The following is a 122,578-nucleotide window of genomic DNA, read 5'->3' on the forward strand; positions in this document are numbered from 1 at the left end:
GGGAGCTCACTCCTCATTGGTAAATTGACACATATGTTTAAATAATTAGAAATAAGTATATTTTTCTTATCGGTTCAACGGTCTAATTTTCCTTAGTGTTCTAAAGAAAATAAGCTATAAATTTCTTACAATTACCATCTAAAGATATTCATAAGTAACTTACAACCAATGTTTATATTAATGTCACATCTAGTCCCTTTGATGAAAACAAAACATTTTAAACCTACACATAGTCAATACTTAATTTTACCATTCTAAAAGCAAAAAAAGAATCACAGTTTAGATATTAAAATAAAAATTCATGAATTTAGTTATTCACTAATGAAAATATTAAACATGAATTTCTTGAAAAAATAGATACGTGTATTTGTATATTTATTAACTTCCAGAAACATTCAAAGGAATGGGTCATTTAAGGATTTAGCTTAATCTCATTTTATTAAATGAAAAACTAGTTCAGAATTGATCTGTCACTCTCCAGAGCCACACATATATATATATGACTTGAAGCAAAATCCACTCTTTTCGGTTCGGTGTGCTTTTATTGCACTTTGTTGCTGCCCAGAACAAAAGTGTTGATTACAGCTCATCCTAGGCCTTGGGAAAGAGTGACTAATACGTCAATATATAAAATATGTCAATGCATGTTGTTAATTGAATTATAAAATAAATGGGTTCAGAAAATTCATTTGTATTATCAAAATCTATATCAATTTTCCTTGGTTATTTTGTTTTTCAAATGGAGTAAAAAAGTATTTTCCCTTCGTTAGTTTGAGAAATAGAGTAAATTTTCATTTCATCATTGTCACAAAGTACTAACCTTTTTACTTCTTATCTTCCCCACACACCTGCCATGGCTAGTTTTCCATAGAAATCTTATTGTTTTGAGTAACTGCTGTTCTTCACAGTGAAACAAAAATATTCAGCATCAATACGGCAGGCATATTTTTTGCAATAAACTCAGTATGTTCTTAGTCTCTATCCTTATGTCTCTTGTGATTTCACAGAGGTAAGAATGTGGTTAAGACCACAAAATTGTAAATGTGATCATAAATTAGTAAAATTTTTCAGAGAAAAAGCATTAAAATGTAAATAATCATTTTCAATTACACTGTGATTTTAATAGTGTCTGTATTATGTACCCATGGAAAAAATAAAAATATTTCATAAATAAGCTAGAAAAAAATTATTACTTTTGGCTATATAGTATATATATTCTTCTGACTTATGAGAACTATGAGTGAAATAAAACTAGTTAAGTAGCTTTCATGAAAACAACCTTTTAAAAAATTGTTTTAAGCGAAATAATAGAAATTAAGAAAAAATAGCCAATAAGAATTTATGTATATTCATTCATCTTAAATGTCTAAGATTATAGCTATTCCCATAGTACACTGTAGCATAGAGTTATTTTGCATATTTTATTTAAAAATTCCTTTCCTTATAGGTAGTTTGGGCTGATACATATAAAGTTGGTTGTGCAATTAAAATTTGTCCTGACCTTGGCGGACCTGAAACTTCAATATTTGTATGTGACTATGGACCTCCGTAAGTTATTTTGCTGTTTTATGTATTACAATATAAAATATATACATATAAAATACATATTAAATATATTTTAATATAAAAATAAATATTTTATATTGAAATAAATATTAAGAATTATTTACAACAATAGTTTTATATTAAAAAGACAGGTATACATTTAATAAATAAAGTCTCCCTCTATAAGCTAATTAAAAGAAACAGATAAAAATAGAAAGTGGGACTTCTGTGCAAAACGGGGTCATAGGTAAACATGGTACTTGATTCCTCCCACAACCACATTAAAATTACAACTAAAATTAGAAACAACCATCATTCAGAGCTGTCTGAAATCTAGCTGAATGGAAATGCTACAACTAGAAAATTTATAAAGAAGCCATATAGAGACTGATAGGAGAGGCAGAGACACAGAACTGATTGGTTCCACACTCAGGTGTGGCAGATAAAAATTGGGAGGGATTTCTTGGCTGCAAAGGTCCCACCTGAGGAGCCAGAAATTTCAACCCCACACCAGGCCCCCCATCCCAGGGTTCCAATGCCAGGAAGAGAAGTCCCCATAACTTCCGGCTGTACAAAATCAACAGAGATTGAGGGTGAGAGTGACAAGAAGGCTGCTGGAGTCCCAGGCAGTTCCTCTCAAAGGACCGATGCAGGAACTTACTCACACTCACTCCCTCTGAGCCCCAGCACTAGGGCAGCAGCTTGAAAGGCAACAAAGAGCTGGCAGGTAGATACCATATCAGAGACGCCATGAACTTGGCTCACACTGCTTGCCCTGCTCTGGTGAGACCCTGCCCCACCCAACTTTCAGGCCTACCAAGCTGTTTCCAGTGGCTTTTTAATATAAATAGCCTATCTTGGCTATTGCTTCATATCTCCCCCAAATCTCTCAAACAAGTAGCATCTGGCCTCAGTGTGCCCCGTACCTCTTACTAAGTGGTCCCATCCCCAGCACTAGCAGCTGCTGGCCTTAGGATACAGTTTGGCCTCACTTGGGCACCTCTAAGCTCAGCACAAGTAGCAGCCATCTGAAGATCACTCTGTAACTCATGCCAAGTGGTCCCAGGCAGCACACAGGTAGTGGCTGATCTTCACCTGTACCTCCTAGGAGGCCCCAGAGCCAGAGCACACAATGAACAACTTCAGACCATGTTAAAGCATCACCACCCACCCAACTACCACCAGAAGCAACAGACTCAATGGGCATAGATATTGAAATTGGATTTAAAAAATCAAGAACCAATTATATGCTGCCTACAAAAATCATACTTTAAAGACACAACTACATTAGAAGTAAAAGGATGAAAACACTATACTAACATTAGTCAAAATAAAGCTGCAGTGTCTATATTAATATCAGATCATATGAATTTCAGAGCAAAGAACGTTGCCAGAGATAAAGAAGACCATTAAAAATAGTAATGGGGCCTGACCAGGAGGTGGCACAGTGGATAGAGTGTCAGACTGGGATGCAGAGGACCCAGGTTCGAGACCCTGAGGTCGCCAGCTTGAGCGCAGGCTCATCTGGTTTGAGCAAAGCTCATCAGCTTGAGCCCAAGGTCACTGGCTCGAGCAAGGGGTTACTCAGTCTGCTGAAAACCTGCAGTCAAGGCACATATGAGAAAGCAATCAATGAACAACCAAGGTGTCGCAACAAAAAACTGATGATTGATGCTTCTTATCTCTCTACATTCCTGTCTGTCTGTCCCTATTTATCCCTCTCTTTGACTCTCTATCTCTGTGGAGAAAGAAAAATAAAAATAAATAAAAATAGTAATAGGGTTAATCAAGAAGCAACTTGGATGAAGTGAACAAATTCCTCAAAAGACACAAATTACAAAGGAGAAATAAAATGGAAAGATAACTATAGAGCACTATAGTATCTCTTACAAACACAGGTACAAATATTCTAAACAAAAGTTAGCAATTGAATCCAGTAATATAGTATAAGTGTAATATGCTTTGTCCAAATGGAATTTATTCCAGGAACATAGGCCTGGTTTAACATTCTAAAATCAAACCCTATAATTAGCTATATCAGTCAACCTAGAAATAAAGATCAAATAATCATCTCCCTACACTGAGAAAAGGACATTTATTCCTGATAAAAAGTTCTCTGTCAACTACAAATAGAAGGAAATTTCTTAAACCTAATAAAACCTGCATGTAATGTTATGCCTAACAGTAAAAATTTTTCTGTAAAGTACCAGACAGTACCTTTTCTGTAAAGTACAGGTGGTAAAAATGTTAGGCTTTGCAAAACACATGCATCTATTACATATTCATCTTTGTGTTTTGGTATTGTTGTAAATAACCCCTTAAAAATATATTTTTTTAAAAAATTATTCTCGCCTGATCTGGTGGTGGGGTAGTGGATAGAGTGTCAGACTGGAACATGGAGGACCCAGGTTTGAAACCCCAAGGTTGCCAGCTTACGTGCAGGCTCATCTGGTTTGAACAAGGCTCACTAGCTTGAGCCCAAGGTTTCTGGCTTGAGCTAGGGGTCACTCGATCTTCTATAGCCCCCCGGTCAAGGCACATACGAGAAAACAATCAATGAACAACTAAGAAAGGATGCTTCTCATCTCTCTCCCTTCCTGTCTGTCTGTCCTTATCTGTCCCTCCTCTGTCTCTCTCTGTCACAAAAAAAAAAAAAAAAAAAATCTTCACTCACAAATTACACAAAGACAAACCATAGGCAAGATCTGGCCTATGGGCCATACTTTGCTGCCTGTTGGTTTGTAGCTCTATACAGAAAATCTAATGGACTCTATGAAAAGTCTTCTTCAGCCAAGACTTCATTGGAGCAAAGTTGGCCTGGGCACTGAGAATAGCTCTGTGGCTTCCACATCAGGCTCTAGAATGGCTCTGGTTGCAACAGAGCAATGCCCCAGATAGGCAGAATATCACCCCCTAGTGGGCATGCCCTAGGTGGATCCCAGTCAGGCACATACAAGGGCCCGTCTCTCTGCCTCCTGGCTTCCCACTTCAGAAAAATACAATAAATAAATAAATAAATAAATAAATAAATAAATAAATAAATAAAAATGAAAATAATTAAAAAGATAAGCTACAGACTGAAAGAAAGTTTTTGCAAAACATATCAAATATAGGACTTAAACCAAGAATATAGGAAGAACCATCACAATTCAATATCAAGAATACTTAAAACAATAAAAATGGATAAAAGGTTAATAAAGGGAATATGCAAGTGAAAAATAAGTAATAATAAAAACCTCAATGTCATTAATCATTAGGGAAATACAAATTAAAACCACAATGAATACTCCTACATAACAATTTGAATAGCCAAGGACTAGCCATTTCAAACCCAGAGGAAGATGTGAAGGAACTAGAATTTTCAACCACAGCTGGTGAGAATATAAAATGTCCAAACTCTTTTTGTAAAAACAGTATAACAGTTCCTTAAAAAGTTAAATATGCACTGACCATATGAACTATTTATTCCCCTCCTAGATTCAAGGAAATGTATTCCATAAAAAGATACTTGTGTACAGTAACTTTTATGTAATAATCTAAAATGGAAACAACCCAAATATGAATACATAAATGAATTCTGGCATATTCTTTAACGAAATACTGCTGCTGTTATTAATGTTTTTGTTGTGTATGCTAAGTAACACTTTAAAGTGTTAAAGACTTCCACAGACACAGAGATGGGGGAAAAACAGGTTTGTTAGGATGTGTCAGCTTATATTATAGAAAAGCAAGTATAATATCTGCTTAATGGTTGACCAAATGGTACCTTTTTTTGGCACATCATCAGGCATAACTAGATAAGAACCATGGTTATCTATCATATTTTTAAATTAAACCATAAAGATTATATTTCTATTTGCAATTTAAAATTTGATTATTCTATTTATACAATAAAGAGATAATCTTAGTGTTTTACAACAAAAAAATTTTGTGACTGTCACATACGTAATTATACTGGGTTCACATCTAATTTATGTTTTATAGAATATTCAAGAATATAACTGTGATAAATTATGAGCACTCTGTAGATAACAGTTTTAAAGTTTCTTTTCACAAAAGAAATGAGCATAGAATTGAAACGAAAGCCTTATCTGTGGTGGTGCAGTGGAAAAAGCGTCAACCTGGAATGCTGAGGTTGCTGGCTTGAAACCCTGAGCTTGCCTGGTCAAAGACATATACGAGAAGCAACAACTATGAGTTGATGCTTCCCACTCCTCCCTCATTTCTCTCTCTTTCTCTCTCTCTCTTCCTTTCTCTCCTCTCTCTAAAATCAATAAAATAAAATCTTTAAAAATTGAAACAAAGTTATTTTCCTTTCAACATTCATGACTAAATGAGCAAGCAAAAAATTTTACACAAATGAATGCACAAAATTAAAGAAACAAATAGCCATTTGGCTACTCAATATTTCTCTTTTTTACAGAGGAAATTATCTGGGGTCGCCCCCTTACACTGCAGGAACACCCTGCTCTATGTGTGAAGACGAAGACACTTGTGAAAACAAGCTCTGCCGTAAGCATGAAAAAAAGAAAATTGTAGCACAACATTCTACAGAACAAAGTGCATAAATTCATTATATTTTCAAATTTAGTTCTCTAAAAGTTTTTAGATAATTTATGAACAAGATTTGATCACTACTATATGATGATATAAGTCATGTCATATACTACTCACAAAAATTAGGGCGTATTTCATTGCTTCATATTCATTTTGAAATATCCCTTAATGTTTCTGAGCAGTGTATTTAAACTCAGGTGATCCCTCCTTTCTTCACTGATTATTTTCCCTCTCAGGCTAAGGGACAGAAAGTAGTGAGGTATAACTGTGATCCGTGTGCTGCTACACAGTATATATTTGCTGCACTACAAAGAACTAATAGTAAAAATGTTTATTTCCATTTGCCTCCATCCTCCTCTTTTTATTAGTTATTATTAAAATAGTAACTCACTCAGAAGTAATACACAATGTCCAAATTAATTGTGATTTAAAACTAATGTTTTTCTTCCATCATCAGCCTTTTGGTTCTTAAAACAAAGAAAGATACTTTTACAGGCTAAGTGTATAAATTATCTGATTGAGGATAGAGTGAAATGGGTGAGAGTGGTAGATGATTTAGAAATTAAAAAAAAAAAAAAAAAGCCTGACCAGGCAGCGGCACAGGGGATAGAGCATCGGACTGGGATGCGGAGGACCCAGGTTTGAGACGCACAAGAAAAAATGCGGAGGACCCAGGTTTGAGACGCACAAGAAAAAATGCGGAGGACCCAGGTTTAAGACCTGGAGGTTGCCAGCTTGAGCACGGCTCATCTGGTTTGAGCAAAGCTCGAGCTTGGACCCAAGGTCACTGGCTCGAGCAAGGGGTTACTCAGTCTGTTGAAGGTCCGTGGTCAAGGCACATATGAGAAAGCAATCAATAAACAACTACGGTGTCGCAACGCGCAACAAAAAACTAACGACAGATGCTTCTCATCTCTCTGTTCCTGTCTGTCTGTCCCTGTCTATCCCTCTCTCTGATTTGCTCTCTCTGTAAAAATAAATAAATAAATAAAAAATTTTTAAAAAGGGTCATGCTACAAAATAAGACACAGACACAACAAAAAAAGAATGTATTAACAGATTCCATTTACATGAAGTCCAAAATTAGGCAAAACTAATCTACATTTAGAGTCAGATTAGCGGTTACCTTTACAGGGGAAAGAGGAGTTAGTAATTACAAGAGGATTCCAAAAGGTTATCTAGAAATATTCTCTTTATGACAATTCATCAAATTTTCCATGAGATAGGTATAATTGTTAATTGAAGTATAACATGAAGTATATCCATGTTATATACTTCAATTAAAGAATGAATTATAACATAGTCCCTCTTCTTTCATATTTCATTAATGCAATTTAAAAAATACATGTATAGCATTATGTCCCACTTGGCAACTAATGTTTCCTAATCAAAGGCATATAAAGATAACAATACATTCTTTTTTTCCACCTCTCCTTCCTCCCTAGTATCCAAGCCACTGTCATTTCTCTCCTGAAGTACTACAGTCTCCCACTTATGTTTGTAGTCTACTCCAAAATGTTTTACACAAAGAAAATCAAATTAAATTCCTTTTCTTCAAATTCGTCAGTTGCTTCTTACTGAAGAAAAATCTGACTCTATACCACAAAGCTGCCAGGCCCAAGCATGATCTGACTCCTGCCTCTCTCTCCTACCATATTCTTTGTTATTTTCAGTTCGACACACCAAGCTCCATTTCCACCACCTTTAATACTCCAGCCTCTTTCTAAAAACTCCAGCATCCCAATCACCTGTGGGACAAACTTTCAAGATTGTTTTGTTTTCTCTTAGTTTTGGTAATAAGTCTTTCTTGGTGTGGTACATTACTTTTAGAGATGGCCACCAACAATTCTTCCCCTCCGCTACATGCATCCGTCTACTCCCATCAAAGAGTGGAGCTTGTTTCTCTTTGAATAAGGGACCTGGTATTGTGCCAGTTTTGGAGCCAGCCTTTAAAAGACTTGGCAGCTCTGGCTTTTACTCTCTTGGAAGCTCCCCAGCATATTGAGAAATCCATGCTCTCCTGATGGAGAAGTCACTTAGAGAAAGGCTCTAGAAGAGGAGATATCATCTCTCTGTTTTAATCCCAACTGAACTTCAGTGAAATGCAGCCCTATCCTTGAATCCTGATAACAAACATATAGCAGAGAAATTGCATAGTAGAGCCAGACAGCCAATCCAAATAACTGTGAGAAATAAGAAATTGTTATTATTTTAATCCATTATGTTTTGGAGGTCTGTTTAACAACAGTACATTGCAGAAACACTGAGCAGGACTAATAAGTTTTTTAAACACCTAATATATAAAACAAAACATTAGAAAGGTAGTCCTCTGCTGAACAGATGAATTTGAGGTTGTTCAGCTTAATCCAAACAAATAACTTAGTCAAAGTTGGGTTAGAATTTATATAAATCTGTTCTACCTCTACTTACATTGTTCCAAAGGTGTAGACTTCTCGGGCTTTTCCCTGAGAAACTAGTGTGTTCACTGTTGCCTTTTCTTGGTGTGTTCTGAACTCCTGTCTCTTATTGCTTTAGCGTGCTACAATTATTTAAAATACTGCTTTCATTTCCGAAGATTTTCAGCCTAAGTTTTTAGCCTCCTGCCCCTCACGGCACCCAAATTCAAATAGCCTGAGTACAAAATGGATATCCACTGGGCCCATGTCCTCCTCCTCTACTGCTCGCCTGCAGCTTGACCTTCTCAATTCCCTAATTTTCTCTCCCTAGCCTTGCAAAGCCAACAAAAGTTCTGCTGGTTTCTCTTTTTCCCCAAAATGGGTCTCTACCAGAGCAAAGCCCATATTTTCAGCCCTAGACTTGGGCCCAGAATTAAAAAAAAAAAATTTTTTTTTAATTAAAGAAAAAGCAACATTTATAACATCAGTTCATCTCTCCATGGATATTCTGCTCTGAAATCTTCTCCAGTCTTTTTTGCTTTAAATCTCGATGCTCTTAAACGTTTTATTGTCTTTTATTTGTATTTTATAGCTGTGCTTGATGACAGCTTTGTCTGTCACAGAACTGTAGACTCCATTCCTGAGACATAAGCAGGTATTGACAAGGGTCTCCAAGACAGCGTCACCCAAGCTGCAAAGGTTACAATGAACTTTGAGTCCTAGCAGGAGGTGTTCTCCCCACTTCTTTCTTTTCCACATTATTCAGAAATTATTTGGCTAGTCTTGGCCCTTTACTCTTGCAATTTAATGTTATGATAAGCTTACCAATTCCAGAGAAGATGTTGTAACTTTGATTGGCATTACACTGAATTTATATGTTCAATTAATTAACATCTTTACGACATTGACTATATTAAAAAAGATTGTTTATTTGGGCTTTTACACAGTTTTCAGTTAAGTATTGAAATTTTCTCAGTAAAGGTCTTGTGCATAAAATTAAATTCCTTAGTAACATGGATTTGTTGTTATTAAAATGGCATTTTTAAATTTTATTTTACTTTTGCTGATTTATAGAAATATCAATCATTTTCATATTAGTCTACTATCTAAGAACCTTATATAACTCTCTTATTAATAGTTTGTAAATACTTTTGGATTTTCTTAATGTTACATATAAAAAAATGCAAGTTTGTTCTGTCACCTAATCTTTATATCAGTTATTTATTTTACTAATATCAGTAGTCAGTTAATCTTCCAGTGTAATGTTGGACATAAGCTATAATAGTGAACACCCTTGTTCCTGACTTTAAGGACAACGTTTCACCATTAGCATATTTGTTTTAGATTGTTTTTAATTGCCTGACCAGGTGGTGGCACATTGGATAGAGTGTTGGCCTGGGACGCTGAAGACCCAGCTTCAAAGACCAAGGTCGTTGCCTTGAACATGGGCTCACCAGCTTGAGTGCAGGGTTGCTGGCTTGAGTGTAGGATCATAGACATGACCCCATTATCACTGACTTGAAGCCCAAGGTCACTGGGTTAAGTAAGCCCAAGGTTGCTGGCTTGAAGCCCAAGGTCGCTGGTTTGAGCACGGGGTCACTCACTCCGCTCACTATACAACAGGTACTCAAAAAAATGAATAAATGAAAAAAATAATAAATGAATTCCTAACAAATTGCAGATTACTGATAGAATGGTAAATAGGGGAGAAAATTTTGACGGAGGAAAGACATAGAGCAAAATCTGGAGCAAGTGCCACTACAGAAATGAGTGAGGTATTTGCTGGAAGGCTCTGGATACCCAAAATTCAACATGAAGAACTATCATTTTCAAGGATTTTAAGAAGGCTAGCAGAGTGCCAAATAAAAAAGTTATATAGGCCCTGGCCGGTTGGTTCAGTGGTAGAGCGTCGGCCTGGCGTGCAGAAGTCCGGGGTTTGATTTCCGGCCAGGGCACACAGGAGAGGCGCCCATCTGCTTCTCCACCCCTCCCCCTCTCCTTCCTCTCTGTCTCTTTCTTCCCTTCCCGCAGCGAGGCTCCATTGGAGCAAAGATGTCCCGGGCGCTGGGGATGACTCCTTGGCCTCTGCCCCAGGTGCTAGAGTGGCTCTGGTCGCAACAGAGCGATGCCCCGGAGGGGCAGAGCATGGCCCCCTGGTGGGCAGAGCGTCGCCCCCTGGTGGGCAGAGCGTCGCCCCCCTGGTGGGCGTGCCGGGTGGATCCCGGTAGGGTGCATGCGGGAGTCTGTCTGTCTCTCCCCATTTCCAGCTTCAGAAAAATTAAAAAAAAAAAAAAGTTATATAGTTTTGTCTACATTTGGCTTTTGTGCTTTCAATGCAAAAGGAATTTAGAAATATTTGTGGCCATGACACTGTTGGCAGGGAACATCATACAGATTTTTTTAAGTACAATGAAATTTGTAGAGGAAGTTTTCATTTTATAAAGTTAAAAAGCCAAATTTTGTTTCCTAAATTGATTACCGTATTCTAAAAGCCAGAAAGGCAAGTGAATGCTTTTAATCTTTTTTTTTTCTATTTCAGGAAATAAAAAACGTGATAAACATCAAAGTATGTATCAAAATATTTGAGTTTTGATTTAATTACTTCATTCCCTTGAAATTAAATTTAGCTCATAACTATTGCATTTTATTGACAGAATATCCAAATCGGAAACCAAAGGGGAAAGCTCCTCACCAGATGACACTTAACCTATTGTGCCTGGCTTATGTTCTTCTGAGAATGTTTTGACTTTTGTTTATGTACAAGAGAAATTTTCAGACATGACAATAAAGAAATAGTTTATGGCCTCATCAGTTTAATTATTAAATCTTCTATACTTTCATCTGTTATCTAAATTTAATGTCTGGTTTTCATTCAAAAGATGTATTGTGGTATAGAAAAAAGGTAGCAGTAAAAAAATATAATCTTGCAAGGTTTTATATTACAATTTTTATTACATGGATCAAGAGTTCCAGTCTCTAATATTCCAAATTGTCATTTTAGTTATAGTAGAACTAAAGAACTAAACTTTGCAAATAGTAGATATTTTTCTTATATGACAGTACCTTCCTTTAATAATACCATTAACATTATTCAGAAAGAAAATATTATTGAGGTAAGTGTCAGCATGTTGTGTTATATTTTGTCATATTTGTGAAACACTCACTATACAACAGGCACTCAAAAATGAATAAATAAAAATAATAAATGAATTCCTAACAAACTGCAGATTACTGATAGAATAAATTGGGGAGATAGATAAATAGGGGAGAAAATATGATGGGAATAGATAAACAAAAAGGGAAATCATAACATTTTAAAAGTTTCATAAGTAAAGTAAAAGTATGTTCTGAGAATTAAAATCACTCTTTTAAGGAATTTTTATTTTTAATTTATTGGGATGACATGGTTCGCCAAACCATACAGGTTTCAAGTACAACTTAAAATAACACCGTCTACACACAGCATCATGTACCCTCTGCTCCAAGTCAAGTCTCTCTTCATCCTCGTTTACCGCCCCCTTTGCCCTCCTCCCCTACGTCCATCCTCCCTTTCCCTCTGCCTGTTGTCACACTGTTGTCTGTGTCTCTGTGTTATGTATATAAATTTTTGGTTAATCCCTTTATTTTCTTTCAATAAGTCCTTTCACCTCTCTTCCTCTGACAGCTGACCACCTGTTTCATGCGTCCATGCCTCTGTTTCTATTTTGTTCATCTATCTATTGTGTTCATTAGATCCCACATATAAGTGAAATCATATGGTTTTTGTCTTTCTCTGCCTGGCTTATTTCACTTACAATAATAATCTCCAAGTCTATTCATGCTGTCACAAAAGGTAAGATTTCCTTCTTTTTTATGGTCACGTGGTATTCCACTGTTGAAATATACCACAGCTTTAGGTCAGAGGGAAAGGGTTGAGAGGAAGGGATCAAAGAAAAGAAAGACATTAGTGAAAGTATATACACATAACATAGAGAGATGGAGGACAGAATAGTAAATCATGGAGGGAAGGGGAGAAGGTGGGAGGAGGGGGCAAAAGGGGCATCAAGGAGAACACAGGGTGGAGAGTGAGAGAGATATATTCGGGGGCACACTTGTAACTATGTAAACACAACAGATTAAAATCAATAAAAAAGATGTACCACACCTTTGTTATTCATTCATCCACTGATGGACACTTGAGTGGTTTCCGGATCTCAGCGATTGTAAATGATGCTGCAAAGAACATAGGGGTGCATGTATTCTTTCGAATTAGTGCTTTAGGATTCTTAGGTTATATTTCCAGAAGTATAATCAGAGTACTGGGTCAAAAGGCAAACCCATTTTTAATTTTTTGAGAAATTTCTATATTGTTTTCCACAGTGGCTGCACCAGTCTGCATTCCCACCAGCAGTGACCAGGGTTCCCTTTTTTCCACATCTTCACCAGCACTTGTTGTTTGTTGATTTATTGACAATAGCTATTCTGGCAGGTGTGAGGTGATAGCTCATTGTGGTTTTAATTTGCATTGCTCTGATTATTAGTGACATTGAACATTTTTTTATATGCCTATGGGCCATCTGTATGTCCTCTTTGGAGAAGTGTCTAGTTAGATCCTTTGCCCATTTTTAAATTGGATTGTTTGCAGTGTTGGGATTCAACTGGTTCACACTGGTTCAGCAGAACCAATACCTAATTTTTTGTTGAGTTCGGTGAACCAGTTGTTAAAATGGCACTTGTAATAAGGGTTCTTTCCAAAGTGGATGTCTGGGCAGCTGTCCAATGTGGAAATCACAAATTTACATTTCTTACTCTTTTTTAATGTTCATCTGTGCAACAGCATATTCTAAGTGCCTATAGTAATGTTCATTTCGTCCATATGTGGAAAAAATTTGACAGAACTATGCTTATAATATTTATTCATTTCTTAAAATGATTGTAAAGGATAAATCACACAGCCAATGATGCTCAGATAAAAGCAGAGAAAATTGCAAGTGAGGACATCAATCAAAAAGAAATATGGAAATATCTTAAATACAGTTTGATTGTTTTTTGTCAAGTATTTTAAATATTTTAAAACTATTTCTTATAATCTAGTTTTGTGTACCCCTTTTATTGTTCTTATTTAAGTATTAAATGCATAAAATATTAAGCTGCCTTTTGGTATATTCTTTTTTAATACTAAAAAGAGTCATTAGGGCAGAGAACCAGTTGTTAAATTATTTGAATCCCACCACTGATTGTCTTCCTGGTGTTGAGTTTTATAAACTCTTTATAAATTTTGGATATTAACCTCTTATCAGATGTATCAGCGAATATGTTCTCCCATTCAGTGGGCTGTCTTTTAATTTTGTTGATGATTTCTTTTTCTGTGCAAAAGTTTTTTAGTTTGATGTAGTCCCATCTATTTTTTCCTTTGTTTCTCTTGCTTGAGAAATTAATCAGCAAAAATATTGCTTTGAGAGGTAACTGAGAGTCTACTATGTATTTTTTAGTACTTTTATTGTTTTGCAACTTACATTTAAGTCTTTTGTCCATTTTGAATTTATTCTTGTGTATGGTGTAAATTGGTGGTCTAATTTTATTTTTTTTTTGCATGTACCTAATTTTCCCAACACCATTTATTATAAAGACTGTCTTTACTCCATTATTTGCTCTTGCCTTCTTTGTCAAACATTAATTGATCATAAAGGTCTGGATTTATTTCTGGATTCTTTGTTCTGTTCCATTGATCTATATGCCTTTTCTTATACCAATACCAGGCTGTTTTGACTATAGTGGCTTTGTAGTATAGCTTGACATCAGGTAGTGTGATAACTCCCACTTTATTCTTCATTCTCAAGATTGCTGAGGCTATGAAGGTTCTTTTTTGGTTTCATATAAGTTTTGGAAATAATTTTCCTAGATATGTGAGTTATGCCATTGGTATACCATTGCTTTGAGTATTATGGAAATTTTTTTTAAGATTTCATTTATTGATTTTAGAGAGGAAACAGAGAGAAAGAAAAGGGGGGGCAGCATCAACTCACAGTAGCTGCTTCTCAAATGTGCTTTGACCAGGCAAGCCCAGGATTTCAAACTGGCAACCTCAGCATTCCAGGTCAATGCTCTATCCACTGCACCACCAAGGCCAGCCAGTATGGGCATTTTAACCATGTTAATTCTTCCAATCCATTAACATGGTATATGCTTCCACTTGTTTGTATCTTTCTCAGTTTCTTTTTTCAATGTCCTATAACTTAACAAGTCCAAGTCTTTTAGCTCCTTGGTTAAATTTATTCCTAGATTCAGTACTTTATTTATTTAGTTGTTTGTTTATTAATATAGTTTTAAAATCTATATAATAGTCCTGAGTTGTTTGTTGACTCCTCAGGACTAAATTGTCTAGATTATTTCCTTCTCAACTAAAACAACCACCAACTTTCCTCATCTATAAATATGAAGAACTATTTTTAAGTACATTTCAACTGATTTTTATATACATTGCCAAATTTCCACATAGCTGGGGTATTGATGCTATTCTTAAAATGAAGCCACGTGATTTTGCATTTAAAATCTGCTTGTATTAGTCAAAGTTCTCCAGAAAACCAACAGGAGTGAACCTATGAGAGAATAGGCGTGTTGGGGGGGAGGGTAGAGATTTTAAGAAGTTGGCTTACATGAAGTGGCAGCTACCAAGTCTGGAATCTGTAAGGCAAACTGCAGGATGGAGACTCAAGTAAGAGTTGCTGTTGTAATCTTGAGTCTGAAGGCTAGAAAACAAGACAGAATTTCTATTTTGCAATCTGAAGGCACTAATCCTTCCTCGAGAAATCTGTCTTTGCTTTTTTTATTTATTAGAGTGACATTGGTTAATAAAATTGTATAGGTTTCAAGTGTACAATTCCTTAATACATTATCTGTATATTGCACTGTGCTCACCACCCCAAGTCAAGTCTTCTTCTGTCACCATTTATCCCCCCATTTATCCTCTTCTACTTCTCTCATCCCCCCTTTCCTTCTTGTAATCACCATGCTGTTGTCTGTGTCTATGAGGTTTTATCCTTTACTTAATCCCTTTCCCTTTTTCATTCAGCTTTCAAACCCCTTCCCCTCTGACAGCTGTCAGTTGTTCTCTATACCTATGAGTCTGTTTCCATTATGTTTTTTAGTTTATTTTGTTCATTAGATCCTATACATAAGTGATATCACATAGTACTTGTCTCTCCCTGACTGGTTTGGGAGACTCAACATATTAATCTCCAGGTCCATCCATGCCATCCTAAGGGTAAGAATTTTTTCTTTTTATGGCTGAGTAGTATTCCATTGCATAAATATACCACAGCTTTTTAATCTACTCACCTAATTATGGGCACTTGACTTGGACTACTTCTAAACCAGGAGTATCAAACTCGCGGCCCGCGGGCGCATGCGGCCCGCCCACCAATTTTGTGCGGCCGCAGACTGGCCCGCAGACTAATCTACGAAGTTTGATTAGTCTGCGGGCTGCACAAAATTGGTGGGCAGGCCACGAGTTTGAGACCCCTGAAACCTTACCTATTGTAAATAATGCTGCAATGAACATAGAATTACATATATTCTTTCAAATTAGTATTTCAAGTTTCCTTAAATATATTCTCAGAAAAAGAATTGCTAGGTCATAAAGTAGTTCTATTTTTAAATTTTTGAGGTAACTCCTTACTGCTTTCCATAATGGCTGCACCAATCCAGAATGCAAGGTTGGTACAACATCTGCATATCAATAAACATGATATACCACATAAACAATATGAAAGATAAAAACCACATGATCATAACAATAGATGCAGGAAAGTATTTGATAAAATCTAGCACCCATTTATGCTAAAAACTCTCAACAAAGTAGGAATATATGGAACATACCTTGACAGTAAAGGTCATATATGACAAACCCACAGCCAACATCATACTCAATGGGCAATAACTACAAGCGGTTCCATTAAGATCAGGAAGAAGACAGGGATGCCCGCTATCACCACATAGTCCTGGAAGTCCTAGCCATAGCAATCAGACAAGAAGAAGAAATAATAGGCATCTGTCTTTGCTCTTAACTGATTGGCCATGGTCTGGTCACATTGCAGCAATATCTAGACTAGTGTTTAACCAAACACTAGCCACCATAGTGTAGCCATATGGACACATAAAATTAACCATCACACTGCTATTTGGTATCATATATACGGAGTCATTATCTTTTTATTAAACTATTGATATTTGTTTAACTATTGCATGTTAAATTTTTAATTCATAATTATTTACTCTTTACCTTGCTGTTTCAAATAGGCTATAGGTAAATTGACATAGAGTATACTTTTCTGTTGTATTGTCTTCATGGATTTTTAATTACACTTTTTTTTGAATAATTAAAATATTCCTCGCCCTGGTCCCTCCCTCACTACCTGGGCGCTCTCTGGGGAGGAACCCAGCAGCTAGAACAGGTACTGGATAGGCACAGTTCACTCAGGGGACAGGGCTCCCTCTAGCCACTGGGCATATTCTTTGCTCTCTTCTCCTATAGTTTTCCAGCTCTCCAAGGTTTAATTTGTCCAAACCACAGCTTTCATTGCGGTGAGGCCTGGAGGGTAGGGGGGCAGTCTTGGTTCCCTTGACCCCACTTTTTGTGGGAGCCCCGTCCATCTGCCCAGCTGGAGTACTTCAGACCTCAAGAGCTCCTTGGTAAGGGCTGAGCTTTCGTTTGAAAGGAGTGCCCTGCCCACTGCCCATCAGTCTACGCATCCCACTTCCCAGCTATGGGCTCACCTTCCAGGGGCCCACAGGGCAGCAGCACAAGGTGGGTAGTCTAAGCCAGCAGCCTAGGGGTTGGAATACACCCGCCCTAAGATCCCAGGGCAGCCCTTCCCATCCCATGGGCCCTGAACCTGGTAATTGGGTAGATTCATCTGTGGTTGGTTATTTTTAAACCCAAAAGTGGCAAAAAAAAAAAGAAAAAGTAAAAGTTAAAAAATCCCCACATTTTAACAGAGGGCAAACTCTCCTACTTTGGTTTAAAAATTGTATATTTCCTCTGAGCTCTAGTGAAATCTTTGGTGAAATCACACTCTTCCTCATTTGGGGCAAGTTCAAAAACCTGTATATTCTGTTTCCTTATTATCAAAGGTTTAGCCTCTCATTTGTAAAATAGTTCACAAAATAATTAAAAGACTGATTTAAAAATTGCAATAAAAATAATTAATTAAAATATCCTGATTTGTTATAATAATTGCAAGCACTCATAAACTCCTTTAATCAGATTAGCTGAAATTCTACATGGAAAATGAATATTTACAGAATTATATTCTCTAATTTTGAAGAAATAGTTGTCAAAGTGCATTAAATTGATAGTGCTACAGGAACATGCAAGTAGTGACAGTTCTCAGTGTGGGAAAACAGCTGTGTTCAGCTTGCTTGCTGGATTACCGGCTGCAAGCACTTTGCCTGATTAGTGCGTGAGCACGTGGCAGCACCACATGCTTATAGTTCATGTAAGGCTTCAGGTGCTTTCCCTCTGGGGTGATTCTACCAAATCGCTCTCCCACCACTGCTCTGTGGTTTTCCTGATCCTTTACCCTTCCCTGAAAAAGGCAGGTTTTCCTTTATTTAGTCACTTGCCTGTCCTTGCAGGCCTCCAGTAAAAGGGTAATGGCCCGATGCTTTCTGGTTCCGCAGTTCCTCTGGGGTCCGCCCGAATTCAATGCGAACCTGCCTGGCCTCAACCAGCAGCAATACAATCAGAAAATAGGGTGTCTGTTTGCTGAGTGTTTTTTATATCTACGCTTATCTGAGAGCAGAGGCTGGGCAGGTAGAGGGACTACACCTAACTAGCAAAGTTTCCCTTCATTGACAAGAAGAGAAAATTCTGGACCAAGAATATGTTTTTTCTATTCCTTGTGATCATAACCACAGGCTCTTGACAGGTTATCTTGGGAGGCCTGGAATCACTTGCAATTCTTTTACTCTGAATAGATATTATTCTTAATAGGTACTATAAATAACTCTACTACTTCACTCACTTTGGATTTACTAGACAAACTGCTCCAGGCTTGATCTTTTCAAATTAATGAGGACAGTTAACTCAGGGTTTGAGCAGTGCAATTTTCTAGGGATCATTTTGTCCCAAACTATGTTTGAAATTCCCACAAATTGACTACTTGCTTGCAGGTTAAGTAATCAGACTTGTTAAGCTTAGCTGAGCCAGGTTTACCCCATTCTTAACACTTGGGAAAGATAAGAAAGAGATGATTTAATATAGTCCCTGTAATATTTTTTTATTATGCATCCCTGTCAGTAAAAAATATTGCAGAGTGACCAAAAGTCTTGATTTGTATGAGACTGAGGAGTTTCCCAGAACAAAGGAAAACACAATATGCCCAAGGCATTCACTGACAAACCAGGAGTTGGTAACCCTAAGCTTGAACCAAAAGTATATATATAGTATTAATTTAATGTTATTATATATTTATAATAGAATTATATGTATTTCAAAATACACAAAAATTAAAACTAAAAAAGGTAACATAAAATGAATTTAAAAATAAGTGTGGGAGAGATGACGTCAGAGTAATGGCGGGGTAGGAAGCGATACCAATAAATCTCCCCCAAAACTCAACAAGATCTTCAACCAGAAACAGAAAAACCTATACTTGGAGCCTCCAGATGCTTCTCAATACACCCGAAGGTATGGTCGAGTGAAAAATTGGTTAAATATATAACCAAACCCCGAAGGAAATAGGGAGTAAGAAATGCTCCGCCTTCCTCACTAACCTAAACAGGGCGGCTTTCTCTGGTAACTGTGAATATAGAAACTGAGGCGGGCAAAGGGGGTGAATAGATCCAGGCCACGGCACAAACGGCTGAACCAGGCTGTGGCACAGAGATCCAAGCCGAGGAAAAACTGATCCTGTGGCAACCCGGGCAATACAAGCTAACACTCGCGCCAAACCCAGACAAAGAAAGACAAGCGGGGCAGCCATTTTACCTGATCTCCTAGTCCGCGCGCGCAGTTAGTGGGAGAGAGATTTCTTCCTAAGCCCCGGGAGTGGGTGCCCGTGTTACCCCACAGAGAGGCAGAGTCAGAGGCCTTTCTGTGTGCTGAAAGCAGAATCTCTGGGCAGCACCAGCGCCCTGGGAAAGCCGCGCACGGGAGGGAGCGAGAACTAATTCCAACGGTGGAAATTTCCCGTGCTGGTGGGGGTTTCACTCAGAGGGAAACGCGGCCAGCCTTATATCCTGGTCTGCGCGCGCAGATAGTGAGAGATTCCTCCGAGTGCCTCGACAGTGCGTGCCCATGTTATCGCACAGAGGGGCAGAGTCAGGGGCCTTTGTGTGGGCCAAAGCAGAATCTCGGGCCGCCCCAGCGCCTTGCAAAAGCCACGCACGGGGACGGAGCGAGAGCCAATTCCAACGCTGCAACTTTTCCATGCGGTTGGGGGTTTCACTCAGAGCGTGAGACTGCTGGCCGCATATCCTGGTCTGCGCGCGCAGATAGTGAGCGAGAGTTTCCTCCAAGCGCCCCGGAAGTGGGCGCCCGCCTGTGTTACCGGACAGAGTGGCAGAGCCAGAGGTCTTTGAGTGGGCGGAAAGCCCGCCTGATTATGCTAGCAGCTCTGACTGACTGAGCCTTACCCAGAGCCCTGTGCTGAGTGGAAATAGAGTGGGGAGTTGCCAGCTCTTTGAGCCTCTTACTATCCAGGCAGAGGCAGCAGCAACCCTATAGCTGGATTATCAGGCTACTAATTGAGGAAGGAAAGACTAGGAGAAAAGCTCCAGGAACACGGACTCTCTCACTGTCGGAGCCTATAAATGCTAATGAGCCTCGACTGCCAATGAGACTAAAGCACAATACATGACATTGCCATAGAGACTTATCAACTGCAAACCTCTACCTGAGCGTGCCAAAGGGGCAGAACCCGGGGTACAGAGTCACCAACCAGGAAGAGGGAGAGAAAAGAAAAAGCAAGAAGATAACCTCTTAAAATCAAGAATAATCTGCAGACTTTATAACCTATCCCATTTTATTATATTTGTTCATTTGTTTCTCTTATCTTCATTCTTGATATTTTTTTTCCTCCTCCAATTTGGCCGATTAACTCTCTGCCGGTCTTACTCTCTCCTCTCCTTGAACTACACTACCCATAAGTGTCACATCTCCCATTATCTTTTCTCTCCTCTTCCTTTCTCTTTATGAGGGTTGCACTCCAAAACCCTTAACTCTCTCTCTCTCTTTCTCCTCTTTTGTCTTTTTTCTTCTTTTAGTGTTCCCTCTTTTTTTCTCTCTCTCTCTTTTGTTTCTCCCTCTATATTAGTTTCTTCCTTTCTCCTTTACATCTCCTTTCATTCAAACCTCAATAACAAACAAATTATCTTATCTGGGACTCAAACTTATGTTTGTGGCATTTTGGGGGGTTTTTACTTCACCTATTTAACTCACTAGCGGTGCTCCCATCCCTGGCTCTCCATTTTATCTAGTTCTTGTTCCACTAAATACAATAGTAATTTTTTAATTTATCCCCCCATTTTTCTGTTTTCCTCTTATTCCTCTCATCATAACTCTTAGACAACCAACACCTAAAAGCAAATCATTTTATTCTTGACCCAAATTTTTTCCTTATTTGCTTTTTGTGGGTCCATACCCCCTTCCTTTTTCTTTTTTTTTTCTTTTCTTTTTTTTTTGCCCCTTTATTACTTTTCCCCAATTCAGGCCCTCCATTACAGGCATTGTTTGTTATAATTCACAGTTCACCACAAGATTTTCTCAAGAAAGAGGGGAGAGGAGAGGAGAGGAAAAAAGGAGGGGGGGAATAATTTCCTTTTTTTTTAATTTTTATTTTATTTTATTTTTCTTTATTTCATTATTAATTTTTTTAAAAAAAAACTACTCTTTTCGATTTTTAATTTTTTTAACTTTTTATTCTTTATTAAATCTCATTAATACTATCAACAAAACCACCCTCAGATGCCATTAAGGAAGAGAAAATCGAATATCATGGATACAAAAGAAAGAGAGGTAACACAGCTAGATGAGAAAAAATCTATGGAGAAAAAATTTAATATATTGGAAACCTTGGAGCTAAATGACAGAGAATTCAAGATAGAAATCCTAAAAATCCTCCGATATATACAAGAAAACACAGAAAGGCAATTTAGGGAGCTCAGAAAACAACTCAATGAACACAAAGAATATATGTCCAAGGAAATTGAAACTATAAAAACAAATCAAACAGAGATGAAAAACTCAATTCACGAGCTGAAAAACGAAGTAACAAGCTTAGCTAATAGAACAGGTCAGATAGAAGAGAGGATTAGGGAAATAGAAGACAAGCAACTTGAGGCACAACAGAGAGAAGAAGAAAGAGACTCAAAAATTAAAAAAAATGAGATAGCCCTACAAGAATTATCTGACTCCATCAAAAAGAATAACATAAGAATAATAGGTATATCAGAGGGAGAAGAGAGAGAAAATGGAATGGAGAACATACTCAAACAAATAATAGATGAGAACTTCCCAAGCCTGTGGAAAGAACTAAAGCCTCAAGTTCAAGAAGCAAACAGAACTCCGAGTTTTCTTAACCCCAACAAACCTACTCCAAGGCATATCATAATGAAATTGACACAAACCAACAGCAAAGAAAAAATTCTCAAGGCAGCCAGGGAAAAGAAGAATACAACATATAAAGGAAGGCCCATTAGATTATCATCAGATTTCTCAGCAGAAACTCTACAAGCTAGAAGAGAGTGGACCCAATATTTAAAGTCCTGAAAGAGAGGAACTTTCAGCCATGAATACTATACCCATCAAAGCTATCCTTCAAATATGAAGGAGAAATAAAAACATTCACAGATACAGAAAAGATGAGGGAATTTATCATCAGAAAACCCCCACTCCAGGAATTACTAAAGGGGGTTCTCCAATCAGATACAAAGAACAAAAAAAAAACAGAGCCACAAGTAAAAGCTCCAAGAAGAACACAATAAAACCAAATTTAAACTGTGACAACAACAAAAAGAAAGAGGGGGAGAAGATGGAGATTAACAGTAGCAAAGGACGATGGAGTGCAAAAGTACTCACAAAATAGTTCGCTACAATGAACAGGGTAGGGACCCTTTTCATTACTCAAAGGTAACCACCATTGAAAAAACCACCACAGAAGCACATGAGATAAAAAAGATAGCAACAGAGGAAAGATGTATGGAATACAACCAAATAAAAACAAAAGATAGAAAAATGAAAGAGAAGGATCAAACAAGACACAAAACTAACAGAAGGCAAGATATAAAATGGCAATAGGGAACTCACAAGTGTCAATAATTACATTAAATGTAAATGGATTAAACTCACCAATAAAAAGGCACAGAGTAGCAGAATGGATTAAAAAAGAAAATCCAACTGTATGCTGCCTACAGGAAACTCATCTAAGTAACAAGGATAAAAACAAATTCAAAGTGAAAGGCTGGAAAACTATACTCCAAGCAAATAACATCCAAAAAAAAGCAGGTGTAGCAATACTCATATCGGATAATGCTGACTACAAGACAGGAAAAGTACTCAGAGACAAAAATGGCCATTTCATAATGGCTAAGGGGACACTGAATCAAGAAGACATAACAATTCTTAATATATATGCACCAAACCAAGGAGCACCAAAATATATAAGACAGCTACTTATTGATCTTAAAACAAAAACTGACAAAAATACAATCATACTTGGAGACCTCAATACACCGCTGACGGCTCTAGATCGGTCATCCAAACAGAGAATCAACAAAGACATAGTGGCCTTAAACAAAACACTAGAGCACCTGGATATGATAGACATCTACAGGACATTTCATCCCAAAGTGACTGAGTATACATTTTTCTCCAGTGTACATGGATCATTCTCAAGAATTGACCATATGTTGGGCCACAAAAACAACATCAGCAAATTCAGAAAAATTGAAGTTGTACCAAGCATATTTTCTGATCACAAAGCCTTGAAACTAGAATTCAACTGCAAAAAAGAGGAAAAAAATCCCACAAAAATGTGGAAACTAAACAACATACTTTTAAAAAATGAATGGGTCAAAGAAGAAATAAGTGCAGAGATCAAAAGATATGTACAGACTAATGAAAATGACAATACGACATATCAGAATCTATGGGATGCAGCAAAAGCAGTGATAAGAGGGAAGTTCATATCACTTCAGGCATATATGAACAAACAAGAGAGAGCCCAAGTGAACCACTTAACTTCACACCTTAAGGAACTAGAAAAAGAAGAACAAAGACAACCCAAAACCAGCCAAAGAAAGGAGATAATAAAAATCAGAGCAGAAATAAATGAATTAGAGAACAGAAAAACTATAGAAGAAATTAATAGAACAAGGAGCTGGTTCTTTGAAAAGATCAACAAAATTGACAAACCCTTGGCAAGACTTACCAAGGAAAAAAGAGAAAGAACTCATATAAACAAAATCCAAAATGAAAGAGGAGAAATCTCCACGGACACCGTAGATATACAAAGAATTATTGTAGAATACTATGAAAAACTTTATGCCACTAAATTCAACAACCTTGAAGAAATGGATAAATTCCTAGAACAATACAACCTTCCTAGACTGAGTCAAGAAGAAGCAGAAAGCCTAAACAGACCTATTAGTAGAGAAGAAATAGAAAACACCATTAAAAACCTCCCCCAAAATAAAAGTCCAGGCCCTGATGGCTATACCAGTGAATTTTATCAAACATTCAAAGAAGACTTGGTTCCTATTCTACTCAAAGCCTTCCAAAAACTTGAAGAAGCAGCAATACTTCCAAACACATTTTATGAGGCCAACATAACCCTCATACCAAAACCAGGAAAGGATGGCACAAAAAAAGAAAACTACAGACCAATATCTCTAATGAATACAGATGCTAAAATACTAAACAAAATACTAGCAAATCGAATACAACAACATATTAAAAAAATAATACATCATGATCAAGTGGGATTCATTCCAGAATCTCAAGGATGGTTCAACATATGTAAAACGGTTAACATAATACACCATATCAACAAAACAAAGAACAAAAACCACATGATCTTATCAATAGATGCAGAAAAGGCTTTTGATAAAATACAACACAATTTTATGTTTAAGACTCTCAACAAAATGCATATAGAAGGAAAATATCTCAACATAATAAAGGCCATATATGATAAACCATCAGCTAACATCATATTAAATGGCACTAAACTGAAGGCTTTCCCCCTTAAATCAGGAACAACACAGGGTTGTCCACTCTCTCCACTCTTATTTAATGTGGTACTAGAGGTTCTAGCCAGAGCAATCAGACAAGACAAAGAAATAAAAGGCATCCATATCGGAAAAGAAAAAGTAAAGGTATCACTTTTTGCAGATGATATGATCCTATACATCAAAAACCCCAAAGAATCCACAAAAAGACTACTAGAAACAATAAGCCAATACAGTAAGGTCGCAGGATACAAAATTAACATACAGAAGTCAATAGCCTTTCTATATGCCAACAATGAAACAATTGAGAACGAACTCAAAAGAATAACCCCCTTCACGTTTGCAACAAAAAAATAAAATACTTAGGAATAAACATAACAAAGAATGTAAAGGACTTATATAATGAAAACTATAAACCATTGTTAAGGGAAATTGAAAAAGATATAATGAGATGGAAGAATATACCTTGTTCTTGGCTAGGAAGAATAAATATAATCAAGATGGCTATATTACCCAAAGCAATATACAAATTTAATGCAATTCCCATCAAACTTCCAATGACTTTTTTAAAGAAATGGAGCAAAAAATCATCAGATTTATATGGAACTATAAAAAACCCCAATAGCCAAAGCAATCCTAAAGAAAAAGAATGAAGCTGGGGGCATTACAATACCTGACTTCAAAGTATATTATAGGGCCACAACAATCAAAACAGCATGGTATTGGCAGAAAAATAGACACTCAGACCAATGGAACAGAATAGAAAGTCCAGAAATAAAACCACATATATATAGTCAAATAATTTTTGATAAAGGGGCCAACAACACACAATGGAGAAAAGAAAGCCTCTTCAATAAATGGTGCTGGGAAAACTGGAAAGCCACATGCAAAAGAATGAAACTGGACTACAGTTTGTCCCCCTGTACAAAAATTAACTCAAAATGGATCAAAGATCTAAACATAAGACCTGAAACAATTAAGTACATAGAAGATGACATAGGTACTCAACTCATGGACCTGGGTTTTAAAGAGCATTTTATGAATTTGACTCCACAGGCAAGAGAAGTGAAGGCAAAAATTAATGAATGGGACTACATCAGACTAAGAAGTTTTTGCACAGCAAGAGAAACTGATAGCAAAATAAACAGAAAGCCAACTAAATGGGAAATGATATTTTCAAACAACAGCTCAGATAAGGGCCTAATATCCAAAATATACAAAGAACTCATAAAACTCAACAACAAACAAACAAACAATCCAATAAAAAAATGAGAAGAGGACATGAACAGACACTTCTCCCAGGAAGAAATATAAATGGCCAACAGATATATGAAAAGATGCTCATCTTCTTTAGCTATTAGAGAAATGCAAATCAAAACGGCAATGAGATACCACCTCACACCTGTTCGATTAGCTGTTATTAGCAAGTCAGGTAACAGCAAATGTTGGAGAGGCTGTGGAGAAAAAGGAACCCTCATACACTGTTGGTGGGAATGTAAAGTAGTACAACCATTATGGAAGAAAGTATGGTGGTTCCTCAAAAAACTGAAAATAGAACTACCTTATGACCCAGCAATCCCTCTACTGGGTATATACCCCCAAAACTCAGAACCATTGATACGTAAAGACACATGCAGCCCCATGTTTATTGCAGCATTGTTCACAGTGGCCAGGACATGGAAACAACCAAAAAGCCCGTCAATAGATGACTGGATAAAGAAGATGTGGCACATATACACTATGGAATACTACTCAGCCATAAGAAATGATGACATCGGAACATTTATAGCAAAATGGTGGGATCTTGATAACATGATACGAAGCGAAATAAGTAAATCAGAAAAAACCAGGAACTGCATTATTCCATACGTAGGTGGGACATAAAAGTGAAACTAAGAGACATTGATAAGAGTGTGGTGGTTACAGGGGGGAGGGGGGAATGGGAGAGGGAAAGGGGGAGGGGGAGGGGCACAAAGAAAACAAGATAGAAGGTGACAGAGGACAATCTGACTTTGGGTGATGGGTATGCAACATAATTGAACGACAAGATAACCTGGACTTGTTATCTTTGAATATATGTATCCTGATTTATTGATGTCACCCCATTAAAAAAATAAAATTATTAAAAAAAAAAGTGTGAAAGAGATGTTTATGTCAGGAAAACAATAATCAAATGATTGATAGTCTCTGGCAGGTGGCACCATCCTGAAGGGCTGAGGTCACTAGCTGAGCTTAGGGTGCCTGTCTGGACTCTTCTGTGGGGAAGCTGTGTTAGGCTTACTCTCTGGTTTACTGGCTGCAAGGTCTTTGCCTGATTAGTGCTTAAGCATCTAGCAGAGCCACGTGTGTATGGCCTACATAAGGCTATGGGTGCTTGCGCTCAGAGAATTGCAGATAGCAGATTGCTTGGCTGCCACTGTGAGGGGCCACTTGGCTTTTTGTTTGCCTGAGAGGCAGTTTCCCCTGCCTGTGTGCTTGTCCTCCATTGTGAGACTTTATTACACAGAATGGCTCAACTCCGCAGTTTTTCTACCATCTGTCTGAATCGTGTGTGAACCTGCCGTGCCTCAGCCACCAGCGTTATACCTTCCCACCTCCCTCCAGCATGCCGGCTGAAAGCCAAGGGTGCCAGTTCCACAGCTCTGATCAGAGCAACTACGAGAAGAAGCAATTGATGGCACAACTAAGTGGAATAACAGGTTGATGCTTCTCTCTCTCTCTCTTCCTCTCTTGAAAAAAAATATTGATATTGTTTACTTGTACTTGTATCTTTACAGCTATAATCTGCCATATTTTTTCAGCTAATTTTCAAGACATATGATCATTTTTTGATGCTTGGCTTAGTTAAAACTAGGTAATATAATCTGCAATTAAAACTACCTAGACTCACACACTCTGCAAATGAAACAAACAAATCCCATAATCATCATTCCCAGTGGAACTCCCATTCTCCCTCAGGAAAGCTACGTGCCTCCTAGTCAAAACCACCAGGAAGAACTCAGCTGGGGTTGCACACATTGGAAATACGCCTTGTAGCCAGTGGGACACAAGGACTATCATAAAAATAATTCATTAACTTTGTACTAAGAATGCAAATATGTCTGGCAAAGTGCTCAGTGTTAAAAATTGATTTCAGTTTTAGTCAATATAAATGAAAATGAGGTGTTATTTATTAATAGTATAATTTAATAATACCTTACACTAAGTAATGTTTTCAATGTGCCAACCACTAAGTGCTTCACATATAATGATACGATCCTTTCAATAATTCTGAAGTAAATGCTATAAATTCTTAATTACTGAATTACCATATTTAAACATATTTTCCTAAACTGCACTCAGATTTACATATTTTTTGAAAGTTATTAAGATAGTCTGGGAGAATGCTATCCTTTTAGAAACCATTTCTAGGACTTGTTGCATACATATTACCATACTAAATAAATATTGATCTCAAGAATATATAAGAGTAATGTAAATTTAGAAATCAAAATTTCATATAAATATTCCCAGATTCATTCTCAATTTAATGGTTTTGACTTTGGGATAGAGGCAAACTGTTGGTTAGTTTGAGACCACCTTCATTTTTTGGGTTGTTTTGTCCCTCTTCACCTCCATTCATTTCTCTAATGGTGCTGGGCATTTTCTTAGAAATTTGAAACCATTTTTTTTCTAAAACTTTATTCATTTTGAGAGAGGAGAAAAAGAGAGAGAGAGAGAGAGAGAAAAGAGGGAGGAGCAGGAAGCATCAACTCCCGTATGTGCCTTGACCAGGCAAGTCCAGGGTTTCAAACCGGCAACCTCAGCGTTGCATGTTGATGCTTTATCCATTGCGCCACCACAGGTCAGGATATCTCATGCCTTTTATTTATAGTAATACAATAATATAAAATATTCATCTAAGAACTATTTATTGAGCACTGATTGTATGCAAAATATTGTGTTGTGAAGACTAAAATATGAAGTCAGGCATAAATTTTGTCATCTAGTTGCTTACTGTTAGAATAACAACCTGGAAACACAATTTTAACACATAGTGATGGTAGTTGGTAAATGTAAAGAGGCCCATATAAAGTTTTATGATATTCCCAGAAATGTGAGAAAATAACACAAGATACTGCTCCCTGGACAGCTATGTGGAAATATCCACAAATAACTAATTTTGTCATTATTTAAAGCCTCATTAAGTCCATTGTTTAGTTAAGAACAAGAACAAAAACAACATACACAGGAAAATCAACAAAATAGTTGTGAAACCAAAATGCTAAGTACATATGTTGTAGTATATCCGAAAAAGTTTCTGAAACTAATATTAAGATTTCCTTAGGGTTTTCTCAGTTAACTTCATAAATTATACATATATACAATATAGAAAAAATATTCTTTTTTTTTGAGAGGCAGGGAGGGAGAGACAGAGAGAAGCACTGACTCCTTGTTCCACTTAGTTGTGCACCCACTGATTGCTTCTAATACATGCCCTGACTGGGGCTGGAATCAGTGACCTTGGTACTCTGGGACGATACTCTATCTATCTACTGTGCCACTCACTGGCCAGGTCTACTGTATGTTTATTAATTATCAGAAGGAAGACTGATCTACAATCTTGAAAAAAAAACACCCAGAATTAATCATAAAGGGAGGGGGGTTATAGCTAAGATTCTCAAATATCCCCAAATTTTATGATTAAATTCAAAAGATAAGAATTGGCTTGGAAATAACTACCTTCAGCAACAGTACTAAATGCTAGTATATTTCTGTAAGACAATACATAAACAGAAGAGGAAACACCTACAATAATAAAAGTAAAGAAAATGAACAAGAAAGAACTAAAAGATGGCCAATCAAAACAGCATTTAAAAATTAACATTAAAATGAAGTACTATTTTATAATTTACCAGTTTATCCAGTGATTAAAAACATCCCACCAGGGCTAATGTGGTGAAAAGGGAACATTTATACACTGCTGGTATTTGCTTAATTTGGCACAACCCCTTAGAAGAGCAATTGGTATGGATCATAGAAATTTAAAATATCACATCCTTTATTTATGCCATTTTTGTAATTTGTCCTAAGGAACCAATCCAGAAGGAAGAAGAGACTCAGGTCCAGGGAGATAGTCCTGGCAATATAATTCATGATGTAAACTGGAAGCTCCTAATTGCCTGATAAGAGAATAGTTATTACAATACATTTTTGCAGTCATTTTTAATGACAATCAATCAGGAAGACTCTGTGGCAACAAGGGACTAGTTGATAAGAAGTTAAATAGAAAGGGGAAGGAGGGTGGGAAAGAAGCAAAAAGAAACATTTAAGGGAATGCAAAATCAGGGTTGGGCTGTGAGGTGAGCAAAATTTAAGGTGGATACCAAAAAAGTCAATAATCAAGGTAAGTAATACTTTTAAAAGGCAAAATTAATGTAAAAACATCTGTGGTAAAAAAAGTCAAATTTTAAAATAAAAACAAGATCTCAACACGCAACGAAAAACTAATGATTGATGCTTCTCATCTCTCCGTTTCTGTCTGTCTGTCCCTGTCTATCCCACTCTCTGACTCTTTCTGTCTCTGTAAAATAAAAAAATAAAAATAAATAAAAACAAGATCTGACTTTTCACTTGCACCATTCTGAGAGTGCCTCACTTGCCTCTCCCTAATTTAAGCCCAAGAATCCTGTTGTTTAAATTGTTATTGTCTTCATCAATAATATTTTGCATTGATTTTTAAATGAAAATCATATATATTGTGCATTCAACTATTTTTCAAAGCACATTTCTTTTTAGATATTTTGGCCAACCAGTCACAATGCTTTCTTTGTGGCAAATTTCTGTCCCAGTGTCAATAATTTTTGTTTGTTTGTTTTCCTTTTATTTATTTATTGATTTTAGAGAGAGAGGAAGAGGGAGAAAGAGAAACATCAATTTGTTGTTCCACCTATTACGCATTCATTGGTTGACTCACCTATGTTCCAGGACTGGGGATGGAACCCACAGCATTGGCGTATGGGGACAATGCTCTAACTGTGTTACAGGCCAGGGCCCAGTGTTAATGATTTTGAATATCTCCTTAACACTATCGAGCACAACATGTTATGTGCAAACGGGTCCCAAACAAATATGTGCTTTTATTTTGTTCCTAGAACTTAGATTCTTCAAAACAAGTTTTCTAGAGCAAAATGTTTGGAGATAAAAAGCACAGGCCAAAATCTGCTAGGACACTAGTCATTTTTGTCTGAAAGAAAAAATGAAAACAAAAAATAAGTTCTTATGTACTGTGAACTGGACAATTCGTCATGGAAGATTATTCTTGATATTCCAGGCTGTCTATAAAGTTCCAGTGATGGAAAATATGGAAATATTTCAGGCTTATGAGAACTTGATGAACTTGAGTTTAATCCCTAAATGTTGAGCTTTCCAATCTTCCATTTATTTTGTGATCACCCAGAAAAGCTCATTAAAACACTGAGAGAAAAATCTCAAGGAAGTCCACTTTAAAAGGGTATTTTTCTGTTCCTGATGAAAATAAAGGGTGCTTCCTGCCTTAAATTCCCAACTCGACAGGTAAGGGTGGAAAACAAAAATTAATTTTCGTCAATATCACAGAGGAATGATCATTTACCTTCGCATGATTAGAAGGTTCCTCGCACATGTTCATTATTAGGCAATTGATAACGATGCTAATCAATAAACGATGGCACATCATTTAGAATCAGAAGTCAACTCTGGATAACTCCCAGCTACCTTAATTAGCTTAGTGAAAAGCCTGGAGCTCTGCGGCCCGACAGCTAGGACGAAGCTTCCGTGCACAGAGCCCAGATTGTCATTCACGCTTTTTCCTCCGCTTCTGGCGGGGCGGGGCCCGGCGTGAAGACCCCGCCCCGTAGATTGGCTGGTCACCGGGGCGGGCTGGCGCGTGCGCACTGGCCTGTCTGCGGCCGGTGGACCATGGAGGCTCTAAGGCTCCTCGCCCTGGGCTGGTTCGTCCAATCGCTCTCTCTGACGCGAGGGGGCGTTTTGAAGCTGTGGTGCTGTGAGCTCTGGCTGCTGCTGCTGACTTCTGGCTTGAGCGCGGAATTGTTCCCTCACGAAGAGGACCCAACCTTTGTCAACGAGTACGTGAAACTCCACAATGAGCTCCGAGGCAACGTCTTGCCCGAGGCGGCTAACATGCGCGTCCTGGTGAGGCCCTGGGGAGGTTGCCTGAACCTCCGACATCCCTTGTCACCACGCACCCCGTCGGTCTCCCGGAGCCCGGGCCGCTGCTCTGAGGCTTTGGGGTCGCGGGGAACTGCGCTGTTAGTTGGAATTTTAAAATAAGTACTCGTAAATGTATCCACGGAAGAACTAAAAACCACTGCCTCTCCACACATTTATTACCGAAATTTTGCGCAGGACTGGGACGAGGCGAGGGCGAGCAGAGGCACTCACCTGAGGCGCAAATTTTAAGGAGGCTTCAATTGGAGAAAAAGATAGTTGAATGCACAATATATATGATTTTCATTTAAAAATCAATGCAAAATATCATTGATGAAGACAATATCAATTTAAACAACAGGATTCTTGGGCTTAAATTAGGGAGAGGCAAGTGAGGCACTCTCAGAATGGTGCAAGTGAAAAGTCAGATCTTGTTTTTATTTATTTTTATTTTTTTATTTTACAGAGACAGAAAGAGTCAGAGAGTGGGATAGACAGGGACAGACAGACAGAAACGGAGAGATGAGAAGCATCAATCATTAGTTTTTCGTTGCGCGTTGAGATCTTGTTTTTATTTTAAAATTTGACTTTTTTTACCACGGATGTTTTTACATTAATTTTGCCTTTTAAAAGTATTACTTACCTTGATTATTGACTTTTTTGGTATCCACCTTAAATTTTGCTCACCTCACAGCCCAACCCTGATTTTGCATTCCCTTAAATGTTTCTTCTTGCTTCTTTCCCACCCTCCCTCCCCTTTCTATTTAACTTCTTATCAACTAGTCCCTTGTTGCCACAGAGTCTTCCTGATTGATTGTCATTAAAAATGACTGCAAAAATGTATTGTAATAACTATTCTCTTATCAGGCAATTAGGAGCTTCCAGTTTACATCATGAATTATATTGCCAGGACTATCTCCCTGGACCTGAGTCTCTTCTTCCTTCTGGATTGGTTCCTTAGGACAAATTACAAAAATGGCATAAATAAAGGATGTGATATTTTAAATTTCTATGATCCATACCAATTGCTCTTCTAAGGGGTTGTGCCAAATTAAGCAAATACCAGCAGTGTATAAATGTTCCCTTTTCACCACATTAGCCCTGGTGGGATGTTTTTAATCACTGGATAAACTGGTAAATTATAAAATAGTACTTCATTTTAATGTTAATTTTTTTCTTTTTTCTTTTTTTTTTATAGAGACAGAAAGTCAGAGAGAGGGATAGACCGGGACAGACAGACAGGAACGGAGAGATGATAAGCATTAATCAGTTTTTCGGTGCACGGTGCGACTCTTTAGTTGTTCATTGATGGCTTTCTCATATGTGCCTTGACCGTGGGGCTACAGCAGACCGAGTACCCCTTGCTGGAGCCAGCGACCCTGGATCCAAGCTGGTGAGCTTTTGCTCAAACCAGATGAGCCCGCCTCAAGCTGGAGACCTTGGAGTCTCGAACCTGGGTCCTTCCACATCCCAGTCTAACACTCTATCCACTGCGCCACCGCCTGGTCAGGCTGTTAATTTTTTTTCCCCCCCGAAGCTGGAAACGGGGAGGCAGTCAGACAGACTCCCGCATGTGCCCGACCGGGATCCACCCGGCATGCCCACCAGTGGGCAATGCTCTGCCCTTCTGAGGTATCGCTCTGTTGCAACCAGAGCCATTCTAGCGTCTGAGGCAGAGGCCACAGAACCATCCCCAGCGCCCAGGCCATCCTTGCTCCAATGGAGCCTCGGCTGCGGGAGGGGAAGAGAGAAACAGAGAGGAAGGAGAGGGGGAGGAATGGAGAAGCAGATGGGTGCCTCTCCTGTGTGCCCTGGCCAGGAATCGAACCCAGTACTCCTGCACACCAGGCCGATGCTCTACCGCTGAGCCAACCGGCCAGGGCCCTAATGTTAATTTTTAAATGCTGTTTTGATTGGCCATTTTTTAGTTCTTTCTTGTTCATTTTCTTTACTTTTATTATTGTAGGTGTTTTCTCTTCTGTTATATATTATCTTATAGAAATATACTAGCATTTAGTATTGTTGCTGAAGGTAGTTATTCCACGCCAATTCTTTTCTTATGAATTTAATCATAGAATTTGGGGATATTTGAGAATCTTATCAATAAACCCCCCTCTCTTTATGATTAATTCTGGGTTTTTTTTTTCAAGATTGAAGATCAGTCTTCCTTCTGATAATTAATAAACATACAGTAGACCTGGCCAGTGAGTGGCACAGTAGATAGAGCATCGTCCCAGGGTATCAAGGTCACTGATTCCAGCCCCAGTCAGGGCATGTATTAGAAGCAATCAATGGGTGCACAACTAAGTGGAACAAGGAGTCGGTGCTTCTCTCTGTCTCTCCCTCCCTGCCTCTCAAAAAAGAAGAATTTTTTTTCTATATTGTATATATGTATAATCTATGAAATTAACTGAGAAAACCCTAAGGAAATCTTAATATTAGTTTCAGAAACTTTTTCAGATATACTAAAACATATGTACTTAGCATTTTGGTTTTACAACTGTTTTGTTGATTTTCCTGTGTGTGTTGTTTTTGTTCTTGTTCTTAACTAAACAATGGACTTAATGAGGCTCTAAATAATGACAAAATTAGTTATTTGTGTATATTTCCACATAGCTGTCCAGGAAACAGCATCTTGTGATATTTTCTCACATTTCTGGGAATATTATAAAACTTTATATGGGCCTCTTTACATTTACCAACTACCATCACTATGTGTTAAAATTGTATATATATATATATATATATATATACACACATATATATACTTAAATAATAATATAATATATATAATATTCCGGGTTATTATCCTAACAGTAAGCAACTAGATGACAAAATATATGCCTAACTTCATATTTTAGTCTTTACAACACAATATTTTGCATACAATCACTGCTCAATAAATAGTTCTTAGATGAATATTTTATATTATTGTATTACTATAAGTAAAAGGCATGAGGGAGCCTGACCTGTGGTGGTGCAGAGGATAAAGTGTCAACCTGAAATGCTGAGGTTGCCGGTTCGAAACCCTGGGCTTGCCTGGTCAAGGCACATATGGGAGTTGATGCTTCCTGCTCCTCTCTCTCTTCTCTCTCTCTCTCTCTCTCTCTCTCTCTCTCTCCTCTAAAAATGAATAAAGTTTTAGAAAAACAAAGAACAAAAAGAAAAGCATGAGGGATTCTAAGATGGCTGCAGGGTATGTGGAAGCTACACTCACCTGCCCCCAGTCTCAAACAGGATTTATGGCTAAATTATAGAGCGAACAACCTGAATAACCCACTGAAGTCTAGCGAACTGAAATATTATAAGGATTGACAGAAAAAGCCATATAGAGACTGGTAAAGAGGATGGGGATTTCTAAAGGGCTGACCTCTGCAGCCATGTACAGGAGCTGAGAAGCCAGAGGGATATATCAACTGTAAAACTCCCCCCCCACACACACCTCAGGAACATGGGGTCTCAACCTCATGCAGGGATCCCAAACCAGAGCAACAGAAATAGGAAGAGGAGCCCACATAGCACCTGGGACTGAAAAATCAGTGGGATTTAGTCATCCTGGGAGAGAAAGGAGTCTGCTAGAGACCCAAACACCACCTTCCCAGGGTCAGGCATGAGCACCAGCCTGGGGAGTGCACTGTCCTGTCCTCCAGCTGCTGGCATCACCACTCTGCTGTGCTCAGGTCCTGCAAAGGGTTGTACTGGTTCAACCCTGCAGGGAACTATGGGAGCTCTTTTTCTGGAGAAGCTCTTGGCAGGTACTCAGACAGTGATTGAAGTGTGTGTCTTTGGAAAGGACCATTATTCCCACACAACAGGCAACCTCTCCGCCTGTTGAATCAGTTGGTCTACTCTGCCATTCTATGGCTCTACTCTGCTGAGTTCAGTCGCACAAGAAGGGTCAAAGTACCATGCAGAGCTGGGACTTTAGGAGATCGATTCTCAGGGAGCCTTTTGTTCTGGAATCAGATGGGCAGGTGCTGGGTTGTGTGGCTACTTTACTGGAAGGTCATTCATATCTTCCCTGTGAATCAGCCCATGCTATCCTGGGAAGGAGCAGAAGTGCTTGCCCCTGCCTCTACAGGCTTGCTGGCATCAGCCTCAAAGGGAAGTTGTTTGGATCTTCCCTTTCTGGTCCTGGATATCCCACACTGCTGAGCTCATTTTTGTTGGGGGTAGGGGGAGTGCTATTCACAACTGGGACAATCAGAGGACATTCCCCTCAGAGGCTATTGTCTGGGACCAAGAAAAAGTGCTTGATCCCCTACTGTGAATTCAGCTGGCACCACTCCCAATTATCTGTCTTCCCCAGCCCTAGTGGCTCTGACCTGAGCTTGCACCTACAGAGGATACAGATGGCTGCACCCAACCTGAACCTGCAACATGCTCTTCCTGTGGGAGCTAGAGTTGGAGGCTCTGGTAGAGACTGAGTGGTTTAGCTCTGGGTTAGGGGCCACTTTCCCTTTATTGAGTGACTGATTGCACAGCTCCCAAATAGGAGACCCACCAGCCCTGTCCTCCCGACCCTGGTCCCCCTGCCCTACTGAGCTCATAACATGTGGAGGGGTCTGTGGTATGGCCAACCTGGGCCCACTCTATAGTCTTTCTTCAAAAGGCTCTGGAGGAAAACCAGGTAACCTCAGGGTTAAGGAGAGTAGCTAAGAGTACATAGAGGCAGACCTCAGGGAGCTTTGGACTTTTTATAGATCTGCCTCCAGCTATAAGCTGGAGGAAGTCAACCCTTATACACAGATTGCACCCTCCCATGCACACCAAGGCCCAGTGGACACAGCAACAAACAGTGAATAGCATGATAGTTCCAGATAGGTAACCCAAGATTGGTTTCACACAATGTCTGACATTGACCTATACTACAACCCCAACCAAGTGGACACAGAACTAACGCAAACATTGGTGGGCTTCAGTCTGTACCAGAACTTGACCCAACTGGCCAGACAAGGAACACACCCAAAGGGGAATTCTGGCAGGCACCAGACTACTGACAACAACTTCTCCACAGGAGCAGCACTTGCACAGTGACTCATACATGATGATTGAGGTTTATCCTTATGTTAGGCAGCCTGAAGGGTTAACCACCTGAGAAAGCCAACAGCATTCAAGACTCAACTACCACAGGAGGGTGCACATAACCTACAAGAGACATTCCTAGAGCACTGAGCTCATGTGCTCTGGAAGATTGTGCCACTGAACCCGACAAGACACTACATCCCAAAGTCACTATAACATGTTTTGGAGTCATAGCAGATCTACCTAATACACAGAGACAAAATTGGGAGATAATTTTGCCCCAAATGAAAGAACAAGAAAAATTGCCAGAAAAAGAATTAAATGAATGGAAGCAACTAACATACCAGATGCAGTGTACAAAACAATGGTTATAAGGATGCTCAAGGACCATAGGGGAAGAGTGGATGATGTCTTTACAAAGGAACAGTAAACATTAAAAAGGACATTGAAACCATAAAAAGGAACCAGTCAGAAATGAAAAATATAATATCTGAAATTACAAATACAATTTCAGATATAATATACAAGAAGGAATCAACAGCAGGTTAGATGAAACAGAGGCTCAAATCAGAGATTTAAAGGACATAGTAAGAGTAAGTACACAAGCAAAACATCAGAAAGAAAAGAAAATTTTAAAAAGGAAGGAAGTCGGCCCTGGCTGGTTGGCTCAGTGGTAGAGCGTCGGCCTGCCGTGCGGAAGTCCCGGGTTCGATTCCCAGCCAGGGCACACAGGACAGGCGCCCATCTGCTCCACCCCTCCCCCTCTCCTTCCTCTCTGTCTCTCTCTTCCCCTCCCGCAGCTGAGGCTCCATTGGAGCAAAAGATGGCGCCGGGGATGGCTCCTTGGCCTCTGCCCCAGGCGCTAGAGTGGCTCTGGTCGCAACAGAGCGACGCCCCTGATGGGCAGAGCATCGCCCCCTAGTGGGCGTGCCGGGTGGATCCCAGTCGGGTGCACGCGGGAGTCTGTCTGACTGCCTCCCCGTTTCCAGCTTCAGAAAAATTCAAAAAAAATAATAAAATAAAATAAAAATGAAGGAAGTCTAAGGCACCTCTGGGACAAAATCAAGCATAACAACATCCACATCATAGGGGTACCAGAAGTGTTTCTCTTAAGATCAGGAACAAGTCTGAGATATTCACGTTCACTACTCTTACTCAATACAGTACTGGAAGTACTAGTCACAGCACTGAACAAGAAGAAGAAATAAAAACATCCAAATTGGAAAGGAAGAAGTAAACTTTCATTATTCACAGATGACATTATATTATATATAGAAAACCCTAAAGACTCCACCAAAAAAACCCTACTAGATTGAATAAATGTATTTGACAAAGTAATAGGATACAAAATTAATATCCAGAAATCAGTTCCATTTCTATACATCAATAATGAACTATCAGAAAGAGAAATTAGGCCTGACCTGTGGTGGCGCAGTGGATAAAGCGTCGACCTGGAAATGCTGAGGTCGTCGGTTCGAAATCCTGGGCTTGCCTGGTCAAGGCACATATGGGAGTTGATGCTTCCAGCTCCTTCCCTCTTCTCTCTCTCTGTCTCTCTCCCTCTCTGTCTCTCTCTCTCCTCTCTAAAAATGAATAAATAAAATTAAAAAAAGTTTAAAAAGAAAAAAAATAGAAATTAAGAAAAAAATCCCATTTACGATTGCAAGAAAAAAATATAAGGTATCTAAAAATAAATTTAACTGAGGAGATAAAAGACTTGTTCTTGAAAAATTATACTGAAGAAATAAATTAAGGAAAATACAAGTGGAAGCATATACTGTGTTCATGGATAGGAAAAATTAATGTCATTCACATGTCCATACTGCTCAAAGCAATCGATAGATTCAACAATTGTTGAATTTAACAATTCCTATTAAAATACTAATGGCATATCTCACAGACCTAGAACAAATATTCTAAAAATTTATACAGAACCACAAATACCCTCAGCAATCTTTTTTTTTTTTCTTTTTAGCAAGAGAGTGAGGGGGAAGGAGGGAAGGAGGGACAGACAGGAACAAACAGACAGGAAGGGAGAGAAATGAGAAGTATCAATTCTTTGTTGCAGCACCTTAGTTGTTCATTAATTGCTTTCTCATATGTGCCTTGACGGGGGGTGGGGGCTCCAGCCGAGCCAGTGATCCCTTACTCAAGCCAGTGAACTTGGGCTCAAGCCAGTGACTTTGGGCTCAAGCCAGTGACCTTTGAGCTAAAACCAGTGACCATGGGGTCATATCTATGATCACATGCTCAAGCCAGCGACATCAGGATTTCAAACCTGGATCCTTAGCATCCTAGGCCGACACTCTATCCACTGCACCAACACCTGGTCAGGCACCCTCAGCAATCTTGAGAAAGAAAAACAAGTTTTAGGTATTATGCTAACTGATATCTAACTATACTACAAGGTCATGGTAATCAAAGCAGCGTGGTATTGGCACAAGAACAGGCATATAGATCAATGGAACAGAATAAAGAGCACAGAAATAAATCCATGCCTTTGTGTTCTATTAATATTTGAAAAAGGCAAAAACATATAATAGGGTAAATACAGTCTCTTCAATAAATGGTGGCGGGAAAATTGGACAGATACAAGCAAAAAAAAAAAAAAGGAAACTATATTACCAGCTTACACCATACACAAGAATAAACTCAAAATGGATTAATGATTTAAATGTAAGCCGTGGCCACTTAGCTCAATGGATAGAGCATCGGCCTGGCATGTGGATATCCTGGGTTTGATCCCTGGTTAGGGCACACATGAGAAGCTACCATGTGCTTCTCTCCCCTCCTTCTCCCCTTTTCTCCCTCTTTCCCTCTCACAGCCAGTGGCTCAGTTGGTTCGAGCAGCCCGAGGCACTAAGGATACCAGTAGTTTGGTTGACCCAAGCCTCGGCCTTAGGAGCTGAGGATAGCTCGGTTGATTCAAGCATCGGCCTTAGATGGTGATTGCTGGGTGGATCCTGGTAGAGGCGCATGTGGGAGTCTGTCTCACTATCCCCCCTCCTCTCACTTAATTTAAAGGAAAAGACTTAAATGTAAGTCAGGAAACCATAAAAATACTGGAAGAACATTTTTTGTAGCAATATTTTTGCTGATATATATCTCCTTGGGCAAGGAAAACAAAGGAAAAAATAAACAAATGAGACCACATCAAACTAAAAAGCTTTTGTACAGCAAAAGAAACCATCAACAAAATGAAAAGACAACCCACTGAAAGTGACAAACATATTTGCCACTGATACATCTAATAAGGGTTTAATTTCCAAAATATACGAAGAACTTATACTACTCATCTCCAGGAAGACAGACAATCCAGTAAAATAAATAAATAAATAAATAAACAAACAAACAAAAAAAACAGCAAAGAATCTAAATAGACATTTTTCCAAAGAGGACATATAGATTGCCAACAAACATGAAAAGATGCTCAACATCACTAATCAGTAGAGAAATGCAAATTAAATCCACAATGAGATATCACCTCACACCTGTCAGAATGGCGCTCATCAATAAATCACAAACAGTGCTGGCAAGAATGTGGAGAAAGAGGAACTCTTGTGCACTACTGGTGGGAATGCAGATTTGTGCAGTCACTGTGAGAAACAGTATAGAGTTTCCTCAAAAAAAATTAGAGATGTAACTGCCTTATGACCCAGGAATACCACTTCTGAGAATATATATAAAAAAAACTCTAAACTCTGATTTGAAGGAATATATACACCCCTATGTTCATTGCAGTGTTATTTATAATAGCCAATATCTGGAAGCAGCCTAAGTATCCATCAATAGATGTGTAGATAAAAAACTGTGGTACATTTACTCAATGGTATACTACTCAGCCATAAAAAAAAGAAAAAGCAAATCTTACAGCATGGATGGGCCTGGAAATATTATGCTAAGTGAAATTAACCAGTCAGCCTGACCTGTGGTGGCGCAGTAGATAAAGCATCGACCTGGAATGCTGAGGTTGCCGGTTTGAAACCCTGGGCTTGCCTGGTCAAGGCACACATGGGAATTAATGCTTCCTGCTCCTTCTCTCCTTCTCTCTCTCTCTCTCTCTCTCTCTCTCTCTCTCTTGCTCTCTCTCTCTCTCTCTCTCTCTCCTGCTCTCTCTCTCTTCTCTAAAATGAATTTTTTAAAAGGAGAGATTAACCAGTCAAAGAGTAATGCCATATGTGGAATCTAATGAAAGAATAAACTGAGGAACAAAATAGAAACAGAGGCATAGATACAAGGAACAGACTAACTGCTGTCAAAGGGAAGGGGGATTTGAAGGCTGGGTGAAAAAAGGTGAAGGGATTAAGCAAAAAAAAAGACATATATATATATATATATATATATATATATATATATATATATATATATATAACACATAGACACAGACAGCAGTGTGGTGTGAGAGGGAAAGGGGGCGGGGTAAGTGGAGGTGGACAAAGGGGGAAATGTGGATGGAAGGAGACTGCTTGAGGTGACTGGTGCATGATGCAGTGTGCAGATGATGTTCTGTTGATCTGTACACTTGAAACCTATATGGTTGGTTTATTTTAAGATTTGATTTATTGAAATTATAGAGAAAGGAGAGAGAGGGGTGGGAGAGCAAGAAGTATCAACTCATAGCTGCTTCACTTTAGTTTTTTATTGATTGTTTGACCAGACAAGCCCAGGGTTTTGAACCAGCAACCTCAGCATTCCTGGTAGACACTTTATCTACTGTGTTACTACAGATCAGGCAACAACCTGACATTTTAATAACAAATACATACATAGTACTTTGTCTCAGGAAATAGTTGTTTCATTTATGATTACCTTAAAGTATTTTCCCCATAGAAATTCCACAAATAAGACCCATAAGCAAAAACTGAACCCTCTATGGGCCTTTCAAGTCACAAACTAATATATAAATATTTTATTAATTTATTTAATTTTTTACCACAAGGTGGCATATACATCTTGTTATATAATGTCTTTTTAGTAACCAATAACATTCTTGGTAACAGTTATCAACTCTAACCTGAGATATCAAAGTAAATACTTTTGCAAGTTGTCTGCAGATAGAGGCCATGAGAACCATATTGTGCAATTGTCATTATTTTTTCTTCTATCAGTGTTTGGTAAACAAGAAAAAGCCTACACAGTTGCTATTGGTTTGTATATAAAAAATCTCATTTGTTTGCATTTCAACAATCACTTTGTAATTATTTTCATATGATACAGCTTTGTGACTTTCAAGTCACAATGAGCTATAGTGGTAAGGTTCAGTGTATTTATGGTAATGCTTGTGTTTTCTTCGCTTTTTAGTTTTACATATCAGAGGCCTAAAATATGAATACAAAAGCATATAGAAATAAAAGAGCAGTAAGAATAAGAAGGATTAGCAGTAATCTAAAGATTCTTTATTAGAATCTGACTCAACTTCTGTAGATAAACAATTAGAAGAGAAGAAGGAGATCAAATGCAATTCTTCCAGTGAAAGATGTGAAAAGCATATTGGCCATTTATTTTGGATAAGAGAGTATGCTGCAAAAACTGGGGTGCAAATGGGTTTGAAATGCAACTTATATCTATGTTTAATGCCAAGAACAAACTGTTTTAAGGAATTCCATACTTAAGCTTTTATACATACAAATGCAAATATTGTAAGCCATTGTTACTTCAAAGTTAACAAAACAGAATTGTTATACTAAAATCATTGAGACTGCTGAATTCATTGTTGATTTGTATTTATAGGTTGATATTTGTTGATTTCATGTTACATAAACTTTTTCTATAGTCATGAAAAAAATTTGGCCCATGGAGGTTAATATTGTTTTTCTTAAATCTTACTGTGAGAACTCAATGAAAATAATTTAAAACACACACACACACACACACACACACACACACACACACACACACCTCATCATTATTTTGTTTTCTTTGCTGTTTGCATTTTTTTCAGAGTTGGGATGTAGCTTTGTCGCGGACTGCTAGAGCATGGGGGAAAAAGTGTGTGTTTGAACATAATACTCATTTAGAAGAACTAAAAATGGCCCATCCTAAATTTAATGGTATTGGTGAAAATATGTGGGTCGGACCTGAAAATCAGTTTACTGCAACTATTGCTATCAGAAATTGGTATGCAGAGAAGAAAAAGTACTCTTTTGAAAATGACAGTTGCTTTAGTGACTGTTCTCATTATAAACAGGTATCTAATTTTTATATTTTTAATCCAGTAGACTCCTTAATTGCTTTACTATCAAGTTTTTGTTTCAATTTTATAAATGAACTTAAATGGTAAAATTATTACTTCTAATAGATTCAAAATTATTATCAGTCCTATATCTTCAAAATGTCTGTAATTCCATCTATCATGTGAACCATCAATTAAAACATTCTTTTAAATATAGAAAATCAATCTCTATTACCAAAGATAAAAGGAGCTTTTCTAAAAATAATGCACACTGGAAAAAGCAGTAAGAAACCAGAAAATAAAAATTATTTTTAAATTATTAACTATAATCATAAATTTTTTTGCACAGATTAGTACACATGCTACTACATAACTGTTTGAGTAAAACATTTTCAATGCAAATTAATAGTATTCTTTCCCAACCTCATGTCTAATAATCTACCCTTACACTTTATACTTTACCCTTTCATAACTTTATTCTTACAAAATACTGAACCTTTTATCATTTATACATACATTTATTATGTCACATATCATGTTGTTTAGTAATCATCTACATATGATGCAACACTGAGGGAAGGGATCTTGTTTTACCTGTTTATTCTCAACCCAACAACATGACATTATTTAGGTCTTCAATAAGTATTTGTATCAGGGATCAACAATTTATTAAAAGAAGTTTCAAGGCCCTGGCCAGTTGGCTCAGCAGTAGAGCGTCGGCCTGGCGTGCGGGGGACCTGGGTTCGATTCCCGACCAGGGCACATAGGAGAAGCGCCCATTTGCTTCTCCACCCCCACCCCCTCCTTCCTCTCTGTCTCTCTCTTCCCCTCCCGCAGCCGAGGCTCCATTGGAGCAAAGATGGCCCGGGCGCTGGGGATGGCTCCTTGGCCTCTGCCCCAGGCACTAGAGTGGCTCTGGTCGCGGCAGAGCGACGCCCCAGAGGGGCAGAGCATCGCCCCCTGGTGGGCAGAGCGTCGCCCCTGGTGGGCGTCCCGGGTGGATCCCGGTCAGGCGCATGCGGGAGTCTGTCTGACTGTCTCTCCCCGTTTCCAGCTTCAGAAAAATACAAAAAAAAAAAAAAAAAAAGTTTCAAGTTTATTTAAAATATGATTATTTTTCTATCAATACATTCTGATATGTTTTATGTACAACTTAAAAATCTTTAAACTTTTTCATGTTGAATTTATGTCTCTTTCATCAAATGAGGCATGTTTCAAAAACTATCTATTTATTCTTTATCTAGAAAGTTATAGTGATTCTCCACTGTCTTATTCATATCTAAGCTAGTCTCTTTAATATGACTTCATACTCTCAGTAAACTAATAAAGGCTACCTCCTGACCTACTCCTCTCTATATTTTGTACTCCTGAATTCCAGTATCTTAGACATTTTTGTTTCCTGCATTTGACCTAACTCTAATTTTAACTGTTGCAGACTTTCTATTCTCTATTCTTATCATGCATCACTCATTTCTTTAAGAACCACTAAGGCTTGGGATAAAAAGAAAAAGAAAACAGAAATGGTTCCCCTCCCTCTCACAGACATTAATAAAACAAAACAAGTATTTTTTTTTTTTTTTTTTTTGTATTTTTCCGAAGTTGGAAACGGGGAGGCAGTTAGACAAACTCCCGCATGCGCCAGACCGGGATCCATCCGGCATGCCCACCAGAGGGCGTGCTCTGCCCATCCCGGACGTCGCTCTGTTGCAACCAGAGCTATTCTAGTGCCTGAGGCAGAGGCCACAGAACCATCCTCAGCGCCCCGGCAAACTTTGCTCCAATGGAGCCTTGGCTTCGGGAGGGGAAGAGAGAAACAGAGAGGAAGGAGAGGGGGAGGGGTGGAGAAGCAGATGGGCGCTTCTCCTGTGTGCCCTGGCTGGGAATCAAACCCAGGACTCCTGCATGCCAGGCCGACGCTCTACCACTCAGCCAACCCAAGTACTTTTTAGTCACTTGAAAGTAGTAGAAATGTTAAAGCCATACCGAGAATTTCTGGAATATCTTTAGTTATTCTCATAGCTTTACTGCAATTTAAGACCTGCTTTTCCTTTTTATAAGAAAAAAAAAAAGCTCCTTTATTCGTTTTTTAAATGAAAGGCAAAGACTGTTGTATAATGGAATTTTTTCAACAAAAGAGAAGTATTACTCTCTACTCTTGTATTGCTTTTCCTTCCCTCCTATAATCTTAGTGTTTTCTCTTTTTCTCCCTTCTATTTACAACCTCCCTTCTTCTAAAATTTTTCTCCTCTCTTTCCCTCTTTCTCTCTTCCGATAAACTAGAAATCTCAGATTCAAGGAGGGGATAAAAATTTATTCAGCAGGTGGGCCTTTTTTTGGCTGTAAAGCATTATTCTGGGTCAGTATTTCTTAAACACTTTATCCTAAGAATACTAATTAATAGAATATATTAAAGTGTTTCTCTCAATATAGTGTTGCAACTGCTTTCCTAGAAGCATTATAATTCTCTACCTGTATCCCAATGAAGAATAGTTTGTATTACTTCAATTGTTTAGTTAAAGATTCTATGTGAATTGAAAATATTATTGTTTATAATATTGCAGAGTAAATGTTTAGCATTAAACTTTATGTTTTCCTTGAAATTTTTATTTTAGCTTGTTTGGGACAAATCTTACAAAATTGGTTGTGCTGTTACTTCATGTCCAAGAATTGCACATATTAAATATGCAGCACTTTTCATATGCAACTATGCACCAGGGTAAGTTACTTCAAATATTAAAAAGAGTATAAAAATAAATAAATTGGAGATTTTTCAATTAAGTTTTTCTAACTTAATAATCAGTATATTTTTATAACTGCCTTTGTGATCTATAAAAGAATTAAATCTAAGATATTAATGACTTTATATTAAAATATTTCAATTTCATAAGGAAACAGTAAGTCATAATTTTGGCATATTAATATTATGTGTAGATTAGCCAAGTACTACCTCTAAATGAATCTTATTTCTGGTGTTATTTCACAATATCTAGCCTAATTCACATGGGATTTAAATTATTTTCCAAAATAGTTTATTCCCATATTATAATAAAGGTCAAAAGAAAATAAGATTAGATGTGTTGAAATGTATGCTATATAAATTATTTTAGGAGTACATCAACTTTGTAACATTAAGATCACTTTTAATTTACTATTCTTTTGAGGTTGCATTATTAATTGGGGCTAGTCTCATATATATAAGGAATTGTAATATCTCAGAGATGGAAGAGTACTTTGAAAGTATTCTAGTCAAGCTATCCTTATAAAATTTGAATTCTTTCTTTCTTACCATGTATTTATCCTTAACCGCAATACCTTCCTGTGAGAGGAAATAACTACCTTCCAAAGCAGCCTCCATCTCTGGAGAACTCTGTTGGAAAGTTTCAAGTTTTCTTAAGGTCAATATGATACTGTAAGTGGTATTATTAAAATGACCAAGTAAGTGAAAAAAATATCCTAATCTATATGTTAACTAAACAGTAGAAATTGATAACATTCTAGGATTGTGAAGGCATTCCTTCTAAATAAAATGCTTCTGGGACTAAAAAAGAAACAAGAAAAACACATTTATTTCTGATTACTGTATGTATTTCCCTAGATAGGGAAAAAAACAGACCCATAATATAAGTCTAATTAGACTCAGCTTCTTCCTGATGGAAAGCTTTGCTGACTTTGAAATAGGCATGTAAAACAAGTGTGGGATATAGAGGCACTATAAAACATTTGAGGCTTCCTTTTATTCTTACAGACCAGAAGCATTGATTGGGAGGATATCTATTACACGGAAAAACTTTTTTAACATCAGAAATTCAAACAGAGAACTGGGCACTGATTGGGGACAGAAAAGAGGTTCCTCTGGAGCACTAGTCTTCATTTATTCATTCAGCAACTATGTACAAGGCTCTGACCTATCTACTAACAAGACCAAGAAAGGTTGACCATGGTTAACTTATAGTCTTGGAAGTACCAGTTTAGAATACTCTGCAGGTGTTTGGCAATGAAAAGAAGGAATAAAGTAGGTGTGTAGAGCTGAGTAAAAGTAATTTTTTATAACTTTGGTTGCTAATGTATTTTTATAAGTTAAAGAAAGCCATCCATAAATAAGGAGTGATAAAATATATTAGAACATATAAAGGATGGGGAAGAATTGAGAGAGCAAGTTCAATCTAGAAAAAGCCAGAAGGATAGAATTATAAGAAGAGAACATATAGAGAAATATTTTTTAAAGATTTTATTCATGGATTTTACAGAGAGGGCAGGGGGGAAAATGAGAAGGATCAACTCATAGTTGTTTCACCGTCATTGATTGCTTGTCATATGTGCCCTGACTGGGCAAGCCCAGGGTTTCGAACCAGCGACCACATTGTTCTAGGTTGATGCTCTATCCACTGCACCACCACAGGCAGGCAAGAAATATTTAATAGTGAGATTTTTCTTCCTTTCTTGTTTAATGAAGTTCATGAGAGTTTAATGTATTCTATTGATCTTTCAAAAATTTGTGGATTTATTTATCCTGTCTCATTCTTTTGTTTGTTTTCTGCTTTATTATTTTGAGACATTCAATCTTTCAAATATTTTTAGAGGGAGGTGCTTTTATATGTTGCTGTTTCCATTAAGATATACAACATTCTTTTACCTTTAATCCTACTTAATATTGAGGATATTTAGTATATATTTTCTCAGATTACAATTTTTGCTGTACCTTAGGCTCTCATATGGTACAGCCTTTCTTGTTACTTTCTGTGGGTTATATAATTTTAGTTCATTTTAGTAAAATATGTTTAATACTTGTTACATATTTATAATAGAAAATCCAAAGGTATTAAGAAGAAAGTAATGTTTTCATTCTTGTCTTCCAGTTACCCTCCCAATATTTTATCCTAAAAGATATATTCTGTGAATATATAATAGTATATCAATTTTTGTGCATATCTCTTGTTTTTTATCTTCGTCATTTAAATAAGAGCACACTATACTTCTTGTGGTGTTCATTAATTATTTCTACTTAATGATATGACTGAAAGTTTCTAGATTCTTTGCTGGAAACGGGAGGCAGTCAGACAGACTCCCACATGCGCCCGACCAGGATCCACCTGGCATGCCCACCAGGGGGCGATGCTCTGCCCATCTGGAGCATCGCTCTGCTGCAACCAGAGCCATTCTAGTGCCTGAGGCAGAGGCCATGGAGCCATCCTCAGCACCTGGGCCAACTTTGCTCCAATGGAGCCTCGGCTACGGGAGGGGAAGAGAGAGACAGAGAGGAAGGAGAGGGGTAGGGGTGGAGAAGCAGATGGGCGCTTATCCTGTGTGCCCTGGCCGGGAATTGAACCTGGGACTCCTGAATGCCAGGCCGATGCTCTACCACTGAGCCAGCTGGCCAGGGCCTCACAGTGTTGGTTTTTTTAATGGATGTGGAAATATTTATTTAAGTAATGCTCTCTTTTTGATATGGGCATTTAGGCTATTATTATTTATTATTATTATTATTATTTTAGAGAGAGGAGAGAGAAGGGGGTGGGCGGGGAGTGGGAAGCATCAACTTGTAGCAGTTGCTTCTCAAATGTGCCTCGATCAGGCAAGCCCAGGGTTTTGAACTGGGACCTCAGCATTCCAGGTGGACGCTTCTTTATCCACTGTGCCACCACAGGTCAGGCTAGGCTATTATTTTTATTACAGCCATAATTATTCAGGTAGACATGTAATTCTCACATGAGTTAATGTCCGTAAGATGATTTTATACTCATAGAATTACTAGGTCAAAGACTATGTGTACATTTAATTTGGATAGATATTATTAAATATCTATTCATTATGGTCAGACCATTTTTTTTTAGAAATAAAATTTAATGGGGTGACAATAATCAGTAAGAGTACATAGGTTTCAGGTGAACGTCTCTATAACATTTGAACTGCTGATTGCATTGTGTGCCCATCACCAAAGTCAAATCATTTTCCATCACCGTGTATTTGTCCCTCTTTGCTCCCCTCCCCCACCCGCCTCCCTCAGTAACCACTTCACTTTTATATGTCCTTGAGTCTCAGTTTTATATTCCGCCTATGTGGGAAGCACCGTTTTTTACTACAAAATTAGTTCTACATCAAAATAAGAGAGAAACTTTTTACCATTTCCCTTTCTAATATTTTCAAATATTTTGCTACTTATTGTTTCAAGTTCAATATATTTTTTATTTACATCTCCTATTTTAAATGAATTTAGGTATCCTTTTGTATGTTTCAGAATACAGGCAGTCCCTGGGTTATGAACAAGATAGGTTCTGTAGGTTTGAAAATATTTAAATATTTATATGCACAGAAGGGTAAAAATAAATACTATGTTAAGACAAACATCTGTCTAAGTTGCATTTAATGGGTAAATGTACCTGTTCCAACTTACATACAAATTCAACTTCAGAACAAACCTATAGCCTGACCTGTGGTGGTGCAGTGGATAAAGCATCAACTTGGAATGCTGAGGTTACCAGTTCGAAACCCTGGGCTTGCCTGGTAAAGGCACATATGTCAAGCAATTAATGAACAACTAAAGTGAAGCAAGTATATGAGTTGATACTTCTCAGTCCACCTCTGACCTGTCCTCTTTCTGTAAAATCAGTACATAACATTTTTTTAAAAAAGAACAAGCCTGCAAAACCTATCTCGTTCGTAACCTGGGGAGTGCCTGTATTTGTATTTTATTTTCTGCAACTCAACTGTTTCTATACATTTATATTTACTAATTGTTAGACTTTTTTTTCTTCAAGTGTTGGAGTATTTTATATAAACAAAAAAATTAGGGTTGTCATATTGTCATTTATAATCATTCTCCCATTTTTATGTTTAACTTTTCATTTTTTATATTGGAATTTATTTTTGCCAAATAAAATTTTTTATTATAGAAAAAAATGTATCAATACTTTTCTCATGGGTTTTGAGATTTGTGTCATGCTATACAAGCCTCCCCCAAATATTATTCCACATTTTCTTCTAGCAATTCTTTATTTTTTAACTTTTAAATATTTTATATACTTTGCTTCTGGACATTATGTTAGCTGTTATAAGAAGTAGTCTCTTCTGACCTGTGGTGGCACAATTGGTAACATGTTGACCTGGAATGCTGAGGTCGCCAGTTGCCCTGAACTTGCCCAGTCAAGGTACGTATGACAAGCAACTACCTATGAGTGGATGATTCCTGCTCCTCCCCAATGCCTTTCTCTCTCTCCCCCCCCTTTCTAAAATCAATAAATAAAATCTTTAAAAAAAAGAAAGGAAAGAAAAAAATAATTAGTCTCTTACTTAAAAGAACCACAAGGACTGGACCAAATATACAAGGATGAGCAAAAGTAGGTTTACATTTGTGATTATGCAAAATACAGAGTTTACTCTTGCATTAATATTTATTTATTAATTATTGTATTATTTATTTGTATCATTGTATTATTATTATTGTCTATATTTATTTACGATTTATCTTTTAGGTAATAATAGCTTGTGATTTCATCTACTTTTGCCCACCCTTATATATAAAATAACTGTTTTCAAGCATTAAAAAACAACCAATGCAACCTGACCAATGGTGGTACAGTGGGTTGAGTGTAGGCCCAGGTTGCTGAGGGCCCTGGTTCAAAACTCCAAGGTTGCCAGCTAGAGTTCAGGATCATCAACATGACCCCAAGGTTTTTGGCTAGAGCTCAAAGGTTGCTGGCTAGAAGTCCAAGGTCTCTGGCTTGAGCCCAAGGTCAAACTACTCAAAACAATATACAGATAATAATGTCACTCTGATTTAAACCCTAATGTCATTTTTTAAACAAATAGAACAAAAAATTATCAGAGTTGTATAGAACCACAAAAGACTCCAATTAACCAAAGCAATCCTTAAAAAAATAACAAAGCTGGAGGTATCACACTACTTGAGTTCAAATTATACTACAGAGATGTGATCATCAAAACAGCATGGTATTGGCAGAAAAACAGACACACAGAATGACGGAATAGAATTGAGAGACTAGAAATAAAACCACATATATACAGGCAGGTAATTTTGGACAAAGAAGCCAAAAACACACAATGAGCAAAGAAAGCCTCTTCAATAAATGGTGCTGGAAAAATTGGAAAGTCATGTGTGAAAGGATGAAACTAGACTACAATTTGTTCCCATGCACAAAAATTAATCCAAAATGATCAAAGACCTAAATTTGTGATCTGAAACAATAAATTACATAGAGGTAAACATAAGTATTAAACTAATAAATCTTGGCCCTAGAGAACATTTTATAAATTTGACCCCAAAAGCAAGGGAAGTTAAGGAAAAAATAAATGAATGAGACTATATCAAACTAAAAAAAAAGATGCCTGAATAAAAAGCCCTGTTAAATCTATAGGAGGAGTCAGTAAAAGACACCAAGAGGTTGGCTCATAAAGAAGAAAAACAGATTCTGTGTGGTGTCATAGAAGCAAAATAAGAAAATATTTTGATTACAGAGCATGATACCTTGTGCTAAAAGTTGTTGAGCAGCAGATGGGACTTTTGGAGCTTATTGGTGACCTTCACAGAAGCATTTGCACTGTCAGAGTGAGCTGAAGTCAGATTGGTGTGGATTAGAACAATTATTATTACTTTACTTCAGGAAAGAAATCTGAGAAAAAAAAGTCAATATATTTTAGAATAATCGATTGTCAACAGAAGTAGTAGATTCTAGAGAAATGCTTTTGTAATGGGATGATAGAAATGTGAAATCTGCACCGAATAAAAGGGAAAGCAGTTGAAGGAAACTGGCAGTGTGGTGGAGAAACGCCGTTCTGGTAGGCCATCAGTCAGTGACGAGTCTGTAGAGGCTATACGGGATAGCTACCTAAGGAGCCCTAAAAAATCTGTGCGTGAGCCCACATCGAACTGCACTGAATAGGTATGAAACTGGGAGAGTTTTTCTTTTATTTGGTGCAAATTTCACATTTCTGTCATCTTTTGTTGCTTTCCTGTGACCGGTCAAAAGTGCACCATGACTTTATGGACACACTGTATACTTACAGCCTGGCCTGTGGTGGTGTAGTGGATAAAGCATCAACCTGGAATGAGGTCACTGATTTGAAACCCTAGCTACGCACATACAGGAAGCAACTACCACGAGTTGATGCTTCCTGCTTCTCCCCCTTCTCTCTCTCTCTCTCTTTCTCTCTCTGTCTCTCCTCTCTCTAAAAATCAATAAATAAAATCTAAAAAATGAAGAAGAATTGACCATGAATGCATAAATATGTGCAAATATAGATAGGTGTTTGCCCTAGCAGGATAGCTCAGTTGGTTAAAGCATCCTCCCAAAGTGCAGAGGTTGTTGGTTCAGTCTCTGGTCAGGGTACAGGAACAGATTGATGTTCTTATTTTTCTCTCTCTCTCCCCTCCTCTTTCACTAAAATCACTAAATAAAAATTTAAAAATAAAATAAAATATACTTACTTTTGATCTTGTAATCTCCTTATTAAGATTTTTAAAATTAATTTAATGGGGTGACATTGGTTAATAAGATCATATAAGTTTCAGTTGTATATCTCTGTGATAGATCTGCACATTACATTGTGTGCCCATCACCCAAAGTCAAACCATTTTCTGTCATTGTATATTTGGCTCCCTCGACCCCGCCACAACCCTTTTACCGCCTCCCCTCTGGTAACGACTCTTGTCTATGTTTTTGAGTCTCCGTTTTATATCCCATATGAGTGAAATCGTATAGTTCTTAGTTTTTCCTGACTGACTTATGTTGCTTTGCATAATATGTTCAAGATCTATCCACGTTGTCACAAATGACAATATTTCATCTTTTCTTATGGCTGAGTAGTATTCCATTGTATATATGTACCACATCTTCTTTATCCAATCCTCTATTGAGGGACACTTGGTTGTTTCCATGTCTTGGCCACTGTGAGTAATACTGCAGTGAACACAAGGATACATGTATCTTTGAGAATAAATGTTTTTGAGTTTTTCAGGTAGATACTCAAAAGAGGGATTGATGATTATTCTTAATTTTTTTTAAGAACCTCCATACTCTTTTCCATACTGGCTGTACCAGTTTACATTCCCACCAGCAGTGAATGAGTGTTCCTTTTCTTCCACAACCTCTCCAACACTTATTACCTGTCTTGTTGATAACAGCCATTCCAACAGGTGTGAGGTGGTATCTCATTGTAGTTTTGGTTTCCATTTCCCTAATAGCGAGTGAAGTTGAGCATTTTTTCATAAATCTTTTGGTCATTTGTATGTCTTCATGGAAGAGATGTTTGTTCAGGTCCTCTGCCCATTTTTTAATTGGATTGTTTGTTTGTTTGGTGTTGAGTTATAGGAGTTAATTTATATTTTTTGAATATTAACTCCTTGTCAGAGCTGTTTGCAAATGTCATCTCCCATTCGATTGGTTGCTCTTTTGTTTTATTGGTGGTTTCTTTTTTGTGCAGAAGCCTTTTAGTTTGATATAGTCTCATTCATTTATTTTTTCCTTAACTTCCCTTGCTTTTGGGGTCAAATTTATAAAATGTTCTCTAGGGCCAAGATTTATTAGTTTAATACTTATGTTTACCTCTATGTAATTTATTGTTTCAGATCACAAATTTAGGTCTTTGATCATTTTGGATTAATTTTTGTGCATGGGAACAAATTGTAGTCTAGTTTCATCCTTTCACACATGACTTTCCAATTTTTCCAGCACCATTTATTGAAGAGGCTTTCTTTGCTCATTGTGTGTTTTTGGCTTCTTTGTCCAAAATTACCTGCCTGTATATATGTGGTTTTATTTCTAGTCTCTCAATTCTGTTCCGTCATTCTGTGTGTCTGTTTTTCTGCCAATACCATGCTGTTTTGATGATCACATCTCTGTAGTATAATTTGAACTCAAGTAGTGTGATACCTCCAGCTTTGTTCTTTTTTTAAGGATTGCTTTGGTTAATTGGAGTCTTTTGTGGTTCTATACAACTCTGATAATTTTTTGTTCTATTTGTTTAAAAAATGACATTAGGGTTTAAATCAGAGTGACATTGTTATCTATATATTGTTTTGAGTAATATGACTGTTTTCACTATGTTGAGTCTTCCAACCCATGAACACAAAATATCTTTTCATTTCATTGTGTCTTTTTCAGTTTCTTTTAATAATGCTTTGTAGTTTTCAGTAAATAAGTTCTTCACATCCTTTGTTAAGTTTATTATTAGGTGTTTTATTCTTTTGTTGCAATTCTAAAAGAAATTGTATTTCTCATTTCCTTCTCTGAAGTTTTGTTGTTAGCATATAGAAAAGGAGTAGATTTCTTTATTAAGAGAGAGATAGAAGCCCTGGCCGGTTGGCTCAGTGGTAGAGCATTTACCTGGCGTGTAGGAGTCCCGCATTCGATTCTCGGCCAGGGCACACAGGAGAGGCGCTTATCTGCTTCTCCACCCCTCCCCCTCTCTTTCCTTTCTGTCTCTCTCTTCCCCTCCTGCAGCCAGGGTTCCACTGGAGCAAAGTTGGCCCCGGGCGCTGGGGATGGCTCTATGGCCTCTGCCTCAGGCGCTAGAATGGCTCTGGTTGCAACAGAGCAACGCCCCAGATGGGCAGAGCATTGCCCCCTGGTGGGCATGCCAGGTGGATCCCGGTCAAGCGCATGCGGGAGTCTGTCTGACTGCCTCCCTGTTTCCAACTACAGAAAAATACAAAAAAAAAAAAAAAGAGAGAGACAGAGAAAGAGAAAGGGACAGACAGGGACAGACAGACAGAAAAGGAGAGAGATGAGAAGCATCAATTCTTTGTGGTGGCACCTTAGTTGTTTATTGATTGCTTTCTCATATGTGCCTTGATTTGGAAGCTCCAGAAGAACAAGTGACCCCTTGCTCTAGCCAGCAATCTTGGGCTCAAGCTAGTGACCTTTGGGCTCAAGCTAGTGACCATGGGGTCATGTCCATGATCCCATGCTCAAGAGCCAGCAACCCCACACTCAAGCTGGTGAGCCCATACTCAGCCAGATGAGCCCACACTCAAGTCAGAGATCATAGGGTTTTGAACCTGGGTCCTCTGCATCCCAGGCTGATGCTCTATCCAAAGTACCACCAGCTGGTCAGATGGAAAGCAATAGATTTTTGTATATCAATTTTATATCCTGCAACTTCACTGTATTTATTTATTATATCTAATAGTTTTTTGGTGGAGGCTTTGTGGTTTTCTAGGTACAGAATCATGTTATCTGCAAAAAGGAATAGTTTTACTTCTTTCCAATTTGCATGCTTTTTGGTTTTTTCTCTTCCCTGATTGCTCTGGCTAGGACTTCCAAACCTATGGTGAATAAGAGTGGTAAGAGTAGGTATTAATGTCTTTTTCTTGATTCTAAAGGAAAAACTTTCAGTTTTTCACCATTGAGTATATTGGCTGAGAGTTTGCTATATATGGCCTTTATTATGTTGAGATACTTTCCTTCTACATCTATTTTATTGAATTTTTTAATCATAAATCGATGAATAATTCATATCTTAATGAATGCCTTTACTGCATTCATTTTTTTTAAGAGAGAGGGAGAAGGACCAACAGGAACAGATAGACAGGAAGAAAGAGATGAAAAGCATCACCTCAGAGTTGCAGCACCTTAGTTGTTCATTGATTCCTTTCTCATATGTGCCTCAACTAGGGGGGCTCCAGCTGAGCCAGTGACCCCTTGCTCAAGCCAGTGACCTTGGGCTCAATCCAGCGACCTTGGGCTTCCAGTCAGCAATGATGCATGGAGTCATGTCTATGGTCCCATGCTCAATTCGGCAACCCTATGCTCAAGCTGGTAAGTGGCGCTGAAGTCGGAGGGCCCGCATTCAATCCAGTGACCTTGAGGTTTCAAATCTGGGTCTTCAGGATTCCAGGACAGCACTCTATCCACTGCGTCACCACCTGGTCAGGCTTCTACATCTATTGTTAGGATCATATAATTTTTGTTCTTAGTTTTGTTAATGTGGTATATTATATTGATTGATTTGCATATGTTGAACCATTTTTGTACCTCTGCATTAACCTCACTTGATCATGATGTATTACTTTGAATGTATTGTTCTACTCATTTTGCTTGTATTTTGTTTAGGATTTTTGCATCTCTGTTCATCAGAGATATTGGTCTGTAGTTTTGTGTGTGTGTGTTTTGTCTTTGCCAGGTTTTGGTATCAGGGTTATGTTGATCTCATAAAATGTGTTAGAAAGTATTCTTTAATTTTTTAAAGAAGTTTGAATATTTGGTAGAATTCACTAGTGAAGCCATCTGTTCCTGGACTTTTATTTGTGGAGAAGGTTTTTTATGTTTTATTTTAACTACCTCACTCTTTATTGGTCTATTTAGGTATTCCAAGTCTTTATGATTTAGTTTGGGAAAGTTATACACAGAAGTTCTTGAAAGTTATCCGTTTCTTTCTAGGTTATTGAATTTGGTGGCATATAGTCTTTCATAGTATCCTAGTATGATACTTTCTATATCTATGAAGTCTATGGTAACTTTATTTCATTTCAGATTTTATTTATATGAGTCATTTCTCTTTTGTCCTTAGTAAATCTAGCCAGGGGGTTGTCCATTTTATTAATCTTTTCAAAGAACCAGCTCTTTGTTGTATTAATTTTTTGTATAGTTCTTTTGTTCTCTATTTCATTCGATTCTGTTCTAAGTGTTATTGTTTTATTTCTTCTGCTGACTTTGGATTGTCTTTGTTATTTTTTTCTAGTTCTTTAAGATGTAGTGTTAGGTTGTTTACTTGGAATTTCTCTTGTTTCTTGATATAGGCCTTAATGATATAAACTTCCTTCTTTTTACTGCTTTGCTACATCCCAGAAATTTTGTTGTGTCATGTTGTCATTCTCGTCTGTCTCTATATATCTTTTGATCTCTCCTTTTATTTTATCTTTGGCCCAGTCATTTTCTAGTAGAATGTTGTTTAATTTACACATTTTTGTAGGTTTCTTTACTTTGTTTTCACAGTTAAATTCTAATTTCAGAGCATTATGGTCAGAGAATATGCTTGGTATTATTCAATCTTCTTGAATTTGTTGAGGCTAGTTTTTTATCCAACATATGATCTATCCTGGAAAATGTTCCATGTGCACTGGAAAAGAATGTATAATCCTATGTTCTGGGATGAAAGGTTCTGTAAATATCAATTATGTTCATTAGTCTAATGTGTCATTTAAGGCCAATTTTCTTTATTGGTTTTCTGTTTGATTGCTCTATCTAGAGTGGTCAATGGAGTATTAAAATCCCCAACTATGATTGTGTTTTTATCTGTTTCTTCTTTTAGTTCTGTTAGTAGTTGCTTTATATACTTTGGTGCTCCATGATTCAGTGCATATATATTAAGAAATGTTAATTCTTCTGGATGTAGTGTTCCCTTTATCATTATGAAATGTTCATCTTTGTCTCTTGTTATCTTCAATTTAGTTTTGTCAGATATAAATGTGGCTATTCCTGCTTTTCTTTGTATGTTATTTGCTTGGAGAGTCACTTGCCATGCTTTCACTTCAAGTCTAACTTTGTCTGTTCATCATAAATGTGTCTCCTGAAGGCAGTATATGTTTGGATCTTATTTTTTAATTCAATCTGCTACTCTATGCAGATTTATTGGTAAATTTATTGGTAAATTTAGTTAATTTACAGTTAGGGTAATTATTAATGCATGAGGATATCCTATAGCCTTTTTATCTTTTGTATTATGGTACCTCTGTGCCTCCATTGTTTTTTTGTTTTTTTTAATTAATTAATTTTTTACAGAGACAGAGAGTGAGTCAGAGAGAGGGATAGACAGGGACAGACAGACAGGAACGGAGAGAGATGAGAAGCATCAATCATTAGTTTTTCATTGCGCATTGTAACACCTTAGTTGTTCATTGATTGCCTTCTCATATGTGCCTTGACCGCGGGCCTTCAGCAGACCAAGTAACCCCTTGCTGGAGCCAGCGACCTTGGGTTCAAGCTGGTGGGCTTTTGCTCAAACCAGATGAGCTCAAGCTGGCAATCTCGGGGTCTTGAACCCGGGTCCTCTGCATCCCAGTCCGACGCTCTATCCACTGCGCCACCGCCTGGTCAGGCCCTCCACTGGTTTTTTTCCTTTGTGTTTCTGTCGTTTTTATTTGGTGGCATTTCATACATCTCTTTTCTGTTTCTTCTTTTTCTAAGATAGGTGTTTTGATTTTGAGGAGTTTTGTTTTGTTTTGTTTTTGTGGGTAGTTACCATTAAGTTTATTGTCAAAATGTTTCATATAGACAGTAGTTTTTTGTCTTACAAATGCATCTATTCTCCATCCTCCTTTGCTAATTCAGACCTTTACCTCCTCTCTTGCTATGTTTTTGTTGTCTCAAATTACCCCTGATTATGCTGTAATTTTTTTTTTTTGGAGATCTTACTTGTAGTTTTGTTCTTTGTTTTATGTATATAGTATAATGCCTTTGAATATATCCTACAATGGTAGTGTTCTAGTGATAAATTCCCTCAGCTTCTGTATGTCTGGAAAAGTCATTATTTCCCCTTCATATCTAAAGGATAACTTTGCTGAATATATTATTTTTGGCTGATAATTCCTCCCTTTTAGTACTTTAAATATTTAATTTAATTGTCTTCGGGATTGTAGAGTTTCTGCTGAGAAGTCCATTGATAACCCGAAGGGGCTTTTTTTTTTTTTCCAAGGAAGACACAGAGAAAAACAGAGAGAGGAACAGATAGGGACAGGCAGTCGGGAAGAGAGAAAGATGAGAAGCACCAATTCCTTGTTGGGCTCCTTAGTTGTTCATTGATTGCTTTCTCATATGTGCCTTGACCAGGTGGCTACAGCCAAGCCAGTGACCTTTTGCTCAAGCCAGCAAGCTTGGACTCAAGCCAGCAACCTTGGGCTCAAACCAGCAACCACAGGGTCAAGTCTATGATCCCATGCTCAAGCCAGCAACCCCGTTCTCAAGCTGATGAGCCCATGCTCAAGCCAGATGAGCCTGCACTCAAGCCGGTGACCTCAAGTTTTTCAATCCCAGGTCCTCAGTGTCTCACACTGACACTTTATTCACTGTGCCACCTCATGCTCAGGCTTAATATGCTTTCTTTTACATGTTGTCATCTTTTGCCTGACATGAAGATTCTTTCTTTGTCATTAATTTTTGACAGTTTTAATACAATGTGTCTTGTTGAAGGCCTCTTTAAATTAAGGTAACTAGGTGTTCTGTTTGCTTCTTGGATTCAAGGATCTAGCTCTTTCCATTGGTTTGATAAATTCTCATCAACTGTTTGAATAAGCTCTCCATTTTCTTCTCCTTCTCTTCTTCTGGTGTGCCTATTATTCTTACATTGCTTTCTGATAGAATCAGATAGTTCTTGTGGAACTCTATTATTTTTTAAAGTCTCTCTTTTTCCCTGTATATTATTTCTAGATTTCTTTTTTTTTTTTAATTTTAATAATTTTATTTTTTTAATGGGGTGACATTAATAAATCAGGATACATATATTCAAAGATAACAAGTCCAGGTTATCTTGTCGTTCAATTATGTTGCATACCCATCACCCAAAGTCATATTGTCCTCTGTCACCTTCTATCTTGTTTTCTTTGTGCCCCTCCCCCTCCCCCTTTCCCTCTCCCATTCCCCCCTCCCCCCCGTAACCACCACACTCTTATCAATGTCTCTTAGTTTCACTTTTATGTCCCACCTACGTATGGAATAATGCAGTTCCTGGTTTTTTCTGATTTACTTATTTCGCTTCGTATCATGTTATCAAGATCCCACCATTTTGCTGTAAATGTTCCGATGTCATCATTTCTTATGGCTGAGTAGTATTCCATAGTGTATATGTGCCACATCTTCTTTATCCAGTCATCTATTGACGGGCTTTTTGGTTGTTTCCATGTCCTGGCCACTGTGAACAATGCTGCAATAAACATGGGGCTGCATGTGTCTTTACGTATCAATGTTTCTGAGTTTTTGGGGTATATACCCAGTAGAGGGATTGCTGGGTCATAAGGTAGTTCTATTTTCAGTTTTTTGAGGAACCACCATACTTTCTTCCATAATGGTTGTACTACTTTACATTCCCACCAACAGTGTATGAGGGTTCCTTTTCCTCCACAGCCTCTCCAACATTTGCTATTACCTGTCTTGCTAATAATAGCTAATCGAACAGGTGTGAGGTGGTATCTCATTGCAGTTTTGATTTGCATTTCTCTAATAGCTAAAGAAGATGAGCATCTTTTCATATATCTGTTGGCCATTTGTATTTCTTCCTGGGAGAAGTGTCTGTTCATATCCTCTTCCCATTTTTTTATTGGATTGTTTGTTTGTTGTTGAGTTTTATGAGTTCTTTGTACATTTTGGATATTAGACCCTTATCTGAGCTGTTGTTTGAAAATATCATTTCCCATTTAGTTGGCTTTCTGTTTATTTTGCTATCAGTTTCTCTTGCTGAGCAAAAACTTCTTAGTCTGATGTAGTCCCATTCATTAATTTTTGCCTTCACTTCTCTTGCCTGTGGAGTCAAATTCATAAAATGCTCTTTAAAACCCAGGTCCATGAGTTGAGTACCTATGTCTTCTTCTATGTACTTAATTGTTTCAGGTCTTATGTTTAGATCTTTGATCCATTTTGAGTTAATTTTTTGTACATGGGGACAAACTGTAGTCCAGTTTCATTCTTTTGCATGTGGCTTTCCAGTTTTTCCAGCACCATTTATTGAAGAGGCTTTCTTTTCTCCATTGTGTGTTGTTGGCCCCTTTATCAAAAATTATTTGACTATATATATGTGGTTTTATTTCTGGACTTTCTATTCTGTTCCATTGGTCTGAGTGTCTATTTTTCTGCCAATACCACGCTGTTTTGATTGTCGTGGCCCTATAATAGAGTTTGAAGTCAGGTATTGTAATGCCCCCAGCTTCATTCTTTTTCTTTAGGATTGCTTTGGCTATTTGGGGTTTTTTATATTTCCATATAAATCTGATGATTTTTTGCTCTATTTCTTTAAAAAATGTCATTGGAAGTTTGATGGGAATTGCATTAAATTTGTATATTGCTTTGGGTAATATAGCCATCTTGATTATATTTATTCTTCCTAGCCAAGAACAAGGTATATTCTTCCATCTCATTATATCTTTTTCGATTTCCCTTAACAATGGTTTATAGTTTTCATTATATAAGTCCTTTACATTCTTTGTTATGTTTATTCCTAAGTATTTTATTTTTTTTGTTGCAATCGTGAAGGGGATTATTCTTTTGAGTTCGTTCTCAATTGTTTCATTGTTGGCATATAAAAAGGCTATTGACTTCTGTATGTTAATTTTGTATCCTGCGACCTTACTGTATTGGCTTATTGTTTCTAGTAGTCTTTTTGTGGATTCTTTGGGGTTTTCGATGTATAGGATCATATCATCTGCAAAAAGTGATACCTTTACTTCTTCTTTTCCGATATGGATGCCTTTTATTTCTTTGTCTTGTCTGATTGCTCTGGCTAGAACCTCTAGTACCACATTAAATAAGAGTGGAGAGAGTGGACAACCCTGTCTTGTTCCTGATTTAAGGGGGAAAGCCTTCAGTTTAGTGCCATTTAATATGATGTTAGCTGATGGTTTATCATATATGGCCTTTATCATGTTGAGATATTTTCCTTCTATACCCATTTTGTTGAGAGTCTTAAACATAAAATTGTGTTGTATTTTATCAAAAGCCTTTTCTGCATCCATTGATAAGATCATGTGGTTTTTGTTCTTTGTTTTGTTGATATGGTGTATTACGTTAACCGTTTTACGTATGTTGAACCATCCTTGAGATTCTGGGATGAATCCCACTTGATCATGATGTATTATTTTTTTAATATGTTGTTGTATTCGATTTGCTAGTATTTTGTTTAGTATTTTAGCATCTGTATTCATTAGAGATATTGGTCTGTAGTTTTCTTTTTTTTGTGCCATCCTTTCCTGGTTTTGGTATGAGGGTTATGTTGGCCTCATAAAATGTGTTTGGAAGTATTGCTTCTTCTTCAATTTTTTGGAAGACTTTGAGTAGAATAGGAACCAAGTCTTCTTTGAATGTTTGATAAAATTCACTGGTATAGCCGTCAGGGCCTGGACTTTTATTTTTGGGGAGGTTTTTAATGGTGTTTTCTATTTCTTCTTTACTGATAGGTCTGTTTAGGCTTTCTGCTTCTTCTTGACTCAGTCTAGGAAGGTTGTATTGTTCTAGGAATTTATCCATTTCTTCTAGGTTGTTGAATTTAGTGGCATAAAGTTTTTCATAGTATTCTACAATAATTCTTTGTATATCTACGGTGTCCGTGGAGATTTCTCCTCTTTCATTTTGGATTTTGTTTATATGAGTTCTTTCTCTTTTTTCCTTGGTAAGTCTTGCCAAGAGTTTGTCAATTTTGTTGATCTTTTCAAAGAACCAGCTCCTTGTTCTATTAATTTTTTCTATAGTTTTTCTGTTCTCTAATTCATTTATTTCTGCTCTGGTTTTTATTATCTCCTTTCTTCGGCTGGTTTTGGGTTGTCTTTGTTCTTCTTTTTCTAGTTCCTTAAGGTGGGAATTTAAGTGGTTCACTTGGGCTCTCTCTTGTTTGTTCATATATGCCTGAAGTGATATGAACTTCCCTCTTATCACTGCTTTTGCTGCATCCCATAGATTCTGATATGTCGTATTGTCATTTTCATTAGTCTGTATATATCTTTTGATCTCTGCACTTATTTCTTCTTTGACCCATTCATTTTTTAAAAGTATGTTATTTAGTTTCCACATTTTTGTGGGATTTTTTTCCTCTTTTTTGCAGTTGAATTCTAGTTTCAAGGCTTTATGATCAGAAAATATGCTTGGTACAACTTCAATTTTTCTGAATTTGCTGATGTTGTTTTTGTGGCCCAACATATGGTCAATTCTTGAGAATGATCCATGTACACTGGAGAAAAATGTATACTCAGTCACTTTGGGATGAAATGTCCTGTAGATGTCTATCATATCCAGGTGCTCTAGTGTTTTGTTTAAGGCCACTATTTCTTTGTTGATTCTCTGTTTGGATGACCAATCTAGAGCCATCAGCGGTGTATTGAGGTCTCCAAGTATGATTGTATTTTTGTCAGTTTTTGTTTTAAGATCAATAAGTAGCTGTCTTATATATTTTGGTGCTCCTTGGTTTGGTGCATATATATTAAGAATTGTTATGTCTTCTTGATTCAGTGTCCCCTTAGCCATTATGAAATGGCCATTTTTGTCTCTGAGTACTTTTCCTGTCTTGTAGTCAGCATTATCCGATATGAGTATTGCTACACCTGCTTTTTTTTGGATGTTATTTGCTTGGAGTATTGTTTTCCAGCCTTTCACTTTGAATTTGTTTTTATCCTTGTTACTTAGATGAGTTTCCTGTAGGCAGCATACAGTTGGATTTTCTTTTTTAATCCATTCTGCTACTCTGTGCCTTTTTATTGGTGAGTTTAATCCGTTTACATTTAGTGTAATTATTGACACTTGTGAGTTCCCTATTGCCATTTTATATCTTGCTTTCTGTTAGTTTTGTGTCTTGTTTGATCCTTCTCTTTCGTTTTTCTATCTTTTGTTTTTATTTGGTTGTATTCCATACATCTTTCCTCTGTTGCTATCTCTTTTATCTCATGTGCTTCTGTGGTGGTTTTTTCAATGGTGGTTACCTTTGAGTATTGAAAAGGGTCCCTACCCTGTTCATTGTAGCGAACTATTTTGTGAGTACTTTTGCACTCCATCGTCCTTTGCTACTGTTAATCTCCATCTTCTCCCCCTCTTTCTTTTTGTTGTTGTCACAGTTTAAATTTGGTTTTATTGTGTTCTTCTTGGAGCTTTTACTTGTGGCTCTTTTTTTTTTTTTGTTCTTTGTATCTGATTGGAGAACCCCCTTTAGTAATTCCTGGAGTGGGGTTTTTCTGATGATAAATTCCCTCATCTTTTCAATTCTTACTCCCTTTTTCCTTCGGGGTTTGGTTATATATTTAGCCAATTTTTCACTCGACCATACCTTCGGGTGTATTGCAAGGCATCTGGAGGCTCCAAGTATAGGTTTTTCTGTTTCTGGTTGAAGATCTTGTTGAGTTTTGGGGGAGATTTATCGGTATCGCTTCCTACCCCGCCATTACTCTGACGTCATCTCTATTTCTCGATTTCTATATTATTAATTCTTTTCTCCATCTGGTCAGCTCTTTTTTTTTTATGTTGGCTAGTACATTCTTGATCTCATTTATTGAGTTCTTTATTTCCAAAATTTCTGTTTGATTCTTAGAATTTCAATGTCTTTGGTAAAGTCCTCATTTTTTTCATTATTTTTTTTCTGAGTGCATTAAATTGTCTCTCTGTGTTTTGTCACATCTTACTGAGTATTTTGAGAACTTTAATCTTGAATTCTTTGTCATGTTTATCCTAAATTCCCATGTGTTTAAGTTGCTTTCAGGAAATTTTTTCTTTTCTTTTTAAATTGCATTGCTCCTTAAGTTATTTATGGTATTCAATGGACCTCACCTCTGTCTAGGAATTTGTGTGAATGGCTCTCTTTTTAGTAGATTACTTCTAAGTGGTTTTTCTATTATTTTCCAATAGGTGGCAATGAATCACTAGTCTTAGCTCTGTGAAATCCTGGTACTGACTCCCATCACAATGCTTGCTGTCCTCCTGTGCAGTCTGCAATGCTGGGGGTGGGGGAGACACTGCAGGGACATGGCCACTTTCTTTGTTTTCCCTCCCAGTAATTGCTATCTAATGCCCTGACCAGGGACCAAACACAGAGCACCCTTTTGCTCAAGGGAAATAGTAGTTCTATAGTGTCAATTCTCCAATATGCCACCACCAAGGGAGAAAGGAGGTAAGTTCTGGGAGGCTAGACAACTATGAAGCTTTGTGTCCTGGTTTCTCTGCCAGAATCACAAACCGCAGGCAGACTGTAAGATAATTGGCAAGTTCCCAGAGCTGCGTTCCCTTCCCAGGTCCCTGCACTCAGCTATTGCTGTAGTTGTTTACTCTTGCAAGAGTGCCAACAAAATCTCTCAGCCCTTCCTGGCAGAAGGAAATCCAGACATGACTGGATTTCTCCTCTCTCCAAACTGAACCCCTCCATGAGCTCTCAGCTACAGGGCTGCATCCCCAGGCCCATTTTTATTTTTTGTTTCCCTGACCACTCCTGCTTTTCCACCTTTAGTTGCTTCAATGTGTGTGTCTTTCAGATATGATTTCATGCTGAACTGAAGTTCTTTCATTGAGTTATAGCTGTTCAATTGTTGAAATTTCAATGGGAGAGACCTAGGAGTTTTCTCACATTGCCATTCTTCTGACATCACCAGGATTTTATTTTATTAAAATCCATATGAAAGTTGGACAAGATATACTCATTGTAGCTTGTTTTAATAGCATGAAACTAAAATAAAAAATACTAATGATTTCCGTAATAAGGGGTTGAGCAAATAATTTACTGTACATTATTATGTAATCATTGAAAACATTGGTGTCTTTGTCTTCCTCTATGTACCAATATGAAAAGATCTCAATTGATAGATGAAAAATCAAGATGCAAAACAATAATAAATAAGATTGGGGTTTTTGTTACAGCAGATAACTTGATCAAAAAATGTAGTGATTCAATAAGATAGAAGTAAGAAATTTCTGTTGGATGGGTGGCTCTGTTCCATTAGTCACTTGAACACCCAAGTAGCTCCTATCTTGTTGCCTCATCATCCCCAGGTCACAAATATGAGCTAGTTCAAGCTTATACTAAGGGACAAGAAACATGTTGGCAGCCTGACCAGCTCTTAAAGCACCTTGTGGGTAGTAGCACCACTGCTAATTCCATTCTATTGGATATAAAATTGATCATATGGCCACATCTAAGTTGCAAGGGAAGTTGGGAAATATAGTGTGAGAAATACAGCTTTCTATTAATATGCCAAGTAAAATACTTTTATTTCAGTATTTTAAAAGGTATTTACATAGCAGTCTTTATCACAAATATAGATGTGCTAAGAATTTTTGTGAAAAACTTTTTCTCTGGAAGGAATCATAGAAGCTGTAAATAAAAGTTATCTTTGTGGAGATAGTTTTCCTCTTTATGGTTGCCTTTTTCTGCTTCCTTCTTTCTATCATATACTTATAAATGTTACACATGTATTACTTTTATTTTTTTATTTGCTTTTATGACAACAAAAGATATCTGGATTGATATTAGAGAAATATTTAAGACATTTTTAAGGTATAAATAACAGGATTTATAAGTCGTTATATTAAGTAATGAGAGATAAGAAATAGTCAAGGAAGATTCTCAGAAGTAAATAGTATTGCCATTAACTGCAGTGAGGAACACTAAACTTTTTGGGAGGGAGGACGGTGAGTTCCATTTTGGGCATAATGAATTTGAGTTGGCTATGAAATACTCACTTTGAGATGTTTAGCAAGCAAGTGGCTGTATGGATCAGAAGCTCATGAGTGAGGCATGACATAGAACAAACATTTGGAGTACCAATGGTAATTGAAATCATGAGAGTAGATGAGATTCTGAGAGAAAACAGAATCAGAAGAGAAAAAGATCTCTAGAGCATAGTGCCAACATTTAGAGCAGTGGTCCCCAACCTTTTTTGGCCATGGACTGGTTTAATGTCAGAAAATATTTTCACGGACCAGCCTTTAGGGTGGGATGGATAAATGTATCACGTGACCAAGACAAGCGTCAAGAGTGAGTCTTAGATGGATGTAACAGAGGGAATCTGGTCATTTTTTAAAAATAAAACATCGTTCAGACTTAAATATAAATAAAACGGAAATAATGTAAGTTATTTATTCTTTTTCTGCGAACTGGTACCAAATGGCCCACAGACCGGTACCAGTCCATGGTCCGGGGGTTGGGGACCACTGATTTAGAGGAAAATGAAATGGCAAGGGCTAATTAAAAAGAGTGGCCAGACAGAAGAAGAAGAATATGGTATCATAGTAACCATAGGGGAAAAGATGTTTTCAGAAAGAAGATGTAGTCCAAATTTTCATATTCTAAGAAATCAAGCAAAGTAAAAATTTACAAATATCAGCTATAAGAAGAGGCAGTTCTGCCCTGGCCAGATGGCTCAGTTGGTTAGAACTTCGTCCTGAACCACCTTTCTTCTCTCTAAAAAAAAAAAAGAAAAAAAGAGAGGCATTTCTGTGGAGTAGAAGAAAGTGATGCTAGGTTAGAATGAATCGAGGACTACTTATGGTTTTTATTTTGTTTTTTAAATGGAAATGATATAAGTACGTTAAAATATTGGCATGGTGGGAAATGGCGCCGTGAGCAGCGCGTCCGACAGATCTCCCCAAAATCACAACAAATTTATCAACTAGAAACAGGAAAATTTATCTTCGGAGCAAACTGAAAGCAAAAGGACTGTTATCACTCGAATCTGAGAGACGAGGGTGTGGAGGAAGCTACCGCAGGGACGTTCATTCAAGCCACGAGGAAGTGCGCCTGTGTGCTATCAACAAGACCACCCTCAGATGCCAATAAGAAAGAGGAAATCGAATATTATGGATACAAAAGAAAGAGAGGTAACACAAATAGATGTGGAAAAAACTATGGAGAAAAGACTTAACATATTGGAAGCCTTGGAGCTAAATGACAGAGAATTTAAAATAGAAATCTTAAAAATACTCAGAGATATACAAGAAAACATGGAAAGGCAATATAGGGAGATCAGAAAACAACTCAATGAACACAAAGAATATATTACCAAGGAAATTGAAACTATAAAAACAAATCAAACAGAAATGAAAAACTCAATTCACGAGCTGAAAAACGAGGTAACAAGCTTAGCTAGCAGAACAACCCAGATTGAAGATAGGATTAGTGAAATAGAAGACAAACAACTTGAGGCACAACAGAGAGAAGAAGAAAGAGACTCAAAAATAATAAAAAACGAGAAAGCCCTACAGGAATTATCTGACTCCATCAGAAAGAATAACATAAGAATAATAGGTATATCAGAGGGAGAAGAGAAAGAAAATGGAATGGAGAATATACTCAAACAAATAATAGACGAGAACTTCCCAAGCCTGTGGAAAGAACTAAAGCCTCAAATTCAAGAAGCAAACAGAACACCGAGTTTTCTTAACCCCAACAAACCCACTCCAAGGCACATCATAATAAAGATGACACAAACCAATGACAAAGAAAAAATTCTCAAGGCAGCCAGGGAAAAGAAGAGTACAACATATAAAGGAAGGCCTATTAGATTATCATCAGATTTCTCAGCAGAAACTCTACAAGCTAGAAGAGAGTGGACCCCAATATTTAAAGCCCTGAAAGAGAGGAACTTTCAGCCAAGAATACTATACCCATCAAAGCTATCCTTCAAGTATGAAGGAGATATAAAAACATTCACAAATACAGAAAAGATGAGAGAATTTATCACGAGAAAGCCCCCACTCCAGGAAATACTAAAGGGGTTTTTCCAACCAGATTCAAAGAACAAAAGAAAACAACACCACAAGTAACAGCTCCACCAAGAACACAATAAAACCAAACTTAAACTGTGACAACAAAGGAAAAAAAAGGGGGGGGAGAGAATGGAGATTAACAGTAGTGAAGGACGATGAAGTGCAGAAGTACTTATAAGATAGGGTACTACAATGAATATGGTAGGTACCCTTTTCATTACTTAATGGTAACCACCCTAGAAAAAACCACCACAAAAACACATGACTTAAAAAAGGTAGCAACAGAGGAAAGAAGTATGGAACACAAACAAACAGAAACAAATGATAGAAAAACAAAAGAGAAGAATCAAACTAGATACAAAACTAACAGAAAGCAATTTATAAAATGGCAGTAGGGAACCCACAAGTGTCAATAATTACACTAAATGTAAATGGATTAAACTTACCAATAAAAAGACACAGAGTAGCAGAATGGATTAAAAAAGAAAATGCAACTATATGCTGCCTACAAGAAACACATCTAAGCAACAAGGATAAAAACAAATTGAAAGTGAAAGGCTGGAAAACAATACTCCAAGCAAACAACACCCAAAAAAAAGCAGGTGTAGCAATACTCATATCGGATAATGCTGACTACAAGACAGAAAAAGTACTCAGAGACAAAAATGGTCACTTCATAATGATTAAGGGGACACTGAATCAAGAAGACATAACAATCCTTAATATATATGCACCAAACCAAGGAGCACCAAAATATATAAGACAGCTACTTATTGACCTTAAAACAAAAACTAACAAAAATACAATCATACTTGGAGACCTCAATACTCCGCTGACGGCTCTAGATCGGTCATCCAAACAGAGAATCAATAAAGATATAGTGGCCTTGAATGAAATACTAGAACACCTGGATATGATAGACATCTACAGGACACTTCATCCCAAAGCGACAGAGTATACATTTTTCTCTAGTGTACATGGAACATTCTCAAGAATTGACCATATGTTGGGCCACAAAGACAATATCAGCAAATTTAGAAAAATTGAAATTGTACCAAGCATATTTTCTGATCATAAAGCCTTGAAACTAGAATTCAACTGCAAAAAAGAGGGGGAAAAACCCACAAAAATGTGGAAACTAAACAACATACTTCTAAAAAATGAATGGGTCAAAGAAGAAATAAGCTCAGAGATCAAAAGATACATACAGACAAATGAAAATGAAAATACGACATATCAGAATCTCTGGGATGCAGCAAAAGCAGTAATAAGAGGAAAGTTCATATCACTTCAGGCATATATGAACAAACAAGAGAGAGCCGAAGTAAACCACTTAACTTCACACCTTAAGGAACTAGAAAAAGAAGGACAAAGACAACCCAAAACCAACCGAAGAAAGGAGATAATAAAAATCAGAGCAGAAATAAATGAAATAGAGAACAGAAAAACTATAGAAAAAATCAATAAAACAAGGAGCTGGTTCTTTGAAAAGATCAACAAAATTGACAAACCCTTGGCAAGACTCACCAAGGAAAAAAGGCACAGGACTCAAATAAATAAAATCCAAAATGAAAGAGGAGAGATCACCACAGACATCATAGATATACAAAGAATTATTGTAGAATACTATGAAAAATTATATGCCACCAAATACAACAATCTAGAAGAAATGGATAAATTCCTAGAACAATACAACCTTCCTAGACTGAGTCATGAAGAAGCAGAAAGCCTAAACAGACCAATCAGCAGGGAGGAAATAGAAAAAACTATTAAAAACCTCCCCAAAAATAAAAGTCTAGGCCCAGACGGTTATACTAGTGAATTCTATCAAACATTCAAAGAAGACTTGGTTCCTATTCTACTCAAAGTCTTCCAAAAAATTGAAGAAGAAGCAATACTTCCAAACACATTTTATGAGGCCAACATAACCCTCATACCAAATCCTGGCAAGGATGGCACAAAGAAAGAAAACTACAGACCAATATCTCTAATGAATACAGATGCTAAAATTCTAAACAAAATACTGGCAAACCGAATACAACAACATATTAAAAAAATAATACATCATGATCAAGTGGGATTCATCCCAGAATCTCAAGGATGGTTCAACATACGCAAAACGGTTAACGTAATACACCATATCAACAAAACAAAGAACAAAAACCACATGATCTTATCAATAGATGCAGAAAAGGCGTTTGATAAAATACAACACAATTTTATGTTTAAGACTCTCAACAAAATGGGTATAGAAGGAAAATATCTCAACATGATAAAGGCCATATATGATAAACCATCAGCCAACATCATTTTAAATGGCATAAAACTGAGGACTTTCTACCTTAAATCAGGAACAAGACAGGGTTGTCCACTCTCTCCACTCTTATTTAACGTGGTGCTAGAAGTTCTGGCCAGAGCAATCAGACAAGACAAAGAAATAAAAGGCATCCATATCGGAAAAGAAGAAGTAAAGGTATCACTTTTTGCTGATGATATGATCCTATACATCGAAAACCCGAAGGACTCCACAAAAAGATTATTAGAAACAATAAACCAATACAGTAAGGTCGCAGGATACAAAATTAACATACAGAAGTCCATAGCCTTTCTCTATGCCAACAATGAAATATTAGAAAACGAACTCAAAAAAATAATCCCCTTCACGATTGCAACAAAAAAAATAAAATACCTAGGAATAAACATAACAAAGAATGTAAAGGACCTATATAATGAAAATTACAAAGCATTGTTAAGGGAAATCAAAAAAGATACAATGAGATGGAAAAATATTCCTTGTTCTTGGATAGGAAGAATAAATATAATCAAAATGGCCATATTACCCAAAGCAATATACAAATTTAATGCAATTCCCATCAAAATCCCTATGAGATTTTTTAAAGAAATGGAACAAAAAATCATCAGATTTATATGGAACTATAAAAGACCCCGAATAGCCAAAAGAATCCTAAGGAAAAAGAATGAAGCTGGGGGCATTACAATACCTGACTTTAAACTATATTATAGGGCCACGATAATCAAAACAGCATGGTATTGGCAGAAAAATAGACACTCAGACCAATGGAACAGAATAGAAAGCCCAGAAATAAAACCACATATATATGGTCAAATAATCTTTGATAAAGGGGCCAACAACGCACAATGGAGAAAAGAAAGCCTCTTCAACAAATGGTGTTGGGAAAACTGGAAAGCCACATGCAAAAGAATGAAACTCGACTACAGCCTGTCCCCGTGTACTAAAATTAATTCAAAATGGATCAAAGACCTAAATATAAGACCTGAAACAATAAAGTACATAGAAGAAGACATAGGTACTAAACTCATGGACCTGGGTTTTAAAGAACATTTTATGAACTTGACTCCAATGGCAAGAGAAGTGAAGGCAAAGATAAATGAATGGGACTACATCAGAATAAAAAGTTTTTGCTCAGCAAGAGAAACTGATATAAAAATAAACAGACAGCCAACTAAATTGGAAATGATATTTTCAAACAACAGCTCAGATAAGGGCCTAATTTCCAAAATTTACAAAGAACTCATAAAACTCAACAACAAACAAACAAACAATCCAATAAAAAAATGGGAAGAGGACATGAATAGACACTTCTCCCAGGAAGAGATACAAATGGCCAACAGATATATGAAAAAATCCTCAGCTTCATTAGTTATTAGGGAAATGCAAATCAAAACTACAATGAGATACCACCTCACCCCTGTTAGATTAGCTATGATCAACAAGACGGGTAATAGCAAATGTTGGAGAGGCTGTGGAGAAAAAGGAACCCTCATTCACTGTTGGTGGGACTGTAAAGTAGTACAACCATTATGGAGGAAAGTATGGTGGTTCCTCAAAAAACTGAAAATAGAACTACCTTATGACCCAGCAATCCCTCTACTGGGTATATACCCCAAAACCTCAGAAACATTGATACGTGAAGACACATGTAGCCCCATGTTCATTGCAGCACTGTTCACAGTGGCCAAGACATGGAAACAACCAAAAAGCCCTTCAATAGAAGACTGGATAAAGAAGATGTGGCACATATACACTATGGAATACTACTCAGCCATAAGAAACGATGACCTCAAATCATTTACAGCAAAATGGTGGGATCTTGATAACATTATAAGGAGTGAAATAAGTAAATCAGAAAAAAACAAGAACTACATGATTCCATACATTGGTGGAACATAAAAACGAGACTAAGAGACATGGACAAGAGTGTGGTGGTTACCAGGGGTGGGGGGAGGGAGGACAGGGGGAGAGTTAGGGGGAGGGGGAGGGGCACAGAGAACTAGATAGAGGGTGGCGAAGGATAATCTGACTTTGGGCGAGGGGTATGCAACATAATTTAATGATAAAATAACCTAGACATGTTTTCTTTGAAAAAAAAAAAATATATTGGCATGGTGTATCTAATACAGAATAAAAGTAATTCTTTATAAAGAAAGAAGGTAGAAAAGAGATCTACCTTAGAAAGAAGGAGAAGCAGTTTTTCAGTTTTACTAGAAAAGAAGGAAAGAAGGGGTAGGTATATTTGTCATATACAATGACAAAAATTTCTCCAGTTCCAATCTTCTTAATTAATTTATTTGTTTTTTATAAGTGAGAAGAAGAGAGATAGAGAGATAGACTCCCACATGTGACCTGAACAGGATTCACCCAGCAACCCTGTCTGGGGCTGATGCTCAAATCAACCCAGCTATCCTCAGTACCTGAGGCCAATGCTCAGACCAACCAAGTCACTGGCTGTGAGAGAAGAAGGGAGAGGAAAGGGGAAGAAGAAGAGGAAGAGAAGCAGATAGTTGCTTCACATGTGTGCCCTGACTGAGGATCAAACCAGGGATGTCTGCGCACCTGGCCAACACTCTATCCACTGAGCCAACTGGCCAGGGCCTCTAATTGCCTCTAGTTTCAGTCTAAAGGCCAGTATGCTGCTCTGTGAAATAAGACAGATCATGTTCAGAGAATAAAGTGAAAGACAATGAAGCTGGAATCTTAAGGATTGGAAAGGTTTGAAATAGTTATTATGTAAATTGAGAAAAGACTCTCACTAGGGAACTACTGAGAGATTCCCTACCTAGTTTAATAATATTTCTCCAGCAGTATCCAGTTTCCCTGAAGCAGATACAGAACATTCAGGCAATAAGATGCCTTCCCTTTTTTTTTTTCTTTTTCGGACACTGGGGTTTAATCAGGTAGATGTAAAGGAAAATTGTTCAAGAGAATTTCAGATTTTTAGCTACATATACAAATATGCAAAGGCCTAAGCTATATATAGAAGAAACAACAGAGTAGAAAGGGAGAAAATAGACTTGTAATACCAGTGAAATTGATGGACAAGTAAATAAGTGAGCAACCTGGAAGGATAGGAGGCTGTCGTCAGTGAGTGTAATGTGTGATTTTGTGAGGGAGGTGCCAAAATGAGGAAGAAGGCATGATCACAAGGAAGATAGTGTCTTGGGGAGGATTAGAGGATGGAACAGTGAAATCATATCAGTCTAAAAAGAGCTTTATTCGTGTTTAACTGTGGTTCCTAATCCTTTAGTTCTAAAATGTAGAGGTAAAAGGGATAGGACCAACTGAGTTTTATAGAAAGTGATACAGAGTAACATAGCTTTGTACATAAAGGGATAATTTGAGGCAGAAAACAATAGGATTCATGCTAATGTAGAGGTAAAGGGGATAGGACCAACTGAGTTTTATAGAAAGTGATACAGAGTAACATAGCTTTGTACATAAAGGGATAATTTGAGGCAGAAAACAATAGGATTCATGCTTTCCCTGACCTGGAATACATTTAAGAAGTAGTCATAGAGTTTTTTTGTTTGTTTGTTTTTTTGTATTTTTCTGAAGTTGGAAACGGGGATGCAGTCAGTCAGACTCCCGCCTTCGCCGACCGGGATCCACCCGGCATGCCCACCGGGGAGCGATGCTCCGCCCATCTGGGGCATCGCTCTGCCACAATCAGAGCCATTCTAGCGCCTGAGGCAGAGGCCACAGAGCCATCCTCAGCGCCCGGGCAAACCTTGCTCCAATGGAGCCTTGGCTGCAGGAGGGGAAGAGAGAGACAGAGAGGAAGGAGAGGGGGAGGGGTGTAGAAGCAGATGGGCGCTTCTCCTGTGTGCCCTGGCTGGGAATCGAACCCGGGACTCCCGCACACCAGGCCGACACTCTAAGTAGTCATAGAGTTTTGCCAAAGACAAAATATATTAGATATATCAGAAAGAGAGCTGGATGGGATCTCTAAAAGGTCATCTTCCTTGCTGCTTATTGCATTGTATTTTTCTCTAGCTTACTGGAATAGATTCTTTAAACCTTCTTGGGAAACCTACAGATGTCCAGCTGTGAACCAGAATATAACACTGTGGTATTTCTCAGTGCTTTATGGCAGTAGTGAAAGTGAAAGGGGTTTTTGTGTGTGGTGTGACTATTCTGGCTATATGAGATGGAAAGGCCAACATCTATTTGATCTTCTCCTACCATTGTTCTATGGGCAATGTACAGACTGTGTGAGGCTGTACCTAGAGAACTTTGAAGAGAAGTTGTATAAATTGTAATTGTTAGATTGTCAATCTATGGAGCTGAATTACCTCCTTCATGAACAAAGTGCTGGCAAAAAGGGTCTAGTGTAAGCAATGAAAGTCTCATCACCACCAGAATTGTGTTCTCCTTCTGGAACAGTATAATTCTATTATAAAGTTTGAATAGTGGTCTTCTAATGGACTTTGGATTGGATGTAGTTACTCATTAGGCCAGTTAGGCAACGTGTCCTTATCTAGGGCCTGGACAGAAGTCCTATAGGTGGCAATATACTGAAAGAAAAGCTTGATATGAGTCTAAAATAAGTTACAGGGACTTATATGCCTAATGTTTGTTTTTGTAGCTTCCACTACACATTGAGTAAATAAGCAACCCTGTTTAAATGACCTACCTATCTCTTCTATCCTTATTCTAGGTCTTTTATATAAGCTTCCCAATCAGTATCTACTTTTGTGTCTCTTTTCCTTGCTTAAATTTTGGGCAACTGATATAATAATTTCTCAGTTCTTCCCTCTGCTGTATACAATGGGTTGACCAAATTTGTAAAATTCCATTTAAATTTATTTGCTTGTTTATATACATATATTTTTTATGTAGACCTCAAAGTAATCCATGCAGTTAGGTCTTTGGGACAATAAAAATTTAAGGATTTTTCAAACTCTTCAGAAAATTAATATATCCTTTCTAAAGAACTTTTTATACATTTGTGCCAACCAGAAAGAAATTATAAAACATTCCATAACATCAATTTTTAAAGGAAAACTCTGCTACAAACTAGGACAAAAGAAGCTTTAAAACTCATATTTGCCCTGGTCATATTCGCCCTGACCAGGTAGCTCAGTCAGTGAGAACATCATCCAGCTACACCAAAGTTGCAGGTTCAATCCCCAGTCAGGGCACATAAAAGAATCAACGAATGAATGCATAAATAAGTGGAACAATAAATTGATGTTTCTCTCTCTCCTTCTATCTGTGTCTCTCTCTAAAATCAATAAATTTTTAAAACTTATATAAAAAGTAAAACTCATTTAAATTACAATATTTTGTTTCAAGAACATAAGAATTCATTTCAGAAGAGACTTTTCAGGTATGGGGGGGGAGATTGCATCTGCAATTTAAGTACTTTCTTGAATTCTTTTTCCTACATTACCTTTATAAACTAATGATAAATCAGTAACCACAATTACATAAATACCTCAAAATGTGAGATTTCTTCTAACTAAATGTTTTTTGCTTTTTTGCAGAGCAACTCTGATGAGAAGGCCTTATAAACAGGGAGTAGTTTGTTCTCAATGTGGCAAACGTGACGGTTGCACAGATTTTCTCTGCAGTAAGACCAAGAAAATAACTTTAACATGAAAAGCATCCATAGTGCATAAGATGACAAGAAAAATGATGTGTTGAACATTAGTTTTTCATTGTCATGTTAATATTGTTACTTTGATCAAAATGGTATAGTATCGCCTGACCAGGCGGTGGCGCAATGGATAGAGCGTCGGACTGGGATGTGGAGTACCCAGGTTCAAAACCCCAAGGTTCCTGGCTTTAGTGCAGGGTCATCCGGTTTGAGCAAGGCTCACCAGCTTGAGCCCAAGGTCGCTGGCTCGAGCAAGGGGTCACTCAGTCTGCTGTAGCCCCCCGGTCAAGGCACATATGAGAAAGCAATCAATGAACAAGTAAGGTGCCACAATGAAGAACTGATGCTTTTCATCTCTCTCCCTTCCTGTCTGTCTATCCTTCTCTCTCTGTCTCTGCCACACACACAAAAAAAGAATGGTATAGTTTTGAGGGAAAGCTGAAACAATGTCAGCTTTATATTTTTCTAAACTGCACAGCCTTTTCTGCCCTCTCTTACCTCAGTTCCTCCTCCTAACAACCTACCAGATTGTTTGAAAGAAGAAATGAGAACTTATAGCTATACCTGAAAGAGTTTCACTGTTAATTCCTTAAAATACATCCCATTTAAAAATGTAACATGTTAGAGCCGAAGCCGGATGACAAGGAATCTATGCACAGTGCAGTGGGTGTGGGGAGACAGCCTAAGCAGAATGAGGCTGGTGTCCGCATGGGGAGATGGTCTTGTATGGGAAGTTAGGGCCCTCCTGAGTGAATCGGTGACCCTGCATAAGGCTAGGTTTCGTATATCAGAGACAGATCATGATGAAATGTCCATGCAGGATGGCTCAGTATGTGGTGTTCTGAGCCCAGCAAGGTGAGGACAGCAGCAGCATGGGGTGGGAGGGAGAAGCCTGGCGTAAAGTAGCAGAGAATGAACAGGTAAGGAAAGCATCTGTGCAGGGACGGTCTGGCACTGTTGTTGGAGCCCAAGCAGAAGGAAAAGATTTACCAGGCATGGCCTGGCAAGAGGTATTAAAACCTAAGCAGGTAAAAAAAAGGCATCCACGTTTAGGAACAACTTCACTTGGGATGTCAGGGTCCTAACTAAGTGAGGAGGGCTTTAATATGGGGCAGGTGGCCTGGTATCAGACGGGTGGGAGCCCTAGTGGGATAAAAGGAGCAAACTCACATATTGGAGAGAGGTTCAAAGTTCAGTTTCAGAGTTTGAAGTGGGTAGGAGAAGACCCAAGCATAGGATCAGATTATAGGTTGCCAGATTAAATACAGGGTGCCCAGCTAAATTTGAATTTCAGATAAATAAAAAATACTTTTAGTATAAATTTACTCCTAAAATTGTTTTTTTTTTTGAAATTCAAATTTAGCTAGGCATTTGTATTTTTATTTGTTAAATCTGGCAACTCCTCCTGCCTGATGTGGTGTGTCAACACCCCAGCAGGATAAGGAGTTCACACAGGTAGGGGAGAGAGTGCTAGAGGCAGTGATGGGAGATTGGAAGCCCTCTAGGGCAGTGGTCCCCAACCCCCAGGTCATGGACTGGTACCAATTCATGGGCCATTTGGTCCCGGTCCGCAGAGAAAGAATAAATAACTTACATTATTTCTGTTTTATTTATATTTAAGTCTGAACGATGTTTTATTTTTAAAAAATGCCCAGATTCCCTCTGTTACATCCATCTAAGACTCACTCTTGCTGCTTGTCTCGGTCACATGATACATTTATCCGTCCCACCCTAAAGGCTGGTCCGTGAAAATATTTTCTGACATTAAACCGGTCCGTGGCCCAGAAAAGGTTGGGGACCACTGCCCTGGGGATTAAGCAAGTAAGTAAATAGATTGAGGGTTATGGGAGCTGGTTTTCTCACAGTCAGATAATGAATTACAAATATTTTTTGGTGGATTTTTTGTTTTTTTTAATTTAATGAGAGGAAGGGAGGTAGAGACAGACTCCCACATGCACCCCAACCGGGATCACCTGGTAATGCTCTGCCCATCTGGGGCCCTTGCTCTGTTGCAACAGGAGCCGTTTGTTTTTTTTTAAAGCACCTAAGGCAGAGGCTAGGGAGCCATCCTCAGTACCCTGGGCCAACTAGCACCAACCGAGTCATGGCTGCAAGAGTGGAGGAGAACAGAGAGAGAAGCAAGATGGGGAGGGGTGGAGAAGCAGATGGGCACTTCTCCTGTGTGCCCTGACCAGGAATCAAACCCCAGACATCCACGGTTCACACTCTACCACAAGACAACCAGCCAGGGCCTGAATTACAAATATGTAAAGGAAATTAGCATAAATCTTGTGATGAATTGGAATTAGAGGTATTGGAACTTAAGTGTTTCAATAAATATAAATAAACTAGATGTAAATATTTATATATGTACATACCTATATCCCCTTGCTCCAAAGTGGCCTTAAAGCAGTGGCTGCCTCCACTCTCAAAAGCAATGAACACAATAACTAGCACACAGATATTAGATTCTAAATTACTGTCTGCAATGAAAGGAACCACAGCTCATTGGAGGAAGGTTAGATTCCAGGGCTAGGGGAGGAGAAATATCAGATAAACCCAGAATGCATTTTTTTTTTATAAAAGATTTTTATTTGTTGATATTAGATATGAGAGAGAGAGAGAGAGAAAGGTGTGGGGGAGGGGCAGGAAGCGCCGCTCTTTTTTTTTTTAATTGATTTAAAGGGGTGATTGATAAATCAGGGTACATATGTTCAGAGAAAACATCTCTAGGTTATTTTGACATTTGATTATGCTACATTACCATCACCCAAAGTCCAATTGTCTTCCGTCACCTTCTAACTGGTTTTCTTTCTGCCCCTCCCTCCCCAAAACCCCTCCCTCTCCTCCCCCCCACCCTGTAACTCCACACTCTTGTCCATGTCTTTGAGTCTCATTTTTATGTCCCACCTATGTATGGAATCATATACTTCGTAGTGTTTTCTGATTTACTTATTTCGCTCAGTATAATGTTATCAAGGTCCATCCATGTTGTTGTAAATGATCCGATGTCATCATTTCTTATGTCTGAGTAGTATTCCATAGTGTATATGTACCAAAGCTTTTTAATCCACTCGTCCACTGACGGACACTTGGGCTGTTTCCAGATCTTTGCTATTGTGAACAATGCTGCCACAAACATGGGGGTGCATTTCTCCTTTTGGAGCAGGTCTATGGTGTTCTTGGGGTATATTCCTAAAAGTAGTATAGCTGGGTCAAAAGGCAGATCGATTTTTAATTTCTTGAGGAATCTCCATACTGTTTTCCACAGTGGCTGCACCAGTCTACATTCCCACCAGCAGTGCAGGAGAGTTCCCTTTTCTCCACATCCTTGCCAGCACTTATTCTGTGTTGTTTTGTTTTGTTTTTTGTTTTTTTTTTTTCTGAAGCTGGAAACAGGGAGAGACAGTCAGACAGACTCCCGCATGCGCCCGACCGGGATCCACCCGGCACACCCACCAGGGGTGACGCTCTGCCCACCAGGGGGCGATGCTCTGCCCATCCTGGGCGTCGCCATGTTGCGACCAGAGCCACTCTAGCGCCTGGGGCAGAGGCCACAGAGCCATCCCCAGCGCCCGGGCCATCTTTGCTCCAATGGAGCCTTGGTTGCGGGAGGGGAAGAGAGAGACAGAGAGGAAAGCGCGGCGGAGGGGTGGAGAAGCAAATGGGCGCTTCTCCTGTGTGCCCTGGCCGGGAATCGAACCCGGGTCCTCCGCACGCTAGGCCGACGCTCTACCGCTGAGCCAACCGGCCAGGGCTGTGTTGTTTTGTTGATGAGCGCCATTCTGGCTGGTGTGAGGTGATATCTCATTGTGATTTTAATTTGCATTTCTCTAATCATTAGTGATGTTGAGCATTTTTTCATATGCCTATTGGCCATCTGTATGTCCTCTTTGGAGAAGTGTCTACTCATTTCTTTTGCCCATTTTTGATTGGATTGTTAGTCTTCCGGGTATTGAGTTTTACAAGTTCGTTATAAATTTTGGTTATTAACCCCTTATCAGACGTATTGTCAAATATGTTCTCTCATTGTGTAGTTTGTCTTTTTATTCTGTTCTTATTGTCTTTGGCTGTGCAAAAGCTTTTAGTTTGATATAGTCCCATTTGTTTATCCTGTCTTTTATTTCACTTGCCCGTGGAGATAAATAGGCAAATATATTGCTCCGAGAGATGTCGGAGAGCTTACTGCCTATGTTTTCTTCTAAGATGCTTATGGTTTTACGGCTTACATTTAAGTCTTTTATCCATTTTGAGTTTATTTTTGTGAATGGTGTAAGTTGGTTGTCTAGTTTCATTTTTTTGCAAGTAGCTGTCCAATTTTCCTAACACCATTTGTTAAAGAGGTTGTCTTTACTCCGATGTATGTCCTTACCTCTTTTGTCAAATATCAGTTGTCCATAAAAGTGTGGGTTTATTTCTGGGTTCTCAGTTCTGTTCCATTGATCTATATGCCTGGTCTTATGCCAGTACCAAGCTGTTTTGAGTACAATGGCCTTGTAGTATAACTTGATATCCAGAAGTGTGATACCTCCCATTTTATTCTTCCTTTTCAAGATTACTGAGGCTATTTGCGTTCTCTTTTGGTTCCATATAAATTTTTGGAATATGTGTTCTATATCTTTGAAGTAAGTCATTGGTATTTTAATCAGTATTGCATTGAACTTATTATAAATTGCTTTGGGTAATATAGACATTTTAATGATGTTTATTCTTCCTAACCATGAGCACGGTATATGCTTCCACTTGTTTGTATCTTCCCTGATTTGTTTTATCAATGTTTTATAATTTTCTGAGTACAAGTCTTTAATCTCCCTGGTTAAATTTATTCCTAGGTACTTTATTTTTTTGGTTGCAATGGTGAAGGGGATTGCTTCCTTAATTTCTCTTTCTGAAAGTTCATTGTTAGTGTATAAAAATGCCTCTGATTTCTGAGTATTAATTTTATATCCTGCCACCTTGCTGAATTCATTTATCAGGTCCAGTAGTTTTTTGACTGAGACTTTAGGGTTTTCTATATACAATATCATATCATCTGCAAATAATAATAGTTTTACTTCTTTTCCAATTTGGATGCCTTTTATTTCTTTTTCTTGTCTGATTGCTGTGGCTAGGACTTCCAGAACTATGTTGAATAAGAGTGGTGAAAGGGGGCACCCCTGCCTTGTTCCTGATCTTAAGGGGATTGCTTTTAATTTTTTCCCATTGAGTATGATGTTGGCTGTGGGTTTTTCATAGATAGCCTTTATCATGTTGAGGTATGTTCCCTGTATTCTCACTTTGCTGAGAGTTTTGATCATGAATGTGTGCTGGATTTTATCAAATGCTTTTTCTGCATCTATTGAAATTATCATGTGGTTTTTCTGCTTCCTTTTGTTTATGTGATGAATCACATTGATTGATTTGCAAATATTGTACCAGCCTTGCCTCCCCAGAATAAATCCCACTTGATCATGGCATATGATTTTTTTCATATAATGCTGGATTCGATTTACTAATATTTTGTTGAAGATTTTAGAATCTAAATTCATCAGGGATATTGGCCTATAATTTTCTTTCTTTGTGTTGTCTTTGCCTGGTTTTGGAATCAGAATTATACTCGCCTCATAAAAGGGGCTTGGAAGTCTTCCTTCCTCTTGAATTTTTTGAAATAGCTTGAGAAGGATAGGAGTTAGTTCTTCTTTGAATATTTGGTAGAATTCACTTGTGAAGTCATCCAGCCCAGGACTTTTGTTTTTTGGGAGTTTTTTGATAACTGTTTCAATCTCATTTGTTGTAATCAGTCTGTTTAGGTTTTCTGATTCTTCCAGATTAATTTTTGGAAGATTATATGTTTCAAGGAATTTGTTCATTTCATCTAGGTTGTCTAGTTTTTTGGCGTACAGTTCTTCATAGTATTTTTTTTTAATAAATTTTTATTAATGGTAATGGGATGACATTAATAAATCAGGGTACATATATTCAAAGAAAACATGTCTAGGTTATTTTGTCATTAAATTATGTTGCATACCCCTCGCCCAAAGTCAGATTGTCCTTCGCCACCCTCTATCTAGTTCTCTGTGCCCCTCCCCCTCCCCCTAACTCTCCCCCTGTCCTCCCTCCCCCCACCCCTGGTAACCACCACACTCTTGTCCATGTCTCTTAGTCTCATTTTTATGTTCCACCAATGTATGGAATCATGTAGTTCTTGTTTTTTTCTGATTTACTTATTTCACTCCTTATAATGTTATCAAGATCCCACCATTTTGCTGTAAATGATCTGATGTCATCGTTTCTTATGGCTGAGTAGTATTCCATAGTATTTTCTTACAATATTTTATATATCTGTTGTGTCAGTTGTTATTTCTCCATTCTCATTTCTAATTTTATTTATTTGAGTCCTCTCTCTTTTTTTCTTGGTGAGTCTGGTTAAAGGTTCATCCATCAATCTTGTTTACCTTTTCAAAGAACCAGCTTCTGGTTTCATTGATCCTCTGCATTGTTTCTTTAGCCTCTATGTCATTTATTTCTGCTCTGATCTTTATTATTTCCTTCCTTCTACTAGCTCTGGGCTTTACTTGCTGTTCTTTTTCTAGTTCTTTTAGATGCAGGGTCAAGTTGTTTATTTGAGCTTTTCTAGCTTCTTGAGTTATGCCTGTAATGCTATGAACGTCCCTCTCAGGACTGCTTTTGCTGTGTCCCATAAACTTTGAGTTGATGTATACTCATTATCATTCATTTCTAGGAATTTTTTAATTTCTTCTTTGATCTCATTGTTAACCCATTCATTATTTAATAACATGCTGTTTAGTTTCCAAGTGTTTGAGTATTTTTCAGTTTTTCTGTTGTGGTTGCTTTCTAGTTTCATGCCATTGTGATCAGAGAAAGTGCTCGATATGATTTCAGTCTTCTTAAATTTGTTGAGACCGCTTTTGTGCCCTAACATGTGGTCTATCTTAGAAAATGTACCATGAGCACTTGTAAAGAATGTATATTCTGCTGCTTTAGGATGAAAGGTTCTGAAGATATCTATTAAATCGAGTTGATCTAGTATGTCCTTTAAGTCTGCTATTTCTTTGTTAATTTTCTTTCTTGAGGATCTATCTAGTGATGTTAGTGGGGTATTGAAATCCCCTACTATTATACTATTGCTGTTGATCTCGCCCTTTAAATCCTTCAAAGTCTCCTTTGTATATTTAGGTGCTCCTATATTAGGTGCATAGATATTTATAATTGTTATATCATCCTGTTGGATTGCTGCTCCCTTTATCATTATGTAGAGACCTTCTTTATCTCTTACTATAGTATTTGTTTTAAAGTCCATTTTGTCAGATATAAGTATTGCTACTCCAGCTTTTTTTTCATTTCAATTTGCATGAAATATTTTTTTCCATCCTTTTATTTTCAGTCTATGTGCATCTTTTGTTTTAAGGTGTGTCTCTTGTAGACAGCATATATCTGGGTCCTGTTTTCTTATTCACGCCACTACTCTATGTCTTTTGATCGGATCAATTAATCCATTTACATTTAAGGTTATTATTGATATGTAGTTGTTTATTGCCATTTTATTCTTTAAAACTGTATTTCTCTTTTGCTATATTCTTTTTCTCCTTTGATCTGTTTACAACAAGCCCCTTAGCATTTCTTGCAGCCTTGGTTTGGTTGTAGTGAATTCCTTGAGTTTTTTTTGTCTGGAAAGGTTTTTATTTCTCCTTCAATTTTAAACAATAGCCTTGCTTGATAAAGTAGTCTTGGTTGTAGGCTCTTGTTCTGCATTACTTTGAATTTTTTTTTTTTGTATTTTTCTGAAGTTGGAAATGGAGAGGCAGTCAGAGAGACTCCCGCATGCACCTGACCAGATCTACCCGGCATGCCCACCAGGAGGCAATGCTCTGCCCATCTGGGGCATTGCTCTGTTGCAACCAGGGCTATTCTAGCGCCTGAGGCAGAGGCCCTGGAGCCATCCTCAGCGCCCGGGCCAACTTTGCTCCAATGGAGCCTTGGCTGTGGGAAGGGAATAGAGAGACAGAGAGGAAGGAGAGGGGGAGGGGTGGAGGAGAGACAGATGGGCACTTCTCCTGTGTGCCCTGGCAGGAAATCCAACCCAGGACTCCTGCATACCAGGCCGACGCTCTACCACTGAGCCAACTGGCCAGGGCCTACTTTGAATATTTTTTGACATTCCCTTCTGGCCTCAAGTGTTTCTGTTGAGAAGTCTGAAGTCATCCTTTTGGGGGTTCTTTTGTAGGTGATAGTCTTTTTTTCTCTAGCAGCTTTTAATATTTTCTCCTTATCACTTAATTATGATGTATGTTGGTATTTTAATTATGATGTATGTTGGTGTAGACTTCTTTGGGTTTCTCTTTAATGGAGTTCTCTGTGCTTCTTGAATTTGTGAGATGTTTCCTGCCTTAATTGAGGGAAGTTTTCAGCTATGATATGATTAAACAAAGTCTCTATCCCTTGTTCTTTCTCTTCTTCTTCAGGAACCTCTATGATGCGGATGTTATTTCTCTTTATGTTGTCACAGAGCTCTCTTAGAGTTTCCTCAGACTTTTTGAGTCTCTTTTCCTTTTTTCTGCTCTGCTTCCATGCCTTTATTTATCTTGTCCTTTAACTCACTGATTTGATTCTCAGCTTCATCCATCCTGCTTTTAATTCCTTCCATTGTGTTCTTCATTTCTGATATTGTATTTGTCATTTCTGACTGATTCTTTTTTATTATTTCAGTGTCCTTTTTTATATTTGCTATCTCTTTATTTAGGTGTTCGTAATGAGCATCTATTGTTGTTCTAAGATCTTTGAGCATCCTAACAATCGTTATTTTAAACTCTGCACCTGGTAATTTGGTTATATCTGATTCATTCAGGTCCTTTTCTGGGGATTTCTCTTGATTCATTTGTGTTGCATTTCTCTACCTTCTCATTTTGTCTGTGTGAAAGAAGGTTTTGGCCACTGGAGTTCACTGGGTGTGGCCTCTGTGTTCCCTAGGTGTGGTCTGTCTACAGGCCTCCCACCCCCTCTGCTGCTGCTGCCTAGGGCATTCAGGTATGGGCATTGCTAGTGCCTGCCCACTGGGGCTGTTGCTGTGGTCTCTGCCTCTCCTTCATGGAAGTGGCTGTGATCACATGCTCAGATGTAGAAGCCTCAGTGGTCTTGGCCTTCGCCTCACCCCCGTGGGTGGTGTTATGCTCATCCCTGAGGGCAGGGGTGAGCACCTTTGCTCAGCTGCAGGTCTCCACCTGATTCCCGGCTTTTGCCCTGCCCTTGCAGGAGGAGCCTGCTCGTGGTATGGCTGCAAGCCTTGGCTCCACAGGCCAGGCAGGACTGTGCCCATGCTCAGTAGCGGGACCCCGCCTGTTTTGAGCTTTTGGCTCCACCCTTGTGGGAGGAGCCAGCTCCCAAGTCAGGCCACAGGCCTCGGTTCCACGGGCGGGGCAGGGCTGTGCTCATGCATCCTTGCTGAAGGTCTCTGCCCCTTCTGGGGCTCCTGCCCTTCCCCTGCAGGCTGGATTGCAGGCAGCCTGCAGCTGGGCTTGACCACTTTTGCACATCTCCTCATCCCCAGCTGACAAGACTGAGCTCACACCTGGGCCTCAGTGGTGGCTAGCCAGCTTCTGCCCTTGCCAACAGAATTGTGCTTCAGCGTCCTGCTGCCACTGGCCCTTGCGCGAGCCCTCAGCCATGTGGGTGGGGACGCTGCAGCTCAGACCCTAACCCTCACTACTGTAGTCCCAAAAGCTCCCTCCTTCTAAGCGACTCTGCTCTGAGTGCCATGGAAGAGCTTGTTTGGCTAGTGTCCTGCTTCCCTTTGCTGGTATTGCTATTTCCAGGGGAAATATTCACTTCAGATTTGGGGAATGAGTCATCCCAGAGGTTAGGGTGGCTGTCTCTGAAAATGTTTCTCCCTGTGCCTCCTAGATTACACTTTCTTCCTGCTACACCAGTCCTCTCCTCTCTCCCTGTCCCCTGGAGCCCCAGGTGAGTGGTTGTGAGAGAGGTTTTCTGCACGGTCCTTTTAAGAAGAATCCTGGGACATACAGATAGCTAATAGGCATATGAAAAAATGCACAACATCACTAATCATTAGAGAAATGCAAATTAAAACCACAATGAGATATCACCTCACACCAGTCAGAATGGCACTCATCAACAAAACAACACAGAATAAGTGCTGGCAAGGATGTGGAGAAAAGGGAACCCTGCTGCACTGCTGGTGGGAATGCAGACTGATGCAGCCACTGTGGAAAACAGTATGGAGATTCAAGAAATTAAAAATTGGACTGCCTTTTGACCCAGCTATACCACTTTTAGGAATATACCCCAAGAACACCAAAGCACAGTTTGAAAAGAAGAAATGCACCCCCATGTTTATGGCAGCATTGTTCACAATAGCAAAGATCTGGAAACAGCCCAAGTGTCCATCAGAGTATGAGTGGATTAAAAAGCTTTGGTACATATATACTATGAAATACTACTCAGCCATAAGAAATGATGACATCGGATCCTTTACAACAACATGGATGGACCTTGATAACATTATACTGAGCGAAATAAGTAAATCAGAAAAAACTAAGAACTATATGATTCCATACATAAGTGGGACATAAAAATGAGACTCAGAGACATGGACAAGAGTGTGGGGGTTATGGGGAGGGGGGGAGGAGAGGGAGGGGGTTGAGGGAGGGGAGGGGCACAAAGAAAACCAGTTAGAAGGTGACGGAAGACAATTGGACTTTGGGTGATGGGAATGCAGCATAATCAGATGTCAAAATAACCTAGAGATGTTTTCTCTGGTCATATGTACCCTGATTTATCAATGTCACCCCCTTAAAATTAATAAAAATAAAAAAAAAAGAATCCTGGGTCTGAGAAATCAGTATCTTTCTTACAAGCAGTATCCTTACTTGTTTCCAGCTAAATACTGTCCATACGCCTCTTCTAGGCTCTGGGGCTGCAGACTGGGGCTTTGTTCCTGGGACTTAAGACCTTCCCCTCTCTGCCAAACTCACTTCCTGCCACGCGAGTCTCTCCCGGCTGCTGTTCGCTCTGGGGAGCTGGGCAGCCCTCTCCATGTTTCCGTTTTTCCTAGCAGTCTCAGTGTGACGTCTTCAATGTTCCTTGGTTAAAAAATCCTCTTAGTTTAGTCCAAAGTTGGTTTTTCCAGATAATGGTTCTTAAAATTAGTTTGTAATCCACTTTGGTTCTGGAAGGTGGAAGTTGTTATGTTTGCCTACTCCATCGCCATCTTGTCTCCCCAGAATGTCTTTTTATATCTGAAAGCAACAAAGTGCTCCAACAGTGACGGAAACAAGTAACAAAAAGGACACAGAAAACATCTTAAAGGGTTCTCACTGGTCAAATAAAGGACAATTTAAGCATAGAAATAGTAATAATAATAATCAATTATAACTCAATTATAATAATCAATTATAAACAGGAAAAACTATGATTTATACTGATATAAATTAATAAATGAATAAATTGAAGTTTGGTGAGAAACAGTGTAATTACATAGTTCCAAAGTAAGTCTCCATAAAAATACTGAATTATTAAGGCCCTGCCAGATAACTCATTTTGTTAAATCATTGTCCCAATGCATGGAGGTTGCCAGTTTGATCCCAATCAAGGCACAGACAGGAACAGCTTGAGTTCTTGTCTCTCTCTCTCTATCTCTCTCTCTCTCTCCTTTCTCCCCCTTCCTGTCTCACTGAAATCAATAAATAGAAATTAAAAAAAAAATTACTAAGGGAACAGAGTAACTCCACAAAGGAGAAGCCTGGCGGAACCCACCCTAATAAAGTGATCAGAGTGAACATTGACATCATCAATAGAGAGAATATTTCAAAACTAGATGCCACCTGAGAGGATGCAATGAGAAGAGCACAGCATCACTTCTGTGGTGTTTCTGCCAAATATGCATCACCTAATCTAATCACAAAGAAGCATCTGATAAGTCCAAACTGCAAAAATTGAGGATTTGTACCCTGACCTGTGATGGCACAGTGGATAAAGCATTGACCTAGAATGCTGAGGTCACTGGTTTGAGGCCTCAGGCTTGCCCAGCCGAGGTACATAGGAGAAGGAGTTATAAGTTGATGCTTCCTGTTTCTTTTTCTTTCTCTCTCTCTTTTTGGTAAAATCAATAAATAAAAATCTTTAACAATAAATAAATAAAAAATAAATTGAGGATTTGTCTACAAAAAACTGGCTTATTACCCATAAAACTGTTAAGATTATGAATGTCAAATAAAGGGTGAAGAATTGTCCCAGACTGAAGAGAATAAAAGACATGAAAACTAAATGCATAATTCTGAACATGATGCTTTTGCTATAAGGGACACTGTTAGCATAATTAAGAAGAAAATGAATGAGATCTAAACGTTAAATGTCAGTAATGTAACAATGTTAATTTCCTGATTTTCATAGCTGTATTATGGTTAGGTAGATGAATATCTTTTTCATTTTATTTATTTATTTTTTAGCAAGAGAGAAAGAGAAAGGTAGAGGCAGATGGAAAGGGAGAGAGATGAGAAGCATCAACTCATAGTTGTGGCACCTTAGTTGTTCATTTATTGCTTTCTCATATGTGCCTTAACCGGGGGGCTCCAGCTAAATCAGTGACCCCTTGCTCAAGCCAGCAACTTTTGGGCTCAAGCCAGTGACCATGGGATCATGTCTATGATCCCACGCTCAAGCCAGCAACCCTGTGCTCAAGCTGGTGAGCCCACGCTCAAGCGGGCGACCTTGGGGTTCTGAACCTGGATTCTCAGTGTTCCAGACTGATGCTTTATCCACTGCTCCACCACCTAGTCAGGCTCAATATTTTCTTTATATATGTACTTTTCAGCACTACTGTCTCTTCTCTTTCTGAGACTCTGATGACATGAATGCTAGTCCTTTATGCAAGATTGCCAATTGCCAACACCATTACTACCAAACTAGTAGAAAGTTGATTCTATATTATAGAGCTGAAACCAGAAACTAAGTACTGTTCTATGAGTAAAGGGGGAAAATTCAAGCTGGTTTCAGACTTCTCTACAATAACTGTCAATGCTAAAAGACAGTAGAATGATGCCTATATTGTCCTTAATACAAGAAGTGTCAACCAAGAATTTATATACACCCAAACCTACTATTTTTTTAATTTAGAAATTAAGTTTAGCCTGACCAAGCAGTGGCACAATGGATAAAGCATTGGCCTGGTTGTTGAGGACCCAGGTTCAAAACCCTGAGGTCACCAGCTTGAGCGTGGCCTCCTCTGGCATCTGTATGGGATCGCTGGCTTGAGCGTGGGATCATAGACATGACCCTATGGTCACTGGCTTGAGCCCAAAGGTCACTGGCTTGAAACCCAAGGCCACTGGCTTGAGCAAGGTGTCACTGGCTCAGCTGGAGCCCCCCGATCAAGGCACATATGAGAAGAAAGCAATCAATGCAACTAAGGTGCTGCAACTATAAATTGATGCTTCTCATCTCTCTCCCTTCCTGTATGTCCCGGTCTATCCCTCTCTCTCTCCTTTCTCTCTCTCTCTCTCTCACTTAAAATAATAATAATAAATAAAATTAAAAATAAATTATATTTAATGGGATGGCATTGATTAATAAAAGTACATAGTACATAGTTTCAGATAAATATTTGAACTATTGATTGCATTGTGTGTCCATCATCCAGTCAAATCATTTTCTGTCACTTTATATTTGTCCCTCTTTACTTCCCTCTGCCCCACGTATCTTCCTGGTAATCACTTCACTTTTATCTATGTTCTATGAGTCTCATTTCTATATTCCACCTATGTGTGAAATCATACAGTTCTTAAATTTTTTTGATTTACTTATTTCACTTGGCATAATGATCTCAAGATCCACCCATGTTGTCATAAGTGGCAGCATGTCATCATTTCTTATTTAAGTTTAAGCAAATAGACACATATGGGGACATGCAGTAACTTGTGATATATAGTTCTCATGAATATTTCCTCATAAAATCCTAAAGAATGACTTTCACCAAAATGATAAATGGAAAAGCAAAAAACTGCCCTGAAAGAACTGTTCATAAGCATTGAATCTTTATTGATAGAAGAAGATTAAGACAAATCTGAAGCTTATAATTCCAAAACAAAATATAATAAATTTTGGCAATATACAAGTGATGTAATTAATAAAACTTGGGAGAAGAGAAAGGTAAAATATTGAATTTCCTTATCTTTTAGAGCCTGAAGCCAAAAGATTATTTAAAGCTGATAAAGAAAACAAGAGAGAAATGTTTAAATGGGTTTAAATATTTAATCAGTCTAACCTGTGGTGGCGCAGTGGATAAAGCATTGACCTGGAATGCTGATGTTGCAAGTTCGAAATCCTGGGCTTTCCCAGTCAAGGCACATATGTCCCTACCCTCTCTCTCTCTCTCTCTCTCTCTCTCTCTCTCTCTCCTCTCTAAAATGAATAAATATGTTTAATCAAGTGCAAAAGTAAAAGAAAGTCATCAATAATGAGAGCCTGACCTCTGGTGGTGCAGTGCATGGAGTGTCAGCCTGGAACACTGAGGTCGTCAGTTCAAAACCGCAGGTTTGCCCTGGCCAGATAGCTTGGTCGGTTGGAGCATTGTCCCAAAGCACAAAGGTTGCTGGTTTGATTCCCAGTCAGGGCACATGCAAGGACAGATATTCCTGTCTGTCTCTCTCTCCCTTCCTCCCTCTAAAATTAATAAAATAAATATTAAAAAAAAAACTTTTTTAAAAATGAGCTTGCCTATTTAAAGCACATATGGGGTGGCGACTTTCCTGGCCTCCATCTTTCCTCGGGGCCAGGGAACCTCATTGGGCGGGAAGCGCTCTGTACTCAATAAAGCCTTTTATTGTTCCATAAAAATAAATAAATAAAGCACATATGTGACTTGATGATTCCTGTTCTTTCACCCTTCTCTCTCCCTTCTCTCTCTGTCTCTCTCTCCTCTCTAAAATGAATAAATAAAATATTTTTTAAAAATTAATGATGATAAGTGAAGGAAGATGCAAAAAAAGAAGTGTACTAATTACATCATTGCTTATTCTGAGTCATCAATAGATATACAAACAGAATGAAGGAGAGAAAATATAGAGACTATATGGCAAAGATTTTTTTAAAGGAGCTCTAAAATAAAGATCATTACATAAAACATAGTAACAAATATGACCAAGCACAAAAGACTAAAATAACCTCAAAGATTTAACAAAATATCAGTTTATCTCTAAGGTGCCCAAAGACTGATCTCTAAATTTTCCTCAAGGGTTTTATCACTGTAAGACCAAGCCCGGGGTTGCCACTGGGCTCTTCCTATGTGAGGATTCATTTATCCTCCCACTCTCCTTCCAAGTGGATTCAGGAGAGGTTATCTGATCTCCTCTGTCCAGGTGAGAAGAGGAATGAAAAATTATTTTCTAAAAAGTATTTTAATAGTGTTGGGCTGGATAGCAAAAATAATGAATACTAGGCCACATAGGAAATGAAGAGCAACTGAAAGCTCCTGAAAATAAGGGTTAAATGAGGAAAGTGAGTAGATTCAGAAGACTAATTTGGAATAATCAGGGGAGAAAAAAAGAGATAATAATATGAGTTGTCAGAGGGACAAATATATGGTGACAGAAAATGACTTGACTTTGGGTGATTGAGTATAAAATACAATCAACAGTTCAAATGTTTACATGAAACCTATGTACTCTTATTGACCAATGTCACCCCATTCAATTTAATTTTCTAAATTAAAAAAAAGAAATAAGTAAGAGGTGTTATAAAATCTTAGAGTGCTGAAACTGGAACAATCTTAGAAGGCAAATGTGAAGTGATTTATATAAGGTGACATGATGATTTAGAGACAGAATTAGTACTAGAATTCACATCTCCTCAGGCCTGCACTTTCATGCTCTGTCTACCAACCAGACTCACTTTCACTAAAAGAGAGTATAATGGACTTTGTAACTGTCTGCGGGTTGGAGGGGAAAAAACAAAGATAATAGCTTGATGCCTAAAAGCCAGGAAAATGATGTCAATTTTGTTGGGAAAATTATCTTATATTCTAGAGGAAAAAAAATTATAATTCTTTATAGACTTTCTTTTCCTTTCTAGGTAATGCAGATCGTGACCAAATCACATGTATGTATTGTTGTCCTTTCTTTCTTGAACAATTTAACTGCTTTATGTGAAATCCAGTTTTCAATTCCTTCTTTATTTGCAGATTATCGATTCTGGTATCCAAAATGGGAAGTGCCCCGGCCACTTGTGTGTGATACTCTTTGCATATTTGTTTTCATTTTGAGAGCACTAACTTTAATACTATGTGCCACAATTGTTTTGATAATACAGTCTCATTTTCCAAATATATTACTGGAAGAAGAGATGCTATTTACCCCTGAGGCAACAGAAGTGGAGGAGGAAGAAAAAGAGAAAGAAGAGGATGAGGATGAAAATGAGGATGAAGATAAGGATAAAGATGAGGATGAAGATAAGGATCAAGATGAGGATGAAGATGAGGAAAAAGATGAGGAAGAGGATGAGGATGAGGATGAGGATGAGGATAAGGATGAGGATGAAGATGAGGATGAGGATGATAAAGACTAAGGGTAAGATATACCACCACGACAGGACAAAAGTATGATACAAAAAAAGTATCAAATTAAAAAATATATATATTGAGCTTTAACAAGAAAGAATATGTACAAACCACTATTGCAATACATTTTATTCCCTTCTCTTCCACATTTATTCAACAAATTTAAATTTGAAAAACAAGCAAAAAAGATGCATTTTATAGTAAATATTATAAGGCAAGCTCTTGAACACTAAGAACAGGTAAAGATGTGATAATAGAAATACAAAAAAGACTTAACAGTCTAATTAATCTTAAGATTTTGCTATGTTACCCTGATAAAGGAGAAAATTTCCATTTTCTAAATGTTTTTTTCTCTGTGTTTTAAATATTTTAAAAGTAGGTTAATAAATTTCTCGAGCATTAAAATAACACCTCACAGTGCTTAGAACCATTCGAAGTTCAGGACAACCATTTAATAACTTGGTTTTGTTGTTTTTAATCATTACTATCACAGTTGTTATTAGTAATGGTGATCGTAATAGTGGTTATATTTTCCATGTGATATCAAGGCACCAAATATCCTTATGTATTTGTGTATTAGTATATGTTTAGAATAGTTTAAGTGGTACTTTGTATATGCTATTAAGAGACAAATTTGTTATTTCTACTTTATGTTCAATATTTCATCAAAGCCATGTTGTAATTCTTTACCAGGCTATATAATTTGTTGCCACCAAAGGCTAATAAATGTCAAGTGTTTACTTAGTTGTGATTGAGCAATCTGACTACTTTTGAATTTAGGTGATAAACTTTAAAAAAAAATTATTTACTTGTAATTATTCAAAAAGTATAGTTAACATGCATAAATAAATAATATAAACTAACTACTTACCAGTGTAATACTAATAAACAAACAGAGTAAAATACCTAACCTAGAAAAATACATCAAATGATATAAACTCTATGTTTATTAACTTTATATATTAAAAGACTGTGGCCCTGTCCGGTGGCTCAGTGGATAGAACCTGGGCCCAGCATATGGACATCCGGGATTGATTCCCAGTCAGGGCACACAGGAGACGTGTCCATCTGCTTCTCCCCCTTTCCACTTCTCTCTCACTTCCCTTCCCATAGCCAGTGGCTCTATTAGTTTGAGCATGGCCCTGGGAGCTGAGGATAGTTAGGTTGGTCCTATCACTTCAGTCTCTGATGCTAAAAATAGCTTGGTAGTCAAGCATCGGCCCTAGATGGTGTTGCCAGATAGATCCTGATCAGGGTGCATACAGAATTTGCCTCACTATCTCCCCTCCTCTCACCTAAAAAATAATAATAATTTTTTAAAAGCCTGTACTTAAATGGGGTAAGATAAGAATTATGGAGGTGAGGGGAGCCTTGAACTATTTATTCTCTCAGACTTGTTAGTTTCTGGGTTTTTAAAATTTTTATTTATTGATTTTAGTGAGAGAAGACAGGAAATAGAGAAACTAGGTCATCTATCTGTTCCTGTATGTGCCCTGACCGGGGGTTGAACCAGCAACCTTTGCACTTCAGGACGATGCTCCAACCAACCAAGCTATCTGGCCAGGGCTGGTTTTTCTTTGATTTTATTTGCCTTGTTGATTTTCAAGAGCTCTGATATATATATATATATTTTTTTTCTATAAAGTCAGCCTCTTTTTTTCCCAGACTCCTAAGAAATATAATATAGAGAAAAGGGCTGAGAAATTATAATATAATATAATATAATATAATATAATATAATATAATATAATATAATATAATATAATATAGAGAAAATATCATTATCCACAATGATATTTTATTATTTTACATTTGTATAACATTTATAGCTTCTAAAAGGCTTTCACAAAATTATTTCATACTCAAAAACCACTTTGTGCAGTTGATATTGCACCCATTTTTAAAATGAGAAAACTGACTCTGGATTTGTGACATGGTTCAGCTTAGGACAGAAAACAAATTAATTTCTAAACATTCTGATACAGTAGAAATTCTTCATGATACTATATTCAATTCCCAGTGTGACTAACTTGTTATGTATCTGTATATCTAACTTACTCTTCTACATCCACTCTTCAACATATTCTCCAGGTAACTTCATGGATTATGATTGCTATAAACCAGGCCAGTGGCTCTTAACTGCGAGCAATTTTGCTACCCAGTTCACCCTACCCTAGAACATTTGGCAATACCTGGAAACATTTTTGATGGTCATGACCAGAAAGGTGATGCTGGTACCTAGCGGGCAGAGATCAGGAATGCTGCTAAACATTCTACAATGCACAGGATAGCCCCCACCCACACAAGAATTATCCAGAGCAAAATATCAATAGTGCTGAAGTTGAGAAATTCTGCTGTAGGCTTATTTCCACCCTATATAATGTAAATTATGGATGCATAATATATTATTATATTTCCTTAAACTCTCATTTATCTAAAAATTGTTCTCCCAGGCCTTGTCTGGTTGGCTTAGTGAATAGAACATTAGCCTGGTGTGTGGACATCCCAGGTTCGATCTCCGACAAAGGCACACATGAGAAGTGACCATCTGCTTCTCCTTTCCTCTCTCTCCCCCCTTCTCTCTCTCTTCCTGCCAGTGGCTCAATTGGTTCAAGTGTCTGCCCCAGTGCCCCAGGCACTGAAGATAGCTCGGTTGTTCCAAGCATCAGCCTCAGGTGCTAAGGATAGCTTGGTTAATTTAAGCATCGGCCCCAAACACAGTTGCCAGGTGGATCCTGGTCAGGGCACATGCAGGAGTTTGCCTCTCTGTTTCTCTTCCTCTCACTTTAAAAAAAATGTTCCTCCATTCTCTTTTATACCCACCTTTTCTCACTTTTTCATATTCACAGGTTATCATGGGAGCTGTCATTTTTAAAACTTTGATTCTCTTTCCCTAGTTTGAGGATGGTTCACTCACCACAGCTGGGCCCAATCATAGTCTTAGGTTTAGAGTTACAGACAGACATTCAAGGAGAGTTTTACTTGGTAGCTAATGTTTTAATATGCAAAGCTCTGAGGTTATTTATCAGGACTACCCGGAAAAAAAGAATAAACTACAGAGAAAAGCAGTAAAAGACTGTTGTCTCTAATGCTTATTCTTAGTTTTTTTCCTACTTTTCATCTAACTTTTTTTCCAAATTCTGTTTTATTTTCATCGAATAAATTTTCATTTTTTAGGTTATTTTGAGTTGGATTTTTTAACTGGTTCAATTGACAGGATATTCTCAATATAGAGTTATCTTTATTAAAATTTTTATTCTAAAACAGCATGAATAATAACAGCATTAAAACTCAATCTATGGATGTTCTTCATAGCATCATGTGGTCAAAAGAATATAATGTCTGCTTAATTTTATTTTCCAATAAAATTTGTTCCCAATTTGTTCTAGATATAATCTCCAGCTGTCCCAGAGCGACACACCCTAAGTGCTTAGAAATCTTATTTTTATCTTTACTACACAAGTGGCAAGTTGACTCTTTCAACTAGCATAATGGATGATTAGCATGAATCCCAAAGATGTCAGGGAAAATTACTCTTATTCTGTTTCCATGGCACTGACTTCAGGAATGTGCTTTGATGAGGACATTGTGGCATCAACAGTCTCGAGTGACAGATGAGCATTTGGTTCATTCCTTGAAGAGCTGTGTATTCTATTTTGCATTGTAAGACTTTGAGACTGTTGAAGATGCTCCTGGTCCTGGTAAGGCAATCTCTAGCACATATCTGTTCTACATCACGTGCAGAAATGCTTCAGCATGTGATTGGTCCAGAGAAAGAAAGATAAGTTTCTAGTCCTTCATTCATTTAACTGTAACCTCTGCAACTATACATCTGTTAATGAGGTTTAGTACTAGGAAGTTTGCGCCATCTTGGTCCTGGTGAACGTTGCTGATCTCACTGCCTTCATCCTGACATTCTTTTGTGTTCTTTATGTGAATAAAACTTGTCTGATGTTTTCAAGTGTTTGTGCTTTGTCTGCCCAACAGTCCATTTACATTGCCAATATAGCAGTCGTGCAGAGCGGCAGCCAATGGAATGACACAAAGGCTCCTTATCCAACATGGATAAGTCTCTGTGGAGAAAACTTTGAGATAATAAAGGGGACAGGAATGATAATGCAATGATGTCACATTGGTTTTCTACTTGCCCTTGATTTAGCTAAGAGCTCGAGAAAATATGAAAGAACCACTATATTTAGTCAATAAATAATGACAAAATTTTAGTGATCTTATACTATCTTTAGTCCTTCATTTAAATGGTCAAGGATCAAGTATGTTAGTCCCTGAAATCAGATAAACATGATGATTACTGAGTCTGCTTTAGGTTCTTCAATTCCCCATAGCAATGAGCTGCGGTGCCGTGTGGTAATAGACACTACATTAAGGGAGGCTGGGGGAAAGCAGGAATAACACATAGCAGTGTGGGAGGAACTAGAGACATAAATGCTTGGTGACTCTAGAGGTGGTAGGAACTGCGATTATTTAGCATAGCCATGAAACTCTTCCACATCATTCAACATAATGTTGCTGGGAAGCCACCTTAAGCAGCAATGGTGGGCTGAGGTGGAGTACAGAGCATGGTGACAGTACCTTTCCTACCCTTTCCTAGCAGAAACTCAACATTCTTATTCTGAAAGCAGATATTGCCCAAATCACAGGCGCACTCAAATTCAAGGCACTATCGCAGTGTGAGAAATGTGATTATGGGCAGTATTAGACAAGACTTCTAAAAATATGTATAATCTGAGGAGTATTAATGATATGCCCCTTATTAAACAGACATAATAGACTTCATCATGAGAGAAAAACATAATCACTAACCTTCTGACTCATTCTAGTCGGGACAGTGCAGCATTGGTGACAAGTCTGTCGCACATAGCACCAACCAATGCAGAAAATAAAATCACACAGCTATAACTTTTGGTCAAAAGAACCCTTGTTACATGTCAGGGCAAGAATGTGCCATGACAGGACCACAAAGTTTGCAGAGCACAAAGTCACACAGTGGGTCATTGGGAATGATAGTATTTAAGCCACTCCAGCTTCTACCCCTTGGTTCCTGGTTTCATGTAACCTTCTTATTGATGATATACCTTACAACATATTGCCTCTAACTTGTCATGTTAGTTGTGCCTTTGAGGACCGTCTCAAAGCTTTATCAGGCCAGAAGTTTCTACACTGTATAATGTGTATAATACAACTGGTGGATTCCATAGTCAAGGCTCCCCTTCTGAGAATCCTTCATTATGAAGTAAGACCTCTGATGGGATGTTAGCTTGTGTGGTAATTTATTCCTGTGGACCAGGTGCTCAGGAAACCCATATATGGGGAAGTTGGCTTAGACTTTGATGGCACAAAAGTCAAATCCATACCCAGGGAAGATGCTAGAATAGGTGTATATTGCAAAGAAAATGAACCACTGGGTTTCCCTGGATGGTAGGAGCCCAGTGTTGTCAACTTACCTATTTGTCTCCACAAAAAATAGTGTCATATCAGGGACTCAACATTCATCTACACTGTGGTAGTTTGTACATACAGAGGGGCCTAGATCAGCACTGATAAGTGAAAGTCCATGCAAATGGACCTATGTGTGACGTTCATGAATTCCGTTTACTTACCATGTTAATTCCAAGTGGACAAAGGACAAAGGCTGGCTAATGTCAACTGATCGAGTCATTATGTCCACCTGGTCTGGTTGTTCAGAGCCTTGGATGCACATTAACCTGTGAAAAATCTTCATACACCATTCCTATTCCCTTATTTCCATTCACCTGCCTCTGCCCCAGACCCTCCTATTTCTTGTCTTTCAATCCTTTTCTTTCTAAAGTCTTCATTTTGGCAAGGCATTTGCTACTGTCCATATGTCTATATGTCCATTTTTGTTCCCATCTCAGGCCACTTATGCTTCCAAATGAAGTGGAGGACCAGATGTACCACTCAAGGCTCCACACTAAAGATTTTCCCTTCCTGCTGTCCTTCAAGGCCACCCCTGAATATGTCTGCAATACAGCCATTGTCTCTTTCCAGCTTGCGCCACGTATTAAACCAACCTATTTATAAACTATGACTTGGCTCTTTTCCATTGCTTGTCTATAGAGGTACAGGATCATTCAACATAGTCACAGGTGTGAACTGTATAGGGATGCTGGTCTAACTGTGGTGGGTGCAGTGGAGGCCTAGGTTGTCTGCTCATGTCGCTTACTCGTGCCCTCTGATCCTGCTTGGATGTCAGCTCAGATCCTTTGTCCCAAAGTTCCCCCATTGTATGGATAGTCCTATTTTCAAGTATATATTCACTCAATATATATATATGTCCACGGGTCCCTTCTGCAAAGTCCTAGGGAAATCTTTAAAGTACATACTAGCGGCTTTCCCCTGGGAGATCATCCACCTCTTCAGCCAGTGCTTTCCAGGTGTGAAACCAGCTCAGCTTTTAGTAACTAAGCTAGGGACCATGATTTCTTTCCAGCTGCTTTCTTGGATGTCTACTAAAATCAACTGTGCCAGTTCCAATCCTCCTGATGGCAATGTCAAGACAATTAGAAGTACAAAAGGTTTATTAGTTGATGTTCATAATAATTGAGGTGTCAAAGAATACAGTATGGGAAGGGGGAAAGAAAGAGTAGCCCTACCATGGAGAAACCTGACAAATGCTACGTCAGACAAATGATCAAAGTCAATATTAATAATGGCAAGTCATGGTTAATAGTATTTATCTTTGATACAATATAATGAAAATGGTATTTTACCTCTGTGGTCTTCTTCTCCATAATATATAATTCCAGTCCAGTCCAATCATGAGGAAAACATAAGACAAATCCCAGTTAGGAGACATGTTATAAGATACTGACCAAGCCTGACCTGTGGTGGTGCAGTGGATAAAGCGTCGACCTGGAATGCTAAGGTCACTGTTTCGAAACCCTGGGCTTGCCTGGTCAAAGCACATCTGGCAGTTAATGCTTCCTGTTCCCCCCAGTCGACTAACATAGCTATTTTATTTTCTTTTTAATTAAAAAAAAATATTTTTAGACTCTATTTATTCACTTTAGAGAGGAGAGAGAAAGAGAGAGAAGGGGGGAGCAATAGATTTAACAAGGTAAATAGAATGAGAAAAGTCTTAAATGAGTCTACGTCAAAAACCAATGTGGGAATAAAAAAAAATCTGATAGCCTCATGTCAAAAATTATGAAAGGTCTCAGACTGTACCCTGCTCATAAACTAACAACTTAATCACAGATTTCAGGATAATGAAAGAAAATATGAGACTTCAGGGTCAGAGACAAAGGACAGTATTATACTCACAGCAACAGTCATGAGTTAAAGCTGTTAGAAATATTTTTGTTTTGTAAACTTTATTCATATTAAATATATCAATATGCTTCATTTAAGAAATCAAATAATCATCTAAGGCCTACAGTAAATACAACGTTGCCTCTGTAACTGTTGGCAGTAGAAAAACCGGCACTAGGCATTAGAAAGTTAGCTTGGACCTCAGTTCAGCGACCCCAGTACGTTGTATCTGAGTTTGGCTTAAAAGAATTCAAAGCCAAGGAACTCAAATTATAAGGGAAAGTTTATTTAAAAAGACACAGAGGCAGAAATGAAATATAGAAGAAATGGGCTCAGGAAACAAGCTACAGAGGCAAAGGAAGGACCCTTGGCGTTTAGGAGAAAGAGAGAAACAAGGAAAACTCGCCTAGGGTCCAGGAGTGAGGAAAGGTGTGGGTGTGCTCCACAGACCAGAGCTGGGTCCTCCATCCTGAGGGCTTTGGTCTGAGGTCTCAGGCAAGGCACTCAATAGATCATTCATCAGCTTTCCAGATGTGTCTCTTCAGGGTTGTGGTCCTTAGGTCAGCCATGGCATGGCTCTGCCTGGTTTTGCTCCTTTTCTGGGCCTGAAGCTGAAACACAGCTGAGGCCTAGATGTCATCTTCAGGAGTCAATGCTTGAAGGAGTTGTCGTGAAAGGATTTGTAGTTTTACCCATTGCTAGGCACTTGGGCTCTCCACCCGATGACCCTAGCCCATTGTCCCTGCTTTGCTCATGCCTATCTAACTGCCTACTACAGAACCACAGCTGACAGAACATGCTTTAGAAGATGCTTTAGCCTGACCTGTGGTGGCACAGTGGATAAAGTATCAACCTGGAATGCTGAGGTTGCCAGTTCAAAACCCTGGGCTTGCCAGGACAGGGTACATCATTCCTCCCTGGCCCCTGCCTTTCTAAAGTCAATAAATAAAATCTTTAAAAAAAAAAAAAAGAAAGAAAAAAGATGCTTTAGCAAAGAAACTGCAAAAACAAATCAGAAAAATAAAAAGCTTAGAGACCTCAAATGTTCAAAGGAAACAGCAAAATTCCTGTTGAAACCACAATTTCCTTTGGTGAGCAAGTTCATAAGAATTTCCTTCTTAGAAATGAGTCATGAACTATGCTTAAAATGTGTAGCTAACTGAATAGTGTAAACATTGATTGGGTAATTTTCAATGTTATAAGATTATATTGGGTTGGTACATATACACTATGGAATATGACTCAGCCATAAGAAATGACATTGGATCATTTACAACAACATGGATGGAGCTTGATAACATTATACTGAGCGAAATAAGTAAATCAGAAAAAACTAAAAACTATATGATTCCATACATAGATAGGACATAAAAATGAGACTCAGAGACATGGACAAGAGTATGGTGGTTATGGGGGGGGGGGAGGGAGGGAGAGAGGAAGGGGGAGGGGGAAGGGGGGTTGGGGGAGGGAAGGGGCATGGAGAAAACCAGTTAGAAGGTGACGGAAGACAATTGGACTTTGGGTGACGGGAATGCAGCATAGTCAAGTGTCAGAATAACCTAAAGATGTTTTCTCTGAACATATGTACCCTGATTTATCAATGTCACCCCATTAAAATTAATTTTAAAAAAAAAGATTATATTGGGTACATTATCTCTTTGTTCATTTATATCATGTTTCCACCTATAAACACCTCAGTTATGTTCAGATGCTGAACAAGTTTCATCCATGAATAATATTCAATATTATATAAACACTTTATACACATAAACACTAACCTATTAATACTTACTCATTTTTAAATTTTGTTTGATTTAGATAGTACATTTGTCTTGTTTGAACTTTTAAAATTTAGCCATCAAAATTATTTTAGGATAATTGGTATCAGAAAAGAACTGTTTAAAGCAAATATAATTTTTTAATATTTATTTTATTGATTTTAGAGCAAGGAAGGGAGAGCGAGAAAGAGACAGGAACATAGATCTGCTCCTGTATGTGCCCTGACCAGGGATTGAACACACAACCTCTGCATCTCAGGACGATACTCTAACTAACCAAGCTATCTGGCCAAAGCATAAAGCAAATATACTTCAAATGAGGACCAAAAATACAAAATAAAATGTGGAAAAAAATGTAATAGTATTTTCTTTTGAAAAATCAAAGTAAAAATTGGGAAATTGAGTTCTTTCTCATATATAGCAAATGTTTAACTAGATGTGTAGCTATAGACTAATTCCTAGAAACAGAAAAGGATAAAATAAGTGTTGATTGAGGAGATTGGCATAATTTTTTTTTTTCATTTTTCTGAAGCTGGAAACAGGGAGAGACAGTCAGACAGACTCCCGCATGTGCCCGACTGGGATCCACCCAGCACGCCCACCAGGGGCGACGCTCTGCCCACCAGGGGGCGATGCTCTGCCCATCCTGGGCGTCGCCATGTTGCGACCAGAGCCACTCTAGCGCCTGAGGCAGAGGCCACAGAGCCATCCCCAGTGCCCGGGCCATCTTTGCTCCAATGGAGCCTTGGCTGCGGGAGGGGAAGAGAGAGACAGAGAGGAAAGTGCGGCGGAGGGGTGGAGAAGCAAATGGGCGCTTCTCCTGTGTGCCCTGGCCAGGAATCGAACCCGGGTCCTCCGCACACTAGGCCGACGCTCTACCGCTGAGCCAACCGGCCAGGGCGGCATAATTTTTTAAAGTTATGTAGTAACACAAAACAGTGTATTTCACTATTTGACTTTCAAAATAAAGAAGAATATATATACATATATATGTATACATATATGTGTATACATATGTGTGTGTGTGTGTATGTGTGTGTGTGTAAGAATGTGTGTGTCTGGCTTATGGTAATGATGGTCAGTCTCCTTCTTGGATCCATGGCAACCATTCAAGTCTGTTGGTTCCAGAAGATCCCATCAGTGAGCTTCTATGAACACACCATGGGCACAGGACAGGGCTCCCTGCTGTTCTGTGACATCGGAGCTCAGAGGTTCCTGGACGAGAGGCTTGTTATGAGTCTAAGCACAGACCAGCAGGGGAGAATATGAACTGAACCACTGGCAAAGGCTGGCTGAACCCTGATGAAACCTGGAGGAATTACTTTTCAGACATTGGTTTCTTTACCAATACCATTTACACCCAGGGCTACAACTCATCCAGAGCAAAACTCTTTGTTGGCAAGGGCCCCTCTCCTTCAGGGCTCCATGGAAACACTGTTGGGCTCTGGGGTTAATGACGACTAACTCTCGAAATGTAGATTTATACTTTCATCCTTTGTTTCCTTGTTTCTTCTTTTGATTTTTTTTCCAATTGTGTGAGGCCTTCATATCTTAGTGGGAACACTAGTTTTCCTATGGTATAGGCTCTTGACAAAAATAAAGCTCTATATCAAAATTTTAAAAAACAGCCCTGGCCGGTTGGCTCAGTGGTAGAGCATCGGCCTGGTGTGCAGGAGTCCTGGGTTTGATTCCCGGCCAGGGCACACAGGAGAAGCACCCATCTGCTTCTCCATCCTTCCCCCTCTCCTTAGTCTCTGTCTCTCTCTTCCCCTCCCGCAGCCAAGGCTCCATTGGAGCAAAGTTGGCCCGGGCACTGAGGGTGGCTCTATGGCCTCTGCCTCAGGCGCTAGAATGGCTCTGGTTGCAACAGAGCAATGCCCCAGATGGGCAGAGCATCGCCCCTGGTGGGCGTGCCGGGTGGATCCCAGTTGGGCGCATGTGGGAGTCTGTCTCTCTGCCTCCCCATTTCCAACTTCAGAAAAATACCAAAAAAAAAAAATCTTAAAAAACAAAACAAAACACTATCTAATAGAAATACAGTATTATGAAAGCCATGGATGGTATTTTAAAATTTGTCATAGCTACATTAAAAAAGAAAAAAGTATTGATCTTTAGAGAGCTAGAACAAGGAAGGAAAAAAGAGGGGGGGAAGGGAAGCATTTGTTGTTCTGTTCAGTCATGCATTGTTGTTGTTGTTGTTCCTTCCCATGTGTAACCTGATCAGAGGTTGAACCTGCAACCTTGTTGTTTCAGAGCGACATTCTTCACTGACTGAGCTAACTGGCCAGGTCTATAATAAATCTTATTTAATCTAACATATCCAAAATATTATCATCTCAACATGTAATCATATTAAAAATATTGAGGAGATATTTTACCTCCTTTGTTTTATATCAAGTCTAAAATCCAGGGTATATTTTACATTTAGAGCACATTCAAATTTAGACTACTCACATTTCTTTTTTTTTAACCAAGAGAGACAGAGAGAGGGACAGATAGGGACAGACAGGAAGGGAGAGAGATAAGAAGCATCAATTCGTTGTGGCATTAGTTGTTCATTAATTGCTTTCTCATATGTGCCTTGGCCTGGGGGTTAGGAGGAAGCTACAAATGAGCCAATGACCCCTTGCTCAAGCCAGCAACCTTGGGCTTCAAGCCAGCGATCCCACACTCAAGCTGGTGAGCCCGTGCTCAAGCCGGTAATCTTGAGGTTTTGAACCTGGGTCCTCTGAGTCCCAGGCCGACGCTCTATCCATGGTCAGGCACTACCCACATTTCAAGTGCTCAGTAGCCCCAGGTGACTAGTGGCTATGATACTGGACAGCACAGGTTTAAAGACTAAGCTCTTTGTTAAAAAAAGATATTTTATTTATTGATTTTACAGAGAGAAAAGGGAAGGTGGGGTGCGAGAAATATCAACTCATAGTTGTTTCATTTTAGTTGTTCATTACTTGCTTGTTGTACGTGTCTTGACCAGGCAAGCCCAGGGTTTCCAACTAGAGACCTCAGCATTCCAGGCTGACACTCTATCCACTGTACCACCACAGGTCAAAGGTTAAAGATCAAGCTTCTGCAAGTGCCTTGGCTCTACAGGACATCTTATCCAAGTAGGCTTATGTTTACTTAATATGATTTGAGGTGGGGATTCTGAATTAGATGGTATATAATTGAATGTTTGTGTCCTTTCTGTAACTGGAAAACAAATCCGGAATCGGGGTTACTCACCACCCTTAATGCCAATAAAGAGAGATGAGGACTGAGTAGGTAAAAGGGGTATCATCAAATTGCAGCAACTTGAGAAGGCAGGTGACTTCTGTCCAAAAGAACTGCCTTCACACTCTCCTGGTCCTGATGGGTTTTATAGGGTTCAGAAGCAAAAGAAGGAAAAATGGGAAAAGTTTGTGCAGTTAGTCACATAACAACATATAAGAAATAAGGGGTCAGCTGCAGAAACATCTCTGCAAGTTCTTCTGATGTAGCACAGACCCAATCAGCAGGGTCCTGTCTGGCGTCCTTGGTAAATCTTCAAGACAGCTGGGGTCAGGAGTCTCCCAGGAACAGCCGGGACCTGGCACCTCTGAGACCATCTGCCTCTGGGGATTATCTGTGAAAATACTCCCTGTTTCTTAGGATGCAAAGTCAAGATTTAAGATTGGTGAACTAAGTTTCTAATTAATTTATAGGCTGTAACTTTTCACAGTAAATCCTGTGGCTAGGCTTTTATAAATAACTATTTTGATTTTCAGGTCCCTCCCAATGTAAGCTTTTCCTGACATTCCTACAAAGGTAGACTTTTGCTACATTTCAAAGTAAAGACCAGGGAGCCATTAAGAGAGAATACCAAGCAGATTAACTATTTTTTAACCTTAAATATCTCTTATTACAACTAAAAAGCTACTAATAGTGAAGCCAAATTTCTAAATTTTAGCTCCCCTATCATTTCCAAATTTATATGTTGAAGCTGTGTGATGATGTTAGGAGGCAGAGCCTTTGAGAAGTAATTAGATTCACATGAGGTCATGAGTAGGTGGAGTCCCCAAGATGGGATTAGTCTCCTTATAAGAAGAGGAAGAGACCAGAGTTCTCTCTTTACCATGTGATGACAAAGAGAGAAAGTGGCCCTTGCAAATGACGAAGAAAGCCTCACCAGGAATCAAATCAACCAGCACCCAGAAGGAAGGATGTCTTTCTCTCCAGAAACTGGGAAATAAAGTTGTGTTGTTTAAACCACCAAATCTATGATATGTTGTTATTGCACCAAATCTATGATATGTTGTTACTGAGCTGACTAAGACAGAAGAAGGACAGTAAGAGGTAATATAATGAACAAGCAGAAGCCTCAGAAAATACGGCAGCACAGAGAAAAGAAGATGTTTAGGGGCGTCAGAATACACAATCTAGAAAAGGCAACATTTCAATCGGATCTTATATGATGAGTAGGAGTTCAACAGAGAAGCAGGTCAAAGAAACAAAAATACTAAGTTGGAGAAACACCTGTCATTTGATGCCTGCTTAGAAGCTTATAGGAGACCAGATCCCAGGGTGAGTAGATACAGTGGTGAAATTCAAATAATTTAGCAACCATTTCTCCGCCCTAATGACCATTTTAAGTATAAATATAAAAAAAGATATACCAAAAGGTAGTTTATTATTTTGTGCATTTAATACTTAAATACGAATAATAAAAGAGGTACACAAAACTAGAGTAATAAGAGTTTGAAAATATTAATGAAAACATATTAAATAATGCCTGTCAAAAAAAACAATAAAACTGTTATTTAAGATATTTCCATATTGCTTCTTGATTGGCGTCCTCACTTCCTACTGAAGTAATGAACACAAGGGAATTAAAATGTAGTGTTTCATCAAAAGTATAAAGAGCTTTATTAAATAAATAAATAAATATTACAATAGTTTCATCAAATTTTTTCACCTATGGGTGGAATGAACAATACTACGTACTGGCTCTTACAGTACTCTGTTGTGCAGATGAATGTTAAAAAAAAGTAAGAAATGTAAATTTGATTTCCACATTGGGCGGCTGCCCAGGTGCCCACCTTAGAGAGAATCCTGATTACAAGTGCCATTTTAACAACCTGTTCACCAAACTCAACAAAAAATTAGGTATCGGTTCTGCTTAACCAGTGCAAACTGGCTGAATCCCACCACTGGGTAGATGGGCTTGAGAATTGCAAAAAGTTTGGATAAACCACTGCTCAAAATAAAAAGTGGATCTGATTTAAAATATCACTGAGGAACAGCAAACTGTGATGCCCACCAGCATAGTTTTTCTATTTTCTGTAGTTCTACTTAATAGAAACTAGAACAACAAACCTTTTTTGACTAAGGAGAGGCTAAACTCACTCACAGGAACATCTCAAGAGCAAAGGCGGATTAAGGTCGATTGAGATCCCAGGCGCAGAAGAAAATATTGGGCCCCTTAAAAAAAGAGAGAGAGAGAGAGACAGGGAAAATAAAAATACATGTTAGTAAAATTTTTCAATAAATAAAAAATATTATGTACTACTAATGTTAAAATTGTACATATGAAACCAAACTTGGTGTCATTAGAAAAAAGTATAAAGTTGAGGTTTTGCAGGGCCCTTCAGAAGTCCGAGCCCAGGGCACACGCCCAGTGTGCCTACTGTTAAATCCGCCTCTGCTCAAGAGTGAGAATATTGAAGAAATGGGTATCAATATGCTTATTATAATCCTTGATTCTTAAAAAGAAATGGACCCTGGCTGGTTGGCTCAGTGGTAGAATGTTGACCCAGCATGTGGATGTCCCAGGTTCATTTCCCAGTCAGGGCACCCAGGAGAAGCAACCATCTGCTTCTCCACCCCTCCCTCTCCTGCTTCTCTCTCTTTCTCTCTCTCTCTCTCTCTCTCCCCCCCTCTCTCTTTACCCCACCCACAGCCATGGCTCAATTGATTCATGTTGGGAAGATAAAATATATTATGCTCACTTTGTTAAAGATGGCACTGCCCACGTGGAAGCCTGTCTCCCAGGTGACAATATTAGTTGCCCTTATGCTTGGGATGGGTGTGATTATATAAATATTGATGTGTGTTGGGGGCGGGCTGTGGGCAGGCAGGATCCTTGTAGCCTGGGGCTTGGTTTTAGGACTAAGCCTTTCCCACCTTTTTTGATGTGGGGTGGACTTTCTATCAGAGATTTCCCTATTTTGTATATTGGATTAAAGGGGTTTTGATTTCTGCACTATAAAGTGGGGCAGACCGGGACCTTGCTCTCTCAGTTTCTGAGATTAGCATTGGAGAGGAGAGAAGAGAGCAGAAAGCAGTGAAAGGCCACATGGAGGAGGCCAGGAGAGGCAGCCAAGATGGCGGAGTGCTGAGAGAGAAGCCAGTTTGTGCAGAGTTTGTGTAGAGCAGGGGTTGGGAACCCTTTTGGCTAAAAGAGCGATGAACGCCACATATTTTAAAATGTAATTCCCTGAGAGCCGTACAATATGTTTAACACTAAATACAAGTAAATGTGTGCATTTTATGTAAGACCAACACTTTTAAAGTACAGTAAGTCTCTGAATTCTTTTTAATAATGTTGTTATGCTGTTGCTAACTAGTGATGAATAAAGTACCTCTTACCATTAATGCGACTTCTGGTGCTGCATGGTTTTGCTGATGGCTTTGTAGTCTGGTTGATATGTGGTGAGGTTAAGCTTCATGCAGGTGTTGAGACTTCCATCCGTTAAACATGATCGTAGGTTGGTCTTAACATTCTTTAGATGTGAGAAAGACTGCTCACATGCATTTGTAGAGCCAAACATTGTCAGTACAGCAATACTCACATGCTGCAGTGTGTAGTATGTGATGGGAAGCGCATTCCAAGTTTTGACAATCAGCTGGTCTGTGGGTTTAAGTTTTTTTATTACCCCCTCTTGTGTTTGCTCACCAACTCTGCTTGCTGTTGTGCAAGTCTTTCCAAATCTTCATTCAGTGACTTGAACTTATTTACCCACGTGTCTGAGGCCTTCAGGTCAGCAGCTTGGAGACACCAGGGATGTAACTCAGGTCAGCGCAGTCCACTGCACACTCGTGTGGATGGATGATGAACTTAAAAAGACAAGTGCACTCACAAAATTCTCCAAAGCGCGCTTTGAATGACTGCAGGAGATTAGATGTGAGGCCCACTAGCTGCTGGAGATCAAGATGTTGAGCAGGGTCACTTGCTGTGCATGCATCTTTAAACTCTCTCACTTTTTCAAAGTGTAGTAAATGACCTGTTTCAATGTCGGTGATGAAAATTTCCAGCTTGTTTTCAAATGCAAACACTGCTTGTTGAAGGGATAAGACTATTTCCAACGCCCTGCCTTTTCACATTGAGCTGGCTCTGATGTTCAGTCATGTCCACGAGATAGTAGAACTTCAGGAGCCACTCAGTGTTAGCTAACTCAGGATACTCGATGTTTTTCATTTCAAGAAAAGTCTGGATTTCGCTCAAACAAGCCGCAAAACGGTTGAGCAACTTCCCTCTTGACAGCCAACGCACATTGTTCTGCAGAAGCAGACCAGGATAATTATTCCCAACTTCATCCAGCAGTGTTTTAAACTGGCAATCATTTAAAGCTCAGGCAACAATAAAGTTGACCACCCGAATGACCAGCGACATCACCTCACCAAGCTGCTCGCCACACATCTGAGCACAAAGCGCCTCCTGATGTAGGATGCAGTGAAAACTTAGGGTGGGTCTCTTCTCATGTTTGCGAAGAAGCGCTATGAATCCTCTGTTTTTCCCCACCATGCACGGAGCACCATCAGTACACACCAAAAAAGTTCATCCATCAGTAAATTTTTTTCTTTAGCAAACTCAGTGAAAGACTTGAATAAATCCTTTCTTCTTGTTTCTTCTTTTATAGGCAAAACAGCAAGACTTTTTTTCACATAGTGTGTCACCAACAGCATACCTTGCAATCACGCTGAACCAGGATAAATGACTTACATCTGTTGACTCATCCAAAGCAAGAGAAAAGAATGGTGCTGCATTTATGTCCTTCACTTGTGTTGCTTCAGTTTGATTTGCCATCATGATGGTGCGATCGTGAACAGTTCTTGCCAATAGAGGCATGTCTTTTATTTGTTTGATTATCTTGTCTTTATCTGAAAAGTCATCAAAAAGTTCATTGGCAACATCAAGCATGAATGTTTTGACATACTCTCCATCTGTGAATGGCTTTCCATTTCTCACAATTGCTAAAGCACCAGCAAAGCTAGCCGAATTCCAGTCACCTTGTTGGGTCCAAGCATGGAGTTGCTGCTGACTAGCTTGCACTCTGCACAGTAGCTCTTAACATGCTTTCTTCCTGCTGTCCCCCACTGGATATTTCAATGCAAATGTAGTATGGCGTGTGTTGAAGTGCCGCTTTATATTTGATGTTTCATTGATGCAATTTTATCATTGCATATTAGACACACTGCAGAACCTGCTCTCTCCACAAAGGCGAATTCCTCTGTCCATTCCTGCTGAAAAGTACAATACTCTTCATCTTTTTTTCATTTAGCGATATTCTTTGTCAAAAGGGTTTCTGCAATTAGCCAGCTGACTACTTGAAAAAAGGAGGGAAGTTTACTTTCTAACCTTACAACGACCCATGTACGTTACGCATCATCCAATAAAAATTTGGTGTTGTCCTGTAGGACAGCTGTGTTTGGCTCCAGCCACCCACAACTATGAACATGAGCCATAGGAAATGAATGGATTGTAATATATGGTCTATCGGAAAGTTCTGTCCGTTTCTATCACAAGTTTCGACACGTAACCACATGTTTATTTGGTGCATGTGAGCCTCTCTATTTTTATCACTTAATGTATACATACTGACGTAGCAAATTAACTAAAACAAAGTTGATTCATGTTAGTCTTATGTGTGAAGCGATAGTGTACCCATGGCTACTGATAAAGTTCATTTACGCCACTGTAATTTTTACGAATTTCAACAAGGAAGAAATGCTACAGAAGCATGTCTGTCACATCCACTATATTACCTGGACTTAGCATCCTCCGACTATCACTTGTTTTTGTCCTTACAAAATTATTTGAAGGGCAAAAAATTCAAAAATGAAGATATCAAACAAGCACTGGTTCAATTTCTCGCATCAAAAGATAAAACATTTTTCAAAAATGGGATATACAAATTGCTCTCACGCTGGCAAGAAATCATTAATAATAATGGCAATTATATTATTTAATAACGGTAAGAAAAATTTGTATTTTGTTTTATTCCAAAAACGAACAGAACTTTCCAGTAGAACTTATACATGAGAATGTTTTATATTTTTAACATTATTATTATTATTACTATTATTATTAAAGATATGTCTGTGAGCCAGATACAGCCATCAAAAGAGCCACATCTGGCTCACGAGCCATAGGTTCCCGACCCCTGGTGTAGAGAGAAGGAGATGGGGAACAAAGGAGAATGAAGCTAGTTAGCTAGAAACCTTTGATTCTAGGAAACTCAGATTAAGTCAGTAGCTTTGTGAGCGCTGAATGAGTGGGTTTTAGAGCCAAGTTTGTGTTTTTACTTGCCTGCCGGGTGCAAGCTAGGATTAAAAATAATGACCCACCAGTTCGTGGTTCTTTTGTTTCATTAACATCTGTCCAAATCTAATGTGAACCTGCATGGGCCAGGCGGCTGTGCCGGTGGCCGTGGATACTGGCTTCCTGGACTACGACGGGAGTGGGCACTGGCTCCTTGGTTGCATGGACTTACAGATTTTGGACAATGTGAAATACCCTGATGGTGGTGGGGGCAGTTTTGCTGGAGGCCCTTCCCCTGCCCGGAGAGGCTTTTCAAACGGCTAGTGTAAGGCCAGGAGCCGCCATTGTGGCCATTTACATGCAGGGTCCCATTGGATTCAGGTAGATGGTAAAGAAATTGCGGAGTCGGAGGATAGTGGGTCACCCTGTTTACTGGTGTCTCACCAAGACAGGAAACCACAAGAGAAGACAAGGGAAAAGCAGAAAAACAGCTTTTCCTCATAAAGGTCAAGGGATCAGGGAGGCCCCTGCAATGGTGATAGCAGGAACCAAGAGAGCAAGTTCCTGGTCTGCCCCACTTTATAGTGTAGAAACCAAAACCTTTAATCCAATATACAAATAAGGAAGTCTCTGATACAAAGTCACTTATCTGAGGCATAACTGGATTCCTCATGAGAGTGTACCACCCACATCATGCAATCAGTCAAGGGTGTGGGGAAAAGTTTAATCTTAAAACTAAGCCTTAGGCTATAACGACCCTGTCTGCTTACAGCCTGTCTCCCACACTCGGTATAAACTATAAGCGAGCAAACATATATATCATATTTAAAAACTTATTTGACCAACAGCTAGAAAGAAGGCCGAGAACATTTTGTGATTTTGGCAAAGTGCTCAGAGACTGGTGAAATGTACTTTTGTAATTGTTGAAATTGTATGATTTGTCATGCTGTTGTAATCTGTGTAATGTGCCTAATTTCCTTGCACAGGTATGCCAGTGATGTAGATTGAGGGTAGTAAAGTGAGCATAAGGGTGGATTGTTGGGCAGATAAAATATATTATGCTCACTTTGTTAAAGATGGCACTGCCCATGTGGAAGCCCGTCTCCCAGGTGATGACATTAGTTGCCCTTATGCTTGAGATGGGTGTGATTATATAAATATTAATGTGTGTTGGGGGTGGGCTTTGGACAGGCAGGATCCTTGTAGCCTGGGGCTTGGTTTTAGGACTAAGTCTTTCCCACCCTTTTTGATGTGGGGTGGACTTTGTATCAGAGACTTTCCTATTTTGTATATTGGATTAAAGGGATTTTGATTTCTGCACTATAAAATGAGGCAGACCGGGAGCTTGTGCTCTCGGTTCCTGAGATTATCATTAGAGGAGAGAGCAGATAGCAGAGAAAGGCCACGTGGAGGAGGGAAGAGGCAGCCAAGATGGCAGAGTGCTGAGAGAGAAGCCAGTTAGTGCAGAGTTTGTGTAGAGAGAAGGAGATGGGGAACAAAGGAGAATGAGGCTAGTGAGCTAGAAACCTTTGATTCTAGGAAACTCGAATAAGTCAGTAGCTTTGTGAGCACTGAATGAGTGGGTTTTGGAGCCCAGTGTATGTTTTTACTTGCTCGCTGGGTGCAAGCTAGAATTAAAGATAATGATCCCTCAGTTTGTGGCTCTGTCGTTTCATTACCATCTGTCTGAATCTAATGCGAACTTGCATGGGCCAGGCAGCTGTGAGGGTGTCCATGGATACTGGCTTTACAATTTATTATAAATAAATACCATACACCTCAAAGAAGCACACTTCTGTGTAGCAATGGTCTGAAAGCAGCGGTATGAAACTTGGTGGATTTTGGTACTGACATTCTAAGATACAGTGAGAGTGAATGAGTGCCTTCAACCAGCACTTAGCCACGAATCAGACATCAGCAGGGCAAAGACAAGCAGCATGGTGTAATACTGGTTCTCAAACCTTGGCCATATCCTAGAAACACTGTGGAGAGCTGCTTAGAAGCTCTGACGGGCTGTTGTGGGGTGGATATTCTAATGCACAGCAAGACATGTGAGTCATTGGTATAAAGAAGAAAGATGACCCTGAGTTTATTCACGTCTTCCCTTTACTAACCGTGAGAACTTGAACAAATTACTTAATGCTAGCCCTCAATTTCCTTATCAAAAATGCAGCTACATAATGCACACTGTCAAGGATCATAAGTAAACATTACCTGAGAACATGCTGGCCCATGCTGTATGTAAAGCCAGTAGCCAGGGCCACTACCACAGCAGCCTGGCCCATGCAGGTTCGCATTGGATTCGGACAGTCAGTAAAGAAACAATGGAGCCGAAAACTGGTGGGCCATCTTCTTTAATTCTAGCTTGCACTCGGCGGGCAAGCAAAAAACACACACTGGGCTCCAAAACCCACTCACATTCAGTGCTCACAAAGCTACTGACTTATCCGAGTTTCCTAGAATCAAAGGTTTCTAGCTCACCAGCCTTATTCTCAGTTCCCCATCTCCTTCCTTCTCTCTACACAAACTCTACACAAACTGGCATCTCACTCAGCACTCCGCCATCTTGGCTGCTTCTCCTGGCCACATGGCCTCTTTCTGCTCTCTGCTTTGCTCCCTCTGCTCTCTCATGCTAATCATCTCAGGAACCAAGAGAGCAAGCTCTCGTTCTGGCCCCATTTTATATTGTAGAAATCCAAACCTTTAATCCAATATACAAAACAGGGAAGTCTCTAATACAAAGTCACTTCTCTGAGGCATGATTGGATTGTACCACCCTACATCAAAAAGGGTAGGAAAGGCTTAATCCCTGTAAAGCCAGAAGCCATGGCCAGGGCCACTATCAAAACAGCCCGACTCATGCAGGTTCGCATTGGATTCGGACAGTCGGTAAAGAAACAATGGAGCCAAAAACTGGTGGGCTGTCATCTTTAATTCTAGCTTGCACCTGGCGGGCAAGTAAAAACACACACTGGGCTCCAAAACCCAATCACATTCAGTGCTCACAAAGCCACTGACTTATCCGAGTTTCCTAGAATCAAAGGTTTCTAGCTCACCAGCCTTATTCTCCTCAGTTCCCCATCTCCTTCCTTATCCCAGATACAAACTCTGCACAAATTGGCATCTCACTCAGCACTCAGCCATCTTGGCTGCTTTTCCTGGCCTCCTCCACGTGGCCTCCTTCCGCTGCTGGCTCTACTCTCTCTGCTCTCTCATGCTAACCTCAGGAACCAAGAGCGCAAGCTCCCGTTCTACCCCTATTTTATAGTGTAGATTCAAAACCTTTAATCCAATATACAAAATAGAGAAGTCTCTAATACAAAGTCACTTTCTGAGGCATGATTGGATTGTACCACCCCACATCAAAAAGGGTAGGAAAGGCTTAATCCCAAAACCAAGCCCCAGGCTACAAGGATTCTGCCTGCCTTTAGCCCACCCCAACACACATTAATATCACCTGGGCGACGGCCTCCTCGTGTTATCTTTAACAAAGTGAGCATAATACATTTTATCTGCCCAACAATCCCAAAACCAAGCCCCAGGCTACAAGGATTCTCAACACATATTAATATCACCTGGGCAACAGCCTCCACGTGGGCAGTGTCATCTTTAACAAAGTGAGCATAATATATTTTATCTGCTGTAGAGCCAGGAGCCAAGGCCAGGGCCACCATCAGAGCAGCCCAGCTCATGCAGGCTCGCATTGGATTCAGACAGTTGGTAAAGAAACAATGGAGCCAAAAACTGATGAGCCATAGTCTTTAATCCTAGCTTGCACCCGGCGGGCAAGCAAAAAACACACACTGGGCTCCAAAACCCACTCACATTCAGTGCTCACAAAGCCACTGACTTATCCGAGTTGCCTAGAATCAAAGGTTTCTAGCTCACCAGCCTTATTCTCCTCAGTTCCCCATCTCCTTCCTTATCCCAGATACAAACTCTGTACAAACTGGCATCTCACTCAGCACTCCGCCATCTTGGCTGCTTCTCCTGGCCACATGGCCTCTTTCTGCTCTCTGCTCTGCTCCCTCTGCTCTCTCATGCTAATCATCTCAGGAACCAAGAGAACAAACTCCCGCTCCGTCCCCATTTCATAGTGTAGAAATCCAAACCCTTAATCCAATATACAAAATAGGGAAGTCTCTAATACAAAGTCACTTTCTGAGGCATGATTGGATTGTACCACCCCACATCAAAAAGGGTGGGAAAGGCTTAATCCCAAAACCAAGCCCCAGGCTACAAGGATTCTGCCTGCCTTTAGCCCACCCGAACACACATTAATATCACCTGGGCGACTGCCTCCTCGTGTTATCTTTAACAAAGTGAGCATAATACATTTTATCTGCCCAACACTGTACCATGAAATGAAATGTATAAGGTCATGAATCGCCATGATGTATGGGGTTTTTTTGTTGTTTGTTTGTGTTGTTTGTTTTTTAGAGAGCGGGAGAAAGGCAGGGGGAGGAGCGGAAAGCACCAACTTGCAGTAGTAGTTGCTTCTCGTATGTGCCTTGACTGGGTGTAAAGCCAGCAGCCGTGGCCAGGGTCACTATCACAGCCGCCTGGCCCATGCAGGTTCGCATTGGATTCAGACAGTTGGTAAAGAAACAGCAGAGCCAAAAACTGATGGGCCATAGCCTTTAATCCTACCTTGCACCCGGCGGGCAAGTAAAAACATACACTGGGCTCCAAAACCCAGTCACACTCAGTGCTCACAAAGCCACTGACTTATCCGTGTTTCCTAGAATCAAAGGTTTCTAGCCCACCAGCCTTCTTCTCCTCAGTTCCCCATCTCCTTCCTTATCCCAGATACAAACTCTACACAAACTGGCATCTCACTCAGCACTCCACCATCTTGGCTGCTTCTCCTGGCCTCCTCCACGTGGCCTCCTTTAGCTGCTGGCTCTACTCTCTCCGCTCTCTCATGCTAACCTCAGGAACCAAGAGCCAAGTCCCGTTTTGCCCCCATTTTATAGTGTAGCTTCACAACCTTTAATCCAATATACAAAGTAGGGAAGTCTCCAACCCAAAGTCACCTTCTGAGGCATGATTGGATTGCACCACCCCACATCAAAAAGGGTGGGAAGGGCTGTTGGGCGGATAAAATGTATTATGCTCACTTTGTTAAAGATAACACGAGGAGGCAGTCGCCCAGGTGATATTAATGTGTGTTGGAGATCGTTGTAACCTGGGGCTTGGTTTTGGGATTAAGCCTTTCCCACCCTTTTTGCTGTAGGGCGGTACAATCCTATCATGCCTCAGAGAAGTGACTTTGTATTAGAGACTACCCTGTTTTGTATATTGGATTAAAGGTTGTGAAGCTACACTATAAAATGGGGACGGAACGAGAGTTTGGGCTCTTGGTTCCTGAGGTTAGCATGAGAGAGAGGAGAGAGTAGAGCCAGCAGCGGAAGGAGGCCACGTGGAGGAGGCCAGGAGAAGCAGCCAAGATGGCGGAGTGCTGAGTGAGATGCCAGTTTGTGTAGAGTTTGTATCTGGGATAAGGAAGAAGATGGGGAACTGAGGAGAAGAAGGCTGGTGAGCTAGAAACCTTTGATTCTAGGAAACTCGGATAAGTCAGTGGCTTTGTGAGCACTGAGTGTGACTGGGTTTTGGAGCCCAGTGTGTATTTTTACTTGCCCGCCGGGTGCAAGGTAGGATTAAAGGCTATGGCCCATCAGTTTTTGGCTCCGCTGTTTCTTTACCGACTGTCCGAATCCAATGTGAACCTGCATGGGCCGGGCTGCTGTGATAGTGGCCCTGGCCCTGCCTGCTGGCTTTACAAGGGCTCAATCCCAAAACCAAGCCCCAGGCTACAATGATCCTGCCTGCCCCCAACACACATTAATATCACCTGGGCGACGGCATCTTTAACAAAGTGAGCATAATACATTTTATCCGCCCAACAACAGGTCAGGCAGATTGCTGTAATATGAACTGGCAGAAGATAGCTGCCCTCTTTGAGTCAGTGGAATAACCCAACATACTACTAGACTTCCCCAGTCCTGGGCAATCAAAAAGGCAGAAGGTGAAGGTGTTGGGCAGATAAAATATATTATGCTCACTTTGTTAAAGATGGTGCTGCCCATGAGGAGGCCGTCGCCCAGGTGATATTAATGTGTATTGGGGGTGGGCGAAAGGCAGGCAGAATCCTTGTAGCCTGGGGCTTGGTTTTGGGATTAAGCCTTTCCCACCCTTTTTGATGTGGGGTGGTACAATCCAATCGTGCCTCAGAGAAGTGACTTTGTATTAGAGACTTCCCTGTTTTGTATATTGGATTAAAGGTTTTGAATCTACACTATAAAATGGGGGCAGAACGAGAGCTTGCGCTCTTGGTTCCTGAGAATATTATTAGAGGCGAGAGCAGAGAGCAGAGAGGAGAGCAGAAAGAGGCCATGTGGCCAGGGGAAGCAGCCAAGATGGCAGAGTATTGAGTGAGAGGCCAGTTTGTAGAGTTTGACACTGGAGAAGGAAGGAGATGGGGAACAGAGGTGAATAAGCCTGGTGACCTAGAAACCTTTGATTCTAGGAAACTCGGATAAGTCAGTAGCTTTGTGAGCACTGAATGTGAGTGGGTTTTGGAGCCCAGTGTGTGTTTTTTGCTTGCCCACCGAGTGCAAGCTAGGATTAAAGACTATGGCCCATCAGCTTTTGGCTCTGTTGTTTCTTTACCGACTGTCCAAATCCAATGCGAACCTGCATGGGCCAGGCAGCTGTGATAGTGGCCCTGGGTTCTGGCTTTACAGAAAGCATGTTGCTATTGGTAACTGCACACCAGCTCTCCCAGCCTCTCTACACAGGAGTTGTTTTTCCTGCACACAGTTTGCAGTTTGAACAAAGATCTTTGCTCAACTACTGAGTGGCTGCTAGTGTAACTGCCGAGGCCTATGAGTCATTCTCTAACCTCACCCAGCCGAGAGGCCCAGAGGAACTTGATAGAGTACAGAGGAAGACCTTCTCTGCTGCCTGACTCAAATCAGAACAGCATTACTCCAGAGAGAAGCAGAACAGGGAACACCGGCAGACTTTATGCTGAAATTGAGCTAATTCATATTTGGGCCCTTATCAAATTAAAAATTGCAACAAGAGCATGTGAACCTTCAATAAATATTTTCCTCTGAAACATATCTATACCAAGAAGTGATTTTAGAATTTATATCTCTGGAAGTATAGCAATGTTGAAGAGTTTAGAAACGTGTTACTCAATCCTCGTTGTAACATTAACTTTGAGTTCATATTTTAATAAGCGCCTACTTGGTTTGAGCAAAAGCAGAATTGACCCCAGTGTTTGCAAATTGGGTTTGGGTGCTGTCCCTCTTGTTATATAGCACACGACAAACCACAGGGAAATGTTAGAAGTTCCACGGTGGCTTCTTCTTTGGAAAAATTATGCCTTAAAGTTAGTTAGCTTAAGTTAAGAAGTAATAAACTAGAATGCAAAGGGAGAGAAAAGAGGAAGTACTTAAATGCACGTATAAACAAAACACTCCCTTTGACCAAACTTTAGTCATATTTCTCCAAGCCCTGTTCTGGACTAAGCCTTAATCTTGCCTTCTCCCCCATCCTTGCCAAACCTGCATAGACCACTGTTGGCAGGAATCCTACCAAGTCAGTTTAGAGAAAATCTCTCCCACCCTCCATAACTGATTACTCTAAATACCTAACCAAATTCCTTAGTCCCCACCCTTGACATCTGCTCACTCTGATCTCCTTATAGTCATTTCCCATCCACCCTTTGCCCGCATTCCAACTCTAAGCCTTGGCTGTAAATCCTCAGCTGTCTTTATTGTGTTTGGAATCAAGTACAATTTATACTGAGGTCTCTTTTCTCCTACTGCAGTAGTTTCTGAATAAAATCTTTTCACTGCGTAACTCATGTCTAGCTCTGGTTCTCTGATAATATGCACAACCTGATTCATATACACACAAAGTTCTGATGTTTAAAATACTATATGGTCTCTGCCTGACCTGTGGTGGAACCCTGAGGTTGCTAGTTCGAAACCCCGTGCTTGCCTGATTGACGCGTATATGGGAGTTGATAGTTCCTGCTCTTCCACCCTTCTCTCTCTCTCTTTCTCTCTCTCTCTCTCTCTCTCCTCTCTGAAATGAATAAATAAAATCTTTTTAAAAATTTAAATACTATATGGTCTCAATACCCTTACAATGATGATAGAAGTAGAAATTAGTGCAAGTTTTAAGACGGTAATTGTACACTCTAGATTTGAAATCTTGAAAACATTCATACCTTATTACCCAGTAATTCTCTTTCTAGGAATCAATCCCACTAAATATGAAATATGTTTTAATATAAAGATATCCACAGGAGCATTATTTATAATAAAGGAAAACTGAATATACAATAATAATTTGTTATGTAAATAATCATGCATTAATTTGGGGAAAAATTGTGTGACCCTCAAAATGGTTATGAGCCCTGGCTGGATACATTGGTTAGTTAGAGCATCATCCAAATACACAAAAGTTGTGGGTTTGATACCCAGTCAGGACACATATAGGAACAGGTTGGTATTTCTGTCTTTCTCTCTCTCCCTTCCTCCCTCTCTAAAAATCCATCAATAGATAAAAATTTTTAATAGTTATGAAGTGTCCAAAACCATACTTATAAAATGGTGATAAGTAAAGAAAAAAAACAGGATACAAAATCTCATAAAATTATGCCCCCGTTTAACAAACAAATCTTGCATGTGTGAAATAATTTGCATCAAAATCCATTGTGAATCTAGAGCAATAATTTTTATGGTGACAAGATCTATTTTTTCTAAGAATTAGCTTATCTAAATGTAATGCCATAATATATGAACATTTTCTAAGTTAAATGTAGTCTCAGTTGTACCTGTAAAATGTGCATATGGGGGTTGGCTCACGACGGTCTCGACATACGACACTTCGATTTTACGATGCTCACTTTCATAAAACCTTTAAAAAATTCTTGAAGAAGGTAGAGAGGCCTGCAACAGATCCTGTATCCTCTACATCAACTGCTTCTCGAGATGAAACACCTGTAGTACAGGTAGAATCATCTCCAGCGTCTCCTGCATGTTCCTTAGGAATCCTGATTCACCTGACCCAGTATCTCCAGCACCTTCTGCAGGTTCTCCTGCCTCTCCAGCTTCCTCCTCCCAATAGGTCACTCTCTCCCACCTTGCAATGCCCCTGCCAGTGTGCAAGCCAACCACAGGAATAAAGGTTAGGGATTTTTTTCACATTCATTTTTTTGGTCATTTTTTTCTGTTACAGTACATCGTACAGTACAGTACAGTATATTTTTGTCCTTTTTCTGTGGCTTAGTTGTGTTTTTATGTTTTAGATTAAGATTTTACAACAGTGTTAGGATAGGTAAGTGACTTAGGCTAGGGTGTATTTTTACTTACACCAAAATTCAGGTAACATCACTGTCGTAAGAACAGAACTGTATTGTAACCGGAGGACCTCCTGTATTTACAACTAGGGTGATTACAAGGAAACAATAATAATAATAGTTACAACGTATAGTAATTCCTGTGTTGAGGCTCTTTCTAAGATTTTTCTTACAAGTAATTTATCTGTCCAATGAGGAGGTACTATCATTATCCCAGTTTTACAGCTAAGGAAGCATAGCCCAGAGAAGTAAAGAGCCCAAAGTCATACAGCCACTATGTAGGACTTGATTTGAATTCAGACAACTTAAAGAACTTGTGCTCTTCATGATGAGAAACCAGATTTGCAATCAGAAAGACCCTATGTTGCCTCCCAGGCGGTGGTGCAGTGGATAGAGCGTCAGCCTGGGATGCTGAGGACCCAGGTTCAAAATCCCAAGGTTGCCAACTTGAGCACAGGCTCACTAGTTTGCATGTGGGATCACCAGCTTAAGTGTGGGGTCGCTGGTTTGAGCATGGGATCATAGACGTGACCCCATGGTCATTGGATTGAACAAGGGCTCACTGGCTCGGCTTAGCCACCACCACCACCCCGCCCCCATTCAAGGCACACATGAGAAAGCAATCAATGAACAACTAAGGTGCCTCAACAAAGAATTAATGTTTCTCATCTCTCTCTCTCCCTTCCTCTCTCTCTTGCTCAAGAAAAAGAAAAAGAAAGACATTATGTTCACATCTTACTCGTATCATGCTCTTGGCCAAATTCTTTATATCCTTCTCTTGTCTTAGTATTGTCCTCTATAAAGATAATAAAAAAATATCTCACACAGCTATGGTGAGAGTATAGTGAGATAATAAACATGAAAAAAAAATCCTAGATGGTGCTTGTCATCGCTGCTGCCAACTAACCTAAACTAACATGGCCTCCAAAGTCAGGTTCCTTTCATAAAATGGGTAGCCTTATGCAGGGGGAGCTCGTTAGTCAAAGGCTGTTTTCCTCTTCCCCAAAACCTCAACACTTGATGGTATGCTACTCTGAAAGAAAATCTGGGGCAAATGTTGCTGAATGTCTAAACATTCATTAGCAAATAGTTACAAGAACAGTCCTGCTCTCCTTCCATACTCCTACCACACAACTGCACAAAGGCTCACTTGAAATGCTTTCTGAAGTTAGGACTGGCCAGGTCTGAAGTCAGGTCAAGGTCAAGGTAGAGGACAGGGGCCTCTGTGACAGGCCACTTCATTCCACATTAATGCAGTGGCAGGAGGGCGTGGTCATCTTCCTACAAACGATTCATCTTGAATACTGCTCATTTTGCCAGGAAGTTATTCTTGAACATATCCTAATCTGATTAACAAACTCCCTGGTGTCAATTTCCATAGTCTTACCCAGAGTGCTAAAATCATCTTTGGAGTGTGGATTTCTGATTAGAGTACTTTAGAGCTAACTAACTGTTCATAGGCTATGAATCAGAGTTAACTGATATACACTGGCATACATAAAACTGGCTTATCTCAAGTTATTGTGTGAAGTATTATCACACAGACAATATAAGAGTGATATGTTTGTGTTTGGTTGACAAATATATTGATATATTATAGTCTTTCTCCCTTTTTGGATTCTTTATCTTTGCCCATTCCCACCCACCCATCTTCATACTCAATGTT

The 122,578-nt window shown here is 38.8% G+C and overlaps 1 protein-coding gene and 1 non-coding gene across 3 annotated transcripts; both read left to right on the forward strand.

Moving 5' to 3' along the window:
* Window positions 1–31,646: 31,646 nt before the first annotated feature.
* GLIPR1L2 (GLIPR1 like 2) lies at window positions 31,647–94,463 on the forward strand. 2 transcript variants are annotated; one of them, XM_066365761.1, is made up of 6 exons: window positions 31,647–31,880; window positions 42,862–43,107; window positions 45,705–45,808; window positions 76,290–76,375; window positions 92,483–92,509; window positions 92,592–94,463. In XM_066365761.1, exons 1-6 carry the CDS (start codon window positions 31,647–31,649, stop codon window positions 92,972–92,974), a joined length of 1,080 nt encoding a protein of 359 aa, XP_066221858.1. In that variant the 3' UTR covers window positions 92,975–94,463. The 2 variants fall into 2 exon arrangements, with proteins under 2 accessions (XP_066221858.1, XP_066221859.1); XM_066365762.1 differs by having other exon boundaries at window positions 76,290–76,416; window positions 92,592–92,658.
* TRNAG-GCC (transfer RNA glycine (anticodon GCC)) lies at window positions 37,572–37,647 on the forward strand. The gene has a single exon. It is a non-coding gene; the product is annotated as a tRNA-Gly (tRNA).
* Window positions 94,464–122,578: the final 28,115 nt, after the last annotated feature.

The sequence above is a fragment of the Saccopteryx leptura genome, chromosome 2 (genome assembly GCF_036850995.1).
Source record: "Saccopteryx leptura isolate mSacLep1 chromosome 2, mSacLep1_pri_phased_curated, whole genome shotgun sequence".
Lineage (NCBI taxonomy): Eukaryota > Metazoa > Chordata > Mammalia > Chiroptera > Emballonuridae > Saccopteryx > Saccopteryx leptura.

Bases quoted from the DNA above. Each gene is read 5' to 3' on its own strand.
- GLIPR1L2 (XM_066365761.1), top strand. From the start codon at position 31,647: ATGGAGGCTCTAAGGCTCCTCGCCCTGGGCTGGTTCGTCCAATCGCTC. The intron at 45,809-76,289 runs GTAAGTTACTTC...GCTTTTTTGCAG, and splicing joins ATATGCAACTATGCACCAGG to AGCAACTCTGATGAGAAGGC. The intron at 76,376-92,482 runs GTAAGACCAAGA...TTTCCTTTCTAG, and splicing joins TTGCACAGATTTTCTCTGCA to GTAATGCAGATCGTGACCAA.